General features: G+C 40.3%; 1 protein-coding gene and 1 long non-coding RNA gene across 3 annotated transcripts; one reads left to right on the forward strand and one right to left on the reverse strand.

Annotated features, from left to right (window-relative positions):
* Nucleotides 1-33,916: 33,916 nt before the first annotated feature.
* On the reverse strand, nucleotides 33,917-35,988 carry LOC141424202 (uncharacterized). Its single transcript, XR_012449177.1, has 3 exons — nucleotides 35,867-35,988; nucleotides 35,324-35,462; nucleotides 33,917-34,304 (listed from the first exon to the last, which is right to left on the reverse strand). It is a non-coding gene; the product is annotated as an uncharacterized lncRNA (long non-coding RNA).
* LOC109696113 (chondroitin sulfate proteoglycan 4-like) lies at nucleotides 34,602-121,414 on the forward strand. 2 transcript variants are annotated; one of them, XM_074077500.1, is made up of 10 exons: nucleotides 34,602-34,641; nucleotides 55,678-55,841; nucleotides 56,650-60,210; nucleotides 61,477-61,947; nucleotides 67,850-68,026; nucleotides 81,953-82,151; nucleotides 85,683-85,814; nucleotides 93,095-93,264; nucleotides 105,644-105,827; nucleotides 106,491-121,414. In XM_074077500.1, the coding sequence occupies exons 2-10, from the start codon at nucleotides 55,815-55,817 to the stop codon at nucleotides 108,533-108,535; spliced, it is 6,966 nt and encodes a 2,321-aa protein (XP_073933601.1). In that variant the 5' UTR covers nucleotides 34,602-34,641; nucleotides 55,678-55,814; the 3' UTR covers nucleotides 108,536-121,414. The 2 variants fall into 2 exon arrangements, with proteins under 2 accessions (XP_073933601.1, XP_020034582.2); XM_020178993.2 differs by lacking the exon at nucleotides 34,602-34,641 and adding an exon at nucleotides 34,766-34,898.
* Nucleotides 121,415-144,179: the final 22,765 nt, after the last annotated feature.

The raw sequence follows: 144,179 nt of genomic DNA on the forward strand, positions 1-144,179 counted from the left end.
GGAAATAATAATTATCAACCTATATGCACCCAATGTCAACGCACCCAATTTCATCAAACATACCCTGAAAGACCTAAAAGCATATATTAATTCCAACACAGTGGTTGTGGGAGACTTTAACACCCCATTATCATCAATAGATAGGTCATCCAAACAAAAAATCAGTAAAGAAATCCAAGATCTAAAATATGCAATAGATCAAATGGACCTACTTGATGTCTACAGAACATTTCATCCAACTTCTACACAATATACATCCTTCTCAGCAGCCCATGGAACTTTCTCCAAAATAGATCATATCCTAAGGCACAAAGCAAGCCTCAGCAAATATAAGAAAATAGAAATTATACCATGCATACTATCTGATCACAATGCAATAAAACTAGAACTCAACAACAAAAGTAAAGACAAAAAACTTGCAAACAGCTGGAAACTAAATAACTCATTACTTAATGAACAATGGGTCATTGAAGAAATAAAAGAGGAAATTACAAAGTTCCTGGAAGTCAATGAAAATGAAAACACAACCTACCAGAACCTATGGAACACAGCAAAGGCAGTCCTGAGAGGAAAGTTTATAGCCATGAGTGCATATATTTAAAAAGACTGAAAGATCCCAAATCAATGACCTAACGATACATCTCAAATTCCTAGAAAAACAAGAACAAGCAAATCCCAAAACAAATAGGAGAGAAATAATAAAAATAAGAGCTGAAATCAATGAGATAGAAACAAAAAAAGCCATACAAAGAATTAATGAAACAAAAAGTTGGTTCTTTGAAAAAATAAACAAGATCGACAGATCCCTGGCAAACCTGACTAAAATGAGGAGAGAAAGAACCCAAATTTGTAGAATCAGAAATGCAAAAGGGGAGATAACAATAAACACCATGGAAGTCCAGGAAATCATCAGAGACTACTTTGAGAACCTATATTCAAATAAATTTGAAAATCTTAAAGAAATGGACAGATTTCTAGATATATATGATCATCCAAACTGAACCAAGAGGAAATTAATCACCTGAATAGATCTATAACACAAAATGAAATTGAAGCAGCAATCAAGAGTCTCCCCAAAAGAAAAGTCCAGGACCTGATGGATTCTCTGCTGAATTCTATCAGACCTTTAAAGAACTGATACCAACCCTCCTTAAACTGTTCCATGAAATAGAAAGGGAAGGAAAACTGCCGAACACATTTTATGAAGCCAGTATTACACTTATCCCAAAACCAGGCAAAGACACCTCCAAAAAGGAGAACTATAGGCCAATCTCCTTAATGAACATTGATGCAAAAATCCTCAACAAAATAATGGCAAACCGAATTCAACAACACATCAAAAAGATCATTCACCACGACTAAGTAGGCTTCACCCCAGGAATGCAGAGGTGGTTCAACATACGAAAATCAATAAATGTAATAAACCACATTAACAGAAGCAAAGACAAAAACCACTTGATCATCTGAATGGATGCAGAAAAAGCCTTTGATAAGATCCAACACCATTTCATGATAAAAGCTCTAAGAAAACTAGGAATAGAAGGAAAGTTCCTCAACATTATAAAAGCTATATATGACAAACCTACAGCCAGCATTATACTTAACGGAGAAAAATTAAAACCATTCCCTCTAAAATCAGGAACCAGACAAGGATGCCCGCTATCTCCACTCCTAGTCAACATAGTACTGGAATTCCTAGCCAGAGCAATTAGGCAAGAAGAAGGAATAAAAGGAATACAAATAGGTAAAGAAACTGTCAAAATATCCCTATTTGCAGACGACATGATCCTATACCTTAAAGACCCAAAAAACTCTACTCAGAAGCTTCTAGACATCATCAATAGCTATAGCAAGGTAGCAGGATATAAAATCAACATAGAAAAATCATTAGCATTTCTATACACTAACAATGAACAAACTGGAAAAGAATATATGAAAACAATTCCATTTACAATAGCCTCTTGCTGAACGCTTCCCTGGCCTGTGGCTGAAAAGACCCACAGCCTATAAGCCAGAGATGAGGACTCACTGAAGCAGAAGGAATACCATCTCTGGGTTTGCACGCATCACGGTTTGATTCTCAGCTCTATTTTTCATTCCCTCCAGGCTTTTGAGTGAGTTTCTTGGTTCTTTTCAAGCGAGTTTCTTGGAACGTAAGGGCAAGAAATATAAAGTGGCTTGCAACAGAGTCGGCATTAGATAAGTAGTCACTAACACTTAAGGCCACCTTCTCTCCCTTCTGTTCTACCCTAGCCAAGTCACTACATTCAGGTGTTGAATTGTGATATTGCCTGCATGGTAAGTTACCTTGAAAAATGCTTAGGTATAAAAGTGTGTTGCATGAGTCTGTTGGTAAACATTACCCCACATCTCTTTAATAAAGTCTTTGACATCTGTTAAACCTTGTAGAAGCAGTTTATTTATTTATTTATTTCCTTTGGTGGTACTAGGATTTGAACTCAGGGTCTTGCACTTGCTAGGCAGGTGCTCTACCACTTGAGCCATGCCCCTGGACCTGTTAAACCTTTATAACCAATAGAAACCATCTTCCCTGCCAGGTGTGGGGGGTGCATACCTATAATTCCAACACTTGGGAGACTAAGGCAGGAGGATTTTGGGTTCAAGGCCAGTCTGGGCTACAAAGCAAGACCTGTCTCAAAAACCCAAAACAACAAAACAAGAAAATTTTCTCTTCCTTTAAAGAAAATAAAAAGGGATTTTCTTTTGCATTCTTCTCTTATATAAGTCAGTAAACTTGACAGTATTTATTGAATGCTTGAGATGCCCTTGGCCGGGGCAATAGGAGATAACAGAGATATAATATTGGTTTTTTTGTGTCAAGGGCCTTATAGTCAATTGGGAGAGACTGGATTCATATGTGAAACAATTAGAGCAATATAACTGCAAGAGAGAATCTAAGAAATGAAATTAGCATTTGAAAAAGTAAGTGGAGCTTGTAAAGAAACAATGGACTGTGTGCTGAGTACAAAAGACTGGATAATAGACTCAGAGAGATGGAAGGTGGAAGAGGAAATTTCAATTTGGGTGAATAATACTCTCTTTTTTCTAATTCTCTGTTATGGTCTCGTTTCCTATGGAGCATCTCATTTAACAAATTCTGCACTAACATCATGAAGGTTTAGCTTCATTAAATACTTGATGGAATTTTAAAATTGAATTTAGAGCCTCCTTCTGCAGAAGCCCCCTACAATACTTGGAAATTGAACCCTCCTTGTTGTTTTCTACTATCCATTGCTGAAAATAGGGTCTATCTTGGAAAAACAAAGCCTGATCAAGAAGCTGAGGTCACATGTCAGGTTTTCCTGCCCTCTGGGAGTTTCAAACACCCAAGTAAAGAAAAATTCTCCCCATGGAGCTCAAATATCTCAGGTTTCCAGTGTTAAGTCAGGAGTTTCCTATTATGCAATGCATTCCCACTATTTTTTCTCATTTCACATTGGAATGTTGATCTTGAGCAATTGTCTCTTCTACAAAAATATACATGGCATGTTTTAACACAATATCCCTTTTTATTTCATTTGGCTGGCTAAAAACAGCTTTATACAAGAGAATTGAGAGCTTGTCAACTGAGTTTTGGTTAATCCCAGTTGAGTTTACTATTTCCCTTCCTTTTCCTAGAAGCGAGATCTAAATTCAGTTTTGTTTCACTGGACATAGGGTTGGGTGTAAACCTCCAAGTGTCAGAAAAACTATTTTCTTGAAACCTAATGGCGCCCCCAAGTGGCACATCCCATTTCAAAATCCTAAATCTCATGGCAGCCCTTTCTGAAGCTTTGCTTCTTAGAAGCTGGAGAAATTATCTTTTGAGTGATGAAAGCTATTGGTTAGGTTTGTTATTAGCATCATCATCATCATCACTATTTTGGCTGCTGGGGATCGAACCCATGGCTAAGCCCTGAGCTACACCTCCAGTCTTTAAGACTTACTGTTTTTCAAGATGACTACAAAGTCCCCACAATTAGCCTTTAGTTCTTGGAGCACTTGAGATGTTTCTTGCTACCTGCTACCATGAGAATGAAACTTAGTGCAGGCACTTATGCTACAGAGCATGACCAATGTAGAATTTCTCAGAATATCTAGTGGGAAAGGTAGATTCAGTCTTAGAATCAATGATTCTAGCTGAGTTGATGTTTGAGCAAGGGAGGGGACTTAAGAAAAATAGGTTAATGGATTGAAACTAAGCATTCATTGACTTTTTCTCTCCCACACATGCAGTTTAAAGAAATGCAATGATTTATATTTTGCAAAGTAATAAATAGTACTGAATTCCCTGGTTTTCTCTGAAGTGTCAGTGGCCAAGTTATTGGTGGGATGAATGCAATAGTTTGGTCATTACACTTAAGGTTGATTTTGAACATAAAATCTTTGAAACATTCTAAGTACGTGGAATTAGAGCTTCCCACAGGCTGGCAAACTCTTTCCCAAACCTCCTCACATTCTCCATTGCAGTAGGAACAAGGTGGCTGATGGGAGAGATGGGACAGCCAAGGGCAGTAGCTAGTAGCTAGATGGTCCAATTTTTTTTTTGCATGGTTGTTTTATCTGTCAGTTGGACCAAAGAATAAACTCCCTAAGAGGCTGGGAATCACTGTACACCCAGGTGGAGTGATCTTATCAAAACTGGCACATGCAGACATGGTTTAGTGTCTGGGAGAACAAACTGCCTCTCACAGTATCAGTCAGAGGGACCACTTGGAATAAGTCATGCTCACTCTTTCCCACCAATTTTTGGCATTTTATACAGAAGGGTCAAAGCCATTATGTGACAGCTTCAAAACTATAGGAAAAAAGAAAGAAAAGCTTAAGCAAATTGTCCTTTCATTGCTTTGATAATGAAGAACCATTTCAATGTGATGCCATGGAGATTTATGTACAAGAAAGGAGGTGCATTGATTTGGTAGGCACCAGAAGGATTTGTTGTTGCTAAACTCATTAGTATTCTCAAGATAGCAAGGAAGATACCACTCTGGTGGATATGGCTGTATGGGTGGCCATGCTGACTTGGTAGGTGGAAAGAAGCTGAAAGAGCCAAGAAAGAGAAAATTCAAATCCAGGTGTTAAGATGGCATGAAAGTGAAAGAATTCCCTAGTTCTCAGGCTCCCTGTTCAGAGACAGGAGCTGTGTACCTTCTGCACTCTTTTTGTTCTCTTGCCATATGGTATTGATTATGTAAAGTAAAATGGACAATTTTATCATAAAGGAAACACCTCATGCTCCACACTTTCATAAATACGTGTGTCGGGGGAAGGAGCAGCATCTGTAAAGGACAGGACATATCCTCTAGCTCTAGCCTGGAAGGAGATTGAGACACCTGGAGACACTGGTTGAGATCCAGGCTTATGATTCCACTGGCCACTGGAGGGCGCCCTTATACAATCATCATTGGCCAGAAGTCAGGATCATGTTCAACCCACACTGGTACAGCTTTGGATGTTCAGTCTGGTAGGGTTTCCCAGCCTCCACAGGACTGATGTTTTCTGCTAGACATTTTTGTGGCGCTATGAGGGCAATGTTTTGAGCATAGCAGAGAGTTTAGCAGCACTATCTGGCCTTGAAGCCCTGGATGCCGGTACTCACTGTTATGACCCCTCAGTCATAACAAGAACTATCTTGACATTGTTAAATGTCACCGAGGAAGGCAAAGTTGCCCTTGGTTGACAACCATTGGTGTGCTGCATGTTAGATCTGGACATCAGTCAGTCCATGGTTATAAGGTTCAAATGTCAATTTTCAAAAGACTCTTGTTTTGCTTGGGCACAATGGACAAAAACATTGAAAGATGCAAGAGTCTCCAGTCATTTTCCAGTTAAACCCCAGATACAGGGTCCACAACGTAGATTGCCTTGGTTGAGACATCCCACATTCTATCTCTATATATACCCTCTCTGTCCCTCTTCAGAGCCTCCTCCAGGCATGCAGACTACAGGAGGTGAGGTGTTTTGTAAACTAATTTACATTAAGGTTTTTGTCATCTGGTCAATTGCATGCATCGTTGTGCTGAGGGACATGCACATTTAAAACGAAGCTAAGTCCCAAGGAGGGTGTGTTTTTTAAAATTAATTTTATTTTTGAATTAGCATGTATCGATAATATGAGGAGATTTCTTTGTAATTCTTCCATACCTTGAACATGCTCACCCCAAGAGAGTGCTTTTTATACCTAGCAAGCAAGTCTCTAATGGCAGAATAGCAGGCACCATGGGGTCTGTAGAATGGGGTTGTTAATCCCACTTTCCTCAGAGTCACTGAGTGGACTAAGTGAGCAAAATATGTACAATGGTGCCTGGAAAAAAGTTTGTTGTAATTATCACTACTGTTACTGTTATTGTTATTTTCTCATATCTATTAAGGTACATACTTGGGAAGAACCAAGACAGTGTTAACTTGAGACAACTTCTCATAAAACTGTCCTTGACTTTAGACTGTAACCTCCACGCAGTGACCAGATACCTGAAACAAAGGCATCCACTGAGGAGACTTGATGCTAAAAAGTGAATCCACCTTCATCTTTTAACCTTCTTCTTTGGAATTCACCCTTGGATAATCCATTGTGGATTGGAATGTCATTGAGTAAATGAATGAATAGATGTGCTATAGGCACAATGGAAATGGATGTTTGCAAAGCAGCTACACTATGCAAAGTGCATGGGGCTGCCTAGATTATTAGACATAATTTATAATTAATATAAACACAGACACTCAAATCGCTAGAATGCCAGCAGGACATAAGGAGAACTGAGGAAAGTGGAGGTGGATGGGAGGGAAAGGAGGGGCAGAGGGAGGGGAGGGCCCTCGGGGACTGAGGAGGGGAAGGGTGCGCCATGCCTTTCTCAAAGGCCCATGGGTTTTACTGCAAGCAGCTGTGGTTCAGTTACAGAGCTGAGCCTTGGTGTGGTGGAGGTGTCAGTTTCACATGTCCATCTGGAGCATCTGAAAGCCATGCCACACTTCTTCAACCTTCTGGCCCTGCTGCCTGCATCACTGTTGGTGGTTTCTGAGAAATGCTCCATGGAGTGTTAGTGAACCAAGCCATAAGTTTTGTTGAGACAGAAATGGGCGGTTTGCAGAAATGCACAGCTGTTGCCTAGTTTTCTTAGTAGTGTGTGTGTGTGTGTGTGAGATAGAGAGAAAGAGAGAGAGAGAGAGAGAGAAAGATTGGCTGCCAATTGCTTTATATTGGAAAGAAGTTGAGAGTTCTCATGACTGAGAGACATTAGAGTTTGCTCCTATTTTAACAGCAGAGTCAATGTTGTATTGTCTGTGGATCAATTTACTTAAATTTTGTTTAAGAAATAGATGCTAGGTATTCTTACCACAAAAAAACAGAGGAAAAAAGGAAAGTGACTACTTACTTGTCTGCAGTTTGACTGTAGCAATCCCTTTACTGGGTATATGTATATCAAAATAAGTATAATCAAAATATCATGCAGTACATCTTATGTACATACAGTAAAAAAACACAAGTTGAATTAGGTGTGTACAAATTGACTTCAGTTTTCATTGTAGGGATGATTAATAATCTTTAAAATCCATGAGGCATTTAGCTGCAGAATCCTAAACAGAAATCTAAACCTCAAAAGCTAATTTCTTGGCACTTACTGATTAACAAAAGAGATGGCAGATATAATTTTATGTGATGAAATTCATGGTATGAGGGAGAACTTGGGAGTTTTGTACTGTCCTTTAATGAATGCTAAGTGGCATTTGTTAACAAAGTTTAAGAGTCTAGTGAGACCAGGACTTTACTGATTGCTTTCCAGGACTGAAATCCTTGAGCCTGCTGCCTCTGCCATGGAGGACTTTGTCACTTGGCTTGCCTATTAAGATGGAGTTCACTCACTCCGGAATGTGCCTTTCATTTATGGGGCAGTTGTATGGCCAAGGCAGAGAGGGGGACCTCTACTGCTAGCCACAGGCTATGGGACCTAATTGCGACTTTGAGTGGAACTTGTCCCTTGTGGCTGCTACTGTTATGGGAAGTCAAGGGCTTTGGTTTCAGGGAGACCTGCTTTTTAGTCCTCACTCTCTTACTAATTAGGAAAAGAAGAGACACAGGAGGGAGGTTTATTTCTTATGCCATAGGTTCTTTTTTCTCTCACACTTAAGCTAATTTATTTTTGACATTTGAGTTTCACATGCATAGAAAACAGACATTCCTCTACTGGTTGTAGATGAACTACGTACAAGTGTTCTTCTTTCTGTATGTAGTTTTCAGAGGCAAAGTGGCTTAATAGGGAGTCAATAAGTGACTTCCTCTGAAATAAACTAAACACAAACCAACAAGTGTTAAGAGTGCTAAAGATTCATTCCAACCATCTTTCCAATCTTTTATTATTTGTTTATTGGTTTTGGTGTTTGTAAAGCAGGGTCTCGCTATGTAGCCCAGATTGGCTTGGAATTTATGATCCTCCCACCGCCGACTCCCCAGTGCAGGACTACAAGTGTGTGGCACCATTCTCGCTTTTCCTCTTTTAAATATACAAGGGTGCAGTATGAGCGTATCTGATCAGACACTTCCAAGGTAGGCAGAGAGGTGCTAGGACTCCACAAGAGCCTATGGCAGGGGTGCAAAGTAAGGAGAGAACATCAAGTGGTGCTGGCTATTCACGTACACTGCAGGTAGACCAGATATCCAGGTCTTGCTGGGCTCAGTGGTTGACTTGGCCTTCAGGTCATTGTTACTTCACTGTGTTCTATTTTCCTGCTCCATATTTGCTTGTTCCACTATTTGTAACTAGGGCAAAGTGAGAAGTTCAGCTAACTGGGGTGCTTACTGCCCCCAAACTGTCTGAATCAAGCATTTCTATTTATTCTTCTGAAAGTACAACTAATTGTCATCTACAATTATTTTAAAGATAAACAGTGAGTTGGTTGAAGAAACAGGTAGGGCCTGGGGCTAAGGAATGCCACCACACTTGGGCACAGAACTGGTGGCAAGTCACAGGCTGGTGGAAGACCCTGTGGCACTGGAGGCACTCCAGCCCGAAATCAGAATCATTGCCATAGTAGGGCTCTTCAATGATGAGCTGTTTTTGTGGATCTTAGCTCCTGAGTAGGTCAGTTTTAGCTTTGCAGTTTTTAACTTGACTACTTTTTCTAGTCAAATCTCTCAGATTGCTTTCGTCCGTACATAGTATATAATGGAATATGGCGAAATCTTTGGTAATCTGCCCGGCAACATGACTTATGGGGATGTTGCACTTCCTCATTGCACAGCATGCTATGTGGATGTGGCTGCACTGTCTATCTTCCAGTTAGCTGAGACGTTTTGGTCAGGTACAAGTTTTCTGAAAACAGCTCCTGCAATGGGTGACCAGTAAATGCTACCCAGACACACCATAGATGGACTTGGGACTGGTCAGCCATCTTCCCTCAAATAGGTTCTCAAGTCAGAACCTATTTTTTTCTTTCTTTCTTTTTTTAAAATTTTTTTAATTCATTTATTCACATGTGCATACATTGTTTGGGGCATTTCTCCCCCCTCCTCTCCCACTCCCTCCCTCTTCCCCCACTCCCTTCCAGGCAGAACCTGTTCTGCCCTTATCTCTAATTTTGTTGAAGAGGAGACGTAAGCATAATAAGAAAGACAAAGCGTTTTTGCTAGTTGAGTTAAAGATAGCTACGCAGAGAGATTCCTAGCACTGCTTCCATGTACAAATGTGTTACAACCCAAGCTGATTCATCTCTAACTGATCTTTACACTAGTTCCTGATCCCCTTCTCATATTGACCTCTGTCGTTTTGAGGTTTCTGTATTAGTTCCTCTGGAGTGGGGACATCAAATGCTTTCATGTTTTGGGTTTTCTACCTATCCCCATATCTCCCATATGTGCTCTCCCCTTGTCATGTGACCCAAGCACAACCACATTGTTGCATTTGCCCTAGATCTAAAGTCCGCATATCAGGGAGAACATACGATTTTTGGTCCTCTGACCCTGGCTGACCTCGCTCAGAAAGATGTTCTCCAGTTTCATCCATTTACTTGCGAATGATAAAATTTCATTCTTCTTCATGGCTGAGTAAAATTCCATTGTGTATAAATACCACATTTTCTTAATCCATTCATCAGTAGTGGGGCATCTTGGCTGTTTCCATAACTTGGCTATTGTAAATAGCACTGCAATAAACATGGGTGTTCAGCTGCCTTTGGAGTACCTGTGTCACATTCCTTTGGGTATATCCCCAGGAATGGTATTGCTGGATCATATGGCAGATCTATATTTAGATTTTTAAGAAGTCTCCATATTTTTTTCCAGAGTGGCTGCACTAGCTTGCATTCCCACCAGCAGTGTACGAGGGTTCCTTTTTCCCCACATCCTTGCCAACACCTGTTGTTGGTGGTGTTTGTAATGATGGCTGTTCTAACAGGAGTGAGGTGGAATCTTAGGTGGTTTTGATTTGCATTTCTTTTATGGCTAGAGATGGTGAGCATTTTTTCATGTGCTTTTTGGCCATTTGAATTTCTTCTTTTGAGAAAGTTCTGTTTAGTCCAGTTGCCCATTTCTTTATTGGTTCATTGATTTTGGGAGATTTTGGTTTTTTAAGTTCCCTATATATTCTGGTTATTAGTCCTTTGTCTGATGTAAAGCTGGCAAATATTTTCTCTCACTCTGTGGGTGTTCTCTTCAGTTTAGAGACCATTTCTTTTGTTGTGCAAAAGTTTTTAAATTTTATGAAGCCCCATTTGTCCATGCTTTCTCTTAGTTTCTGAGCTGCTTGGGATCTATTGAGGAAGTCCTTGCCTTTATGTATTACTTCCAGAGTATTCCCTGCTCTTTCCTGTAGTAACTTCAAAGTTCGGGTCCGACATTAAGGTCCTTTATCCATTTTGAGTTGATACTGGTACAGGATGATAGACATGGATCTAGTTTCAGTTTTTTGCAGATGGATAACCACTTTCCCCAGCAACATTTGTTGAAGAGGCTGGGTTTTCTCCATTGTATGGCTTTGGCGCCTTTGTCAAAAATAAGTTGGGAATAGCTGTGTGGATTCATATCCGGGTCCTCTATTCTTTTCCACTGGTCTTCATGTCTGTTTTTGTGCTAGTACCATGATGTTTTTATTGCTATTGCTTTGTAATATAGTTTGAAGTTGGGTATTGTGATACCTCCAGCATTGCTCTTTTTGCTGACCATTGCCTTAGCTATTCATGGTCTCTTGTGTTTCCAAATGAACTTTAGGGTAGATTTTTCAACTTCTGTGATGAATGTCATTGGGATTTTTGATGGGAATTGGATTAAAAAGGTAGATTGCTTTTGGTAGTGTAGCCATTTTTACTATGTTGATTCTACCAATCCATGAGCATGGGAGATTTCTCCACTTTCTGTAGTCTTCCTCGATCTCTTTCTTCAGGGGTTTGTAGTTCTCCTTGTAAAGGTCATTGACATCTTTTGCTAAGTTTACTCCTAAGTATTTGATTTTTTTTAAGGCTATTGTAAATGGAATTGTTTCCATATATTCCTTCTCAGTTTGTTCACTGTTGGTGTATAGAAAAGTTAATGATTTTTCTATGTTGATTTTGTATCCTGCCACCTTGCTATAGCTGTTTATGGTGTCTAGGAGTTTTTGGGTAGAGTTTTTTGGGTCTTTAAGGTTTAGGATCATATCATCTGCAAATAGGGATATTTTGGCAGTTTCTTTACCTATTTATATTCCTTTTATTTCTTCTTCTTGCCTAATTGCTCTGGCTAGGAATTCCAGTACTATGTTGAATAGGAGTGGGGATAGTGGGCATCCTTGTCTAGTTCCTGATTTTAGGGGAAATGGTTTCAGTTTTTCACCATTAAGTATGATGTTGGCTGTAGGCTTGTCATATACAGCCTTTACAATGTTGAGGCACATTCCTTTTATTCCTAGTTTTTTTAAAGCTTTTATCATGAAGTGGTGTTGGATCTTGTCGAAGGCTTTTTCTGCATCTATTGAGATGATCAAGTGGTTTTTGTCTTTTCTTCTATTAATGTGCTGTATTACATTTCTAGATTTGCCTATGTTGAACCATCCCTGCATCCCTGGGATGAAGCCAACTTGGTCGTGGTGAATGATCTTTCTGATGTGTTTTTGGATTTGTTTTGCCATTATTTTTTTGAAGATTTTTGCATTGATGTTCATTAAGGAGATTGATCTATAGTTCTCCATTTTGGAGGTGTCTTTGTCTGGTTTTGGGATAAGTGTAGTACTGGCTTCATAAAATGTGTTTGGCAGTTTTCCTTCCCTTTCTATTTCATGGAACAGTTTAAGGAGACTTGGTATTAGTTCTTCTTTAAAGATCTGATAGAATTCAGCAGAGAATCCATCAGGTCCTGGACTTTTCTTTTTTGGGAGGCTCTTTATTGCTGCTTCAATTTCATTTTGTGTTATAGATCTATTCAAGTGATTAATATCCTCTTGGTTCAGTTTTGGATGGTCATAAGTATCTAGAAATCTATCCATTTCTTCAAGATTTTCAAATTTGTTAGAATATAGGTTCTGAAAATAGTCTGATGATTTCCTGGATTTCTGTGGTATTTGTTGTTATCTCCCCTTTTGAATTTCTGATTTTACTGATTTGGGTTTTTTTCTCTCCTCATTTTAGTCAGGTGTGCCAAGGGTCTGTCAATCTTATTTATTTTTTCACAGAACCAGCTTTTTGTTTCATTGATTCTTTGTATTTTTTGTTTGTTTCTATTTCATTGATTTTGACCCTTATTTTTATTATTTCTCTCCTTCTATTTGTTTTGGGATTTGCTTGTTCTTGCATTTCTAGGAGTTTGAGATGTAGCATTAGGACACTGATTTGAGATTGTTCTGTCCTTTTAATATATGCATTCATGGCTATAAACTTTCCTCTTAAGACTGTCTTTGCTATGTCCCATGGGTTCTGGTAGGTCATGTTTTCATTTTCATTAACTTCCAGGAACCTTTTAATTTCCTCTTTTATTTCATCAATGATGCATTGATCATTGAGCAATGTGTTGTTCAGCTTCCAATTGTTTGCATGTTTTTTACTGCTGTTTTTGTTGTTGATTTCTAGTTTTAATGCATTGTGGTCAGATAGAATGCATGGGATTATTTCCATTTTCTTATATTTGCTGAGGCCCTAAGATATGATCAATTTTGGAGAAGGTTCCCTGGGCTGCTGAGAAGAATGTATATTGTGCAGAAGTTGAATGAAATATTCTGTAGACATCAGCTAGGTTCATTTGATCCATGGTGTGATTTAGTTCTAGAATTTCTTGATTGATTTTTTGTTTGGATGACCTATGTATTGGAGATAGAGAGTATTAAAGTCTCTCACTATCACTTTGTTGGAGTCTATATATGTTTTTAGGTCCTTCAGGGTATGTTTGATGAAATTAGGTGCATTGACGTTGAGTGCATATAGGTTGATAATTGTTATTTCCTTTTGGTGTATTTCCCCTTTTATTAGTATAGAGTGTCCTTCTTTGTCTCGTTTGATCAATGTAAGTTTGAAATCTACTTTGTCTGAGATAAGTATTGCTTCTCCTGCCTGTTTTCAGGGGCCATTAGCTTGGTGAATCTTCTAGCCTTTCACCTTAAGCCAATACTTGTTTCTATCAATGAGATGGGTCTCCTGTAAGCAACAGATTGTTGGACCTTCTTTTTTAATCCAGTTTGCCAAATGGTGTCTTTTGATGGGGGAATTAAGTCTGTTAGCATTCAGTGTTAGTATTGATAGGTATGTGGTGAGTCCTGTCATTTAGTTGTTTTTTATTGTTTAATGGTTTGATTGTGTGCAGCTGAATCAATGTTACTCTCAACTTTCTTGCCTTTTTTTCTCCTGTTGTTTGGTACTGTCTGTCCTTTCATGGTTTTGCTTGCTTTCATTTTCTATGTCAGAATTCCTTGAAGAATCTTTTGTAGTGATGGCTTAATGGTCATATATTGTTTTAGTTTCTGCTTATCATGGAAGACTTTTATTGCTCCATCTATTTTGAATGATAGTTTTGCTGGGTAGAGTATGCTAGAGTTGAAGTTACTTTCATTCAGTGCCTGAAATAACTCACTCCATGCTCTTCTTGCTTTTAAGGTTTCTGTTGGGAAATCTGCTGTGATTTTGATGGGTTTACCTTTGTATGTTATTTGTTTTTCTCTCTTACAGCCTTCAATATTCTGTCTCTATTCTCTGTGTTTATTGTTTTAATGATAATATGTCATGGTGTAGTTCTATTTTGGTCAAGTCTGTTGGTGTCCTGGAGGCTTCTTGTACCTGAATGGGCATAGTTTTCTCTAGATTTGGGAAATTTTCTGTTATTATTTTGTTGAATATATTATGAATTCCTTTTGCTTGCACCTCTTCTCCTTCTTCAATGACTATGATTTTCAGGTTTGGTCTTTTGATGGAGTTGGTGAGTTCTCAAATATTCCTTTCACAGGTCTTGAGTTGTTTGACTAATAGCTCTTCAGTTTTTCTTTTAATTTCCTTTTCATCTTCAAGTTATGAGATTCCATCTTCTGCTTGTTCTACTCTGCTGGAGTGGTCTTCCATTGTGTTTTGTATTTCTGTTTTGTTCTTTTTTCTGAGGTTTTCTATATCATAGGTCACTTCCTCTTTAATATTGTCAATTTTCATCCTTAATTCATTTATCTGACTATTTATGGTGTTCTCTGTTTCACTTTGGTATTTATTTAGGGCTCCTATGACTTCATTTATTTGTTTTTGTGTCTTCTCATATTCTTTATTTTTGTTGTCTTGGAATTTCTTGAGTGCCTCCTATACATTTGGTTGACCATATCTAGTAACATCTCAATGAAATTCTCATTGATTACTTGCAGGATTTGTTCTTTCAGGGTGTTCTTGTGAGCTTTGTTAGTTCCTTGGCATTGTTTATCTTTGTTTTGTTGGAGTCTGGAACTGGGTATCTGTTTTCTTCATTCCCCTCTGGATCCTGAATTAATTTATTTTTGGGGGGAGAATGGTTTCTATCCCTTTTTTGTCTTCCCATCACTCCACTTGGTGCTGTTTCTGTCCCTGGTCTATGTGTAATTTAGTATTAGCTAACTTACAATAGTAAAACTAACAAAACCAAGAAAGAAAGAAAAAAAATAAAAAGAAAAAAATAGAGAACCAAAGAAATCAACAGGGAGAGGTGGTGGACAAACAAACAGGGAAAAAGACAAACACAAAAAGAAGAAAAAAATTCCCAGTTCAGGAACAATAGAAGTTCGGTCTTAGTAGTTCTGGTATTACTTTCAGCATCAATCCTGGTGTTGATATTTAAGCAGAAGCTCTGTCTTAGTCTCACCAAGTGGTTCGGGAGACTGGCCAGTTTTTTTCTGTCTTTCAGCTGCAGCTGCTTAGTCAGCTCCTCCCTCAGTGAAGTGTGACTTGTCCTCAGTTTCCAGAGATCAGCTCTGTGGCCCACTAGCCATCCTGCTTTGGAGTTGGGTTTTGTTGTATTGGTTTATTGGTGGCTTGTTTCTTTGCTTCACACCTTTTCTCTTGGGCGAGGTCAGGTATCCGTCAGCCAGCTCTCTGCTGTCAGTGTGTTAGGCTGGTTTGCTGACTGTTTTTCAATTTTGCAACATCGTTTGACTTTGGATGTAGCTCACTGGCTCAGGAGATGAGCTTTGTAGACCGATATTTGCCCTATTTCAGGCAGCTGCTCATCACCTGCCCACTGTCAGCCCATCTGCCTTTCCAGTCTTTGTTTACTGAAACTTTGAGTGGAGATCAGCTCTTTGCCCCTCCCCCTTCAGTGTGCTCAGAGCACCCTGTCCCCTCTGCTATGTGTTCCTTTTCAGTTCCTTGTTTATTATTCAGTTTTTTTGTGGGGCAGAGATCAGTCTGTCCAGGGGGCTCTGCTGGTTTATCCCAGGGGTGGCTGTGGGAAAACTGTGTGCCACTTGTTTGCTCACCTTTTGGTCTGTGTCTCCAAGCAGGTTTGGAGCCGGCGTCTGGCAGCATGGGAGCCCTCCTGTTTTCTCAGTGTAATGTGGCATGGAGAAGCTTTGTACAGGCTGGGGATTCAGGGTGTTGGAGTTTTGATTCTTCTTGGTGGTTTTTTTCTGCCAAGTGTGGCTCCAGTGTCTCAGCAAAATTTTTGATTTACGGAGCTCATGCTGTCTGCCTCTGCCCTCTAGTCACCATCTTGGATCTTCTTCAACTAAACCTATTCTTTCTACTTTGTAGAAACAGAAGACATCACCTAATTACTAAATAGGGGGGAGAGATGATGAGGTGGTAGGGCTTGACAATGAAAGAAGCCCAGGGGTACTTTGGTGGCATCACTGGGAATGCTACCTTTGTAACTGTGAACTATGAGCAACTTCTATGTGGACTATGATGAACTTATCTTAAGTCTGATGTTTGCTGAGTTTCCAGAGCTGAGCCTTAGAAGAAAAAAAAAAATCTGCCTGTCTTAGCTTTCTTCTTTCATCTTAAGGCTTTGCTCCCAAATGTTCAGGAGGACAGTCACTGAAGTCGCTACCATTTATTTATATTTATACGTGAGAAACTGCAGGTCTTTTCTTCAGAGAAGGTTTTGACTATGAGAAATTATAAAAACGGCAGAGGAATAAGAGTGTCTTCATAAGAACAAAGTAAGAACAGGAGTTTTGGGGTACTAAGGAGTATACATTATTGACTTAATTTCCCTAAGGTCTCTGAGTTCTGTTGTAAAAAGAGTTCTTGACATCTAAGCATTATCCTATGAAACCAACAAATGAGTTTCTCCAAAGGCAAAAATGATTCAAATTCATTCCTTCATCAAATATTTATTATGTACCTGTTCTGTGTCATCTACTCTTCCACACCCTAGGAATATAAGCCAGAGATGAGCATGACTTCATTTAGGGCAGTAGGAGAGAGAGAGGCTGATTGGATGAGCCATGCTTCCATGTAGAGCTGTCAGAACTGTGGGTATAAGGAAAAGAGATGAACAAGTGTTGATTCCTAACTTTTGGACTTAAACCACTCCATAAGTAGTAGTGTTATTACAGAGATGAGGAAAATGACAGAAAGACCAGGCTTGACAGGCAGAATCAAGGTTTCTATTTTTGTCATGTTGATTTTGAGATGGCTATTTGACATCCAAGGGAAGATGGCAAAATGGCTTGCCTTGGTTTGTGCTGCCTTAGAATAATGTTGTAGACTGGGTAACTTAAACAACAAACATTTATTTCTCACATTTCTGGAGGGCCAGAAGTCTAAGATCTAGGTGTCAGCACATCCTGTCTGCTGGGGGCTGCTTCCTGGTTTATAGATGACAGTCTTCTCATTGCATCCTTACATGGTGAAGAACAGAGAGAGGAAGCAAGCTCTCTGGTCTCTCTTTAAGAGAGAGGGCTCCATTCTCATGACCTAATTATACCTTTCAAGGGCTAGCACACTGGGGGTTAGGATTTCAACACATGAAGGCAAACATTTAGTTATGAGAAGGCCTTTGGAAACACAAGTAAGTTTTAAACCGAGGGAGAATATTAGAATTAGAGGTATGAATTTTTGTGTAATCATGGGGTGGGGAAGGATTTGCAGATAGAGAAGGAAGGAGCCAGTAGGTCTGAGCTATGAGGCACTGCAACAAGCAGAGGTCACTGAGCCAGCAAAGAGATGGTGCAGGTGAAGTTACTGGAGTGGTAGGCTAACCAGACACCTATGCCTTATGGAAGCCAACACAAGAGAAAATGTCAAGGAAGGAGAAGTCAGCTTGAATACTACTGCAGGCAGGGTAAGAGAGGAACATACAGGTGCCATTGGATGTGGCCACTGGTGACTGATAAAAACATGCAGGCCAGCAGGGTGAGGAGGAAAGCAAGAGTTCGGTGGAAAAGAGTCTGGGAGGTGAGGAGGTGGCGATGGTGTAGGAGATGATTCTTGGTAAACACCGTCCCTTCTCTTAAAGCAAAGGAGGTGTGTTGAGCTTGAGAAATACGATGGAATTTGGAGCTAAAGGCTTGAATCCTAGGACTGAGACTCACTTAGTCAGATTAGTATTCCACCACTCATTATCAGTTTCTTCATCTGCAAAGGGATTGGCACTATTGCCTGCTGCACAGGATTCTTTGTTTTGGTCTTTAAATATAAACATTTCTTTTATGTCCCCTATCTGAGGAAACTGAGTGTAGCTTACCTGCCCAATAGATTCTCCTGAGAGGAAAAAAGAAACAGTTGCCTACTTATAAAGTAAGAATCAAGATACAGTTATTCTCTTAGAATATCTCTGCAATTTGACCATGGAGGGTTACCAAAATGCCATGTAAACAGACATTGCATTTTCATATTCTTAGTAGTCATTCATTCATTGATCAAATAGCAATTGAAAATCAACATGATTCAAGTGCTGCGATAGTACTAAGGTTAATTCAGTGACCTTACCAAGTTCATATTAGAGTTCAGAAACAGATGTAAATCAGTAGCGATGAATGCAGTAGAGAAAAATAAAGCCAGTTAGGCAGGATGGGGACGTTATTTCTTATAGGTGACTGTGGAATGCACCCAAAGATTCCAATCAGAGTTCATCTGAACAGAGACCTGAAGCCAGTGCAGGATAAACTATAAATACATTCTCAGCATTTTAGGCAGATGACACCAGATGGGTAGCGAGCCTAAGGAAGAATGGACCATGGGTGTTTGTAAGCACAGGGTTGGTTTTTTGTCATTACTCCATTGCAGACATATTTGGCATCTTGTTCCTTAGTGCTTCAAGGTCCATAAACTGCTACTTAAAGAAAATTAATAACTAGCAAAATGATAAGTGCTCATGTTTGACTAGGAAAACTATGTAATTGCCACTCAATCTGTATGGCCCTTCAAGACTCACTAATTTACGACCACAATACTTCCCTTCCTCTGGGAATCTCAAAGTTTCTCCTTTCCCAACTAACTCATGTCCCTCCACCACAACACTCCTGCACTCCTCTAGATACGTGAAGCATTTCTCAGATGGAGGAGGAGGAAGGTGTCTGGATTGAAGCAGTACGTAAAAGAAAGCCTGCAATTTTCATGTGTAAAGGATCCAGGGGTGGCATACTAACATCTACACACTTCCTTCCCTTATTCCCACAGTGCAGTCTTTATTGTAAGTTCTCAGGCTGTGGTTCCTTTTTCTGCAGAAGAGTAAATGAGAAGGATGTGACAAAAGGTCAGAGAAGGGTCAGGTCACACAGGGCCTTGTAGGTCATTGTGAGGATATTGGTTTTTTTTTTTCCTCTGGCAGATGGCCTAAAATCGGAAACTTTTCTGATTTTCTTACCTGTGTGTTAAAAAAAAAAAGGAGCATGGATATATATCATTCTCCCATGCTATACAGTTACCACAAACTTTCAAATTCCGAGTTTCAGCCAAGTGTGGTGGTGCACTACTGTCATCCCAGCTCTCAGGAGGCTGAAATGGGAAGATCACAAGTTCCAAGCAAGCCTGGGCTACTTAGTGAGGACTTGTCTAAGAAAAAATCCTGAATTTCTAACCTTCCCCTTCAGCTGCCTGGAAAACCCCAACTCTATGTCAATACTATGCTTTGCCTTCTCTGTATATGTGGCAGGGTCTGTCCTACAGGAGAAAACCATAGCTGTGCAGGTTCCATACCCACAGTTTCAACTAACTGCAGATCCAAAATATTCAGAAAAAAATTGCTTTTGCACTGAACACGTACAGACTTTTTTCTTGTCGGTGTTCCTTAAATAATACAGTCTAAGACCTAATGCATAGCCCTTGCATTGCATTAGATATTATAAGTAGTCTAGAGATGATTGAAAGTATAGGAGAGAATATTTATTGAAATACTACTCACAATAACTGGTCATGGTACCAACCTTATATCCAGTAATAGACAAATGGATTAAGAAAATGTATACAGCACAATGGAATACTATTTAGCCATAAAAGCATGAAATTCTGTCATTTGTGACAACACAGGTGGCCTGGAGGATATAATTTTGAGTGAAAAAGGTCAAGCATAGAAAGACAAACAACACATGACCTCACTCATAAGTGGAATCTAAAATTTGACCTCAGAATAACGGTTGCTGATGACTGCACTAGAGGGGCAGGAGGAGAAAGAGGGGTTATCAGCAATATAATGTTACTTTTTGATCTGATCTTCCATGGCATAGCATGGCAACTATAATTAATAATAAAATATTACAAATCTCAAAGTAGTTAGAAGATAGGAATTTGAATGCATGCACCATAAAGAAATGCTAAAAGTTCAAGGCAATGGATATGTTAATCGCCCTGAGTCAATCACTACCCAATATATGCATGAGTCAAAATTCACATTGTACTTCATAAATATGTATAAATATTATGTGTTAATACACTACAAAAATAAAGTATAGAGGAGGATCTACTAGGTTATATGCAAATACTATGTCAGATTTTGGTATCTGTGAGGGGTCCTAGAACCAATTCCCCAGAAATAACAAAGGATGAATGTAAACACATACATATGTATACATACAATCTCATGTAATTTACTGTTCCAAGTGGGACACTGTTGAGAATAAGCAGGAATAATTACAATAGGACAAGAGGCATAAGCTAGGACTGTCTTAGAGACAGCAGGAGTAATGGTCGATCTGCTTATAAACAATTTTATAGCAGAAGGAAGGGAAGAAAGATTAAACCAAGGATAATTCTAAACCTTCCAGGCTTTTTTTTTTACACACCTATACTTGGCAGACATCCTCTATCTCATGTTTTAGAGAAAATCGAGTCTATCATGCTTGATTTCCTGTGATTTCCCCTATAAACTTGCCAGCCTTTGGCCTAAAGGCATCCTCCTCTCTCTTCTTCAGGCATACTTCCACTTGCATCTGGACTTCATGTGTTGCTTCTCTCTCTCTCTTTCATAATCTTCGATCTCTCCTACCTTTTCCATCCTAAAAACATGCTGTAATCTTAAAACTCCCTTTCCTAATCTCACAGTCCACTCATCCTATAATCTAACTTCACTTGTACTTCTCAAACTCAAACTTTTTGACTTTTTGAAGCAGTATCTATACTTGATGTTGCCTTCTCTTTGCAGCCCATCCATTCCAGAAAGTATGCTGTCGGTTTCCCACTGAGCTAATAAAGATGCTCTCAGATGGTCAAACCACTGGTAGTCTTCATCTTTACCTCACTTGACCTCTCTTGAGGACTTCAGAAGTGTTGAACATTCTTAACAGACACTTGACTTCCTCATCCTCCATCTACCTGGGTCTCCTTGTTCTCCTGGTGCCTCTCTTAGGCTGTTCATCTGTGGTTCCTTGTGTGGTCAGTCACCACCAGAACTTTCAGAGGAACTACCCTCACACAAAAATGTACCCGTGGCTATTTCTACTTCCTGCAGGGGGCACTAGAGATAAAAAGAATCATAAGCAGGTGGGCAGAGGAGGGGCTAGGGAAGAGCCAAGGAGGCTTTTAATTTTCTGACTTAAAAACACTCAGAGCTGGGTCAGGAGGGCCCACGTGGATTGGGGTCTCTCTAATGTACATTTTTGTTTAGGTCTTACCCAATTGTGGGTGAAAGAAGGAGTGAGTCATACCATAAATTGCATAAGAGAGAAGCAAAACAGCAGTAAATGGTTCTTTGGAAAGCAGAGTTCAACAATTTTAAATCAATTTTGTAGTTCCAAGATAGCCCAAAATAGTTTCCTGTGGCTTCTTACATTTCTTTAACTAGAGTTACCAGAAAGCAGCTTTGTGTTAGACACGCAAGTTCAGCAGAAATGCTTCTTCTCCTAATGAGGTCTGGTGCCTGATGGTATTATGTCTAAGCCCCCGGCTGTTCAGTGGGGAAGGGTGGTGGATGCCATCTCTGGCTTTGCTGTTGCTGAGAAGTTCACATATCAAATGGCTCTAAACTACGCTGGAGCTCTGGGCCTTAGAGCAGAGCTTCCACGTGAGGTCTGACTCCACATGAGTCTTGTGGGTGGTTGTTTGGGGAGCAGTTTACCACTCAGAGCTGGCTATTTGGGCCGTCTCATTGCTTGGTGTATGGCTTCATGTTACAGCCTGCAGCCTGATGCAGGCTCAATTCTGAGTGAATCTAAGCAGAAGATGGGGTGGCCAAAGCAGAGGATTCACTTGTTGTAGGTAGGTTCCAGGATTTCCCATCGTGTCTAAGACGAGAGCCATCTCTGTGTGTTCTGTGTTATGGAAAGGGCTCTGTAAAAGTTCAGTCAGCCTGGCCCAAATGTCCCAGGCCTTATGGAATGTCAGCACTGGCAGGTACTTCAGAGAGCAACTAGCCTTGTCTTCTCATTTTGGTGAAGAAAACTTTTGAAATGCTGTGGTTTTGATCCCATAATTGCATCCAGTCATATATCAAAATTGTTTGTATTCCTTCACTGGCAAGCTATTCATCTGACAGAAAAAGCAAGAAGTGATAACTGGGTGAGACATGAGGTTTTTGAAGTCAAATTTTTAAAGTATGTAACATACCATCAACTTCTAATTCTTCCCCACTCCCTTATTAACTCATTGCTGACTGGCTTTTGCTCTTGACTAGCGCAGAAACAGCAAACTGAGACCAGCCTAAGGGCTCTTCCCAGGCTCCTCTTAGGGACCCAACTACTCTCTGAAATTCTCTCCTCTTTGAACTTTGGACTTTCTGGTTCTCCTCCTCTGTCTCATTATATACCAGCCTTCTGGCAAGTGTAAGCCCAATAACCCAGCCCCTGGATATGATGAAATCAAAGTTTAGGACGCTTCTATATGACAAATTGCTGTTCTGAGCTCTAGATTGTAGAAGTGGCAGAAGAGCAGGCCAGTTAGCCTTACCTGTAACCAGAAGGAGCCAAAATAATGGTTTGAGGTATGAAAGCTTTTCTGTTTGTGAGTACCTTTTCATCTGCCATTCATATAGATAGTTGTCTTTGTTTCTATGAATCCCATTACCATGAGGGTTTGCACTTATTGGAACACAAAAGCTAAGATAACTCAGGGGCTCTGTCTACAGTATCCCTGCTGCATCCCTTTGTGAGACAGTGAACAAAGGCATGGCAGGAAGCAGAGGGGAAAGAGTAGATTCTTCTCTAATTCAAATGAAATTGTGGTAGACTATGGAGAAGTGACTAGGAATGAAGGGAAGAGGACAGAGTAATAGTAAGGGGGATACAAAATCCTCAAGAGCTGGCCCTGAGATGGTTGGCAAAGGCCTTGCTGCCAGATGAGTGTGTCTGGCTAAGGTAGAGGGGCTGCCTGGGAGCTGGGAGTCAGTCCATGGATGCCTCAGTCTCCATCAGAAAGAACTCACTCCTGCTTGTTCTTTGGGACTAAGCTCACTGTTTCTTCTTTTAGTGTCCTGAAAGGACTTTGCTCTTACCAAGGAATCACCAAGGAAGTGATGGAGCCAGGTCTTGGCCTGATCCTCAGTTTATTTAATTTTCTGTCACAATCCCTAGGACACTCAGAAGCCCAAGAAGGGGTGGGGTACCAGGCACATAATGAGGAGCTGCTGATAGGGAAGAACCCACATGTCTTCTTGATGGGGATAATCTGAACAAACTTGAGAGGTGACACACAGTCTCGGCATCCTGAGACACTACCCTTCTCTGTCTCAGTACTTGATCCTTCTTCTGTTATCCCTGGAAGAACAGTCAGAAACCACTGGGTTTCCGCTCTTCCTGCCCTGGGACCCTCTTACACATCTCCACTGGCACAGTCTTTGAAGTCCAACTGGAATACCAAAAAGGGCTTTTGCTCTCCTCCTATTCATTGTTTATGGCTTTTAGTTCTAGTTAAATCCCTTAGGGTGATCCTGTTCCTTCCAAGCAAATAGTATGGTGGAATTGTATTTTTAATAGAACTAAATTACTATATCTCCCCATAACCAGCTACTTCCTATTTGTCTTAGTATTTGCATGTCTTTGAACAATATTCTTTTTTTTTCTTTTATTATTCATATGTGCATACAAGCCTTGGGTCATTTCTCCCCCCTGCCCCCACCCCCCCCTTACCACCCACTCCGCCCCCTCCCTCTCCCTGCCACCCCCTCAATACCCAGCAGAAACTATTTTGCCCTTATTTCTAATTTTGTTGAAGAGAGAGTATAAGCAATAATAGGAAGGAACAAGGGTTTTTGCTGGTTGAGATAAGGATAGCTATACAGGGAGTTGACTCACATTAATTTCCTGAGCATGTGTGTTGCCTTCTAGGTTAATTCTTTTTTATCTAACCTTTTCTCTAGTTCCTGGTCCCCTTTTCCTATTGGCCTCAGTTGCTTTTAAGGTACCTGCTTTAGTTTCTCTGCGTTAAGGGCAACAAATGCTAGCTCATTTTTTAGGTGTCTTACCTATCCTCACCCCTCCCTTGTGTGCTCTCGCTTTTATCATGTGCTCAAAGTCCAATCCCATTGTTGTGTTTGCCCTTGATCTAATATCCACATATGAGGGAGAACATAGGATTTTTGGTCTTTTGGGCCAGGCTAACTTCTCTCAGAATGATGTTCTCTAATTCCATCCATTTACCAGCGAATGATAACATTTCGTTCTTCTTCATGGCTGCATAAAATTCCATTGTGGATAGATACCACATTTTCTTAATCCACTCGTCAGTGGTGGGGCATCTTGGCTGTTTCCATAACTTGGCTATTGTGAATAGTGCCGCAATAAACATGGGTGTGCAGGTGTCTCTGGAGTAACCTGTGTCACAGTCTTTTGGGTATATCCCCAAGAGTGGTATTGCTGGATCAAATGGTAGATCAATGTTTAGCTTTTTAAGTAGCCTCCAAATTTTTTTCCAGAGTGGTTGTACTAGTGTACATTCCCACCAACAGTGTATGAGGGTTCCTTTTTCCCCACATCCTCGCCAATACCTGTTGTTGGTGGTGGTGCTGATGATGGCTATTCTAACAGGGGTGAGGTGGAATCTTAGCATGGTTTTAATTTGCATTTCCTTTATTGCTAGGGATAGTGAGCATTTTTTCATGTGTTTTTTGGCCATTTGAATTTCTTCTTTTGAGAAAGTTCTGTTTAGTTCACTTGCCCATTTCTTTATTGTGAACAATATTCTTTAAGAAAGTGACATTTTGCTTTTTTTAAAGGCACGAGGAATAGTTAGTTAGGCCAAGCACATCGTGTGGATATGCCCATCAACCTTACAACATCCGTACGGAGGGAGATAGACTCTATGCCCAATTTCTCAAATGGCAAAACTGACTCACAAAGGTGCCCTGCGAATGGTGGAGCTGGGATTTGAACCTCTCACCACTCACACAAACCAGGGCTGATAAGAGTCTACATGAAAAGTTGCTTCCCTAAATGGTGAGGCTCTTACCTAAACTGTTCTTCCATTCCATTATTCACCTTTCTCCTTGCAGTTAGTATATGAAGTTGGATTTGGGGGCTCTATGAGAAAAAGGGGGTTACACGAGCTTAGGTTCCTACAGAGTCAGAATGACCCTTTGGCTGTCCTCTGGCTTTCCAAGCTCCCTTTCCCTCCATAAATATGCCTCAGCTTCCACATTATTAGCTCTGGGTTTTCTTTTTGGATAAAATTTCCCAAAAAGTGTTTTTCTTTCCACAAGTTAATGTAGGGCAGGAAACATTTATACTTTTCTGCTTGGGAAACATTTCCCCTTTTCTATTCAGAGCTGTCTTGAAATATTCCCTGTGGGGCTGAGCAGGGCTCTCCTAGCCTGATACAGACTATGCCTGCATGGGCTCTAGGTCACTTAGTTTATATCAGATTAAGGGACCATGTACCTTTTCAGGGTAATAAGGGATTTCTTGGTTGCTGGGGGCAGTTGGCTCAGCAGGAATTGCTCTGCTTTCCTCAGAAACAGGTTCTGTTCTTTGAAAAATCCAGAATCCCTGACATAGACTCTCAAGAGATCCTTGTCTTTCCTTATGTTGGGTCTGGAGACCTAAGGCAGATGAGTGAGTATCCCATCCCCCATGGAGGACAATATCATTTCTACATCCTGAGGAGATGGAGGCTTGCATTCCTGCATCCTAAAGCAGAGATACAGATCTGCCACAGGGCTGATGAGCAAAATGCTCTCAAGATTGTTTCCCCTCCCCCAATAAAGGTTCTAACCAAACCAGTTCACCTAAGAAAGCCCTTGGAATGCAAGGCCAATAAGAAAACCCTCCAACCCAGAGTTAAAATGTCCAGAAAAGCCCCAGCCTTCACCTGTGCAGTGAGCCACCGGCTCCCGGGCTCCGCTGCAGTACCTTAGCTGTAGCCTTTCCTTTCTCATTAATAAATCCTACTTTATATACCGGCTTTGACTCATCATTCAGCTGCCTCATGAGCCAGTTCTCTGGCTTGTGAAGGCAAGGACCGTCAACACCAGCACATAACATTTTGGCAACCATGGAGGGACCCAATCTCTTCTGAACCAAGGTCCATATAGATTGTGCCAAACTGGGAAAGGCTGCCTAGGAATGTGACTGAGTGTCCGGCACTCCGGTGGAGTCTGTTTTCCAGGAGAGAACCCCCACACCACGGCCTAGCTATGGTGGAACTCTCAGGCCAACCCCCCCCCTCTCTCTCTCTCTCTGTCTTGTTAAGGTTTCTCCCTTGGGAAACCAAGGAAAACCTCCAACCCCACTACAGCTGAACGGCAGGCAATCTGAGGAAACTTGGAGGCCAGGTGGGGGGTTATACCACACTGCCAATGCTATGTGGGTGGAATCTGACTTCAGTTCACCAAGGCTTTTTCTTTTTCCTCTCCTTAAATGCTAACAGTCTCTTTCAAGATCTGACCCACTTAAGAGGAGGTCCAAAAACAGCCAACAGAAAGGAAAGTTTGTCTTCAAGCCAAAAAAGATGTTCTGTCCAGGGCACTCCTCGGTGTCACCCAAAGGCTGAAGTAGCAACTTCCTGACCCGCCCTGAAGCTCCAAAGGTGGCTAAGTCTCAGACCCCTCCAGCCATGTCCATGGCAAACAAACAATCAGATCTCTCCTGCTTCCTTCATGGTTTCCGTGGCCCGAGAGTGGAAGTCACCTCTTGCTTCCAGTGCTCCAGTACTGCCCTTGGGCAGGATTGACCTGGACAGCAGTGATGAACAATAATCCCTCATGCATTGAGTCTGGAAACTCTCTTTTACCCCAACCCTCAGCCTCTCCTTCCTCTTTCCCAAGCAGTTCTAAATAGCTGTGGACTTCCTTCAGTGAGTTTGGAAAATACACCCATTCTGCTCCTTCCCTGGTCCTGCCTCATCCTTTATCTCTGTCTTCCCTTCCCTGGGCTTACTGGGATCCTGGCTTCCCATGAAAAAATTTGTAGCATAGTATGTTATGACTTAAGTTATCCCAACTGGTTTACCAGCCCTCTCAGTGAGTCAAACCGTTTACAAAAAACTGCGGCTGCCATGCTCACGCCCTAACTCTGCCCCCACAAGGGGAGGAGGGAAATCAAACTGGCGTGCTCATACATTGGGATGCCAGACCCTGGGCACAGCAGGAAGCCTGACATAGCTAAGATAATCCGTAGAGGGGACTCAACACATCCTAAGCATCCAGCCACACGTGGTGATGGCTGCGGCCCACCACCACTTCCCCAAAATGGATGAGAAGAAAAATAAACGTGTGCAGGCACACGTGCATGGGAAGGTGGGGAGGGGCCACAGGCCACAGGATCGGGGGGCAATGGCGCTTTGCTCAAGCCCAATTCCCAGCCCCACCTTACTCCTTGGGCCTGACTGACCCAGCCCTCATAAGCTAATTGTTATCTCAAGGTTATGGTCCCAGAAATAGCAAAATGGATGTTACTGTGGTCTAAACTTCTCATTTAAAATTTCCTATACATTTGGCCTCAGCATAAATTTTCCCTCCAAATATTAGAAGTAGTTGTCCCTTATGGTACTGTTATTTCCCGTGATGCTCTCTGAACACCCTTCTCTAACTTTACAGTGATTTATTCCTTTTTTTAAAAGGTAGCCTTTTTTAAAGAGGCTGCCTGCTGTTAGATAAAAGGCAGGATCCTAGCGTTTTGGTTTTTTTTCCTCTTCTCAATGTGTTGGTCAGGTGGTCTAACCCAACCAGTTCACTTTCCACGGTCCTGACCATGGATGGAGGGGAAAGTCAGGAGACAGGGACTCCTGGACTCATTGGTAAGGTCATTCCCAGTCAGGACGCTGACAAGAGGGGAACTGACCCAGTTTATTGTTGTTGTCTTTCTAGATGGATCTGCCCCCTTCCAGTCTTCTGGCTTGTCTATTAAAACATTGAAAGGAAATGTTGGAAGCTTTGTACTGAGGCCTGGCCTCCGTATACCTTAGGTGACCAAGAGAAGTGACCTTCACAAGGTTCCTTAAATTGTAATACCATACTCCAATTAGACCTTTTCTGTGAAAGGAAAAAAAGTAAACTGAGGTCCCTTATACAAATTTTCTTTCATCTCTGAGGCCACCCAGATTGGCTGCACAATTGCTATTTAGATACTCAGACACTAGCCATTCTTTGTAAGCCACAGGATAAACATGGGTAAGGAGGACTAGAAAAGCCCCTTATCAATGACAAGTCCCCCGCCCCTACTGCTCCACCCTTTGCCCTGCCTTCTAAGCCACCTTAATATTCAGAACTCCTTAATGGGTGCTTCCTCCTTCAACAGGCAATGGTAGGAAGAGGGCGAGTCTATGCCTATTTCCAGTTATCAGATCTAAGGGAAAGTAAAAAAAAGATCTGGGTAGCTATACTGATGCACCTGACCAATGCATTCAAGCCTTTATCTCTGTGATCCAAATCTTTAAATTGACATGAAAGGATATTATGCTTCTACTAGACCAGACTCTTTCCTCATTAGAAAAGCAATGGGTTCTGACCCAGGCCACTCAGGTTAAAAATGATTACCATTTACAATGAGCTCCAATACTAGTGGCACCTGGAAATGAGGGAATAAATGTGCCTACCTACAGGGGCATAGGCAGTCCCCTTGACAGAGCCACACCAAAAGGGGCTGATGATATGGCTCAAGCAGTACAGTGCCACTTTGCAGGCACAAAGTCCTGAGTTCAAATCCCAGTACAGCCAAAAGAAAAGAAATATTGGAGGCTGAGGAAGTAGCTCAGTGGGAGAGTGTCTGCCCAACATGTGTGAGGTCCTGCGTTCAATTCCCGAACATTGCTAAATCAAAAAAAAAAAAGGTAAAAAAGATAAGTGGCATTAATGTCACTTAATCCATCTCATAGTGAAAGGGCTAAAAAGGACTAAAGTCAAACTTCTAAAGTATTCCCAGGTGACTATAGTACAGCAAGGTCCTGAAGAAAACCCCCTTCCCTTTCTGCAACATTTTAAGGATGCTATCAGAAGGCACACCACAGGGGACCCAGAGTCACAGGTGGGAGAGGTTCTCCTCAAAGATAAATTTCTAACTCAGTCAGCCCCAGATATTCGTAGAAAACTCAGTCTGTGGCTGAAGGAGAAAAGTCATTGGACCAATCAATGCTGTCTGAATACAGACAGCTAGCCATGTCTGTATTCTATAACCAGGATATTACTAAGGAGAGAAAAAGACAAACACCATGACCTCATTGCTGCTCTCAGAGAAGGCCCCACCTGACTGGGGCCTGCATCCTGAACTTGCTACCATGGTGGACAGGAGAGGCACTTCTGCAGAGAATGCTCCAAAGTGGGGACAGCCTGGGAGACAGCCCTGCCCCCAACTGGGACCCTTCCCTCTGCAAGGGTAACCACTGGAGGTCTAAGTGCCCACATCTCCAGATGGAAGGTGAGGTGCCACCTCCTATGGATTGATGGGTCCCAGCCTCCTGTCCACACTCAACTTCTTGGCATCGTGTTGAGGAGCCATAATGACAAAAAAGCAAAAGGTCATTTTCTTGCTAGACAGTGGAGCTCATTTCTGTCTTACCTTTCTCTCCTGGTCCCAGGTCCTATAACAAAAGTGATCATTTGGGGCAAATCTGGCCAGCCCCTAGAGTGCTAGTTTATCTGGCCTCTGGCCTGCTCTTGGGGAGACCTCCTCTTCTGTCACTCTTTCCTCATAGTACCTAAAACTCCAGTGTCCCTGCTGGGGTGGGATTTACTATCTTAACTAAAAGCTCAAATTCTCCTCACCCCAGACAGCTATCTCTGCTGCCTTCTCCTTCAGGAACAAATAGATCCCACAGTGTGGACTGATGGGATGAGTGTAGGGTGAGCCTGGATGGCCCTCCCTATTTAAATAAAACTCAAAGGTCCCTCACTGTTTCCACACCAAAAACAACATCCCCTCAAGCCTGAGGAACGTGAGGCCTTATGCCTATCATAAGACAAGTGCTACTAATTAGTTGCTCCAGCCCCTATAATAAATTTAAAATTCCTAGTTAATCTTAAAATACAAGGTACAAAGTAAACAAGTAGAAAGGATATAGACAGGTATTGAGTATATTTTTTAAGAAGTTAAAGAAAAAAAAGGAATTTTTTTTTTTGGATGAGAAACGATTTTATAAAGAGGGTTTGTCTTAAAGATTGTTCCAAATATGAAGAGGAGGGATAAGGAAAAACCATCAAAGGGTTCAAAATATTATATAAAGGTCTGAGTAAATCTTAAGTGTATAATAAAAAGCTACAGTGTGTGATAAAGTTAAAGTACACTGTAATCTAAGAGTTGCCTAAAAGATTTTTAGGGTCATGTCAAACTAAAATCAAATTCTGCCTATAAAATAACGAGGTTATCTCAATATTGTTCTGCTCTAAGTAACATCTACAAAAAACTGTTATAGGGAAAGATTTTATCAAAAAATTACTTGTGTTTTCTGTTAATCTTGTCAAGCTTTAAGTACCACTAAATCAGAGTTCATTTATGTATTTGCTCATGTGTCTTAAATGACCACCTTATAACTGTGTGGTGTCTATACTTTATCTAAATATGGTACAAACATTTACAAAGTTAAAAGTGTCAATTTATATAAAATAATGAGCTAAAACTCTTTTATCCAAAAGTGTTACATTTAACCTAAATCCTGACAGCCCCTGCCTCCCACAGGTCACCTACCTAGGTATGTTCTTAAAGGGACAGACACACTCCCTGAGTCATAAGGGAATCAACCCAGTCTTCCATTTCCCACTCCCCCATACCATAAAACAGCTTAGAGCTTTCTTGGGAGTTACAGGTTTTGTAAAATCTAGATCAGTAGATATGCAGCCCTTACCAGACACCTTTTTATGCTTCTATTAATATTCCTATTTGGGTCTTGTATAATAAATGCTCTCTCCAGATTTATATCTCAACAGGTCCAACGGATCAAACTCCAGCTTTTAGTCAAGAAATACTCACCTCTGCCTAGGCATGAGCCCTCCATCCGGTTCTATGGGGCCCCTGGAAACTACACAGGTCAACCCCTGAGACAAGTACCCTCTCCCCTATCGCCCCCTCAGCACCCCATTGTCAGCACTGAAGCAGCTAGATGAGTCATCATCACTTCTCTCCCCAACAGCAGTTGGGTGCTTGTCTCAGAGGGGGGATTTGTTGGGTCTGGAGACCTAAGGCAGATGAGTGAGTATCCCGTCCCTCATGGAGAGCACTATCATTCCTGCATCCTGAGGAGATGGAGGCCTGCGTTCCTGCATCCTAAAGCAGAGATACAGATCTGCCACAGGGCTGATGAGCAAAATGCTCTCAAGATTGTTTCCCCTCCCCCAATAAAGGTTCTAACCAAACCAGTTCACCTAAGAAAGCCCTTGAAATGCAAGGCCAATAAGAAAACCCTCCAACCCAGAGTTAAAATGTCCAGAAAAGCCCCAGCCTTCACCTGTGCAGTGAGCCACCAGCTTCCGGGCTCTGCTGCAGTACCTTAGCTGTAGCCTTTCCTTTCTCTCTAATAAATCCTACTTTATATACCGGCTTTGACTCATCATTCAACTGCCTCACGAGCCAGTTCTCTGGCCTATGAAGGCAAGGACCCTGGACACCAGCACGTAACACTTAGCTTCCTAGAAAGCCATGAATTTAATCTCTAAAGCAAACTCAAATTGCCCTTTCTTTTGTGGACTTCCCAGGAGATTGAAAGCAACAGGTTCTCTCTCAGAGACTGGTATTTCTGAAACCAGAAGTGACTTCTGAGAGGCCACTCATTTCATGCATCAGTCACCACAGCTATTGCTTCAAAGATGTGGTTCCAACTCAAACATCTGAATTTTTAATTCACCTATGCATGTCTTATAACCCTCTGTGTATTGCAACTCTCTTGAAAGCAGGTGCTCTAAGTGATCTCTGTATACAGCATGACATATTTCATGTGCTTTTTTTGGATTTTGAAGAAGTCAATGAATGTTTGTTGAATGACTGCACATCCTTATATTTGTTTTCCGTTCTCTGTACCTTCATATCTCCGTGTACAGTGTTCAGGCCAGTATCTGTGTAGACGCTGTGTGGTGCTAGTCAAAAAGATGGCATTAGAATATGGCCATTGTGAGGGTAGATTTCTTGACTAGACACTATAAAGAAACAGCCTTGAAGTCACCATAAACAATGGATTTCCCCTAAAAACTGAACATCTTAATTTCTCATTATTCTAGAGTCATCTTAACTGTCATGGAAAATGGCTATAGATCACATTCAATCTTTGAAGCATTTAAGTGGTAAATTAGAAGTAATTTTAAAAAGAGGAGCAAGTGGTGTTCTACAGAGAGATAATTCCTAATCTTCTCTTTGACACATTGAAAGATTTTTGCAAATTAAATGCTCCAAGTTTATGTAAAGAAATCCAAACATTTCAAGTTTTCCTGTGTGCTAATTAAAAGGGCTCTATTTAAATGGTGGAGCTGTCCCCAAACCAATGATAACTAATTAGAACCATAAAATGTTGAGCCTGAAGGGAGTTTATAATCTCTTTAATTTTGTAGGGAGGAAACAGGCTGTGCACTGTATGGGACTTACACACATCTAGGATCAGAGATATGGCTCCCACACACCTAGTCCAGGTTTCTTCAACCCCAAGAAAGTCAGCATTACTGTGGGTGTTTGGAAGATGCTGATTACTAATGAGGAAAACATGAGTAGTCTTTAGGAAAGTAAAACAGTGCTCTCTCCTGAAGGAAAGAAAAGAAATGGCTCATTCTTAGAAGTGTGTGTCTAGCCAGAGATGCTTGGAGGCTGGTAGAGGAGTCTCATGGTACAACAATGTCTGGAGATTTCTTACCATGAGCTAGGCACTATGTTCAGAATTTAATTATCATGAATTTGTTAAGCCACACAACAGGCTTTATGGGATTAGCATACTCTTTTTATTTTACAGATAAGGAGACAATTGGGACAGTTAAGTGGTTTGTCTAAGGTTACATACCAGTGTCGTTTACCAGTATGTGAACTAGGATTTACACTAGGTCTTTTAAGATACCAAGCCCATATTCTTAGCCAGAGATGACGTTTGAATAGAGGTCCCTTTGGGAGACATTGTTGACAACATGGGCCTCTTGGGAATCTCATTCTATGCTGCATGTGCTTATAGATTTATGTGGGTATCTGAGCTTGCCAGGAGAAATTCTGCATACCGGGATCAGCCTGAGCTGAACTGGGTTCTCAGCCCTGGGCAGACCCTATGACAAAGTGAACCTCCAGTGCTTTGGTAGGACAGAGTCACCTAGGATCAACCTCTGGGCTTATCAACTCACGTTCTAAATGCAAAGTTTAGAATGCTAAACTTGGAAGGACTATTAAGATTTAGTGTGATCTTCACATTTTAAGAAGGAAGAAACAGAGGTTCAGTTTGTGTTTGGTTTATGCCAAGCTGTGTTAGGAAACATAGTGGCTAACAGCAATGGGTTTGCACAGAGCCTAGAAAATCTAATTCTTTTTGGCTGTTTCCCTCCCCCATGGCTGTGGCAGGAAAGGTCATAAAAACCGATGCCCACTCCCATCTCCCACATATGGTGGGGACAGGGAGTAGAGAGCAGTTCCCCTAAAGAAGGAGAGTGGAGTCCCCAGGAGAAAGGAGGGAGGCTTGGTAACCAAAACATGTCTTCTCAGAAGTAAAACAGTGGCCTCACAGATATCTGCTGAAGAGAAGTTCAAAATGGGATGCCATACTTAAAAAGCACTTTATTATACAGAAGGGGGAAATTAAGTCATCATTAATTTTATTAGGAACGAAGTACCCTTAGCATTGATTGTCCTGGTAGCATATAAATTGGCATTTTGACAAATATCAATGTTGCAGAGAATACACTAGATGAAATGCAGCCCAAAGAAGCTAGTTCTAGAAGGTCCTGGGTCCATTTCTATCAAACCATCTCTTCAGGCCCTGCTTGTCAATTTTCATCAGAAGCCGCAGACTTGGGTGGATGCTTCTCTCGATGACATGTGATTAGGTGCCCCAAGGCAGGTGGTGACAGTTACCACACATTGACTCCTGCACCTTGATAAATTCTTCTGACAGGTAAGTTGCTCCAAAAATTCAAGGATGTAATTTAGGGTCTGAGTGTTAAAAGAAAAATAAGGCTCGCATATTTACAAATGCATTACACATTGACTGGGGCGGGGGGGATAGAGCAAAGGAGCCCCCGCTCCTCCACCTATGCGCACCTGGGTCAGGAGAACCTGTTGCTTCAGTGATGCCGGGGAAGAACCCCGGTCCTGCCAAGTCATTCAGCCTGCCGCCCCTCCTCAGAAGCACCCTGGACCCCTTTGCAGATCTGCAAGCAGGGCGGGTGCCACGTAGTCCCCTCCCCCACACCAGTCGCCTCTGACTTCTCCACTCGCGGAGGAAAAGGCCTGTCCCCTCCGCCGCGGTGACGGGGAGCAACAGCTGCAGGTTGCTCAGGGCTCGCTCTCTGTCTCTCCTCTCTCTCTTTCTTTCTCTTTCCCCGCCCCCGCCCGGCCCCTGCGCTGGTGAGGGTGGCGCCCCCTGGCCAGGCTCGGGTCGCCGCGGCCCGCGGGGAGGGGCGGGCGCAGGTAGCTGGGCCACCGCCCGGGAGCGAGCGCGGGGTCGCCGCGGCGGGATGGGGCGGCTGGAGGCCCGCCGCCTTGTCCTGCTCGCCGCCTGCCTGGGGCTCTGCGGGGCGCTCCGAGGTACGCGCCCCACTCCCCCCTTCCCGGTCCCTGTCCCTTGCCCGGCCGCTGGAGCGCGTGCAGCCCCTGCTTGGAGAGGTGGGCGGGAGGAGGGCGCCGAGCAGGGAGCCCGGTCTGCGCTCCGATGGCCCTGGGAAGCACCGGGCCGGGTCGTCCCGTCCAGATCCCCGCTGCCACTCCCAGGCGGGGCGGTCGGGGGAGGAGACCGCTCGGCCTGCAAAACTTCCAGCAACTGCAGCCCCGCGCGGCCGGGCCCCTCCGCCCCTGGCCGGCCCGCCGCGGTGAGTCGAGTCGGGGCCTGCTCGGAGCTCCGCGGCCTGCCCCGAGGACTCGGAGTTTTAAAGGCGGCCTCCTGGTTGTACTCCTAGGACCGGAACGACGGCCCCTGCTGTCTTCCCTCCTGATCCTTTAGTTACGTCCCTCACCTTAGTAGCCCTGGCAGGAGATACGCGGCTGCACGTGGCCTGCACCGCTTTGGGGGTCTTCACCTCGTCGCGGAAATTCTTTGGCGACAGGTTCATAGTCTCTAAGTCCCTCCATGTAGGAGCGGAACATTCCTGGGTCCTATTAGGTAGAAGTTGCTTTAGGTGATTACTAAGAACGTAACTATTTAGACTTTGCACATGAGTGAGCTCCAGTACTTGGGCATTCCTACCCTCCATGGGTATTTGAAATTGAATTCAGTTCAACAAAAGACTCCCATACTCCTTTTTTTTTTTTTTTTAAAGAGAACACATTCTAAATCAAAGGCTTTGTATCTCTGTAATATTCAGGTTAAATTCCGAAGACTTATTTACTTCATTCCAAGTAGTGTAAACCTGGTAAGATCGCTTGATTTCATTAGCTTTAATGTGCTGCTCCAGCCATGATCACCTTGGCAGTAAGCTACCCTTACTACCCTTCCCCTTGTTGGGGTGGTGAAGGAGGCTGATCGCACACCCCCTGCTCCTTGCTCACCTCCTTCTTACCTCCTGGTTCTTTTTCTGTTCGCTCTTGTCCCTCTCCTGTCTGTTCCCAGGTAGGATTGGACTGGAGGCTGGGGCTGCTGGGACTGTGACTTTGTGGGGGAAGGTGTGACTTGAAGGCTAAGGAGATCTCAGAGGGCAGTGAGTAGCCTCTTGGGACAGATTCAGTCCTGAAGGGTGGAGAGTCAGTTACCCAGATGGTCAGTGTAGGGTGATGGGAGGCCCATGGAACAGGAGTCATATGGACTAGTGCTTCTATCCTGATGATCTCTTACATTCTCAGAATGACTTTGGGCAAGTTATTATTCTAAAACTGAGATAATAATAGCTTCTTCAGAGAGGCTTGAATAAAATACGATGTAAGACTGCCTTAGAACACTCAATAAACACTCATTTCCATCCTGTTCTCATTACCCTCCCTTCCTCCCCTTCCGTGCAGTTCATCTGGGTGAGAGCCAGTAGGTTAGAATTCCTTTAGGGGTAAGGAATGTAGATTAAGACAAGGCTGTGGTTTCATGACAAATACTGTACACCAGAATGTACCTTGGGGTGCTTAGAAGAATATTTTCTTGAGTAACTGGATGTGTGATCTGAATTCAGTTTTCTTCCTTATCTCCTTGGGTGATGAAGGTTATTTCCTTGAACAATCTAATTGTGAGCTCTGCTCTCAGACCTTGAAGGACACAGGGTGATGGATGGTCAGCTTAGTAAGTCACCACAATGGGAGCCACCATTGTCTGGCAAAGATATTGTCTCAGTAAAAATATCTTCAGCATACACACCTAGTGCATTTCTATTTGGAAGTCAGTACCATTGTCACTGACCACTTTCTGAGATACATTGTACACAGAGCACTGCATCCATATTATCAACAGCTCAGTATTTCAATATTTCTATTCAACATTTCTAGTTTTGACTACCTTTGCATTAGATCTTACTAGTACTTTTTTTTTTTTGCCTTCTACCAGGGCCAACTAGGAGCTTGTCTGGGAAAAGAAAAGACCTGTTCCTTTGCATTAATACTTCCTACATTATCTGTATCTTTATCTATGGTTTGTTGGCAAGACTTTTTAAAGCACCTTGTATTAGTCTGTTTGCTGTAATAAACTACCTGAGGCTGAGTACTTTATAAAGAAAAGAGGCTTATTTAGCTCACAGTTTTGGAAGTTGAAAGTTCAAAATATCATGGTGCTGGCTGTATGTGAGGACCTCATGGCAGTTGGCATCGTGGCAGGAACCTGTGTGAGAGGGAGAGATCACATGGTAAGAAAGTAAGACACAGAGAGACTGGGGAAGGGCCGGTCTTTTTAAACAGTTGTTTCTATAGTCCTGCATGTGGTGTGTCAGGGAGTGAGAGGACGGGGGCACCTCAGTCAATGTTTTGCATTGTAGAGCTTACCCTCTTCCTTGGGAGACTTGTATGCCTCGTGGGTGAGGCATGAGGCTGCTTTGTACACCAACTAAGGTAGCACACCAATCAGTCTGGAAATTAGAGATGAAAAAAAACTTACTGTTTAATTATTTTTTTTTTAGATGACAACCACCTAGAAGTTCTAATATTTTCTTTTGGCACACCCTTTATCATTTGTGCACCAAAGCTGTGGTGCCCACATTCCCATGCTTTCAGGAGTCAGTGAGTCATAGTAAGTCACACAGCTGCAGGTGTGGCAGCTGGTGACATAGATTAGTGAAGACCATGTGGCTAGAGCATCCAATCCATGTGTGGCTGCTGTGGTGTGGGGATGAATGAGACCTTCCTAGGGTGCCTGGCATTCTGATTTTTCTAGAGAAGTAAAAAAATTCAGATTAGAATATCTTGGCTTTAATTTCCTCCTCTTCCTCCTTTTTTTTGATGGTAGTGGGGTTTGAGCTCAGGACCTCATGCTTGCTAAGCAAATACTCTACCACTTGAGCAACTCCACCAGCCCTTTTTTGCATTGGGTATTTTTGAGATAGGGTCTTACGAACTGTTTGTCTGGGCTTGCCTGAACTGTAATCCTCCTGATCTTTGCCTCCTGAGTAGTTAGGATTACAGGTGTGAGCCACTGGCTAATTGTTTCTTCTTAAATAGGGCTATATACAGCACATACAAAACAAACAACAAACAAAAATTCCTCAAACCTTTGCTCCTGGGACCTTTTAATCAAAACTACTATATTATTAGCCTCTGTATTCCCACCACTTAGTCCAGAAACATATAAATAATAAGTGCTTAATAAATATAGATGACTGAATGATAGAACGCTGTAGGGAGTGTGGTAATAAGGAGAAAAATGACCCTTCCCCTGAACATTCGAGTTTAGATTTGCAGGACATGTGAATAGGTTGCTTTCTATGGCAAAGGGACTTTGCAGTTTGATTAAATTTGAAATTTTGAGATGGTGAGATTACCCTGCACTACCTGGGTGGCCCCTAACTATAACCCTGAGGATTTTATAACAGAGACAGGAGGGCCAGAATCAGGGGCTTTGATAAGGGAAGGAGAGGTCAAGGTGGCTGGGGACCACTAGCTAAGATGCACATTGGCCTCTAGTTGCTGGAAAAGGCAAGGAAAGAGATTCTTTCCCCTGGGGCCTCCAGAAGGCATGCAGGACTTGATTTCAGACTTCTGACCTCCAGGACTTGGAACATAATACATTTATGTTGTTTTAAGCCACTAAATGTTTGGTAATTTGTTGCAGCAAAAAATTTATGCAGGGATTTATGTCCTAGTAAAAGATAATTTAAGGGCCATCAAACTGTGACGGAAGCATAAGATGGTGGGTCACATCAGAGAGGAATGAGGGGCAGGAAGAGCTATCAGCTCCAAACATGGAGCTTTAGGAAGGCTCTGTCCCTGTGGTGAGAGAGCCTGACTGCAGCACTGATTGAAACTGGAGCCTGAAAAGCTCTCTTCCTATTAGTGGAGCAATCACAGAAGCACACAAAAGTCACAAGTGGAGCATCCAAGGTCTCACAGGCTGTGTGGCACAGGAGGCAACTGTCAGCTTAACCAGGGCAGACTGAATGGCAGGAATGCCTCACTGACAATTCCAGTGGCTGCTACTTGGGATAGCACCCCCCTGAGTTGTGCTGGGCCCAGGAATCCTCCATTCAGAGGGGGTGAGGGCCAGGGAACTGCTAGTTTTCTCTTTGTAACCTGAGTCCTAGCCCAGAGCAGTTAGCATAGAGGCAATGGGAAAATAGAGAAGTGAGAGCAATAAGCTTGGGACTGTAGATGGCCCTGGCTGTACCTGGAAACCCAAGATTTGTGCCTTCATGGTAGGCCTGGCCTACTACCCTCTGCTGTCAACTCTTCTAACAATGTCAGCAACACGCGTAGCATAGGATGTGGTGCCAGAGTTGTCCCTTGCTCCTACTCACTGAACATCTGGTCAACTGCCCACTCCGTAGCCACAAAGGAAATACCTCTTGGTTCATTGGGTTTCTATTCCATTTAATTTCAGTAGACATGAGTTTTGTGGCAGAGACTTCTAGAGTTATCCCTGTTAGGGATGACTTTCAATAAATAAAGGGGAATGGATCTCCTAGAGCATATTGGATGTTTGTGCCAAGTTATTTCTTACTTATAAAGTGGGCTATCTCTTGAATAACTGTTCAGCTTCAGTTTGACATCTGTTCAATATTGACACCATAGTAAGACACTGTAGAGATTGCTAAAAATAAATTTGTAGGGTAAAATGTGACTTTCTTTTCCAAGTGATATTACTAATCTCAAGTTACACAGCACCAGTAAGAGCTGCTTTCTAAGGCAGGACCTTCTCTTAGGAGTCCTAAGACTTAGGTCCCTCCTCTTAGGACTTTGTGTACCGCAAACAATTAAGCAGAGAGCTTTTGTTTTGGTTGTTTCTTATTTTAATGCAAAAAATAAGCTTCCATACTTAATGATGTCTGTAGAATATATTTGGAAGGACATTAATACATAAAATCACACAATATAAAATTAGCAAAAATTAAATTATAGAAAGGTAATTCTGATTTTCAGTGAAGGCAGACAGTTCCAAAATCTTTTCCAAAATACTTCCCTAATTTGTTTCCATCCTACTCTTAGTTTCCCCTTACACAGCCATCAGACTGATCTTCCTGAAACACAGAACTGATCTGTCTCTCCCCATTTGAAGGGCATTTAATGCTTCCCCATTGTCTGCAGGATAAGAATTAATCTCCTTAATACAATCCATAAGGCCCTCAGCAAGTAGATCATGGGGATCTACTTGGTGAGTTACTCATTTGCTCCCCAAAATTTCATTGAGAATTTCTTGTCAAATACACATCAACACAAGGTGAAGAAAACCCCAGAAGTTCTCCTCTTAGGCTTCCCATTTCAATAAGTGAATTCTGATCCCCAAATCTGGAAATTAATCTAGATTGCCCAGTGTCCTTTCCCTTGCCTCTACCCTTACAGTCCTATTTTCTAAATACCTCTTGTACCTACTCACTTCTCCCTCTGTTTCTCTGTATCTCCTTGAGTCTGTGTTTCAGCCAGAGTCATCTCCTAAACTGCAATCTCAGATTGTGTCATTTCCCTGACTGATGCCTCTTTAGCCCTCTTTGGGTAGACTCAAATTCATTAAGCTGGCTTCCAAGGCCATCATTTATTGAGTATTTGGCATGTGTCAGGTGCTGTTCTTAACACTGAAAATTAGACTGTGGTCAGGACCAATATTGATCTGATCTCAAAATCTTACATTCTGTTTGCAGTGATTTCGTATTGGGCCCACATAATAACCAAGAAAACAAAGTCGAGATCTATGATAAAGGACATGAAAGGAGTAGCCAGCCACTGCTTTTGCATATGTGTAGTTACGGTTGGCTTTTGAGGTGGAAAAAGGTGACCCTTTCCCATTAATCCTCACTCACCACAGTATCAACCACAGCTCCATCACTCCTCACTCACTGCAGCGTCAACCACACCTGTCCCTTCCTCACACTCAACCAGACTGCTCCTTTTGTTCTTTTCATTCTCACTTCTCTCTTTTCTCTTATCTGTTTTCTCCCTCCTTTTCTCTCTGCTTCACCCCACACATCTTCCCAGAAGACATTGCCTTGCCTGAAACATCTCTTGCCTAGACTGAGTGCTTTTGCTGTGATCTACATTTCCCAATTAATAATCAAGTATAATTACTTGATCGACAGTCTTTCATGTTCACCTTTGAACTCTCAGTACCAAATGAAATGCTTGGTCTCATTTGCATAGGATGAAACACTTAAATAGGCCTGATAGAGACATTTATGCTTGGATTGCTTGCTCCCTCACCCTCTGGCTAGCCCCAGACCAGCTCCAATCACACCAACTCCTAACATCACATGGATGCACTCTTCTCTCTGAGCAACTTTCTGTTCTAACTCTTTGATGAATTCAGTATCTTCAGTTCCTGACAATACCTGGCATGTAGTAGACACTCAAAAAATAGAAAGCCAAACAAAACCCAAAACAAATCCATTAATGAATCAAACAAAACCCAGAAAGATGGAGTTTGGAAGAAGAATGAGAACCAACTATAAGGTGAATATAATGGGTAAGAATAATCACCATCCTGGAAAAAACTGGAAGCCAGTCTTAAGTGTTTACCTTCCAGGAAAACTATTTTACCTCCCTACTACCAAAGTCTGGCTTTCATCCAACCATTTCACCAGGGCATCATCATTGATTTGTGCCAATGATACTGAAATCACACGCTTTCCTTCACTGGTTGACAGAATCACCTTGCTTTTTTCAGGAGTCAATTTCACTAGTGTTTCTATTAGTTCTTTATTGTTAATTTGAGACATGTATTAGGGTCCTCAAAAGATGGGGTCATCTTGGAAGTATGTGAAGACATAAAGTGACTTTAGGTTGTTAAGCCAGTGGTTTTTAAGCCCACTTCCTTGTTTTTCTCTTGAGGCAATGGAAATTTCTGACCACCAGCAAGGACTGGAATAGATTAAGTGCCAGAGAGGTGAAATGTGGGAAAACATAGAGATATTGTTTATTAACATTTTAGTCATTCTCAGCAGTAGATTTTATGACTTAGGAAACATTTCCCAGTTTTGAACACTTAACAGTGCACTTGCTAAACCTGTCAAAAACTGGGGTGTGGGATTCAGTAATGGGAAGGTCAGGAGGATAAACACAGATAGCTGTGGGTTTATAATTGCTTGTTTCATCTTTAATCACCTTAGCTCCAATTCTGCTTTTACTCAGTTTAGTTAAGGGTGTTTTATTTATTTGTATCTTTGAGATTAACTTTTGGAAAATTTGTTGCTGAACATGTATTAATTGTACATATTAATGGAGTTCAGTGTGATAGTTTCAGTAAGTGCACACAATATGCATTGATGAAATTCAGCCTCCTTGTATGCTCTAGTAATCACTATTCTATATTCAGGTTGACTTTTTTTAGTTCCACATATGAGAGTGAACATGTAGATATTTATCTTTCTTTTGTTTCTTTTTTTTTTTCTTAATTTTTGTCAGCATTGGGATTTGAATTCAGGGCCTTGTGCTTGGCAGGCAGGTGCTCTTTCCCTTGAGCCACACTCCCAGCCCTTTTTGTTTTTAGGTTGTGTTTTAGATAGTCTGGTGTTTTTCCCCTGGACTGTGATCCTGCTACATAAGGCCTCACAGGTGCATGACACCATGCCCAGCTTATTTGTTGAGATGGGGTCTCACTAACTTTGCCTTGGATGACCTTGAACCCCAATCCTACCACTGTCCACCTCCTGCTAGCTGAAATAATAGATGTGAGCCATCATTCACTGCTGGACACTTGTCTGTCTATGCCTGATTTATTTAATTTAACACAAATTCCCCCAGTTCCATCCACTTTGCTGCAAAGGATAGGATTTCATTCTTCTTTATGGCCAAATAATACTTCAGTGTGTGTGTATTATATGTCTTTGTATATATGACTGCATTCTCTTTATCCATTTATCTGTTGATGGTAACCTAGGTTGATTTTATATCTTAGCTATTGTGGATAGTGCTGTGATGAGCATGGGTATGTGTTTTTGGTGTGCCAATTTTATTTCCTTTGAATGTATGCTCAGAAGTGGGATAGCTGGATCATATAATAGATCTATTTTTAGGTTTTTTTGGGTAATATCTGTATTGGTTGTACTAACTTACATTCCCACTAACATTATATGACAGTTCCCTTTTCTCTATATCCTTGCCAGCATTTGTTATTTTTTGATAAGATCCATTCTAACTGGGGTAAGATAATATTTTAGTTTTGATTTTCATTTCCCTGGTGGCTAAGCATCTTGAGTATTTTTCATATATTTATATTGCTTCTTTTGAAAAGTGTCTGTTCATATCATTTGCCCTTTTTAAAACTGGATCACTTGGTTTTTTTGTTGTTACGTATTTTGAGTTCCTTATATATTCTGAATATTAATCCTTTGTCAAATGAATAGTTTTTCTTCACTTCTGTAAGGTGCCACTTCACTTTGTTGATTGTTTCCTTTGCTGTGCAGAAACTTTTTAGTATTATTTAATCCCATTTGCCTATTTTTTGCTTAGCTGTGTCTTTGTATACTATCCAAAATATTATTGCCTTTATCAATGTCTTGAAGTGTTTTCCCTGTGTTCTCTTCTAGTACTTTCAGAATTTCAGGTCTTACATTATGGTCTTTGATCCATCTTGAGTTGGGTTTTGTACAGGATGAGAGATTGGGATTGAGTTTCAGTCTTCTGCATATAAATATCCAGTTCTCCCAGCACCATTTATCAGAGAGGCTGTCCTTTCTCCAATGTGTGTTTTGGTGGCCTTTGTTGAGAATCAGTTGGCTATATAGATGTGTGGGTTTATTTCTGTTCTCTTCCATTGGTCTGTGAATCTATTTTTATGCCAGTATAATGCTATTTTGAATACTATGACTCTGTAGTACATCTTGAAATCAGATATTGTGATGCCTCCAGGTTTGTTCCTTTTTTGTTGTTGTTGTTGTTCAAGATAGCTGTGGCTATTTGAGGCCTTTTGATCCATATGAATTTTAGGATCATTTCTTTTAGTTCTGTGAAGAATATTATTGGTATTTTGATGGAAATTGCCTTAAATCTATAAATTGGGTAGTATTACCATTCCATGAACATTGGAAGGTCTTTCCATTTCCTCCAATTTATTTCATCAGTGGTTCTTAGTTTTTCTTGTAGAGGTCTTCATTCCTTGGTTAAATTTACTCCTAGGTATTTTATTGTAGCTATTTTGAGTGGGATTGCTTTCATTAATTCTTTCTCAACAAACTTATTATTGATGTATAAAGTGATTTTTATATTGATCCTTCAACATTACTGAATTTCTCAGTTTTAATAGTCTTTTGGTGGAGTCTTTAAGTTTTTCTCTATGACAGTATCATATCATTTGCAAACAGGGATACTTTGATGTATTAGTTAGGTTTCTTTTTTGCTGTGACAAAATACCTTACATAGCAATGTAAAAGAGAAAAGACTTATTGTGGCTCATGGTTTCAGAGGATTCAGTCCATAGTTACTTGACCGCATTGTGCTTGGTCAGAACATCATGGTGGTGAGAGCATGTGGTAGAGGAGAGTAGTTAATCTCATGGCAAACAGGGGATGGAGAGAGCAAGACAGAAAGGGGGAGGGCGGAGGAGGAGGAGGAGAGGGAAAGGGAGAGGAAGAGGGAGAGGGAGAAGAAGACCGACCAACCAAAGGGGACCTAGGGCAATATACCCCTAAAGGACCCACCCCTAGTGACCTACTTCCTCCAGCCAGGTTCCACCTCCTAAAGTTTCTAGAACCTCCAATATAGTATCACCAGCTGGTGACCAAGAAGCACATGAGCCTATTGGGGATATTTCATTCTCAATTAATAATATTTGATTTCATCCTTTCCTATTGGTATGCCTTTTATTTTGTTCTCTTGTCTTGTTCCTCTGGCTAAGACTGCCAGTACTATATTGAATAAGAGCAGTAGAACTGGACACCCTTGTCTTGTTCCAGATCTTAGAGAAAATGCTTTCAGCTTTCCTCTATTCAGTATGAGACTAGCCAGGGGTATATTATACATACCTTTTACTATGTTGAGGTACAATTCTTCCATACCTAATTTGTCCCGTTTTTATAATAAAGAGATATTGAATTTTGTCAAATACTTTTTCTGAATCTGTTGACATGATAATATGATATTTATCCTTTATTCTGTTGCTATTATGTATTACATTTATTGATTTGAATATATTGAATCATACTTGCATCCCTGGATTAAATCCAACTTGATCATGGTGAATGGTCATTTTGATGTGCTGTTGAATTTGATCTGCTAATAGTTTGTTGAGAATTTTTGAATATGTTCATCAGGGATATTGGTCTATAGTTTTCTTTTCCTCTTCCTTCTCTTCCTCCTCCTCCTCCTTTGTATATCCTTACCTGGTTTTGGTATTGGGGTAATCCATAGGATGGATTTGGAAGGGTTCCTTTCTTTTCAATTGTTTGGAATAGCTTGAGAATAGGCATTAGTTCTTCTAGCTTTTCTAGTTTGATAGAATTTAACAGTGAAATCAGTCAGCCCTGGACTTTGTTGGGGGGCTGCTTATTACTGATTTAATCTTACTACTTTTTATTTGTCTGTTTAGATCTTCTCTAACTTCATAGTTCAATTTCAGTAGGTTGTATGTGTTCAGAAATTTATCCATTTCATTTAGGTTTTCCAGTTATTGAGGTGGGCTGTAATGATCATTTGTATTTCTGTGACATCACTTGTAATCTTTTCTTTTCCCATCTCTAATTTTACTTATTTGGATATTTCTCTCTTTTTTCCTTAGTTTAGCTAAAGGGTTGTCGATTTTATCTTTTAAAAAAAACAACTTTATTTCTCTGATCTCTTGTGTTTTTTTGGTATTTATTATCATTATTTTTGTCTGCTTTGCTTATTTCTACTCTGATTTTTGTTATTTCTTTCCTTCTACTAATTTGGGTTCTGGTAAGCTCTTGCTTTTCTAGGTCCTTGAGATGTATCTTTAGGCTGATTATTTGAAATTTTTTTTTTTTTGGTATTGGCATTTATTGCTACAAACTTCCCTCAATGTTTTGGTATGCTGTGTTTCCATTTACATTTGTTTCAAGAAAGCTTTAAATTTCCCTTTTGATTTCTTCAGTGGCCCATTATTTGTTCAGCACCATGTTGTTAAATCTCCATGAATTGGTATAGTTTTGGGCCTACCTTCCCTCCTTCCTTCCTTCCTTCCTTCCTTCCTTTCTTCCTTCCTTCCTTCCTTTCTTCCTTTTCTTGACTGAGATCTTTCAAAAGACCTGGCTTTAAGTTCTGACATTCTTTCTTCTACTTAATCTGGTCTATTGTTGAGGCTCTCAACTGCATTTGTTATTTGATTTATTGAGCTCTTTATTTCCAAGATTTCTGTTTGTTTTTTCAAGATCTCTTATCTCTTTGCTGAATTTCTCATTGATTTTCTAATTTTGTTTTAATTATTTGTATTCTTTTTTATCTCATTGACCTTCCTTATAAACATTCTTATAAATGATTTATCAAGCCTTTCATCAGTGTTTTCTTTGGAATCTGTTGCTAGAGAATTATTGTGTTCTTTTGGAGGCATCATGTTACTCTTACTCACCCTCCCTCTCATATTTCTTGTGATTCAATATTGAAGTTTATCTCTGCCATTTTTATGGCGTGGCCTTCATAGTAAATGACTTTTTCTTGAAGATGTGTTTTTGCAATCAGTTTGATATGCAATGTTGGCTTTGGTTCCAACTGAGAACCATACTGATGTCTTCCTGTAGCTTCTTTTGTTATAACTAATGACTATGGTCATAGTGTATAATATGGTACAATCAAAGAAACCCAATGTTTCTGGTGGCCACACTGGGGTGGGTATGTTATTATGGCTTGGGCAGATGAGGTATACACAGGAGTGAGTGTAGGGTGCCTACTGTGTGACCACTCCAACAATTGGTGTGGTGGCACTGCTGGGCCTGAGGAGAGAGGAATGTATGTGTTCAAAGGTGGCATGGGTCAGGGTAGTGATGGTGGTGGGAGCTGCTCTGATAAGCTTGTTCCTCCACCCATAGTGTGGCAGAAGTGGGATGGCCACAGGATCTGGGTCACTGGCTGCTGGTCCTGATGGAGAGAAACCAGCACCACATATAGCACCTATAGCCAGGAGGCACTCTGTAGATGCCTGCTTTCAGTCCTGGCATTAGCATGAGTCCATATGTGGCTGGTCACACCCTTGTTCTCAGTGAACAAGTGCTTTGACCTCATACCCCAGATTTAGAGACAGGCACACACTTTACTCAAGTGGGTCACCAAGAGTGTAAATAATTGAGGCCATTCCAACCTAATTTCTTGGTTCTCAAACCTACATATTTTACCTTCTAGAGACACAATGTTATGAAAATATCTTTAAAGTGTCTGTTATTTCCTGGGGTATGGAACCCCATTCTGACATAGCATTGCTGCTGTGATGGTGACTTAACTGTACCTTCATCGGGTTGTTCCAACATTCCATCAGCCTTCACCTCTGGTTGTGTAGTATATGTAGACCAGTGGATTCCGTGGTCATAGGCCCGTTCCTAACCTCCCTTGGTGTAAAGTAGGTTTCTTGGACTCATGGCATCTCATGTTTGTGCATCAGATAGCTTGTGAACCTTCAGATAATGAAGTTAGCTGAGGTCCTGCAGAAAAGAAAAGGGAATGTATATCTAGAATATGGTTCTATTTTTGTCAAAATGAATCCTTGGCCATTCTAGTGAGGCAGGGTTTCATACAGTGAACTTGCCACTAAATGAACAATTGTTTTCCTCAAGAATTTGTGACATATTGGGAACTTAATGTTGGTCTTTGCTAGACATTTGGCTATAGCAGTAGGTAGAAAAACTTTGGTAAGAAGGAGCTCATACTGTTGGATGTGTAGACTGTACTCATGCCATTGTAGCCACCTCATTATGTACCCTTTGTGCCTACATAGGGGTGGCAGATATCAGAGGCTGGCTGTTGTACTCAGGCCAAGTCATTTTGTCTGTCTGCTGTCTACTGCCTATTCTGTAGTAGATGTTTTCTGTGGTCATTAACATACAATAGAAAGCTCTTCCCAGTTCATGCTCATATATGTATCCTAGACCTCCTTGTTCCTGATCTTTCAATCTTTATTTCTAGGCTACTGGCTGCTTCATTTGCTACTACTGTTGAGTCTTTATATATTCTAATGTCTGGCTACTTCTCTTTCCATAGAAAGTGTATGATTATTTGTTTCATTCAGTTCCATTTATTTGAAAAACTTTTCTTCACTAGCATTTTTCACGGCCACTTCTGTGAGGAGCTATACTGTTGCTAGAGTCCATTTTTTTGCCTTTATCCATAAAATGAAACTGACTCATGCATGAATCCAGTGTATCAGCTGGTAATAAGGACTCCTCCATGCAGCCATATATGTGAATTGAGGGAAAGGGGCTGGTGGATTACATGAATGCTGGGAAACCATCTTGTGTGACTTGCTTGCCTTCTGGTCCTCTTCACACTCAACCCAAGATGTACCACTTTCATCCTTTAATCCCTTCTTCTGCCATCTTTTATGGCAATTCTACCATGTCTGTCTTACTGTGGATAGTCATTGCATTTTCTATGCTTCCAGGAGCAACCTTAGTAGTGAGTTCATGCCATTTCCAGAAGTCTTTGCTAGGGTGTTTTTCCTATATCCCTGGCGAGTGCTCACCAATCTAAAAATTCTCCCTTATTCAACCTATCTACCTGCCCTATTGGTCCCTTTAATTTCATGTTATTCTCCTAGTTACTAGCAGCACATTCTGGGTAAGTCCTATAGTACCTTTAGGGCTAGCTTCTTCTTCCCTTATCAATCCCAACATGTCCCCACACAGGTTATGGTATGACTTAACTTTTGTTTTTGGTCTAGTGGACAGGAGGAGGTATGGGGTCATATCTTCATAGACCACATGGTATCTTCCACCATTTTTGTGCCAGCCTCTTTCCCTCAGTTCACATATATGGAAGATTCCTTATTAACAGCTGATGAAGTATTGATAGCAGTTTCTGAATCCTCTTTGAGGGGAGAGTACTGGCCTTAACAGGGGAGTGGGCCAGTTCTGCAGACTCAGAGTGATAAAGGAGGCCTTGGTATTCAAGACTTTTTAATACATAACCAGGATGTTCCCATTCCATATGGCAGGGTCCTGCCATTTCCCAACCAGAACCTTGGCCTTGACAGAGCAAGCCTATCTTAGTTGAGACTAACTTTGTTTGGAGCTTGACTACTCTGCAGATTAATTCCTCACTTTGAGTCTCAGCTCTCTGCCCACCTGCTGTGGGAGATGAGAAGGACTTTGTATTTTACCTTGGAGATCTTCTGTTTTTCACACTTAGCTTGTACTTGTTTACTAATCTTTTCCAGCTTTTCCTTATCTTTTCTCAAAGCTTCATTCAAGGTTGTCAATAGACATGCACTTCATTATCCTCATAGTTACTATTTGCCCTGTATTTTACATACTTTGATATTTCATAGCTGCACTAATAGGCTCCCTCACATTCTTACACCATACCAGTGTTCACCACCAATGAAATTTTAAAAATCACTACCAGGATTTTCAGTGATCTACCTATCACCAGTGCTTAGCATATAACAGTTGTACAGGGGATACATTATGATATTTACATATATGTATAAAATATATCTTTGTTGGATTTACCCCTCCATTGTTCTCTCCCTTCCCCTTCCTTCTTAGAACAATTTCAACAGGTTTCATTCTTCTCTTTTCATATATGGATACACAAAATGTCCATCATTTACACTCTCATTCTCCCTTTCCTTATGCTTACCCCCTCCCACAAGAACCCACCTCTGGAAAAGATTTATTTTTCCCTCCTGCCATTCATTTTTTAAATTAAGTGTATATTGATAGTCCAAGGGGGTTTTGCCTTGGTACTTAGGCCCATATATATCATGCTTTTATCAAATTAACCTCTTCCCCTTCCTTTAATTACTCATTCTCTATCACCATGCTCCCCTAATATTCAACAGCTTACTATACAGTGCATTATATTATATTCATATGTAGATGGGTCATTCCAGTATTTTTCATTCTCTAACATTTTCTTCATCTCTCCCACCTCCCTTATCCCCCTCAGATGGACTCACTAATACAATTTTGTTCTCTATATGATCATATATGTTTCTATATATGCATTTAACTTACAGGTCTAGTTTCAACATATGAGAGAAAACGTGACCTTTGATTTTATAAGCTTGGCTTACTTCACTTAACATGAAGTTCTTCAGTTCCATCCATTTACCTGCAAACAACATAATTTCATTCCTCTTCATGGCTGAATAAAACTCCATTATGTATATATTCCACATTTTCTTAATCCACTCATCAGTTGTGGCACATCTAGACTGCTTCCAAAGCTTGGCTGTTGCAAAAATTGCTACAGTAAACATGGGAGTGCAGGTGTCTCTATCATATCCTGGAGTACATTCTTTTAGATATGTGCCTAGGAGTGGAATTGTCGGATCATATGATAGTTGTATTTTTAGTTTTTTGAGGGACATCATATTGCTTTCCATGGAGGTTGCACTAATTTTCATTTTCACCAATAGTGTAGAAATGTTCCTTTCCCCCCACATCCTCACCAGCATTTGTTCTTATTTGTGTTATTGATGATTGCCATTCTGACTGGGATGGGGAAGAATCTCAGTGTAGTTTTGGTTTTCATTTCCTTTATGGCCAAGGATGTTGAAATTTTCTTCATATGTTTATTGGCATTTGTACTTCTTTTGAGAATTGTCTGTTCAGTTCATTACCTATTTATTCAGTAGGTTGTTGATTCCTTGAGGGGTTAATTTTTGAGCTCCCTGAATATTACGGTTATTAATCCCTTGTCAGATGTGTAGCTGGCAAATATTTTCTTCTATTCTGTTTCTTCAGTCTGGTGACTATTTCCTTTGCTGTGTAGAAGCTTTTTAGTTTTATGTAGTCCCATTTGTCAATACTTTCTCTCAATTGCCAAACTATTGGAGCTCCATTCATGAAGTTTTTACCTATGCCTACGTGGCCCAGTGTGTTCCCTATTTTTTCACTGTTTCAGAACTTATACTAAGATCTTTAATCCACTTTGAACTGATGCTTATACAAGATGAGAGACTGGATCTAGTTTTAGTCTTCTACAGGTGGAAATTCAGTTTTCCCAGCACTATTTGTTGAAGAGGCTATCTTTTTTTTCCAATTCATATTTTGGGCATCTTTGTTGAAAATCAGATGGCTGTAGTTGTGTAGGTAGAGTCTTTTATTCTATTCCATTGGTCTTCATGTCTGTTTTTGTGACATTACCATGTTGTTTTTTATTACTGTGGCTCTGTAGTATAGTTTCAGGTCAGGTATTATGATACCTCCAGTGTTGCTTTTTTGGCTCAGGATTGCTTTGGCTGTTTGAGGTCTTTTTTGCTTCCACATGAACTTTAAGATTGACTTTTCTATCTCGGTGAAGAATGTCATTGGAATTTTGATAGGGATTGCATTGAACATACAGATTGCTTTCGGTAGTATAGACATTTTCACAATACTGATTCTGCTGATCCATAAGCATGGGATGTCCTTCCATCTTCTGATGGCTTCATTGATTTCTTTCTTTAGTGATTTGTAGCTTTCATTGTATAGGTCAGTCACCTTCTTCATTAAATTTATTCCTGGATATTTTAATTTTTTGAAGCTTTTGTGAATATTATTGTTTTCCTGATTTCTTTTTTGGACTGTTCATTGTTTGTATGTAGAATTGCTACTGACTTTTGTGTATTGATTTTGTATCCTGTTCATTTGCAGAAAGTGTTTATGAGCTTTCAGAGTTTTTAGGGTCTTTCAGGTATTGGATCATATCATCTGCAAATAGGGACAATTTGATCTCTTCCTTTGCTATTTGAATCTCTTGTATTTCTTTGTCCTGTATTATTGCTCTGGCTGGGAATGCCAGCACTATGTTGAATACAAGTGGAGAGAGTGGACACTCTTGCCTTGATTTTAGAGAAAATGGTTTCAGTTTTTCTCCATTAAATATAATGTTGGCTATAGGTTTGTCATATATAACCTTTATAATGTTGATGGATGTGACTTCTATTCCTAATTTCTTTAGAGCTTTTTATTATTAAAGGATGTCGAATTTTTTCAAAGGCTTTTTCTGCATCTATTGATATGATGATGTGATTTATGTATTGTCTCACATCCCACACAAGCTTGTCCTATAAACCTAACTAAGAGTGATGGCAGATGCAGAAAAAGACAACAGACAGAAGATCAAACATGCATAAAGCTGGGGCCAGGTAGGCTGGGTGCTTGGATGGAGACACACCAGCCCCCTCCACCTCCAGTGAGTTTATTATATATGGTGGCAACACGAGTTGGAGAGGCATTTCTCGGGGGAGGGGATGTGACATTGTAATCCTTGGGAACAGGAGGAATCTGTGACAGCTTGTCTCTGAACATAAACATTAAAGGAAAAAACAGCTGTATTGCATCTTGCCCGTTTCTGCAGCTGAGGCTGTGCTCATGCAATTTATTGGGCATAACTATGCTTGCTCCCTTCTGCAGTTTGGAGCTGTGCCAAACTCAAATCCACAGCTTATTTGATACACCTGTCCGCTTTTAATTTCCCCCTTTTTTAATTTCTTAAATGTTTGTGATGAAGCCTGTAACTTAATCCAAGGAGTCGTCTTTGCATTGTGCGGCATCCAACTAAGAAAACAGGTGAACAATACCAGAAGGAGTGCTTTAGCAACTTAAAGGATTGAAACCCTTGAGTTCATCCAGGACAGTTTTTGCAATAGTAGCTGGAGAAACAGCATTATCACAAGCCTTTTGCATGGCCAATATTTGTTGTCTTAATAGCCATAAGTCTACAGTACCTTTTGCTTCATTTTCATGAGCCTATAAGATGAGATTTACCCGTGAAGCTATAGTCACTATATCGAGGCACCAAATGTCCTGAGGAATGACCTCCCATGTGCACTGTATCATTGGTAAAGATAGATATAGGGCGGCTCTACCAAGTGATAGGATGCACCATTGGCGGGCTGGGCATGAAAGTCCAGTGTGAATCGCCCTGGACAACACCCACCTGTACTGTGATTATGACCAATGCCGCCAGCAGTGTGGCTGTGGGATTCCCAGCCAACCCCAGGCTACCAGTTACCATTGTCACCATGTCCAGGTGGGTGGCTCACTGTCCCATGTCTGTCTTGCCAGCGGCTGTTTCCTTGGCCACCCTCTGGTCAGTGGAGGAGTCAGCCTTAGCGGCTCCCTGTCCCAGGGCGAGTCTTCCAGTCTCGGCCTCCTCATCTTCGGGACCAGGGAGTCCATGAGGCTTGACAGACTGCGATGGTACCTACATTTGGTGTTGTGCATCTTCAGGAAAAACACAAACATGCCCTCGACCCCACATAGCCAAATAATGAGTGAAGACATGCTTAGTGGCCTCACCAGTGTGTGCAGAGGCATAGATATAAATTGCCTATGCAAGGCTGAAACATTTTGGTGGTAGAAAGCATGACTTAGTTGGGCAGCTTCTACGGGTGTGGCAGTTTGTGTGGGCAAGCCCAAAGCAAGCCCAGAGACTAGGTTATCTGCCCAGACATTACTGTCAGCAAATGGGCTGGGGAGATTAGAATGTGAGCACAAATGGCTCACAAAACAGGGATAGAGGCAGGTTTGCACCAGCAATTGCCAGAGTGCTCCTGTGGTGGCAGTGTGGAATGGGGCCAGGCCTGGCGAGGGCTGAGCTCTTTTAGGAAGTGGGTCTGATGCTGTGGCTGTGCTGGTGCCCGCCATGACTCAGTCCCTCTTGGGCCCACCTGTTCCCAGCAGTGGTCCCATGCTCTGCAAATCCTGTTCCTCCCCTCCAACATTGCTTGGGGAGTCAGGTCCTGGCCCATTGGCACCAGTCAGTGACCTGGTCATGCAGGATCTGGTGTCTCAAGCATAAGGTAAAATTTAAAACCAGCTGTACCCTTTCCTTGACTACGAGCTGCCTGCAAGGCAGCCTGCAGGGGACTCTTAGCAAGAGAGGGAAAATTCTTGGCCCATGGAGGGATCCCCAAGTGCATGGTTCCCTGTGCTTGACGTGCCAGAGAGCCCTCCTGACTCTCCTCATCTGACATTAAATCCTCATAAGGTGGGGCTGATGGTTCAGCGTCTCCACTGCCCACAGCGTCTCCACTGCCTCTCACACTTCTGTATGACTGCTTTCAGGGGTGAGTCCCACTTCCCAGCTCCACTGCTAGGGACAGAAATCTTTTACTTCTACATTCTACTGAAGTCTTCTACTATATTCTATCCATATAATTTCTACCTTATAATTTTTCTACTGTATTCTATCATATAATTTCCACCTTACACTTCTACTGTATAATGCTTAATTCTTCTACCATTTAATTTTAAGTCTTAATTCTTAATTTTTCTACTTTATAATTCTTAATTTCTCTACCTCATAATTCTTAATTTCTCTATCTTATAATTCTTAATTTCTCTACCTTATAATTCTTAATTCTTCTACCTTATGATTCTTAACATAGTTTTTTAAAGCCTAGAGTTCTCGGTCCTTAGACTCATCCTGTACCATATTTTTATACCTGGCTGTATTCGATTCACTCTCCCTCCACACCTTACTTGTTTCTTATTATCTCTTACATGTGTGTTTCTCAGTGAGTGTCTCCTCATCTCAGGCTTCAAGTTCTCCCATAGTTCTCATCCAGGCCTCACCTCACTCTCAGGTCCCTGTTTGGGCTCCAGCTCTCATGTCCCACATGAGCTTGTCCTATAAACCTAACTGAGGGTGATGAGACATGCAGAAAAAGACAACAGACAGAAGATCAAACATGCATAAAGCTGTGGCCAGGTAGGCTGAGTGCTTGGATGGAGACACACCAGCCCCCTTCACCCCCAGTGAGTTTTGTTATATACAGTGGCAACATGAGGTGGAGAGGCAGTTCTCAGCGAGAAGGAGCATGACATTGTAATCCTCGGGAACAGGAGGAAGCTGTGGCAGCTTCTCTCTGAACATAAACATTAAGGGTAAAAACAGCTGTGCTGCATCTTGCCCACTTCTGCAGCTGAGGCTGTGCCAACTCAAGCATGCAATTTATTGGACATAACTATGCTTGCTCCCTTCTGCAGTTTGGGGCTGTGCCAAACTCACACCCACAGCTTGTTTGATATACCTGTCTGCTTTCCACATTTGACTTGAAAATATTGTACCATCCTTGTGTCCCTGGGATGAAACCTACTTGATCATGACATATGATATTTTTAATGTGTTCTGTTTGCAAATATTTTATGGAGGATTTTCTAGTCTATGTTCATCAAGGATATTGAGTGCTGGGGTCTTAATAGCCATTTCAGTAGTGGGTGGTTCAGTTCCAAATCCCATCCTGGCATCTGCTTTCTCAAGCTACTTGCAATACCTATTAGGTTCCTGGGGAAGCCAAATCTGAGATAGAACTTAGCACAAGAGGTTTATCAGAGAGAGCTCTTATAGTCAACCCCTGTGGAAGAGAAGAAGGAAGACTTGGTTAGATGGAGAAGCTGGGTTGCAGTTCAGTCCTAGTTTAAGCCTTGGCTGTCCACCTGAGGGTTGTAAAGTCTAGGTGACACTTCAGAGTTGTCCTAAGTTGGATGAGAGAACACTGAGCTTTTACACATCCATGTTGGACCTGTGGACTACCCTAGGAAACAAGTGTGGCTCTGGGCAATGCAGCTTTCTTCAGCAGGGATGGTCTATGAAAGGGTTGATAATATAAAGTGAAACAGTCAATTGTATAATAAATTTACTAACTTATACCTTTTCTTTCCCATAGCATCTTTTTATGGTGAAAGTTATGTGGCATTCAACACCATAGATGTTTCCTCTGAGCTATCTCTTCAATTAAAATTTCAAACCAGCAAGCCACAGGGGTTACTTTTCCTTGCAGCTGGGAAAAATGACTATTGTATAATGGAACTTCTATCAGGAACCTTACGGGTATGTTTTTTTTTTTTTTTAAATCCTTAAAATATATAAACATTCAATTTCTAGAAGGAAAAAGTGTGACAGAAAAATAGCTGTACATGTTCATTACTATTATCTCACTAGAAAAAAGTTATGTGCCATTTGTATAGGATAGGATTCTTCTCCATTTTTGTTAACATGTCTTAAATAGCCTGACTCTAAAATTTTCTGACTTGAATATATAATCCATAAGTGTAGGAAGAGTGTTCCTATCTAACCCTCTTCCCCTCTACCCCCACTTCATTTTCTGTTTCTGTATCAAAATACCCAAGACTGGGTAATTTGCAGAGGAATGGGGTTTGTTTTGGCTCATAGTTCTGGGTGTCTAAGAGTATGATGCTGGCATCTTTTTTACTTCCGATGAGGGTTTCATGTAGAAGCACATGGTGAGAGAGGAAAAGAGAGAGCGAAAGAGAGAGAGAGAGGTGAAGAAACCAAACCTGCTTTATAATAACCCACTCTTGCAGTCACTAATCTAATTCCACAAGAGAGAGAACTCACTCCCATGAAAAAAGCATTAATCCCTCTTAACAATCTAATCATTTCTTGGAAGTCCCAACAACTAACACTGCTGCATTCACTTTAGCATGAGTTTTGGTGGGATGAACGATTTCTTAATGAAACACTATGAGATGGGGGCGGAGTGGGTGGTAAGGGAGGGGGTGGAGGCAGGGGGGAGAAATGACCCAAGTCTTGTATGCACATATGAATAAAAAAAAAAAGAAACACTATGAGATGAGTGCCTTAAGAGGTTCATTAATTGTGATTCTTTGTCTTTCAGCTGAGAGTGAGTTGGGGTACAGATAAGCAAGTTCTCCTTTCTGAGCAAAGACTTCGTGTGGACAATTTGATTTGGCATTTGGTGGAACTACACTATGCTAAAGATAATATTGTCTTGATTATTGACAAACATTATGAGACAACTGGCCAAATGGCTGGTGGGTTGCATAATTTCAACTTTCATCATGGAATCTATGTAGGAGGCCACGGGGGACTCAAGGTCCCTTACCTAGATAGAAATATCTCCAACTTCCGTGGATGTATGGACCATGTGGTATTTAACCAGAGGGAGATCCTTATGTCCCTTAGATCTTACCCTGGTTTTAAGAAGGTTTATGAAGTGTCACTAGGATGCAGTGATGAGTTTTTTGCTGGGGAGGATGAAGCCATCAATTTCTTTAGCGCTAGATCCTATGTCGCATTTCCAGAATGGAAAGCACAAGGGGAAGGGGTACTGGGATTTTCTTTGCAAACTGGAACTCAATATGCCTTGCTTTTATTTCAGTCAGGTAGGGAAGGAGATTTTGTTTCCTTGGAAATACATGAAGGTCTACTGAAGGCTCATGTAGGAAGGAGTGAAAATAAAACTCAGCTGTCTTCTTTCAGCTTAGTTAGTGACAACAAATGGCACGTTATTCAACTTACATTCACAGGAAGGTATCTGGACCTCATGGTAGATAAACAAAGGGTAAGGACATTGTTACCTTTGCAAAACAAACCATTTGTGTCTGAAGGTCCCCTGTTCCTGGGAGGTGTTGATGATCAAACACAGAAAGAAATGAAGAGGTTAGGACTTACCTCTGTGCCTGGGAAATTTGCTCATGGAATCTCTCTGAAAGGGTGCTTGAGAGGTTTGGAAGCCAACTCAGAAAAGAGAGCATTAAGGGATGCTCTGGTTTCCAAAGATATTTCTGCTGGGTGCAAAACTAAGAGTATTGATAATGCAAATCCTTCCCTACCAGCAGCGACGAGCCTGCTTCCATTAGAAGTGCCCCATCCTACTGCAGTCCCTGGGACTGTCAAGCCTTATCTTCCAGATGAAAGTAGCTATTTTTTGGTTTTGAATAACTTGGAGGTTCAAGAAGGTGGACGAGCCCTACTGGAACAAAAGCATATGAAAGTGAATGTGGAATTTAAAGATTTGAGTATCAATTATTCTCAAGTACTATTTAAAATAGAGGAAAGGCCTATTCATGGATTCCTTCAATTGGTTGTTTCACCTGAGCAAGAAATGGAGGCTTTCACTATGGCAGATTTGTGGCAAGGAAAAGTGTGGTATGTTCATGATGGTTCAGAAGAACCTACGGATTATTTTACATTTTTGGTGTGTTCCAGTAGCAAGAAGGAAATGCCATTACACCTGCAGGAACAGGTCCCATATGTGTTTAGCATTAATGTCATTCCAGTGAATGATGCCCCGCACCTTAAACTCCCGGGAGGTAACTTGTTTCTCCTGTTTGAGAACTCTAAGAAACGACTGACCCCAAATATAATACAGGTGTCAGATCCAGACACAGATTCTTTGAGTCTTAGTTTCTCAGTTCTTGGCAACTTCAATTCAAATGCTGGGTTTTTAGAAAATAGCAATGATCCTGGGAGAGCCATTAATGGTTTTACACACACAAATTTAAGAGATGGCAATATTTTCTATGTGCACAGGGGTCATCAAAACTCTCGGATTGTTCTGAGAGCAAGTGATGGTGAGCTGGTTAGCAATACTGTGGTGTTGCGGATCATGGCTGTTCCTTGGGACTTTGAAGTGGCCAAGAGAACTGGTGTGGTGGTACCACAAGGCGGCACCGTTCTGATTACTCAGAGTAATTTGTCTGTGGAAGTTAATGGTGAACGACATGAGATGGAGATTCACTATGATATCACTCATCCACCTCAATTTGGCCAGATTCAGCATCAGGGGTCAAATGGAGAATGGAAACAAGTTAGTACCTTTTCTCAGCATTCCATTGACCACAGTCAGGTCCGGTACCAGAGTACATTCAAAGAAGTGCAGCAGGAAAATGCTACTGATCATTTTAAATTTATAGTTAACATAGAAGGAAAAGTTAACAAAGAGCTTGTGTTTCCTGTGGCCATACGATGGCTGAAGTTTATACTTCTGAAAAATGTTCCTCTAGAAATCAAGAACAGAAACAAGCAAGTGTTGAGTTCTGATCACCTGCAGGCTGCAACAAAGGGTGTGGAAATGGCCAAAAGGAACCTACATTTTAAGTTACTGACCCCACCTAAGAAAGGAAAATTGCTACTTGGCAATAAAGTTCTAAAAGAAAACTCAATATTCAGCCAAAAAGATATTACAGACGCTAAGATAAGTTATGAACCTCAGGAGAGGCCAAGGGAAGACTCACAGGATACTTTTAGGTTTTTGATTATTGCAAAACACATAGAATCAAAAGAGTATACTTTCAGAATAAACTTTAAGGCAGATAAGACACGCATTATTTTAACAAACAAACAATTACTTGTAAAAGAAGGAGAGGGGAAATTAATTACAAAATCAGAATTATTTGTTCAAACCTTGGACAATCAGATTTTTCAATATAAAGTCACCAAGAGTCCTCAACATGGGAAGCTGAAATTGATTAGCTTTTCAGATTCTCTGCAAAGTAACGATAGCATCACTACATTCATGGATCAAGACATAGAGGGTGAAAGGCTCATGTATATTCATGATGACTCTGAGACCCAGTGGGATGAGTTTTTTGTTGTGGCCTCTGCCAAAGGTCCAAGCCAAGATGGAGTGGATCTTGACTCAGAGCCTTTGTTTACAGAAATCAAGGTTACCATTTCGGTTGAGTTGAAGAATGATGAGAGACCGGTGCGTGTGGTAGATAAGGTATTTCATGTTGTGCGGGGTGGCCAGCGCTTACTGACCCTGGCAGATCTCTGTTACTATGACCCTGACTTAGATTTTGATGATGGGCAGTTGCTCTACATCAGACGGGGCATCCCAAATGGGGATTTGGTACAAGCCAGTGACCCCACTCAGAAGCTCTACCAGTTCAGGCAGCAAGACCTGCAGGAAGGGCGTGTGCTCTTCAGGCACTGGGGTGCAGACTCTGCCCGCTTTGTGCTGTTTGTGACAGATGGTGTCCATTACACACCGTCCCTTCTTGAGGTCAGTGTGTCAGACCCCTATGTCTACATAGCCAATAATACAGGGCTACTTGTACAGAGAGGAAAAGATAGCTACCTCACAACAGCCAACCTGAGCATCACCACAAACCAAGATGTCCGAACAGACTTCGAGGTCAAATTCCGTATTGTGAAGCCCCCAAAGCATGGCAGAGTCCTGGTGAACAATTCTGTGTCCCACGCATTTTCCCAGCATGACCTAAAGCAAAGACATGTGACTTATAGGCATGACAGCATTGGCAACTTTGACATGTTTAACTTGTCAGTGCAAGTTAAAGATGTATCCTTAGAAGTGGAGGTCTACATTCGAGTGTCCTTGGAAGGTCACCAGCATCACCCCCAGGTTCTGCACAGCAAGACTTTCATAGTTGAAGAAGGAAAACCAGTAAAATTGAGTAGAAGAAAGATCCAGGTAGGTGTTATTCTAAGTTTTGGGCATCCTTACTCTCTAATACTCCATTTGTTTGTTTCTGAAGGTTATCTTTTGCATTGAGTTCTCTCCTTGAATTAGGAGTGACTTTAAAACAGATGCCATTGAGAAGAAAAGATTTCCTGCAGTTGGAAATGGAGTATGAGCAATTCTCAGCCTTGTTTTAAAGCTGGGTTCACATGTGCATTTGTGTGCAGTGTGAACTGGGAATAAGGAAGGGAAGTAAGAATTATGGCAGATTAAGAGGTCTTTATTTGTTCATTATTAATAGCAACACTGCCAGTATTTCATTTGATCTGAGTAACATGATGATGAAGCAGTGATTTATCAAACATAAAAAGGATTCCTAAAATAGAGGGTACTGTATTACAGCTTATTTCCTTAGTTCTGAAGGCGACCTTGTTTAGTTTCTTGAAGTTGATGGATAAAACTGGCCTAAACCAATGGAATACCAGGGGTGAGATCAGAGCCGCCTGGTTTCTTCAGGCTCCTACTTGGAAACTTGCAGTAGGCACAGGCCTGTGAATTAGGGTGTTCCTTTTAGGGTAATCCTGTGTAGGGTGTAGAGTGGGCAAGCTGTGATGATGACAATTGGCAATGAATGTAGGTTCTTCTGAATCTATCTTCAGGGCTGTAAACAAGTTCACTGAGTGCAGCCAATAATAATCAAATAACAATGAATTCAAATCAGAATCTGCTTACTAAATAGTAAGTTATGACTAAAGGAATACAGGGCCCACCAGCTTTTCTCAATTCTTTTTGGAACTTCAGAGTTAATATGTTAAGTTTCACCACAAGGGGGCATGTATGCTCTGGTGACTGAAGATCAGTTGCGATCACAGTTTGGAGATGGATTTTGCTGAATCAATAAATTAAAAATGTATGGAAAATGCTGAGCTAGTTAAAACGGGAAAAATTTCCTCTAAGGTTTTGCAATTTTAGTGGTTTAACTGTTATTTCTATGCTTTGTTCTTTCACTTAGGACATTTTGTGTTTGATGCCTTGTTACTGTGTTTGTAGCTACTCATGTGTTGTCAATCATTACTTTTCTTTGTGACCAGGGCTGATATTCAACATGTGCTGGCAGGAGCACCAGGTCAGACGTAGGCTTAAGCAATGCATCAACCCTGATTTTAACTGAAGCCATTTGTGGACATTAATGAAAAACAATTTGGCTCATTGAATTGTTGGCCCTTACAGTTACTAATACATTTTTTTGTGTATCTGTGTGTTGCAATGTGAACTCAGGTTGGAAGTGAAGACAGTATTCCTTCAGAGGCGGTGTTTATAGTCAGAACTCCACCAATGCATGGATACCTCCAGAAATCTACACCAGAAGGCAGCAGCGTGGGTGCAAATGAAAAGTCTCCTTTGAGTTTTATGCAACAGGATGTCGATGAGGGCAATGTCCTTTATGTGCAGACAGCCCCTGACCAACGACAGGATCGCTTCTTCCTAGATGTGACAAATGGCTCCCAAGTTGTGAGTGGAGTGGAAATTCTTTTAGATATCATCCCTAAGTGGATTCCCCTGGAGGTACAGAATTTCACAGTTCAAGAAGGTGGCTCTAGAGCAATTCTGGAAGATTACCTCAACATTCCAAGCAAATATTTTGAGGGACTTGACTGTGAATTTGTTCTTCTTGAACCACCAAAACATGGATATGTTGAAAGTTCTAATTCCCCAAGAATAAAGCTAATGAAATTTACCAGGAAACAGGTAATAAATCTCAGTTAATATATTTGGGTATGTTGTGTCAGAGGAAAAAAGTTGACTCTATACCATTTAGACCCATGAGTTTTGATGGTGATAGGACCTTGAAGGTAGTCTAGTCCAACTTCCCATCTACAGCATCCCTGTACAGAGGGTGTCCAAACGTTGCTTCAGTATCTTCAGTGGTGGTGAACTTACTAATTTCTGAGATGTGTCTTCCTTTTCTATTTTTTTAATTTTTATTTTATTCATATGTGCATACAATGTTTGGGTCATTTCTCCTCCCTTCCCCCCACTCTTCCCTTACCCCCTCTTACCCCTCACTACCTGGCAGAAACTATTCTGCCCTTATTTCTAATTTTGTTATAATAGGAAGGAACAAGGGTTTTTGCTAGTTGAGGTAAGGATAGCTATACAGGGGGTTGACTCACATTGATTTCCTGTGCATGTGTGTTACCTCCTATGTTAATTCTTCTTGATCTAGTTCCTGGACTAGTTCCTGGTCCCCTTCTTATATTGGCCTCAGTTGCTTTTAAGGTATCTGTTTAGTTTCTCTGCATTGAGGACAACAAATGCTATCTAGTTTTTTGGGTGTCTTACCTATCCTAATACCTTCCTTGTGTGCTCTCACTTTTATCATGTGCCCAAAATCCAATCCCCTTGTTGTGTTTGCCCTTGATCTAATGTCCACATATGAGGGAGAACATATGATTTTTGGTCTTTTGGGCCATGCTAACCTCACACAACTGTTAGTTCTTTAGGTTGAGCTAAAATCTGTTACTTGGAAACTTCTAGATTCTGGCTATGGTCTCACACAGGATAAATCATACTTCCCTTCTTGAAAATCTTTAAATAGTTGAAAGAAAAAGGTTATCAAAATCCCTTGAATTTTCTCTTCTTTAGATAATACATCCCTAGTCCCAACTTTTGCTTTCATTATCATGAGTTTACTGTACTACCCTGGTTACCCAATTCTAGATGAGCACCACATTGTCACTGTCTGTCTCAGAGTAACACCCAGATATTTAAACATTGGTAGAGTTTTCTTTCATTTGTTCCCTCATTCAAGCAACAGATGCTGATAGAGCGTGTATTCCATGCTGTGCCACAGAGGGCTATTGGTGTTCAGAGTGGCCTAGTCCTTTGCAGTCAGTGAGCTGGTCACAACTGCCAATTTGGGTGCTAGTCAGCATAAAAGAACCAAGGTCAACTCTCGGCTGCTATCAGGTTTTTTTGCTTTGGATAGGATGGTGTAATTGTTAGACTTTACTTTCTTATCATGAATAACAGAATGAGTTCTGTTACTTTCTTTTTCAATTTTGAAAAGTAGCTTGCAAACCTCCATCATAAACATGTAGCAATACATGCTCTTCAGGTTGGAAACCTTTAACAACTTCCTTCAGTCTTTGTGTGCCTTTGTCTAGTCAACTAAGTATGTCTGTATGCTGCTTCATTTTACTTCTAAGAATTTTAAGTCATTAGTCAGTCATGGTGGTGCAAGCCTATGATTCCAGCACTCAGGAGGCTGAGGCAGGAGGGTCTTGAGCTCCAGGCAGTTTGGGCTACATAAGAATACCCTGTCTCAAACAAACAAACACAAAGAAACAAACAACAAAAACAAAAAATTTCAAGTCATCAGTTTATTTTAATCCATTTACAAAAGGCTATTCTGTTTGAGTTTCTATGTGGAGTTACCATGATAAGTAAAACATATTCCTTGCTCTCAAGATGCCATGGAGAAATCAGGCACATCAGCTTTAATGTACGGTACTCTCTTCTTACCTCTCATTCCTTTCACAGTGGGAGCACAGTACTGGCACATTTGGCTTTACTTGAAGAGCATAGGAAGCCACCAGGAAGGAATAATGTTTAACCTAGACTTTGAGGAGAGAGAGAAAGAACAGGGGCTAACAGAAAAGGAACCAGAAAGAAGCAGTGTAAGCAAAGGGAGTAGCCTGACCAAGGGCATGGGGACTTTAAAGCGAGCGAGATGTGGGGGCTGAGGAGAGGTCCACAGGGAGAGAACTGGCAGAGGTTGCTTGGGGACCAGACTTAACCAGGTGCTAGTAGGAAGCCATGGAGAAAGAAAGGATGCAGAGGGCTGGTAAGGACATTCCACGTCCTGGCCAGGGAGGGTGAGTCTTTAGTGACCTTGTACAGCGGTCTCTTAGTCATGGTTTCCCTTGCAAAGGCTGGTCAGACCACCTGCAATAACCACCTGCTCTGATGTGAGTTGAGTTGGATTCTTTTCACCTGTGTGCTCTAGGTGAGAGAGCAAGCACTGAATTTTGTTCCTCTCTTGACTAATTCAATTGTTGGCTATGCTTCATAAGAAGTGTGTATTTAAGAGTGGTTGGTTGACATTTGTGTGTTGAGATACATGTGTTCCTGGTGAGTCAAGGTCACACACTCCTGCTTTCCATATAACCCCTTCACACTGTCTCTTTCATTTTCTTTTTTCCTTCCCTTCCCTTGCCTTCTTTTTCCCTCCCTCCCCCCTTTCCCTTCCTCCCTTCCTTCCTTCCCTTCTTTTCTCCCGAATACTAGGTACCCTACCATGCACCCAGCCCTCTTCCCCATGTTTTAAATTGCTTTAGTTATTTTTAGGATATGGTCTTTTTTTTTATTGTTTTATTATTCATATGTGCATACAATGCTTGGGTCATTTCTCCCCCCTGCCCCCATCCCCTCCCTTACCACCCACTCCGCCCCCTCCCTCTCTCCCCCGTCCCCCTCAATACCTGGCAGAAACTATTTTGCCCTTATCTCTAATTTTGTTGTAGAGAGAGTATAAGCCATAATAGGAAGGAACAAGGGTTTTTGCTGGTTGAGATAAGGATAGCTATACAGGGAGTTGACTCACATTAATTTCCTGTGCGTGTGTGTTACCTTCTAGGTTAATTCTTTTTGATCTCACCTTTTCTCTAGTTCCTGGTCCCCTTTTCCTATTGGCCTCAGTTGCTTTTAAAGTATCTGCTTTAGTTTCTCTGCATTAAGGGCAACAAATGCTAGCTAATTTTTAGGTGTCTTACCTATCCTCACCCCTCCCTTGTGTGCTCTTGCTTTTATCATGTGCTCATAGTCCAATTCCCTTGTTGTGTTTGCCCTTGATCTAATATCCGCATATGAGGGAGAACATATGATTTTTGGTCTTTTGGGCCAGGCTAACCTCACTCAGAATGATGTTCTCCAATTCCATCCATTTACCAGCGAATGATAACATTTCGTTCTTCTTCATGGCTGCATAAAATTCCATTGTGTATAGATACCATATTTTCTTGATCCATTCGTCAGTAGTGAGGCATCTTGGCTGTTTCCATAACTTGGTATTGTAAATAGTGCTACAATAAACATGGGTGTGCAGGTGCCTCTGGAGTAACCTGTGTCAGTCTTTTGGGTATATCCCCAAGAGTGGTATTACTGGATCAAATGGTAGATCAATGTTTAGCTTTTTAAGTAACCTCCAAATTTTTTTCCAGAGTGGTTGTACTAGTTTACATTCCCGCCAACAGTGTAAGAGGGTTCCTTTCCCCCGCCCCCCCCCAAATAGGATACGGTCTTGTGTTTTGCCTGGCCTTGGACCACCATCCTCCTACCTATGCCATGCTTGACTTATTGCTTGAGCTGGCCTTGCTTCAACCCCAGTCCTTTCCATCTCTGCTTCCATACAGCTGGGATTACACACTGTCTCTGTCCATATAGCTCCTGTGCTCTCCATTCTCTTACAGTGACATGAATCCTTATAAACTAATGGTTTGGAGAAGGAGCTTTTCCCTAGGTGGAGGTATGAAGGAGGTTGGAGAGACAACAAATAAATATGTGAAATAAATAGTGTGTTGAGTGAAGATTAGGAGAAATTCAGGCCCTTATTGGTGTGTGCATTTGTGCTCATGAGTTGAGGGTCCATTTCTAATAGAGTGATTAGGGAAGCCCGTGGAGAAGGTAGCTTTTGAGCAGACACTTGGAGGAGTGATGGGTGGGTGAGCTGAGTGTATATGGGAAAGAGTATTGAGACAGAGGGAAAAGAAACTGCAGTGTCTCCATGTGTGGAGCATGTGTGGCTCATCTGAGGAGCTATGGAAGGTGCATGCATAGTGGGTAAGGTTAATGAGGTCAAGTGGGCCAGGGCCCAAGACTTCACTTTTGACCTTAAGTGAGGAGTGAGGTGGAGAGCAATGGGGGTGGGGTGGGGTGGCAGGATCTGAGCCACACAATGTGCCCTTGGCAGGATTAATGATGGGGGTCAAATACTTTTAAACTAACAAAATTTTCTACAAATTTGTTGTATCCTTTAATTCAAGTCAGCAGATGTTTTTCTAGATTTTGAAGACTAGGAATGGAAAAATCTCCAACATAGCCTTTTTTGGCCTTCAGATTAACACCTTTAAATGACATGTGATTTGGGAAGAGTCCTTCCATTGAGGAAATAGTGTATTTCTCCAGCTAAAAGACATGGAGATGACTGCTATTTAAATACTATGTTCCTAAAGTGGCTTAAGTTAAAACTTCTCCCATCTTCCATCTTCTTTTCAGTGCCACATTCAATGTTTCTTTCTTTGTTACTGGTATTTGAACTCAGGGCCTCAGCTTGCTAGGCTAGTGCTCTACCACTTGAGCCACACTTCCAGCATCCATGTTTATTTTCAGATAACTTAAAACAGCATGTTCTAGGAACCTGTGCTTAAGTCTGTGATCTGGAATTCCTCTGCCCATGAGCTCCAAAGAAATTCTTATAGCACCTGTGTATGAATGGCCCCACACTTTCCCTTGAGACCCTAAATAAACTTTTCAACTCTTGCTAGAAACACCTCTGAGAGAACAAAAGACTTTGCTCAAAGGAAGCATGCCACAGGAATGGGCGGAGTTGAACTGTTAAGCTTTTTGGCTATATTTTATCAAAACAAACACAAACCCAGAGAGTTTTTCAGAAGTTCAGCAACTCCTTTTGGGGTTTGGAAGTTCTTTGTCATGGTGTGTTTGGGTCACATTTACTGAAGCTAAGTTCCCTTCTAGTTTTAAAATTCTCTTCGTCTCTGATTTTTCATCCTGGGTTCTTTAGTGTTTCCACCAGGGTCTGAAAGACATGAAAGGCATTCTGATCAAAGTTTGGCCTATTACAAATCTAAGAGTCACTGGATGATCATTTCAGAATTAAGATTAAAAAGATAAACTCTAACACAGATAAAAAATATTTGTGTTTAGATTATTGCAGTGAGGGAGACCTGCCTTGACAGAATGACTTCTTTCAACATATTTCATGATAGTCCATAGGAGATACATGCCTTATTGCTCATGAGTTGCATCGCTTAAGAGATGCACAGAAAAAAGGAGCAGGATTAGGAGGTAGCAAGTATGACCTTATACACAAAGAACAGTTAAAGGGACAATGCATTCTTAGCTCAAAAAGAGAAAATTGGGGGAACTTAGCAGTTGCCCTGGTCCAGATGTCTCAAAGGGGAGAAGTTTCAGAGCCTAAATCTAATAGTTTAAATTGTCAAACAAAGCAACCAGCAATTTCAAACATGAGTCATTCTAAATAAGCAAGTAAAGCTTGTGTCATTCCATTGGTAGGAAGTCTGGACTATATCACTCCTGACACACTTTGGTATTAGAAATGGCATTCGAACTCAGGTCTTCTGATCACCAGTCCAGCATTCTCAGCAGGACATAACATTGCTCAATTGCTCTGTGCCTCCTAAGCTCATTTCTAAGATGCAATATCATTTCAGAAAAACTATGCCATGCATCACAAATTGCACTCTTATTGTCAGACTCAAACTTCATGGAATGAGGACATGCTTCTGTGTTTTAGAGAGATTTTTAAAATTAAGATTTCTTTCATAGCAATTTATTCATAGTTTTAAACTGCATTTCAGCAAATTGGTGGTTTTGTTTTTGGTCATTGCAGGTGGAAAATGAATTGATTTTCTATGTTCATGATGATAGTGAGGAGCTTCTGGACAATTTCACCATCTTTGCAAACAGCTCAGAACTTGGAAAACAGAGTGTACCCCAAACTCTCTTTGTGACCATTGAGTCTGTAAATGATGAGGCTCCAGTAATAAAAGCCAATAAAATCCTCCAGGTAAGTCCTTCATGCTTTTGACTTAATGTGAGAATCTTGGGGTTACCAAATTGACTTTCATTTACATTATTTCTATTGTTAAATAATAAAACATAAGGCATGTATATATGATTAACATTTCTCATAGTTTTAAATAGTTATTACCAGGATATCCTGTTGGGTACTGTTGGGACATGAGGAAGAATCACGGTAAGTTCCCTTCTTGTTACATTTCTCAAGTGGGATCACTCATATTGTCCTCACTGAGGCATGGGCTTTTCAAGGTGTGTTAGGAGGGTGTCTGCACATGGATAGCTCCCACTAGGAAGGTAGCATAACGGTTAAGAGGGTGGGCTTTGTGGTAGACAGATCTTGGCGTGAGTCCTGGCTCCACAGTATGAGTTATGGTGCCTTTGGCAAGTCATTTAGGTTTGCTCTCATTTAGGTGTGTGTGAGAGGGGGAGGAGTTGTGACGAGCAAATGCTAAGGTGATGCAATACTTTTACACAATGCTTGCAGGTGCTTAGCACTCAGTAAATGGCAGATATTATTTACAAAAAAAATAATAGGTCACACCAGTTCTGGAATAAAATAAGACCACTGCACAATCCTGTGACAGCCTGGGAGCTTCAATCACCCTTCACTCTCTCTGAGAATCTCCCAGGGTTAGTTCCCAGGGGCTCACAGATACACATCTCCTGACTGGTAGGGTGCTAGATTTTGCTCCTTTTCGGATCTGGAGTTAGCCTGAAGTGGCATTTGCTGTGTGGCTTTTTCTGCCCACATGAAGAGGCTGATGTTCAGGAGTTCCTGGCAACAATGGCACATGTGTGGATGGTGGACAGTGTGTCAGCCCCATCAGCACTTCCAGCATAGGTGCTGGTGAGCTCATGGGTCCCAGTTTATACTCAAGTATCCAAAGCTTTCATTTTATGGATTAAACTGGTTTTAAACCTACACTTTCTTTATGTCCCTTCTTCTAAGGATTTGGGCATGAACGAGACTGGCTCAGAGAACAGTTGTAGCTATTACAATAGTAGGTACTCAAAATTGAGTATTAGCTATTATTACGTGTCAGAAGCTGTTATTATTATGCCTAAAAGCTGAGATATATGTGCTACTACTTTTCTTGTTGGACAGATGAGGTAATTGCATGACAACTAAGTGACAGACTGAGGACAGAATGACAGTATGAGGGGCCTCATGGCTCATATGTGCCTCTTTCCATGGTCTCCAGCAGTGCCCACAAAGAGAAAACAATAATTATCTGATGAAGGAAGTAATAAATGAAAATACAAACTGTCAACTCACCCAACACTGGCCCATGTTTCCTGGATAAGGCTTTTGTCTTGATTCTTTCCTCCTTTGGCAGTGTGGCATTGTTTCTGAAGAATCTTTGGCTCCTCACGTACATAAGCCCTTAGAGGACTTATTCATTAGGTTCCAGACATGGGAATCTGAATGAATTCCCTTGAAATCTGATTGAGAGAAATCTTCTTATATATGTTTTTGGTAACTTCATCCTTGTTTCTAATACTACTTAGGAGACAAATAGTTAATAATAGGTTCTTTGGAAATCGAGAGGAAGTTGGGTGGTCAGAGGAGATGCAGAAAAGCTGGGCATGAGGAAAGTCCCACTTGCTGATGGTGCATCCTCTTGGGTGGGTAGAGCCTGAAACTGTGGTAGGGCATTTTTTCTTGTCACATTGACTAGAGATGCTCCTGTATTAAATATTGAAGGGCTTGATATCTTATAATGTGTGGGACAGTTCCATAAGAAATGCTCTACTCAAAATATCAATTATCAATAATTTCCTGTTAAGAAATACTACAGATCAGAAACTTGCAAATTATGACCCATAGGTCTAATCAGGCCTGGTGCCTGCTTTTGTGTAGTCTCCAAGTCAAGAATAGTTTTTAATAGATGAATATTTGCAGTGACTAAATGATAGGGAACACTACTAACTTTGACTCTCATGTAAGCAAAATATTATTCCTTATGAAAAGAATTCCATTGCTCTTATTAGTAGACCTGTGTATTAGTTCATTTCTCTTGCTATAACAAAATGAATGAGGCTGGGTGAGTTTTCTTTTTAGAGAGAAATTTAAATTAGTGTACAGTTTTGGAGACTGAGAGCCCAAGTGGCATGGCACCGGCTCTGGTGAGGGCCTCATGTTAGAGGACACCCCAATGGCAGGAGCCATTGGAAAGATCACATCACAGGACAGGAAACCAAAGAGCAGGGGGAGGCTTTTTAATAGCAACTTGCTTTCCCAAGAACAATCTGAGGGTCCTCTGAGAGCCACAGTAATTTCTTCCATGACATTTAAAAAGAGAACCACACTATTGTTTTCATTGTTTGAGTTCTTTCTCCTCTTCCTTCACACTGCCTTTCATTCTTTTCAGTGTGGATCTAGTTGCTTTTCAAAGTAAGGTATGTGGTCCTACCTTCCTGATTCTGAAGTTCACTTTAATCATGGGTAAAGAATAGGAATCTGTGCAACAGTCTCTGATTGGCATGTGGTTGATTCAGTCGCTTATGGGTCTTGATACTCCATCACAGTTTTTCGTGAGTTTTGGCAATGTCACCTAATAAGCCACTGATACAGATCAACTGACCTATAACAAAAACCAGAAGAACTGAGGAGAGGAGTTTGAAGGTTCTCAACACAGAGAAATGGTCAATGTTTAAGGAGACAGGAAGGCCAATTACTCTGCTGTCATCATTGCACACGGTGCACAAGCCTTGAAGTGTCATATTCCATCCCACTCTGCAGCCATCTGAGAAGCAGGCTGATGGTTCGTCTTTCCGCTGCCCACGATCCTCACGTGCAGTTATGAAGATTTACACTTACAGTGTGTACACCTAGCACTGGGCCTTTGTGCCTGGTGTCATTTTCACAGCCCTCCCAAGGAGCTGCTGTGACTCAAAACCTTATTTATCAACTATTAGCACTGAGGTACAGCACAGTTACAAGGGAAGGAGTGGATCTGAAGCCAAGTCTGTCCTTGTCCAAGGCTCTGACAACCACACTCTGCCATTTTTCCCATTACTCCTGACTGACTCAGGATCTTCCGATGCATGGTATCGTGGGATGTCTTTATTAGTAAAGAAAAAAGGAAGAAAACCTTTTCAAAGCTACGTGCTCTTGCTCCTTTAGAAGTGGCTTTTAAGGGACCAGGGCTACGGCAGTTGTACCCACATGTGTGGGTTCCCAAGATGCTTCGCTACATGGTACAGAACTGCAGGATGAGAAAGATCCAGGGAATGAGGAGGTCAAGATCTAGAAAGACATGGGAGAAGAGCTGGCATTGGCTGACAAAGGGGAGAACCAAGGGAAGGCAGTCTATGCTTGGGCCTCTATAACAAGGAATCCAGGCCCATGTTGGGCTCAGTCTTCACCTGCAAGGCACCCTCGGGTATAAGATGCACCATCAACCCAATCCCAGCTTCACTGTGTTAAACATGTGTCAGTTTAAGGTGGCCAGAAACATTCCTATGTGAGAGAGAAAAAGATACCGTTGATGTTGTCTCTGTTCTTTAAGATTGGGAAACTCAGTCTTCATCAGGACCCGTGGGGTTACTCCAGTGCTCTGCCCAGACTTCCTCCCCCAACCTTGACACAAAAGTGTGTCCTCTCAAGAAAAAAAAGGAGTAGCTGGAGGGAAGGACCATTTTTTTTCCCACTTACCTTATTCCCTGGATAGTCCGGATCCAGGCCAGCAAGTATGCAACTTCCCAGTTTTGATGGATGTGTCATTTGACACTTGCTCTTTGTGAATTTATTCATTCATTTATCTGGTAAAAATGAAACAAACAAATGAAAAAAATGTTCGTAAGGCTTTGGATTAAAATTAGTAGCCTGGGGTTTAAAGTTTGTAAACTGCCTGTGTGAATGTAAATAAAATCTCTCTGGGCTTTATTTTCCTTAATAGCAAAACTTGAGGGAAGGGAGCAGTTTTTCTTGGTGTTCTCTCTACTCCTCACAGTTCTCATCCCCTGTGATTATATGACTGCAAAACTTGCTTGACTTTTCTCTGGTCTTGCATAGCTAGACTTGGACAGATGGAGAAGCCGTAGTGCTGCCATTTTTGTCTTGGATTAATTCACTAGTCTAGACTAGGTGAAGGTTTTACATTTGAAAGTGAACCATGTCTATTCTATTTGATTGAGAAACATAAATAGTTTTGTCTTTAAAGTCAGTGTGTCTAAAATCTAAAGGTGAGCCGGGTATGGTGGTGTATGCCTATAATCCCAGCTAGAGGGGAGGTATAGATAAGAGGATCATAGTCCCAGGCCAGCCTGGGAAAAAGCCTTGAGACCTTATCTGAGAAATAACCAAAGCAAAAAGAGCAGGGGTTGTGGCTCAAGTGGTAGAGATTGCCTAGCAAGCTCAAGGGCCTGAGTTCAAACCCCAGTACTTCTAAAAATAAATGAATAAATAAGTAAGTACATCTGTGGGATGTGATAACTACTTATGTAAAGATGCAGAAGTAGTTTTGGTAGGATTTGCTTGATTATTTTAAGATAGAAGAAACCCCAAGAATTTGTTTCTTCAGTTCTAATGAGATCGGGTACGTTCAGTGTGGTATGGCTGTCAATGTTTCTTCAGTTCTAGACAGTGATTATGGTGCAGCGGTTCTTGAAAGACTGTCCATACTAAGGCGTTTTGGTTAATTTTCCAAACAAGATTTTTTTCCCTTTGTTTAAATTATGACTGATGTGAACAGAGCCTTTGGGATTTCATAGATTTCCAGTCAGATGATACAGAATTTTGTTGGAGGACTTCTATATAAGTGTGAGTGTTTCCTGCTTCCAGAAAGCCTTATTGGACTTTGGCTCCCCAGGCTTCTTGATGCAGTGTTTCTCAAAGAGGCCCTCCATGACCACCCCAGAGCAAAGAGCACGTGCTGTTTTCTGTCCCTTGGCCCTGATTTCATTTTCTTTTTGGTACTCATAACTTCCTGATATTAAACAAGCAATCTGTTGTCTGTCTCCTCCCATAAATGTAAGCTACTTTGGAAGGGACTGTGACTGTTTTTCCTGCATTTTACTCAGTGTCTGGTATATTATCTTGCAATTATAGGGGCTCAATAAATGTTGAATGGCTAAATGTTCTTGTGGAGCTTATGTTCAGCCGGGAAGACAATAAAATTATGTTGTAAGTGGAGTGGTGATTGGCTATATTTTTCTGCAAAGCACTTAAGGGGATGGAGAATAGTTGAGGTTGGAGAACAAATGCTGATATTGCAGAGGGTTGTTAGGGAATGTCTCTCTGAAGAGAGACATTTGCAAAAAAAAAAAGAGAGAGAAAGATATTTGCAAGAAATGCTGTGTGTCAAGGGTATTAAGACCTCCCCCAGGTTCATTGATTTACAAGGACTCATAGGAGAGCATACTCATAGCTAAGATTTATTTCAGTAAAAAATATGAAACAAAATCAGCAAAGGGAAAAGGTCCCGGGTGAAGTCTTGAAGAAACTAGGTCAAGCTCTGAGAATGCTTTTGCAGTAAAGTCACACAGAATGCACTTCATTGGTCCAGCAAGTCGTGACAACACATACAGGGTGCTCTCTACCAAGGAAACGATTTGATGCCAAGCCTAAGATGTCTAGCACCAACCTTACTGTGTGTATGAACAATTTAGACACAGTAAGCTACTCATCATTTAGGGACAGTTTTATGTCAGTGTAACAAACTGTTCAGTTAGTCAAGTTCCCTGATGTCAGCCAAGGGCCAACCTTACACAAAGACCTTTCTAGGGAAAGGCAATCTGCTGTTAACTGTTAACTCTTTTCTGAATAAGGGTGATTAGATCATTCATATTATTGTTAGAAGGAAAAGCATACCTGGGCAAAGAATACTCTAGAATACAGGTAGTGGATCTGTGGTGAGCCTGGTATATCTAAAGGCATGAGACACTTGGAGTGACTGGAGCAGATTGTGGGAAAAGAGTGATGGGTATTAGGCTTCATGGTGGGAGTTGATTTCTGGGCATAAGGACTCCCAGTGCCACACAGTTTTGTTCCATCAGATTTCCAGAGATAATAATGGGGAACAGCCAGCATTTACTGAAACCCTGCTGTGAGCCAGGCTCAGTTCTGAAAGTATCATATAAATGATTATTTCTTATTTAACTCTCTCAGTGACCCTTGAAATCCAATGAGGATTACAATAGACTTGGGCATAGAAAGGTGAAGTCACTTGACCAAGGTCACACAGTTAGTAGAAGAAGGTGGGATTTGAGCCCAGGTCCATACTCCACTCTCTACAATGGGAGCGATTGGGATCCCAGCTTCAAAAACTGCAGGTCGTGACCTATGGATCAAGACCAATATTTTGTTTTCTTTTTTTATTATATTCATATGTGCATACAATGTTTGGGTCATTTCTCCCTCCCTTCCCCCGCCGCCCCCTCCCTTACCCCCTACAGCTCCCTCCCTTACCCCCCCAATCCCTCGCTACCAGACAGAAACTATTCTGTCCTTATCTCTAGTTTTGTTGAAGAGAGAGTATAATAATAGGAAGGACCAAGGGTTTTTGCTAGTTGAGATAAGAATAGCTATACAGGGAGTTGACTCGCATTGCTTTCCTGTACATGTGTGTTACCTGCTAAGTTAATTCTTCTCAAACTAACCTTTTCTCTAGTTCCTGGCAGGACCAATATTTTAAAAACATATTAAATACAACAGAATAGGTAGTATCAGAATGCACCGTGTTTAATGAGAGTAAATATTATTTTGTGAAACTTGCTTCAGCTATACTTATATTGGATTTTGAACACAAACACATACAAATATACATGCATGTACTATATTACTGCATAAAATGTATTCTTTACTTTGGGTGTTAATCAAAAAGGGGGAATCTAGCAATACTAGATGATTTTATATGGATGAGTCACTTTTTTCCCTTTTCTTATTTCTGGGAAAACCTGACCTTTTGTAGGTTAAGTCAAGTCTCAGGAGTTCATCTTTTGAAACTTCTATTCACCAGGACACCTAGAAATTGACACCACCGGATCGTAACAAAGTTGGCACAACCTATAGCAACCGTACTCTGCTACCTAAATACTCCTCCATCAGGATACTTTGCAGTAGGAGGTCCCTGTGTTTTGGCAGGGTAATCAGATTGTTGCCCTCAACTTTGAAGCCTCCCTCCACCACTCATCACTACAGCCCTGCCTGCCAGTTGATCCTGCTTGCCTATAATCCTGCCCAGCTGCTTTGTTCTTTTCAGCAACAAAGAAGGCTGTGATGGAAGGACCAGGTATCTTGTCTGTAAGCCTCATAGATTCGCTTTGTGGTCCAATGTCATGATGATGAAGAAAAATAATAAATTAGGAAATTTTGAATAGTCCAATAAAAGGGGATAGAGATGAGGGCGTATAATCACAATATTGCTTTCCTATTGTATACTATATAGTGAATGAAATTGCCTAAAGAGTTGTAGCAGTTTTGTGCACTAAAATTCTAAAATGAAATCACAATGTCTATGATCAATGTCAACATTATTTCAACTTGATGAAAAAGAGCCCAGAAGCAGCCAGGAATTGGTATTGCTAATTTTGAAAGCTTAGTTGAAGATATCCTTTTACTTTCTGCCCCTAATTTTTTTTTATTGGAGTATGATATCTCTCACTAGAATATAAAATAACTATGGCTGCTTAGTATAGAAAACTTCCTGGAAAGACTGTGTGTACAGGTTATATTTCAGGAGCTTTTATGAATTGGTAACTTCTTAATACTATTAAAGATTTGTCAGGGGCTGGAGGTACAGCCCAAGTGGCAGAGTGCTTCCTAGTAAGTGAAAAGGCCCTGAGTTCAAAACCCATGTGCTGCCCACAAAAATGAGTTTTGGGGTTTGTTAACATTTTTCTGAAAGTAAATGTATAAAGCATATATGCATTTTATCAGAATAACAAAACAACAGTTGTGAGAGTACATTTCCAGTAACAGATAAAAAGCTGTTTACCAGTTACTTCTTTCCAGGCAAAGTTTGAAATTTAGGGGAAAGTTTCTGACAATGACATTTCCTTTTCTAGATTTCAGAACAATTCATCGGTGAAAATAACCATTTACATAGTGACATTGATAGCTAATGAGCAGTATTCACTCTGACATTGTTCTCAGCTCTTTACTGAATCCTCATCAACTCTATAGGATATCATTTTTATTTTAAAGGGGAGGGGAGGGTTAGACACTTGGCCAAGGTCTAAAGATGGAGAGCTGTGGTAGATAGTAAGTGGGAGGATGTGAGTTTGAGCTCATAACTACAACACTCTACTGCTTCTTTTTTCCAGTACAGTGAAGGAACCCAAAATAGATAAAGCCAGCATTGCTTTTATTCCCACTTTAAGAAGATGGAATTAAAGTTTAAGAGATTAAGTGATGGACTGGGGGTGGGTTCAGTGGTAGAGTATTTGCCTAGCATCCGCAAAACCCTGGGTTCGATACTCAGGAGGAAGGGGAAGAGGGTGAGAGAGAGAGAGAGGAAATAGACAGTGGCAGAATCTGGGACAGAGGCAGTTTTGTAAATGTGACTCCTGTAGGCCTCCAGATCTTATGCTGCCTCTGCTTTCAGCCACCATTTTCTCAAGACTATCAGATGATCTTGCATGACCACTCACTCTTCTTTCTTGTCATTAGGCCTTAGAGGAGATGGCAAGGAGGTCCAGAAGTACTCTACTTAGGAGAAGGAGATGAGGGTGGGGAAGCCCCAACAACATCAAGGACTTTGGATGGGAGTTAAAAGCCAGAAATCAGAATGCTAATTTCTTTGTCTCAGCATTTCAAGAACAGTTCTTTTTCCTGAAGTGTGAAAACATTTCCTTAAACCACAGAACTTTCAGCAGATCTCAAAGACCATTTGGTGGAAAGGAGGATCCTTTGTGTCTTGACAAACTGGGATCAGGAATTGGAGTGAGGCTATCTTGGGTGAATCCTTAGCATTTTACTACTTTTGTGGTCAACCATGACCAGGGATTTCTATGCATACCTGATAAAACATATTTGTGTCCACAAGGGGGCTTCATTTTCCTGTTTTTCAAGTTTCTCTTTCTATAATACTGTATCTATTTTTCAGTGTTGTACACTGAAAATAGAACCAATTACTTGGTTTTTTTGTTTTGTTTGTTTTTTTGCAATCCTGGGAATTGACCCCAGAGCCTTGCATATACTAGTCAAGCACTCTCTTACTGAGCTACATCCCCCAGCCCTACTTGTTTTGATAAGTACTTAAAATCCACTAAAACAAGCTTTGAGAACTAGGCACAGTGGAAGAATTAGGGCTAAAAAATCTGAAGTCCTGGAGGGGTCAAAGAGCTGGATAGTGAATTCATGAGCATTTCTCATCCTTCCTCTGAAACTCAAAGTAGAGGTCTGGGTCTTTAAATGTTAGGATCATAATATGGATTAAATTGAATCATAATTAGGTTATAAAACCCACTGACCTCCTCCTAAAGCTGAAGGTGAATTTTAAAAATATATATAAAATAAATATAGTATTAACTTTTCAGATATTTATTCTTCAAATCATGATTTTTTTGGACTACTTTTAAATCTGAATTCTAGTTGGAGGTACTGTTGTTCTCCCCACCTATGGGAAGTTTCTGTTATCCAGTGCTGGGCACTAAAGCAAGCATCCCCTGAAGCAATGGAGCTATTAACTGAGCTACATTTGAGCAGAAATGAAGAACAGAGAGTACTAGCTCTTGTTTTGAGTGGCAGGTTTTCCATTTGTTTTGGAAGATGGTATATTCCAGAGGCAAGGTGGGGGGGGAGGTGGGGAAGCAGTAGTCTAACTGCAGTGGAAACCATGCTTTGTCCAGCTCTTCTGTGCTCTGTGTTGGAAAAAATGAGTGTCTACAAGTTACAGGAAGAAAAATGGAAGCACATTTCCAAATCAGTTTTAGTTTCTGAAGAAATGAGAAGAAGACATATGGATTGATTTAAAAATGTAGAAAGTGAAACACTGGAATAAGTGGGTTTGGCATTGTGTTAAATAGGCCAACTTGTATATTTGACAGAAACTGTACCTGTCTATGGGTTAAATGAAGACTAGCACTTTATAATTCGAACATTAAGTTGATAAGCATTCCTAGTAGCTATTAAAAAGTTGATGTCTTTAGAGCTTAGTGCAGAGTCTTCAGAGAGTGTATTCCAAATGGCAAAATCTACAGTGTGTTAGAGAATAAACTTCAGTAGTAATAGCAACACGACTGGAGTGACTTTTAAATAATATTTAAAAATCACATCTGGGACAGGCATGGCATCTCATGCCTGTAATCTTAGCTACTGGAGGGGAGGGGGAAGATATTGGGAAGATCATGGTTCCAAGCCAACAGGGGCAAAAAGTTCACAAGACCTCGTCTCAGCTGGGCGTGGTGGCACATGTCTGTTATCCCAACTACTTGGGAGTGTAAACAGGAGGATTGTGATCTAGGCCAGCCTCAGCATAAACATGAGACACTATTCACAAAATTGCTCAAATTCACCAAAGTGGCTCAAATGGTAGAGTACCTGTCTAACAAATATGAGGCCCTGAGTTCAAACTCTAGTATTGCCCCTCCCAAGAAAAAAATCACATCTAGATTAGGATTGCTAGTGGTAGGATACTTGTCTGGCATGAGAGGCCCTGGGCTCAATCCCCAGCAACACACACACACACACACACACACACACACACACATATACACATACAGACACACACACACATATACACATACAGACACACACACACACACATACATATACACATACAGACACACACACACACACATATACACATACAGACACACACACACACATATACACATACACACACACACACACATATACACATACACACACACACATATACACATACGCACACACATATACACATACAGACACACACACACATATACACATACAGACACACACACACATACACATACAGACACACACACACACACACACATATACACATACAGACACACACACACATATACACATACAGACACACACATATACACATACAGACACACACACATATACACATACAGACACACACACACACACATATACACATACAGACACACACACATATACACATACAGACACACACACACACATACACACATACACACACACATATACACATACAGACACACACACACATATACACATATACACATACAGACACACACACACATATACACACATACACACACATACATACAGACACACACACACACATACACACAGACACACACACACATACACACATACACACACATACATACAGACACACACACACATATACACATACAGACACACACACACATATACACACATACACACACATACATACATACACACACACATATACACATACAGACACACACACACATATACACATATACACATACAGACACACACACACATATACACACATACACACACATACATACAGACACACACACACACATACACACATACACACACACACATATACACATACAGACACACACACACACAGACATACACACACATACATACAGACACACACACACATATACACATACAGACACACACACACATATACACACATACACACACACATACATACAGACACACACACACACATACACACATACACACACATACATACAGACACACACACACATATACACATACAGACACACACACACACACAGACATACACACAGAGTCACGTCGGTGGAGACAAATCAGATAAAGAAGATAGATAATATAAAGTTAATATTTATTGAAGGCTTACTACATGTCAGGTCAAGTTGCCCTAAGTACATTTCTCAGATTAAGTTACTCAGTATACAAAGTAACTCCCATAGTTCTTAATTTGCTGATGAAGAAATTAAGGCCCAGAGAAGGTAAGAAATATGCCCAAGGTTACATAGCTAGTAAGTGGCAAAGCAGTGACTTGAATCCAGATAGTCACTGGACAAAAAAAAAAAATCAAATGTTTCTGAGTAACCTGAAAATAATTTCAGTGAAGAATTTCGATCAGTGTTATTGTTACTGGCATGTGTTCTTCAACTTAATCTCCTTGAAGAATTAAACGCTCCTAAAGATATGTGGTTTCCAATGTGTGCACATGTGCATATGTGGAGTGCGTGTGTTTACTTATGCACAATTACTATATAGTCTCAGCAGTTCACTTTCAGAACATTAGGGGATGATTCACAAAGGAGGTTTTCTGCATCAGTAGTTGGTGCATTGGAATCAGAATGGGTTTTTGTGTCTGTGCTATTATGCTTGGTATGAAAACATAGGAATCATATATGTCTCTTGATGTCTGTTTCAAGCTCTGCTTAAATAGTTATTTGATCATGAGCGAACAAGGATTAAGTTACTTCATAGACCGCCCTTTTACTGAGGATAATGGCTCCTTTTAACTGGCCAGCTTAGCTCTTATTAAATGCCTTAGGAGTGAACCTTTAAGCATGTTGGGAAAAGCATAGAAGAGGAGAAGGTTCTAGTCAGAGCAATGGGTGATACACAAGCTCAGGAATGTGTACATAGTGTTTCTGTGGGTAAGAAAAAAATACAGATAGAAACATGAAAATTGAGTCAGTGATAAAACCACTTGTTTTAGAGTTATTGAAATACCATGTGACTGCATGATTGTGGAGACTCAGAACAGCCTGACTCCATCAGATGTGATTCAGTGGCCGAACAAGCATTTCAAAGTCAACATGTTCAAGACTGAACTCCTCAGTCTACCGTGCCCAAATCCTTCTTCTTTCCAGTGGATGGGAACTCCTCCTTCTGGTTGCATGACTCCTCTTTCACCTCCTTCCAGCTTTCCCTTCACACAGTTTCCTATTAACATTGCCCCATGACTGAACGCCCCCTGCCAATTTTGTTTTGTTTTTTCAGTGTTGTAACTTTCTAACAGACTATATAGTTCATTTCCTTATTATGCCCACTGTTTCTCCTCTGTGTCCTTTTGTCCCCTTCTGCTGGAACATAGGCTCCATGAGGGCAGGACTCTATTGTTTTATTTACTGATACATTGCAAGTATCCCAAACATTACCTAGAACATAATAGATCCTCAATAAAATGTTTGATGCACTGTTGAATCAAGCTGAGTGCTCGTGGCTCACACCTGTAATCCTAGCTACTCAGGAAGCAGAGGTCAGGAGGATTGAGGTTCAGAGCCAGCCCTGGGCTCTTGAGAGCCTATCTTGAAAATACCCAATACAAAACAGGGCTGGTGGAGTGGCTCAAGTGGTAGAGCACCTGCCTGGCAAGTGTTATGCTCTGAGTTCAAACCCTAGTATTGCTTAAAAAAAAAGAGAGAGGAAAGAGGTTTAGGCAATATAAATAGATTTAAGTGCAAGTGGAAAACAGTGTGCTACCCACACACAGTTGTAGATGGGAGTGCTCAGTATGGCAAACACAGCAAGGACAAAGGAACCAATATTTGTTTTCCTGTAAGACAGGTAGAATAAAGGGAATAAAAAAATGTGTATGCTTTTCCCTCAATTATTTAAAAACTGATGAAATAATTTGCTTCTTAAAGCAATGAATAGAAATCTTTAGATTAATCAAGTGAGGTAGGGTCTGTGTATCTGAGGTTCCATGTAGTGTATTTAACATATGCAGCACACAAAAGGGACATAGTGACTATTAGCTTTTATGGTTATATACTCTACATAAGTGCATATGAACTTGAAGTAATTAATTTTGAATAAATGATTACCATTACTTTTTATTGAATTAAATGCTTTGCATTTTATTTGGCTTTAAATTATATATCTATTTTGACTCAAGAAACCTTATGTTTTAAAAACACTGTTGAATTAGATTAATTTTAAAATCTTTGTACAAGGACCCAGGGTGTTCCAGCTGTCTTGTTTACTAATGTGATGTGATTGAAACTGATCTTCAAAAAGATCTGTGAGTCTCTTCTTTTTAAGGTGTGGGTGAATTCTATCACGGAGATAACCAGAGGTGACCTCTGTGCAGAAGATGAGGACTCCTTCCCACAGGACCTTGTCTACTGGGTCACTCCACCCAGCAATGGGCATCTGGCTCTCAAATCTGCTCCTGACAAAAGGATCCAGAACTTCACCCAAGCTCAAATCAATGAGGGCCAACTAGTGTTTGTACATTCTGGTATGTCACAAACCAAACCAATGTGGAACTAAAATGTGTTTCAGTCAGTGGTTAATGGGCTGGTGATACCTGATTGTTGCTGACTGGAAACCAGAGACCATGCAGAAACTTTCTAAGCTCTACAATTCTGTTTAAAAGTTTAGTAAAGCTAATAATAGCAAGCATTGGAGAGTACCTATGACTCCCATGTGACTCACTCAAATCGGCATGACAGGTCGGTAACCCCAACCCCAAAGGCCTCTTCCCACTACTCACTGACATAGCATCTCCTCTCTGCCAGTCTGCATCCCTTCTCTCACTGCCTGGTATAGTGTAGATTGATTTGGACATTTGTTTCTTGTCTGTCTTCCCCATTATAATCGAAGCACAATAAAGGCAGAGCCTCTTCTATCTTCAGCCCCTGGTACAGTGCCTGGAGCATGGTAGGTGATTAATAAATGAAAATTATTGAACGAATGAAATAATAATGAACCGCTCTTATGTGCCAGGTAATAGCATTCCAGATGTGAGGGGATACTTTAGGAGCAAAGCAAATATTTGTTGGAGGAATGAATACATGAATGGATGAATGCGACTATATTTTTAAGAGACCCTGATGTTGAAAGGCCTCTTCTGCTTCCTTTTGTTCATCAATAAATCAATGAATAGCTGCCGGAAATCTGCAGAAGGGGCGACCTGGACAAGGGCAGTCTCACTTTGTTTCCATACTGCCCTTGCCAGTGGACCCAGAGAGGCAGCAGCTGGCAAGTAGGAGGAGAATGAGCCAGGAGGACATGATCAGAAAGCTATAATAACAGCTTTTTTTCAGTTAATTTTAATTATCTTCTATGAAAAAATAGTAAAGAAAATAAAGTTAAGACACATTCTAAATTCAAATGTAGTGATATCTTGAGTATCTTTACATTTAATGTGAAGGATCCCCCAAAGAATCTCAAGCTAATTTGTAATAGGAATGTTCTCATTTCTTGGTTCCAAACCTTTGGCCTAGGACCTGCAGGAGTTAAATCTCCACACACATTTACCAAAGCATTGTTTTCCAGAGTGGATGACATTTTCCTGTATATGTATGGTTCCATTTTAATGTGTGAGCAGATGGGCTGGTTAATGAAATACAATTCATCTAAGTGAGACCGAATTAATAGGAGGCTTCTTCTAATCCTGTGTGGTTTCAGTACTAGATACCGAATGTACAGGCATTATTAGGCCAGGTCCTTTTTTCTTTTTGTGAAAAGAATGGAGATAACTGCTCTAGAGACTGGTGCATCTTTCCATCTACACTGGAAAGCAGTAATTGATTCTTTTCCACTTGTCAGTCACCACAGGAGGTGCAGCCACATTGCACATATCGGTAGAGAGTAATAGGGAGAAACTGAGGCTCAGAAAGATGAAAGATCTTTCTGAAGATCTGGAGTTACTATTTGCAGTGAAGGATTAAGATAAAAATTAGCTCTCTAGGTTGATTGACTTGTCAATTCCAAGGTCAATATTTGCTTTTGGTGAGTAGAGAAAATAATTTCTAGAAAAGCAAGGGGTGTTACAGGCAAGGTTAACATGAAGGATGATCCATTTCCTAAATGGACACTGAGGCAATCTAATAACTCAAAATGTCTGGAGCACAGCTGTGGATGAGTCTGTTGCTGAAGCTGGATGGTTTTATCCATCCTAGCCCCACACAAAGCCTGAGGTTTAATTAGTCCCCGTTAGCATTAACGTAATTCACCTAAATAGGCGATAAAACCAAGATTTGGGAGGCTAAGTGATTTACTTAAGTTTACCCTTCTCAAAGTACTCTCAGGGAAAATCTGAGCAGGTACAAATAAGAAAGCCACAGATCAAACCTATTTTTTTGTTTCCTTCCTGATCTTCTTGCGGTTCTCATTATTCTTTTAGGTCACACTCAATATAATTTTCTATGTTTATTTTGATATAATTCCTTTGATTCCATCCCTACTTTGTTTGTAAATTCATGAAGAATTCAAAGTGCCTGGTAGTACAAAGCATTCTGTCCTTAATTTTGTGTTTCATTCAATATTTCTAGAAAACCAAGCATATGCAAAACAACATTTGATTGTGGACCTTTGTTCTGAATTAGGTAGTCTCAGAATTCTCTCTCTCTCTTTTTCTAGTGGTGACTCTGATTGTATGGGGATCATTTAACCATCTGTAACCTTTCTTGTGAGGAATCAGAACTCTCAGGGCTCACTTACATAACAGACACTTGAGAGACCTCAAGCCATCGACCAGCCTTTTACTAAACTGCATTATTAAGGGAGTGCTCACACGTAATTGCAGAATCAGACTGTGCCTCATTTGTTCCTTTTCCATATGTCTCTGAGGGCAGCAAAGATCCATTTCTATCCAGTCCATGATGTAAAGACTTTCTGGCCTCTCTATTTACTGCCGGATGGTCATTTATAGAGGGCAACAGGCTGTGAACATTGGCCTCTCTGTCTAGTGACCTTGCCTGGTGCTATGTTGGTCAGATTGGTAAAGCACTCCTGGGAGCTGGATTGATGGGGGTCTCCATTTCCATTATGCACAGAAGCCAATTTTTAACTTTACTGATATCCCTAATCCCTTGACATGTCTTGACAGACGTATAGGAGTGGAATTTTACCCCCACAGTAATTTAACAAAAGCAAGGCTACATCTTTCCTTTCTCTTCTCTTTCCCCTCTTAACAGAAAGCAGTTAGCTTGAGACAGATATGTAATTAAAACTGCAGCTATTTTTGGGGGTGGAGGGCCTAAATATTATTTACTTCCCCTAGTTTTGATTTTCAGTATTATCAAATAACTACGATCAGCATACCTAAATGATTAGGTATGTGTGTGTGTGCATGTGTGCTTCAGGCATGCATTACTTTGCTGATATAAATTGATTCCAGAATAATAAATGCAGGTGATAAACATGTTTAAATTTAAAAATATTTCTCAGAGATAACATCTCTGCTTTACTTTATTATGACACAGAGTGAGAATCTGCATTTAATTTAATTTTATGGTATTGGCAATTGAACTTAAGGCCTCCCACATGCTAGACAAGCATTCTACCACTTAAGCCATGCCCTCAGAAGTGTTGTTTTTCAGATAGGGTTTCCTGCTAACTTTCCTCAGGCTGACCTTGAACTGCCATTCTCCTGTCTCCGCCTCCTGAGTATCTGGCCAGCCCAAATTTGCCTGTTAGACCTTTATTAATATGTTTTAAACTTGCATCTTTGGCAGCACTGTCATGTATCACTTAAAATCAGTGACTCATTCTGAGAAATGAATCATTAGGCAATCTCATTCTTGTGCAGACATTATAGAATGTACTTACATAAACTAAGATGGCTGGGACATCTCCAGGTGATCTAATCTCATGTGACCATAGTTGTTGTATACATGGTGTGTTGTTGATCAAAACATGGTGCATGGCTGTTTTTGATTGATGGGGGTTGTTTCCTAGGGGAGGACATGAGGAAGAGAAGGTGAAGGTGAGTGGCTTTTGCAGAACAAACAAATTGACCTGAGTGTGTTTTCTTCTTTTGAAGGAGCAATGTCAGGAGGCTTTAGTTTTCAGGTTACTGATGGTTTGAACCTTGCCCCTAGACAAATCTTTAGCATCACTGCTCGAGCTCTGATCATCAGCTTAGAAATGAACAGAAGACTGAGCGTCTTTCCAGGTAAGCATTTTAGTAGGCACTGGTGGGGGGTGCGGGTTAAGTGTTTCTTTGTTTATTCAAAAAGTGCTCTCTGTATGATCTAAGGTATTGTCTTTTACTGTAGAATGATACCAACTACATTTAGAAAGTCCCAGTAAGTACTGTTTCTCTGAAAGAATTTAACAGAAGCCAAACTCAGCCCTCTACAACCCTTCTGTCTTTTCCCTTTCTTCTTCCTCAGAAGAGGACATGCTGGTGATGAGCCCTGGGGAGAGAGTAAGGCAAGGGGCCATCTTTGTGGCCCAACATGCATTTTCCTCCTTCTCTCTCCTCAGAGCACAGAAAGCCAGGCTGGGCGATGGCTATCTCCTTTTACTTTCTTGGGGCTTTTGTATTTTGAATATAAAACCTTGTGCAGCATTGAGGGGTGTCAGTGGCTTCAGCAAGTGCTGCTTTGGGGCCCTCAGCCTGTGGATGGCTGCTTGCCAAGAATCTCAGCCTGGCTAACATGGAAGGAGTGCAGTGAGCCTTTCTGGCCAACACCCTCATTGCAAAGAAAGGGAAAGATTTACCTAAAGGCAAAGGCAATAAAAATGGAGAAAAGGGTTGAATTTGTTATTTCCAAAAAAAAAAAAAGCACTGAGGTGGAAACACAGGAAACAATAAAATTTCAACATGTCCTGAATGTTCGGAGTGGGGCAGGGAATCAAAAGCAACTCTGCACATTGTAACTTATTTAAATGATATGCTTTCCTAGTAAAACACAGATGGAGAAAGACCCTTATGCTTTTATTAATTATGATCATACTAGCCAGTGATTTCAACCATTGGGAAACTTTTAAAAATAGCAGTGACTGGTTCAAACCTTATACCAATTCAATGGGAGTCTCTGGCATCATTTAAAAAATTCCTGGTTGGTCCTAAGTAGGACCAAGATTGGAATCCATGGAACTAGACAATACTGGTCCTTTAGTCCTTACAGTGATGCAAGATAGTGATATAATCACAGGAAGCTGGTGGGCTTTGTAGGTTGGCTACCTAACTAGTAAAGGATAGAGAAATCCTTTATACTGCTGTAGTAGACTTAAAGGAAAATGGCTTTTTGTTTGTAGCTATTTTTTAAAAACTTCTTTTAGGAGAAATTTTGAAAATTTTTAGTTGTCTTTAGCATTTGAGTTTATGACATGAAAACATTTCAAAATGCAGCAAAAGATCTGTGAACCAAAATTCTTCTAAAGCCTTTTTTTTCTGTTCTATAACTTTTCTCTGAGAATAAGTGTGATGCTTCTATTAATTTTTTCCATGGCAATTAGTGTTTTAAAAGATAAGCAATCAAACAATTATATTTTAGTAATCTGAAAAATATGGTAATCTATTAAAAATTCTAAAATCAGGGTAAATCTGGCTGCTGCAAAAGATTAAATACCTTTCATCTGTCTGGCTAAACTGATCCTGGCTTAATGATTGCAAACAGTTATATTAAAGGAGAGACAGAACCACTACAGTTTTGAATCTTTTAAATTTTTGGTTCCTGATGCACTGAATATTAATTTGACTGGAAAAATATATTCAAGTAACTGAAATTTCCTTCAGGATTATGCAAAACATAGAGTTTTCATGGCTCCTTGTTAAGTGTTGGACACAGCCCTGAGTAATTGTCTCCTTTCCTTTTCAAACAAACCTTGCATCTTCCCTGGCCTTGCATCCATGTATTTGAGAATTCACTACTGTTTATGTTATCCTCAAACCCCAAAGAACTCCCCCTGGCATGTTGCTCTGTTGGTATTCTTGGTTTCTGTGTCACCTTCTATCCCCACACTGTGACTTGTTTCCTGTTCCAGCTCCTGGCCAGGAGGAAGGAGACAGATTTTCATATACATTTCCACTGGATGGCTCTTATATTTGATAAAAGCTTGGATGGGGTAGAAATGAGAAATGTGGATTCAGAGATTGCAGAGTCATGGTAGACCTTACAGGTCTTCTGATTCAGTTTTCTCGGTGTTTTTCCTAACCTAAGGTTCCAAATAGCCATGACCCAACTGTTGTATTTCAGAATTCCCTACTGTGAGCTTGATTCTAATGACCATGTCACCTCATTCTCTTTCTTTTCAAGGACCCAACTGGGCCTCGCTGGGCTTGGCTTCTGCAGAAGCCACCTAGGGATTGCTGCTATGTGATAATGACAGATGCCCCATTCTTCAACTTCCCTTAGATCCTCTTACCCTGACCTCATCATGTCATGTCCTGCTAAGGGAAGGGAGGCACGCAGCATCCTTGCCTCAGGGTGTGATTTAAGATGTCAGATATCAGCTATTGCAGATCTGTATGTTCGGAACTTCTGTGTTCTAAAACATCAGGAAAATCTGCTTTTTATAGAACTGTAAAAATTTTAAAACCATTATAGGAGTAGAAAATGTATTTCTGTTTTATGTTGGACATTCAGATATTAATACTTTGTGTTTTGTAGTGTTTTATATTTTTAATTTACTACATTGGGTTATTATGTTTAAGTTAAATAATATGTGTAGAAGCAAATTTTGATCACCTCACATGGCAGATGATAAAGTTCATGGTGAAGTAACTGATAAGAGTCATAAGCCCCAAGACTGAGTGTTGACTCTAATTCCATGTCCTGTGCTCATATCTGACAGCCCCTGTCCTTCCTGTGGAGCCAGTGTTCCAGGGCCGTCTCTATTTTAGAATGCCAGTTCCCGGAGGAGTGGGTCATCATGATAGGTGTTTATTTTGTCTCCTTCTCGACGTTACTGATGTGTTGACATGCACAACTAGAGAAATATACATAGCAATTTAATAAACAGCAATGATGTAGAAGTGTTCTGTATTTTACTGTCTTTGGTTAGCGAAATCTTGTAATCCCGCATTAGGTAATTAAATTTTTTTTGATTCACATTGGTCCCATATCACTTGGACTTTCTCTGCCAGTTCATCAGACTTTGGTTGCTTCTGTCTTGACTCCTTGGTGTACTCAGTCTTAGAAAGTGGCTCTGCTTTGAGACTTGTGAGCAAGTAACTACTAGAATACATAGTGTGGTGAATGACTTAAAGCTAACCATGGCTTCTGTGCCCATTCAAATTTGAAAGTCAGTATTTAACTCTTATTTTAAAGTAGGAAGGACTCTACTTCTAAATGAAATATTTTTTGTGAACTACCCAAAGCATATTTTGTTTAATTTTATTACATATTATATTGTACAAATATGCAGATGTGTGTATAATATATGCATATACATGTATGTGTATATGTATATATATTTAATTGTAACGTGTTATATTTCTTTCTATAAGATTTATTTCCCAGAAAAACATTTTGTAACAGTTTTTCACATTGAATGCTACCATTGGTTTTGTTTATTTTTAGTGGTGGCATATACTGTGGTCTTAGAATCTAAATTTTCTACTTATCCAAATTGTACTTGGTAGTTTTCAAGGAATGTTAGCCTTGAGTATTGAATGAATTGAGCTTGAGAATTTTGCTATAATGGTGTAGAATATAAGCTTACATAGACCCAAAGTTAAGCATCCCATCAGCAAAGGGTCTTGACAAACTCTGTGACTCCAGTCTCTTTGGGAGACTAACAGATCATCAATAGACCATCTATTCTCTGTGAGAAGAACTGAAGGAGAGGAGGAGAAGGGATTCATAGTGTGTTGCTAATGGGTTTAGAGCAGAGATTCATAAAACCTTTTAGTCAGTGGGTCTTAAAATGCTGAACTGAATATTCTAAGACTTAACAGGAGATAGCCAAGAACTGTTAAGAAAAGGTTGTTAATCCTCAAGGAAATAATTAAAGTCTCATTAATAGGTAAAGTAAGAGACATAATCAGGAGGACAGTAACCATATGGAACATGTAATGGTAAGTGTCCAGATAGTGGTCCAGAGTAGGTGTGCTGCATGGATTTGGAGGGGTGGTTGGAATTTCCTATTGACTGGACTGACTCAAAAAACTTTCAAATTTGGAGTGTTTCAGATGTTGAATTTTCAGATTAGGGACGCTCAGCCTGTCTATCTCCTCTGCTTCTTATTTATTGTAGGGTTTTTTACATATTGGGTATTTGGTAACATTTGTTGAAGAAGTGTAGAAAGCCTGCCAGCCTGACGGTTATGAAACCAGATGGTTGTTTTTCATGAAGCAACTGGAATACAAGAAGGGTTGAGAAATGCCGTGTTAAAGAAGGATAAAACAGATTTCTTTATTTCAAGTTTTATCAGAGGTTTTAATGGACAGATTTGTTTTTTGAATCTCTAAGAAGTGTGTGCAGAGTGAGGGCTTATGAAGCAGCTATGGTTATAGAGTACTCTTAGGACCACACCTCTTGTATGATGGTCAGTAACAACACAGGTGTGACTTTACAGAAATCTTTCCCAAATTAAGTGCTGGACACTCACTGCTTAAATTAGCTACTTAGATGAAATGAGGTGGAAGGGGAGAAGATAGTATTTGGCTTCTGGTGAGTTGGACTGGTCAATAAGAGATGCTTGTCAGGCATTTGTGACATGGGTTGAATTGGTCTTGTTGAGTGTGCAGCCCAGAATGGCTTCTGAATAGTAATTAAACCTTGATGCCCTTTTGAGTTAGGTGGTGAAGACAATGAGGGATTGACACATCCTGGCTGAGAGAAGACCGCTCTTGGCCTGGAACAGATCTGATGGGTCTTCTACTCCAAAGGTCAAGATAAATGATATAAAATTCTTAAATATTATGTTCTAACTAGCAGATAATTGTTCATCTCTATGGGGTACACTGTGATACCTCAGTTCATTTGTACACCATGGGATGATCTACTCATATTTAGGTCAAGTATAATCTCAAACATTTATCATTTTTTAATGATAAAGACATTCAAAATCCTTTTTTCTAGATATTTTTGAATTATGCCATACAATGCTGTTGACTTTAATCACCCTCCTGCATACTAATAACATCAGAATTTATTCCTCCTGTTTAGCTATGACTTTGTACCTATTAACCCCCATCTCCCCCTTTTCCTATACCCTCCTTGACCTCCAGTAATTACTATTTTTTTTTCTGCTTCTATAAGTGCATCTTCTTAGGTTCCACACCAAGTGAAATTATATTGTTTTTGTCTTTCTGTACCTGGATTATTTTACTTAGCATTTTTACCTCCAGATCCATCCACATTGTCACAAATAACAGGATTCCATCCTTTCTGTGACTGAATAGTATTTCATTATGTATATGTACCACAGTTTCATTACTCTTTCATCTAGTGATGGGCACTTAAGTTAATTTTGTATCTTGACTATTGTGAATAGTTCTGTAATAAATGTGGAAGTTCAGATATCTTTTCTATATACTGGTATTATGTCCTTTGGCTAGGAAAAATATTATTTTTAGGGTCTATATAAGAAGGCACTAATTAAGAAGGCATAGTGGATAGCTATCTTAAACAAGCAAAAATGGGTTTTTTTCAAAAACAGAGACTAGGAAGGTAAAACAAGTCCTGTCTGGGAGTTGGTATCAGTGGGTAGCAGGGAGGATATAAGGAAAAGGTGTAGGAAGGTAAATATGGTAGAAATACTATGTACACATGTATGTAAATGGAAAAATGAGACCTGTTGAAACAGGTATATGGGAAAGAGGGATAAAGGAGAATAATACAGGGAGTAAATTCAATTATGAATACCCCCAGTACCACAATAATATGATAATAAAAATAAATAAAATTATTTTCTAAAAAAAAAAAAAAACCAAAAGAAGGCACAGTGGGGGAAATGTTCCAAAGAAATACTAAGGATGGAGAAGCTGGATGTTGGGTTCCCCAGGAGCCACACACATAAGAGGCATAATCCATCAGATAAGAAGGAATTGGCCTTGACCAGCAACAGAGGAAGGGCCCCAGTGATGGCTGAGGACTCAGAAACATTCCTCTAGTCCTTCTTGGTGTGACCTCCAATCCTGATCCCCAACTCCAGAGTCAGAAAATAGCAATGACTACAAAAATCTCAACAAGAAGTGAGAGGAATGTGGGAGCAGTTGTAAGCATCACATGAGCACTTTGTTTAACAACCCAACATGGGCCAAGGTGGCCATGAATTTGGGATAGATCATCACAGATTTATCCCAGGAGCCTAGTGCTCATCTCAGAGGCCTGAGCACTTTAAATGGAGCCTCTAAATTGGGGACTCAGAACAATCTTTGGGAATCTGGAAGTCATCTAGACATCTTGGTTTAAACACTACATCTGGTGGCCTTTGCTCTAAGACTACAAAAGCTGAGGAAGGAAAGCACAAAGGGATGTCATTGAAGGGGCTTAGTTATTATTGGATGGTTGACTCAATCTCATAAATAACTTATGAAGTGCCTACTCAGAGGGCTACACTGTGAAGGCCTAATACTAAAGTCCTGTCAAGGGCTAAAACAGGAGAGAAGAGAAAAGATTCTAGGCCGGAAAAGGAAGTGTGTCTATTTCAAACCTTCCATTCAATGAGGTTGAGAATGTTCCCTGAATCACTGCTGAGTGAAGGGACGTGTACTCTGACCCTGTGCTCCTCCAAGTGTGGCCCACGCACTTTCCAGTCTGTGAGCAGATAAGAACCAAAGGCAAGAGAAAGTGTTTGGAAATTTTTTATAACAACTTGGCATTGCTGTGACATCTTTATTGTATTTTGCAAAATTATTGGTCCCCAGTAGGATAGGAAGGAAACACTGATCCTTCATCACAGAGCATTTGAAAAGCACCACTCTAGCCTGAGTAACTCTAGGTCTATCACCTTTTGTTACTAATGAAGTCTCATTAGTACCAAAACCCATGTGTCACTGGTTGCTCCCCCCTTGTGTTCACACAGGTTTTGCTTCTCACAATGTCTATGCAAACATGCAGGTATGGGGGTCCCCAGGAGATGTTTCATATTTATTCAAAAGCCAACACCCACCCTGCAAGAGGAATGTAGTCTCTTAAGTTCTTGGTACTGCACAATCTACATTTGCTTCATGTACCTGAGGCAGCCTGGAGGCTACACATGCCTCAGCATTGCCTTCCTTATCCAGGGATAAGTTAGACGCCCAGGCCTAGATGGAAGAAGGGGTAGGGAGTGTCTGGTTTCTCTGGGGCCCCAGGAGCAAATCGTTACCACAAGTAGATGCCTCAGGGATCACTATCCCCTTGCAGCCCAATTTCAAGTTAGGGCTAGCCAGGGTCCCCCCTTCACCAGTTCATAACCATACATTTTTCAGAGAGTTTTCAGGAGTCTATAAAAATTATTTCATTAGCTGGAAACTTTCTTATGCTTTATGCTCATGTTTTAATCTTTATTCAGGTTCCACGAAGCCACTTTCATCTTGTGACCTGAAAGCTGTGACCAATGATGACAGTACAGGAAACAGAACTGTAACTTTTACAGTTGTGAGTTCCCCTAGACTTGGGAGGTTGCTGAGAATGAACTCTGACAACAGCACAGAGGATGTTTCCATTTTTACCCAATATCTGGTGAGTCTTGACATCTGTGTCGTTGAACAGAGCTGAGTGTCTATGTAGGGTGTCATTTGTCTTCCTCCTGCTAGACTGAGCAGACCCAGGCAATTACTCATTTCAGCTGGGCTGCTTTTAAAACAGGACACTTTTTAGGAAGCACAAGATGAGACACAATTGCTAGAAAACTCTACACAAATTTCAGCTGTGTGACTAATAAATGAAAAGGAATCCTTTTATCAGTAAAGACTGACTTGTAAGGAAATCTGAAGCCAGAGTAAGTCCTGCATGATAAACATGTGTACATTTATAGTTACATATAATATTATATACATTATTTAATATAAGTATTTGTGTGTGTTTGTGTGATCTGTATCCATAGCCAAGTGTTTTAAACTTCTCTGGTATTTATTGCCTGCACTAGCAGCAGGCAATAAATTCATTTCTTATTGAAATGAATAAGGCTTCAAATTTTTCCTCTGTATCCCTCCCAGGATACAATTTGATTAACCAGAAATTTTTACTTATTTCATTTCCTAAAAGTCAGTGTTTGCAAATAGAATTCTTGAACATAATTGTTCCTCTTGTTTGTCAATTGCCTTTCTATTTTCATCTTGAAACGGCATACATGGGTTCTGACAGCTGAGTTGGCTATAGCTTTTACATGACTAAGGAATTTTTGTTAGCTGAAATCAGGTTTAGAGGAAATAGCAAGAGTAAATGGAATGTTTTTCCTTGACCTTTGAGCCATTTTTCTTCAGTATGATGTGGCAGAATTGAATTTGTCTTTTGCTTTGCGGTTGCCATTGTCTGGATACATTTAAGGGAACAGGTCATGAGGCTAGCATAAGCTCTGGATGTGACACTACAAAGAGGAAGTATAATTTCTCTGGTTCACAGATGGCTGTCCAGAAGATGAGGAAAGAGGATTAGGATGAAAACTACATTGTGTAGGGGAGCTGAAATGTGCCTGGAGCCATCAAAACCTGCCCAGGGTCAATTTGCATTTTGAATACTAACAAGAATGGTATCAGTCATGTAAAGATGCCTTGGCTCCTGCCCCAGTTCCTTTCCATTTTTTCCATTTTTAAAATTTTGAATATGATCATTGCAAACATTATTTTCAGCAACTTTTGGTTGCAAATATATAGCATTTTAGATCATTATGTTCTAAGTAAGTTTTAATGATATGCTAGCTAGAATCCACTACTTTTTGCTGCAGTAACAAATTCCAAATCTTAGTGGCTTGCAATAACAAAAGTGTCCTTACTGATACTGTACATTAGCTGTAGGTCTGCTTGCTATGTCTTTGTTCCAGGACCTGGTTGAAGGAATAGTCTTTTTCTTGGGCATTGCTTTGTTTGCAACATTGGGGAAAAAACTGGTGGTGAAACCATGTGATGACTTTACAGCTTATGCTTCACAGTGTCATTTGTACTCACATTTCACTAGCCAAAGGCCACATGAGATAGTCTCATGTCAGTGGATAGAGAAGTTTAATCTTACAAGGGAAGCACTGAATAATTGGAATGATATTACTATCTGCTACAGTGTGCTAGCCTGGTTATCTAAAACTGTTTATAATGTTAGAAGTCAGAATACATTTTCCTATGAAAACAAACCACCTTTAAAATACAAGACATTTGTAAATAAGAAATTAATACCCCAAGGTAAGCCCCAGCAGAGGTAAAGTCTCGATTGATCAAAATCCAGGCATTTTAAGATTTGATTTCCCCCCAATTCCTTCTGCTTTTATGAACCAAGAGGAATTATCCAGGAACCATATTAACGATGGCTGGTGTTAGCCAGAGCAAGTGAAGTGTTATGTTGGGCCTCTGGGCTGTGCAGGACTGAGATGAAGGGTCCTAAGACTTATGGGGAGAGGAGCAGGCTCCAGTCTGGGAGCACAACCTTGGCAGTCCCACAAGTCAGGGGTGATGAGGAGAAGTTTCACTGCCCTAAGTAGACAGGGTGTTTGGCTTTTCTCACCACACCACCCTTTCCTAGTGACCTGGTTCAGTGCTTTGATGCAAAGATCAAAGGAGAAATTGTTTCACTGTATACAAAGACTGTGTGTCAGGCCTTTTTGTACAAGACACACCCCTGATTCCTTTCTCTCAGAAACAGCATCTCTCTAGAAATTCAGCACAGCAGCCCACTCTTCCTGCACTTCCGTGGTGTGGTGTGTGGAGAGAGTTTATAAATTAGGAATCAGACACCCTGTTACTGCTTCTTGATCTACTGCTGACTACTTGTGACTGAGCCCAAGTCCCTTGGCCTCTGAAGTTAGAACACTTGGATTAGCTCTGGGACTTAGGAAAACCTTTATTTCTCATTTTTAAAATGGGAAAATAATAGCGATGATCACTGAAACCATTTTGAACATTTAGTATGTCCAAGCACTGTTGCTAGATTTCTGTTGTATTACTTATCCCTTCATCCAGACCTGAATCCTAAAGCACCAGAGTTCACACAGTTTCCCCACAGGTGCACAGCTTAGAAGTAGCAAAGCCAGGATCTGAACCCAGGGCCCCTGATTCTAGGCCAAACTCCTGTCAGCCAAGCCATGCCTTTCTTCTAGTGTTTAAATGTGGAACAAGATAGTAATAGATGTAAAATGCTTAGCACATTTCTGCACCATTTAATTTAGAATCTTTAGCATGGAAAGCACCCTTCCAAAGATTAGGACAGACACAAGATAGAAATAAATATTTTGTTACTAACAGGTCCTGGGGTACACTGCACACCCAAAGGCCATATGCACACAAAGTTAGGAAGCATGTGGGAGAGAGAGACCCATGGGCCAATCCCTCTGTTGGATCCACAGTGTATCCATACAGGTCTAAGGGGAGTTTAAATTGGTAGTTTAAAGTAGGTAGGCATAAATTCCAGGAGGCTGCACAGTGACTGAGAGGTGGCTACTATGGCCTACCTGCACAGTTCACATGGAGGCTGCACAGTGACTGAGAGGTGGCTACTATGGCCTACCTGCACAGTTCACAGTCATACAGGCGGCATTAGCTGTCCCATAGGGAGATAGTCACCAGGGAGCAGATTTACAAGGTGAATACTTGTGTTGACCATGTTGAAGACTTGGGATGAAGGGTAGAACTGGAAATGGGTGTCAGAATTGACTGAGCCCTGCTTCTGTATGAGAAAATCTAACTGCCATTCAAAATAGATGCTGAGGCAACATAAAATTATAAGAATTGCAAACACTAATTAGATGGTAGCAAAGGCTGATGCTATTATCTTTTTGTTCTTGGAAATGTGAAAAGTCCCTTTCCTCTGCTAGTAATTGAAAGATGAATTTCCCAGGGGAAGGCAATTTTCTGGGACATTGGGATTGACTGGTGTGCTTACCCTAATGTGCTGCCATAATTTAATAAAGGAAATGAGAGCAGCAGAGGAGAGTGACATTTGCTTTACCTTATAGCCCACTTATTATTTCCCTTTGGAGAGGGTTCCTGGTATTCGTGAATACATTTTTCCTGAAAGATGATAAGAAGAGAGAGCTGAGGAAAATGGAAGGGGGCCTCTTGCAGGGATTGAATACTCCTTCCTCATCCAGAGCATAGGCTGGAGGAAGAATGAGGGCTGGGCGTCTCTAAGAAGCCCACCCTAGTGGTCAGAGCAAGGAGGACATGGCAGGAAGAATTTCTCATGGGAGTACCTGAGTGCTACTGCAACCAATGTGAGGTGTTTTTATAGGATGCATTTGACTAATTTCTGTGCGTATTACTGGAATACTTCATCTCCCTTTCCACTTAAATTACCATGAAGAACATCAAAAATGTGAGAAAGGGATGAAGTATACAGAGAAAACTCTGGAAGGATATAACCCAAAATTCAAACTCTGATGAGGACAGTAGCTTGTTTTGAGGTTTCAAAGTTTTCTGAATACATATACATATGTATATACACATATATACACACAGGTATATATAAAAATATATACATGTATATATATGTATATAATACATGCTGTACTAGTCAATTTCTGATGCTATGACAAAATGCTTGAGAAAAATCAACTTAAGAGAGAAAAGATTGATGTCGGCTGTGGTTTCAGACATTTCCGTTGCTTCTGGGTTTGTGATGAGGCAAAACATCATGGCAGGAAGCATGTGGCAGAGCAAAGCTACTCACTTCATTGGAAGTCGGGAAGCAAAAAGAGAGGAAGGGGCCAAAGATCCAGACATCTCCTTCAAGAGTATACCCCCATGACCTAAGCCCTCCAAGTGGTTCCTACCTCCTACAGGTTCCACCACTTTCCAATAGCACCAAAGACGGTGACCAAGCCTTCAATCCAAGAGCCTTTGGTGGATATTTCAGATCCAAACTGTAGCACATGCTCATTATAAAAATGAGATCAGAGCATATTAAAATATTGAATTTGTATCAAGAGCTAAGTAGCAGAGTACAATGGGCATTAATCTGAAGGCATCCCAACTCTGATTAGCTTATGTGTTCAAAATGTGTTTTTTTAATTTGTGACTTGGGAAGAGGAAGAAATGTATTATTCGTCTTCTTGGCTTTTCCCTTTCCAGAGCCTGTCTCCTTTTCTCGCATGCAAATAAATGTGAATCTTTGCTAAACCTGGCAGTCTTATGGCCCCTGTTAAATGGGACCCTGGTCAGCTCTTGACCACTTCATGGCGGCTCAGATTTACTCCCCAGTAGCTCCACAGCATGTTGGGAAGTAAAGGAAATGGTTTAAAAACCAGATGTGAAGATGTTTTTTCCAAACCATCTTTCTCTTGGGCTGGGGGTATGACTCAAAGATGGAGCAATGCTGGAGGCCCTGGGTTTAATCCCCAGCCTGGCAAAACAAAACAAAAAAGCCCAAACTCAATGAGGATACTTACTGATGCCTGTCATGTGCTCTGACCAGTCATCTTCAATGTGGAATAATTTCAGTTTTTTTCTTCTTCTCATTTATTTATTTGTTTTTGCAGTACTGGGTTTGAACTGAGGGCCTTGTGCTGGGTAGGCAAGGTTCTACCACTTCAGCTACACCCCCAGCTCTTTTTGCTTTGGTATATTTTTTAGATAGGGTCTCATGCTTTTGTCTGGTGTACTGTGGTGCCCAGCTTGTTGTTTGAGATAGGGTCTCACGAACTTCTTTGCCTGTGCTGGTCTCCAATGGTCATCCTCTCTCCCGTCTTCACCTCCAAATAGCTGGGCTTACAGGAAACAGTTTCAATTTTAGAAAAAGTTCAGAATTGTTTGGGTGTCTCTAACTTATCAAATGGCTGTGATGTTTGGCTCCTAGAACAGTTCTTCTAATCTCAAGAATCAGCTCCAGCCAGTAAATTGGCAAGTGCCCAAGAGGGAAATGATTTTAGAAAGGAATGGTTGAGTGCTTTCCTTTCCCTGAGAGGACTAATTTGGTCTCAGCTCTCTACTACCTGCAGCAGGTAGGGAGTTAAAACCACTGTATCATTTCTACATATAACCCGTACTCTTCTTGATTGTGATGGATAAATAAAAATGACCATTTTTATCATTAGTTCTGGATGGACATACAGATCTCAACTCTATTATGCTTAATATCATACTTTGAGAAAACAATTCTGAGGAAAACATTTGTAACTTCATTGGTCAAAAATATTTTTTTATCTCAGAATAAATTCACTCTTTTTTTCAAACCATACCATATCAGCCTACCAAGGTAAGCAAGTAACCTCGTTTTTCACTGTAATATTTGATCTGCCTAAATGGAAAAAATTAAACCATAGAAACTTTTGCTGAAAATCTGTGTCTTGAAAAATTTAACATAGGAGTACAAGAAGAAGGTAAATCATCAGATTTTAAAATTAAATGAAAACTTTTTTTTTACAAATTTAGAGAAATTACCACTCCTTTCAAAGAATGTTCTACAAAAGTTCTACAAAACACTGATCTCGTCCAAGTAGAGCACAAAGCTAATTGAGTAATTTTCATTCCAGTGCTTGTTGAGATAATTTAGAGTCATTAAAAAAGCAAAGTGTTCTGGTTTTGAGGTTTATGGTGCCTGGCCTCTTTTCTTTTCCACAAAGCCAGTAATTGCATTTTAGTTATTGTGCTGTTGTGAGTAGGAAATCATCAGTCTTAGTCTCTGCCTGCTGCTGTAATACAGATACAGGTTTCCAGGGCCACATTTAGAAAATTGTATAATCAATTTTGGGTTATGAATTTTGTCTAATTACCCCTTTCCCAAGACTAGGGGTTTATTGCTCCAGACAACACTCATATTTTAAGAGATTATGAACACATTTCCCATTGGATAGAAATTAATTTATTGCAACTCATTGGAGAGTACAATCAACTTAACGACTCATTAAGCTTTTGTCCTTGAATTTGCAGATGGGCGGAATCAGTGTTTTCCTGTTACTCATTATTACTACCCCACTCTCACCGCTGTTTTTTGGGAGTGTCTGGTTCAGTGGCAACTAGACTTAGTAGTAATTGTGGACAATTTCTCCCAGTTTTTTGTTTGGACAATTTCTACCAGTTTTTTGCCATGACAATTCACTGAATTGTGTGGAGAGTATTTTTCCATATATAGCAATCATTGTATTGTGTTGCCACTTAGTCATCTATTCATTGTTCAAGATGGAAATTGGCTGATGGGTCTGGGCCCAAGGGCTTTGAATAACCAAAAATGTTTCTTTCTGTTAAAATGGTTGACTGTTTCTTTGAAAAGGCAGATAGAACTCATTCCCATTTCAGTGAGAGTGGATTATTCTTTCTCTTTGTATCAATTTCCCATGACTTTGTCATAAAGTACCACAAATTTGTTGGCTAAAAACAGTAGAAATTTGCTCTTTCACAGTTCTGAAATCTGAACTCCATTGCACTGGGCCTAAATCATGGTGTCAGCAGGACTGCGTGCCCTCTGAAGGCTGTATGGGAAATTTCTTTCCTTTCCTCTTCCAGGGACCTGTGGCTATAGGCATTCCTTGGCATGTTACTGCATTGCTGCAACCTCTGCCTCCATGGTCACATTGCCTTTTCTTCTTCTATCTCTGTGAGTCTCCCTTGGTCTTCTTCTATAAGGATGCATGTGACAACAGTTAGGGCCTACCTGGATTAATCCAGGCCCATCTTCCAAGTTTAGCATTATTAATTTCATCACATCTGCAAGTGGCTGACTTTACCAAGCATGGTGTATCTGAGCTCCTGCTTCACATCTCTGGATTCATTCATGTGCATTCATAGTAATCCTCAGTTCTCTGACTCCATGTTTCAAAAATTTAGCCTTATGCAAATAGATATCTATTATCCATCTAAGCCTCCAAATAGGAATTCTTCTCAGAAAAAATTTCATTTTCTTTCAATTCCACCCTCTTTCTCCCAGTGTCTTACAAGTTTCTACCTCATCCAAAATGGCTATAGTATAGAAGAGCTGGAATACTTCCTTTCTACAGTTGGCCATTTATAGTAAACACACTCTATAGCATGAGCTATTTCTTTGAATAATTACAAGTCTGGACAAGGTTTGGCCAATACTGGCTGTCTTGGCCCGGCCAGACCACAAAGTGGCATTTGTCTGCTCTGGTCATACTTGCCAATTGGCTTTCCCTATTTCTAGGCTCCTTAGAGTTGGAGAGCATGTCTTGTGAATTTCTTTGTTGCCTAGATTTTTACTGACTTTTTCCACATTGTATGTGCAGCTCTTAGTAGAAGAAGCTTGAACACTAGAGGAAAGGACTAGGTTCAAAACTAGGCTTTCCCATTTATCAGACAATAAGTGGGAGAGCCTTGTTTACATTTTCTGAGCATTATTTTTTCTGAACTGTTAAATTTTTATAAAAGACACCTTAAAACAAAACAAAATAAAATAAATTACATAAAGTACCATGTAAAGTGGCTGTAACTTGTATGTAGAATTTTAATAAAAGTTAGTTATTTTCTATGTGTTTTTGTTAAATACATGGGTAAGAGATATCCTGGATTGACTTATTATGTCCTGGATTTACTTATTCCTGTTTCTTCATGATAATTAAAATTTTGAAGTGCTTTTAAAATAGTCTATTTGTTCTTTAAACAGATATTTATTGAAATGCCTAGTGCAGAATGATGAACAATTACTTATTTACAAAGCTACTAGAAGTAAGCTTCCAGAATTTGTGTCAAGGTCCAGGCTACAAATTTCCTTTATTTTTAGGAGCATTTACTTCACTAAGCATATTTTTTAACTTTCCCATTACTTAATATTTTCCTGTCATGATTTACTATTTAAAAAAAATAATCTAGACTTCCATCCTAACCAGAATCTCCTGATGTCCCTGTAAGGAATTGCTTAGTGAAGACTTAGATGCTGTTTTGAAAGAACCTAGAAGTGCCCCCAGGGCCTGCTATTTTTGAATGTTGATATGGCAATAAACTAACCAGGTAAAAGGAATAGCGACAGGTATTCTATTAAAATATAGTATTTTATATTTTAATGAGCAAACGGAGGCTCAGAAAGATTAAGTGACTAGCACAGAGGTCAATGAACTGAAAACTGGTAGCATTTATATTTGAATTTAGATCTGATCAATCCAAGGTTCAAAATCTACAATACTTGTTGGCTTCCATTTTCATATCATTGTTCTTTCCTTTGGTCTCCTTTAATCTGGAACCATACCTCAGCTATGTTGCCTTTTATGACTTTGCCTTTTGTTTTATGAGTACAGGCCAATTCGCTGTAGCACACCCCTCAGTTTGATCTTACCTAATATTTTGTCCAACGTCTCCTTTGTGATCACATTCAGGTTGAGCATTCTGGGCAGGGATCAGGTTGAGTGTACTGGGCAAGGATTCCGGTAGTGCACTCTGCACTGGGCAGAGATTTGAGTTGTGCATTTTGGGCAGGAATGCCATGGGAGCTGCTGGATCCTTCACAGAGCTTGCTGTCAGGAGGACTGGTGCTCACTTTGTCCTGATACTGAGATGTTTACATTCATCATTCATCACTTGGTAGCTGCTGCTTTCAGGTTTCTGTGCTGCTGCTGCACAGAAGGTGCTTTTCTCTCTTTGTGGCTAAAAACATCTCGTAGGGATGCACTTTACAACCATTTCAATATCCTGCTTCTCATCAAAAGCCTACCAGTTTTAGCACCCATTTTAGGATTCTTGTCCAAAACATTATGGCTGGAATAGTTGCCAAGTAGTTTCTCATTTTGTTTTTCCTGCTACATTTGTTCATTGGAATTCTACACCATTGATTTTCTAGTAATAGTCCAGAAAGACTCCTTTATATCTGGACTAATCTAAATCCATAGAAAGTGAAGATCTCCCTCTGTCTTCTTAATCCCAGAGCTCAGGTATTCAGCTAAGTGGCTTAAATCCATACTTAATACGGTGGAACTATGTGGAGCTATTGGAATTTGTTCCTAAAGCCATTTTCTATTTGAGGTGACAAAATTCCTAACTTCTGAGAGTCTTGTCTCCTCAGGTTTACCCCACACTTTGTCACATGAAGTCCTGGTCTCATTCTCCTTTTCTGGGCCTTCTCCCAACCCATACACACATACACATATGCACACACATGCACCCCCAGACACAGACACACCTTAGAACCTGCCTTCAAAAACTGGACAAGGGTTAAGCTGTCTTTGAAATATTAAATACTACTTAACTGAAAACCTCTTTCAGAGCATGACTGACAAATTAGCATCCTATAGGTGTGCTTACTCCTTTTTTCTTCTAGCTCAGCACTTTCAATAACCTTCTCTCCAGTCTTAAAAATCTAGATACTCAAGATGCATTTAATTCAATTCTCTCTTACACTGTCCAGTGTAAAATAAGTCAAATGGTTATTCACACTTAATTTCTCACTCTTGAAATGCCTTTTTAAAAACAGAACTTGAAAGAGACCTTTCCTTCACTGGGCTCCTAAAGTACAAAGTGCACTTAACACTTCTTCACGTCTCCCCTGGAAGATTTCTGACTTTCATGTCAATTGTCCCTCTTGCGAACACCATTCCTTTCCTGGGGCAGTCACTCTCCAGAGATCCTTAGATAATGCCAGAAACTTCTTATGTGCTTTTCAGGGGAGATAATTTTCACTTATACAGAAATACCAGTGGACAAGAGTGGCCAGCTTCCAAGAAAACCATTCCTCCTGGTTAATAGACTATGTAACTTTTAGTATTAAGAAATTGGAATTATTTTGCTTTATAATATTATACCTCTTAAACAGAATAGGACATTTATTAGGAACCATACTCTGGCAGGGCATGATCACACAATTCTGGGAGGAAAAACACTTAATACATATGTGACTAATTGGTCATAACGTTGAAGCTGGGACTAGAAGCGGCAGGACTGCTAAATAAAACAAACTTGTTTCCCAGGAACTGCTGAGTCTCTGCTTAGTACTGGAAGTCACATCTTTGGAGAAGATAACCCAATTTTGAATTTCTAACTCAAAATTGGATTACATTTAATCCCAATAATGCAGTTTTTCATGAGTACTCTTTCTTTCTGAGGAAATGCTGAGAAATGATACTTTCTTCTCCCCAAATGGCAGCATTTCCTTGCCTTGTCCTTGAATGGTCCAAGGAACAAAAATATCATAATCAACAGATTTTGGACACTGGGACAGGGAACCTATTTTGCATAGCAACTCACTAAACCAAAAGCCTTTGTAGAATTTTTGTTCTCCCTATATCCACTGATCTAGCATTGGGCCACAGAGTACATACCCAGAGAGCCAAACTGTGTTAAGTAATGCAGTATTTCCAAATATTGACTGATGAAGTAGACTCAACTCAACAGCCCTATAAACAATACCTTGGCTTATTATAGGCACCTTTGACCTGGATACTAGAATGCCTTGACATACCCCCATGCAAGTTCAGAGCATGATAATGGCTGGCAGATGAGAAAAGACGTGACCCAAAGGACAGAAGTGTTGAATATTTTCTTTGTAGCCCTTCCTCCTGTGATATAGTTTTATACTTTCAGTTACTGGAAAGATTACCCACATATGGTCTAGACAACAAAACACTGGATAGAACCTATCCCCATAAGCTGAGTTAGAAAGGACATTGGCAGTTTTTTAAAGGCTTATTTTAAGAAACTCTTGAGAAAATTCCTTTAGGCAAGGTGAGCAATTTGAACATCAATGAGAGTAATAAATACAATGGAATACCATATGTCATAAACTAAAACTCTAAATTTGTAATGATTTCAAAGCAATCAATCCAATAGTCATGTTTGGAGGTTGGAGCCCAGGGAATAACTCATTATTCTAAAAATTGGTACATAAAGGGAAAGAATCAAGCATTTCCCCTATCTTTTCTGTTCCTCTGTAACCAAACAGCTGATGAGAGAAAGTTCTTCATAGAAGACCACTAGGTAAAAATGAAGAAAGAATGATAAAAGAAAGAATAATAATGTTTTGTCACTGTAACAATAATGAATTTAAGCAATGGTGTCAATGACTATTAAACTTTTAGGTGACAGGTTGATGGGGTGGATCAACACTTGAGCCATCAATCTTAACATATCCAAAAGAAAGGCAACCAAATATTATTGTGCTTTGTGATGAAGTACAAAAGGACATATTGGATATAACTTATAAAATAATCACATTCAAAAACTGAAACTGACTCTTATTTAAACTTCTAGAGTTAACTATAGTATATGAGAAATATAGGGAGAGAGAAACAAATTTAAAATGTTCTAGAGATGCAGTCAGCAAAATCCAGAGTGTAAGAAACTCTTAAGACAAACAACCAAATTTCTTCAACAAATAAGTTACAAGAAAAGAAATTAAGGAAGGGAGCCCATAGATGAAAAGACAGCATGAGAAGTACTACATGTGATGTGGATCTTGACTCAGACAAAGCAACTGTTAAAAAAAAAAAAAAAAGCATGTACAAGATAACTAGAGAAAATTGTACACTGATTGACATTTGATATTATTAAGTGGTTTATAATATTTACATTTAATAGTGGTTTATGGTTATATTTTAAGAGTTATCTTTTATCAGTATTTACTAAAGCATTTACAGATGAAATAATATGATGCCTGTGGTTCGATCCAAAATAATCTGTTGGATAGAAAAGTGAGGAGAATAACGCATGAAACAAGATGGGCCATGAATTGATAATTGAAACTGTCTGACATGTAAGTAGAGGTTTATTGTAAACTTTGTGTAATACAAGTACCTTAGGGCATGAGTCATCTCAAAATCAATGTGCTTTTTTTGCTATGAATACATCAGTTTTGAAATAGAATCCCCTAGGTTTGAAAAACAGGCTATGACATTTTTAACATTTCTCCACTTACATGGATATGTGCAATAATTTGAGCATGAATAGTGTAAGCTCTGAAAAGACATGTGTCTCTTCCAGGTAGAATGTGTGAATCCTTGTACACCCTGCAAGCTAGGGGCTACTTTTTTTCACTGTCTATCCAGGTCAGTGAAGGGCTGATATTATACCAGCATATGGATCTTGAGAACACAGGCTGGACTGCAGAAGATTCTTTCACATTCACAGTGTCCTCCCCACCAGCAGCTCTCAGCCCTGAGGAGTTCTATATTACCATTTCATATGAAATTCCTGAGCCTGGTCGGCAGAGCTATCTACTTGCAAATACAGGTAATGTCACCAAGATACGGTTAGTGCCTTATCTATATTAAAGTAGGGACAGTTTGGAAATAAATCTCTCCTATTTGTCAATGCCATGATATCAACCTTTGAAATAAAATGAATATGATTACAACCAATTGTTATGTCTCTGCCTGCCCTCCCTCTCTGAACCACTTCTCTTTCCTCTTACATACTTAGTGGTCATGTTGGGGAGAAAATAGAAACTTAGCTTTAAAGAATGGTATTTGTACCTCCAAATGGGGATTTCACCAATCCTTTGACTAAAAGCTTGATAGAAAATGAAAACGACAAATAAGGTAAGTTCTTGAAAGGAAAAGGGTATTGAAAGCTGCACCTGTTCCCATTGCGAGAGAAAGTCCAGTTGTAGCTAAGTTAAGAAATTAACATTTTATAAGAGACTCTAAAGGTCTTACAGCTCACTTGCCTGTAGTGTTACTAAATTGATGTGCATGTGTATGTGTGTGTTTATATTTAAAATTTGGTTTTTTTTGTCATACGCTTTGAGTAACAATGCTAATTCAGGTACTTGAGCAATCTAAGTGTTTAGGATAATCTACTAAGAGAGGCAAACTTGAGGGAGAAAGCTTTACCATAGTCACCTGAAAGTTCTAATGAAATGCCCAACTCTTCATTTTATTTATGTCTTAATAGGAGTTGCTGTCAAGGAGGGAGACAAAGTTCTCATTGACCAGTCTAAGCTAGATGCTTCCAACCTCTTATTTCAGTTACCTGAACCTCAGCGTCCTTCTTATGAAATCTGGTTCCAGGTTACATCTCTTCCTCACTATGGAACCCTTATCATTGGAGAAAAAAATATTACCAAAGAAAAACCCCATTTCTCCCAGTATATAATCAATAAATTTGGAATCATATACCTTCATGATGACTCTGAATCACAGGCTGATAATTTTACTTTTGCTGTTTGGCCAAACCAAAAAAGTAAGTCTGTCACCAAACCAGAGGCTGACTTTCTTGAAGAGATGTTTAACATAACTGTCACTCCCGTGAATGACCAGGCACCAGAGTTAAAGACAAAAAGGCTTCGGTTGGAAGTTCTGCAGGGGACTAGTTTAGTTGTAGGACCTGAAATACTGAAAGTGGAAGATCTAGACAGTCCCCCAAATGAAATCAGATACATGATCATCCGTGATCCTAATAATGGCTTTTTGGCAATGGATTACCATTCAGATACACCTGCTCACCACTTTACACAAGCCGACATTGATAACTCTCAGGTGTGGTTCATACAAGATGGAAGCCCACGCTCTGGAGTGTTCTACTTTAGTGTGACTGATGGTGAACACCGCCCACTCTACAAGCTCTTCCACGTGGATGTCATTCCCATCTCCATCACCCTCGTGAACCTCACACATCTGCTTCTCCCACAAGGCCAGACAACAATCCCTATCACCAATGCCCACCTATCAGCAATGACCAATGGAAAGAGCCCCCAGATCATCTACAGGTTGACACACCCCCTCCAACATGGTCACCTGCTGATGGAAAACCAGATGGTCACCAGCTTTGGACAGGAGGATTTAGATTCAGGAAGACTCTCTTATCATATGACAAATTTCACAGCCTCAGAGGACCAGCTACACTTCTCACTGTTTACATCAGAAAGCAACCTAACAGGACAGATTCTCTGCATCAGAGTGCGGCCGCTACTGAGGGTTATGTCAAACCTGAAAATTGCCAACAAAGTGCCTCATTGGCTGAGAAGACAGGACCTTGATGCAACTGAGCTTGCTAATATGACTAACAGTGATCCCACATTTGAAGTGACAGAGCCTCCTATCTATGGAAGACTTGTGCGAAGAGTGGTTCGCAGCACTGAGATAGAAGATGCTTCTTTATTCACCCAGAGGGACATTGACCAAGGGCTATTGGCACTGGATCCACATGCTAATCTAACAGGCCTGGATATGCTGAATGACTCCTTCACTTTTTTGCTCAGGGCAGACCATGTACAGCCAGCAATAGGTTATGTCCCCTTCACCATTGTGCCACCTGACCCCTTACTTTTGCAAATGTTTACACCAGATGTTCCTTTATTAGTCACTGGAGATAACCTTGTGACCTCTGTTTTCTCTCAGAAATGGCCTATGGTTTCTTCAGGACCCATGACACAAACAGAAACTCTGGGGAAGCTGACCAAGACCAGATGGCAGGGAGCAGATCCCTGGGGACAGCACAGTGGCAAAGAGTCAACTGTGAACGGCAAGGTTTCCCCCACCCAGGTCATTTGGTCACCAGCTGACACCAAAGTCAGCCCTAGGGCACCCCTTCAGCCTAGAGAGAGCTACCCTCTGATGGTCATCATACCCATAGCTGTCGTGTTACTTGTGCTAATACTGATTGCAGTGGGCTTGTGTGTCTGGCTGCTGGGCCAGAAGGAAGAAAAGGCAAAACCCCTTATCAAGCCTCAGACCAACCTAGAACCCACAACCCCAAGTTTCAGACCAGAAAGAAGTGTAACCATTCCCACTGTCACAGTGACACCCCTTATACGAAGCTCCAGTAAACCCCCAGCCAGTCTTTTCAGAGTCCCACAATGTGAACAAATGGCCTATCCAGTGGTTGAACCAATGGAAAGATGTGCTCCTTGGGAGTCATGGGTGAACCTGGACCCTGACATGGTCAAACTCTGCCGACAAACCAACCCAACATTGAAGTGCAACCAATACTGGGTATAGCTGGAGGCCTCTTGTTTCTTATTGGCCTCTGACTGTGCATCAGGTACTAGAATAGGCACTGGGATATACAGACAAAGGAATGCTGGTTGAATCAAAGAAAGTCTGGTCCTGGTAGGCACTCAGTGCTCAGTCACAGCCCCATGGTTAGCTGTGGGGTGGGTGCTTATTGTAACTCATGTATAGCACTTGTGGACTTTCCACAATGGACTTTACAGACCCTCTTCTGGGCCTGACTTTCTCAGTATACATAAGCTTTTGTCAATATTTGAACCCTTTACCAGGGTGCTACTGAAGACGTTGGCCCCACTGAAAACAGCAGTATGAAGTTGAGACATGGAGTTAAAGGAGAAGGTTTTGGATATTTTCCATTGAGGATTCCCTCTGAGTGAGTCAGCAGGAAGTACAGGAACTATCTCAGCAGTTAAAGAGTAACTTATCACGTCAGTGAGTTTGTCTATGTAATGTTTTTCTGTAATGTCTTTTCCTCCTTGGAATCCATAGGCTTGGTTTCCTACGGCAGGAAATGCTTTGATGCTCCAAATAGTGGGACAGCCTGACCTCTTTCAGAGAAATTCTTTCAATACAATGTGTTTCATCAAGAAGCTTTGTCTATTCTGATTCTAAAATCAAGCTGAGCTTAGTAGAAATATTACTGAAAGCCTTAAGGGACAGAAAGGTTTGTTAAATGCTTTTGTGATGCCTCAGTTGGCCTTAACTTTACAATGAATTGAAATAATGACAAATTTGTATTTGGGTTGTCTAATTAAACCCACCATTGGCCAACTCAAGCATTAGTTTCTGTAAGTGTAAAATGAAGATATTAGTGCTTGAATTAAGCATGTGTGTTCTGCGAATCAGAAGATATCCACTACAAGCGGTTTAGGCTGGGGACTGGCAAATATTTTCTGTAAAGAGCAATAGTAAAGATTTTAGGCTTTGGGGCCACATATATAGTCACTGTCATTTACTCTTCTTGTTTTTTTTTTTTTTTTTTTTAGCAACTTTTAAAAAAAATTTAGTGATACTGAGGTTTGAACTCAGGGCCTCACACTTGCTAGGCAGATGCTCATCACTTTGAGCCACTTCGTCAGATCTTTTTTTTATTTTTTACTTAGTTATTTTTCAGATAGGGTCTCACATTTTTGCCAAGGCTGGCCTCAGACTGCGACCTGTCTACCTATGCCTCTTGTATAACGGGGATCACAGGTCTTTGCCACCATGCCCAGCTTGTTTGTTGAGATGGAGGTTTTGAACCATGATCTTCCCAATCTCCAACCCCCAAGTAGCTGGGATTACAGGAGCAAGCCAATGCACCAACCCCCCTCTTTTACTTTGTAACCTTTGAAATATATAAAAATAATTTTTAGTTCTCAGATTTGGCCTACAGAACAAATGGCTATAGACCATAGTCTGACAGTTTAGGCAATAAAATTGTTAACTGAATTATTTCAATTAGCAGGCATTCTGGAGGTGGGCATTCCAAAGCTGGTTCAGCAGATCAAAGATCTCATTAAGGGCTGACGCTCCTATGTTCTCTTCGTCTTCCTCATGCCGTAAGTGTTTCATTCTTTGGTTCAATTCCTTGTGATTGCAAGATGGCTGCCAAAGCTCCAAACAGTACAACCACATTCAAGGCAGAAATCACAGTGGAGGAAACAAAGATGTGGCAAAATGTCTTTTTCTTACAGAGACTCTTGTTTTATTATTTTAATCTTATGAAGGAGGTCCTCTCCAAACTTTTCCCCCCCTCTTATTGCACATTGTCTATAACTGGGCAACATGATTCTCATCCTTCCACCAACCAGGGAAAATGGAATTCTCATGACTGATAATCTCTACTGGGGCTGGGAGAGGAATCTACCACATCAGAGATCAATGGATCAGTCCACTGTGTAACTGGAGAAGGATGAAGGGATAGCAAATAGGCAGTGAACAGGGTCTATTAGAATACCCTTCATGTATTGAAATACTTAGAAACAAAGATTTTTGACTTTCCAAATTGATATCTACTTTAATATCTCATTTTCGTGTTTTAATGAATTTCTTGATGCCAGAGGCCAGTGTAACAGGTACAGATGATGTAGGCTGAGATGGGGTGAGTGTGAGGGGAGATATACCTTGTTCCAAGATGTATGGCAATGGCTGGAGATGTTTTTTGCTTCCAAAACGGCGGGATGAGGACGCCTCTTGCATCCAGTGCACAGAGGCCAAGGAGGCTGACAAACACCTAACAATCACAGGACAGCCCTCGGCGACAGCGAATGACCCCATTCCAAATGTCAGTCTTGCTGATACTGAGAAACTCTGGCTTTCACCATATTGAAAAGTCTTCTTGTATAGCCAATGAAGGCTTAATAAACTCATTACTAAGTCTAGTCAAAATTCTGTTCTAAAAATAGAATGGAGGGATGAAAATTCCACAGTGCAGTTGAAACTTTGGCTAATGGTATGCATGAATATCTTTTAAAGAGAATGGATTAAAAACGAAACAGAACCTGACAGCAGTCTCATTTCTATGCATTCTTTGTTAGAGAAAAGATTTTTGCCCTGTGTTAACAAGGTAGAACACATCGGGAAAAAGTGAGACAAGATATTTACAAAGGTAAAGATGAAGTCACTGTGCCCCCCCCAAATTTGATGTGTTTCTTTAGAAAATGCCTTTTTTTCATCCTCTCTCTTTTCTGCTTATCCAAGTGGCACTTCCCTCCCAAGCCAATTTTAACTGCTCTTGGTGACAGCAGATCTCAAAATCTCCAGATTAGGTGGCAGTTGTCTAGAGACAACATCTGTGTGTTAGAGCCTTGCCTGCCATTCCTGACATGGGCAGCTGATGTTGAAGAAAATTCTGCTCTTCTTTCAAAAGTGCTTCTCTCCTGTGTTTCTGGATTATAAATTGCCCCTTTCCAATATTCTTGTTTTAGAAAATAGGAAGAATGAGTCTTAACCCAAGGTTGGCTTGATCTGTGTGCAACTCAGAATTGTTCCAATCCCTCTTCTAACCCAGGCATTCTGAGGGAACAGAATGAGAGTCTGTGCTGGAGCATCTTTGCATCCAGTAAGTGGTTTTGCTCCCTCTTGACTGGGCAGTGCCTGTTCTTTGTGGAAAAGTCAGACATCCTTGGCCCAGTGCGCATGTTAACTTCTGTAAAATCTCTGAAGCTAGGATTACCAGCCTGGTCAAAAAAAAAAGTCTAATAATTTCCCCTTTTCTTTTTCCTGTTAATTTTTCAACCCCAAACAAATAAAATTGGTGTCCATATTAGGAGACAGATGTAGATACTTGAAAGTAATAATAATTCACATTCTTGTTTGCAACTGTGTCTTCTAGATCAAGAAGAGTGTGAGATCTAAATGTCAAACCTCATTGATCAATGAGTACAATTAGTACAATTAGTACAGAGTTTGCAAAGTTTTCTTCCAGAGGCTCTGGAATATTCTACTGATTTTGCAGATGGGTTCAATTAAAAGGAAACAATGTCTACCATTTGGTGCTGGCTTAAAGAAAGAATAAATAAAAAGCTTTGACAAAGCCTTGTTCAATGTTAAAAACTGAAGTTCTGGAAATTGAAAATCAGTATGAAATGGCTTTTCCCATAGGCAGCGATGTAACAATAGTTTCAATTCTTTGTCATAATGAATTCATCACTTCTTAATGAATGACTAGAAAATTAAAAAGTGTGCAGCAGAGGTTAATATCAGAAGAGCAGCTCATTTCTGCCTAAGGTAGTATTCTCTCTAGGGTGTCCTGAGAGTGGAGGGTCTTTTATTTTTTTTCCCACTTTTTACAAATATTTTTTCTTATCAGGAGGCCGTTGCAGATTCTAACACTATGGGTCCCTTCTCACACACCAGGACATGTTTCCTTATTGTTTTGCATTAATTTGGTGGGATTAGAGTGGCCCAGCATTCTCCTTTCCATCTGGCTTGTCACATTTCTCGGGCTAAAACGGACAGAGTTGATGGTAAGGGAGGTGATGGTGCATAACAGATGATAGTCTCTGAACGTGGGGATGGAACTGGGCTACCTATCTGCTCTATCCTGAAGAGGAATCATAATGATTGTGAGGGTCAGCCCTGCACAAGTCAAGGAGTGGGGTTGAAAGTGTGCACAGAGCCACTGTTTGATATGTTAAAGGATAGGTTTTATGATTAGGATGTTCTCTTGAGAACATTTCTGGGTGTTACATAAACGCCTGGAAAAGGCTGCCTTCTCACAGAGATCCACCAACATTCATTAGACTCCTAATGTATATGAGATACTACTAGATACTCTTTCTGCTCCAAAGGTACGAGAAGCTGTCCTGCAAGAAGCTTTTTGGTAATTTTTCAAGAAACACACAGATGTGTCAGACAGAGAAGATATGAGAAAGAGGACAAAAAGAAATGGGGCTTAGGAGAAGATTTTGCGATTGCATTTGAAATGTTCAGGTGTGTGGTGCCCATCTGGTGGTGCACGAAAAAATAGGGCGCATTCTACCATTGTGGCATGTTCCCCAATATCCATATTTCTCCACCCAAGCTTGCACTGCCTGCCCCTCAGTATCCCCACTCACATTCCTGGCAGTCTTAGCAGCATGGTAGAATGGTTAAATAGTAGACTCTTAGTCTGTTTGGGATCCTGGGTCTCCACTTCCTAAAAATGTGTCTTTGAGCAGTTACTCAATTTCCACGGATTTTATTTTCCTCAGCCAAAAAACCCTGAGGATAATAATATTAGTGCCTACATCTTTGTGATTTGTTAGGATTGAGTGATGTAGTCACCAGATGTTAGTGACATTATGACAGCATTTGTACACTCTTCTCAATGCATCAGCCACTATACCAACTGTTACAAAAGATTTTCTTACTTGGGGTTCTAAACTACTTTCAAGGAACTAAGACATCAGTCATTGAGTAAACCACAGGCCTGTAGTCTACACAAAGCAGTATGTGACTGCTGGCAGAATTTCAGGTGGGTGATTTAGGGACAGCTGTATTAAAAAACAAATTTCCCAAATACCCAATCTACCTGCCATGCTGGGCATTTCCCTTGGTCCTCAGATGGAGACTTTATAAGAAAAAGCAGAATTCAAGCTCCTTGATGTTAGTGCCCCTTAGGAAGATGTGGTTGGGAGGTCATAGTGTGTGTGTGTGTGCCTGTGTATGTGTGTGTGTGAGTGTGAGTGAGTGAGAGTGTGTGAGAGCATGAGTGTGTGTTAGGGGATAAGTGAGGATGAGGGATAAATTTACGACTTAAGAGGGCAAAGTCACTTTCATGGGCATGCCACCAGTACAGCCATGCACAGCCTGTTCTCCGAAGGCCCTTGGGCTTGATTTCAGGTTTTGCTGTCACCTTCTTGAAATTCAACTAATTTTTTAACAATTTTCATTTTTCATCAGGCCCCACAAATGATGTAGCTGTTCTGAATTTAGTTGATAGTTGCATCAGATACCTTTTAAGCATTGCTCCAAATTCAACTTTGCTTCTTACTGTAGCTCTAGCTGTGGCTGCTAGTTGCAGCTGCAGGTGAGTGTGTAATGTGACTTGCTCTTCTTACCCTGGGGCAGCCTGTAAGTGGGGAGAATTAACCCCATGGAACAGCTCTGGCCCAGTGGAAAATGGAGACTATGGTCGGTGCTTCCTCCCGGCAGTCTTCATGTGAACTGTTCTACAAGGGATCTCAGAACGGCGTGAAGGTCAAGCACAATACACTGGGGTGTGGACCCTCTTCCTTCCCTGTCCCTCACTCGTGATTCCTCTCACAGATGAGTGTGATTTTGAAGAAACCCAGTCTAAGGCAATAGTTTACATTCTCCCTGTGTCATGCATTCTAGCACTATGCTACGGACCCTGTGGTTAGGAGTCCATTGCCTCATGGCTCTCACATAACCCTCAGATGAACAGTTAGATATGGATCACTTGTCTCCAGAGTCCCCACCCCACACGACCATTTACCTGCTGCAGCTCACATCTGCCTGCAGTTGGGAGCCAGGAAGCCATGTGCTCATGGGAGAACATGGCCCAAACTTCTCTTAGAATCCTGCTGAGGAGCCAGGCTTTCACCAAACCACTTTGTAGATGAACAACACTCTCCATTGAATTTCTCTACTGGCCATGTTGGGTTCCAATAATAATAAGTTTTTGCAGCAACTTTTAACAAGACCAAGTTTTTCTACATTTTGTAATATTCTATGATTTATATTATTTCAGTCTCTGCAAAACAAAGACCATTATTTTCTAAATAAAAACTTTATTGTGATTTTTACATTCCATAAAATTTACTCAGTTAAGATATACAATTAAATAGTTCACAGAGTTGTGACACTATCACCACAGTAAATTTTGCAATTTCATTTTTTGGCAGCACTGGGATTTGAACTTAAGGCCTCACTCTTGCTAGGCAAGCACTCTACCACTTGAGCCACTCTACTAGCTAACCACCACAGTAAATTTAGAACATTTCCATCACTTCCAAAAGAAACCCTGTACTTATAAGCAGTCATTTTCCATTTATCTCTAAGGCCCCTAATCTTAAGTCACTACTACTCTACTTTCTGTCTTTATGAATTTTCTCATTCTGGATATTTCATATGCACATAATGATATGATCTATGGTCCTTTCAAAGTGGCTTCTTTCACTTAGCATAAAATTTTCAAAGTTCATCCATGTTGTAGCATGCATTTTTTTAATGGCCAAATATTTTATTGTATGGATATAGTTTTATTTTACTTATCTACTCATCAGTCAATGGGAATTTGGGTTGTTTGCATGTTTTCTTGGATGTTACGAATAATGCTTCCATGCACATTCATGTGTATGTTCATTTCTCTTAGATATTTGTCTAGGAATGGGATTGATTTGTGTGTTATCTCTATGTTTAGCCATCCAAATGACTGCCAGACTGTTTTCCACAGTAACCACCAGTTTATCTTCCCACCAGCCATTTATGAAGATCCAAATTTTTCCAAATCCTTGCCAGTACTTGCTACTGCTTTATTCTAGCCATCCCAGTAGGTGGGAAGTGGTATCTCACTGTGGTTTTGATTGGAATTTTCCGATGGCTAACAATGGTGATCATCTTCTCATGCCATTTTGTGTATCTTCTTTGGAGAGCTGTCTATTTCAGAGCCTTTGATCATTTGAAAAATAGATTATTTGCCTTTTTGTTTCTGAGTTGTGGGAGTCATCTATAGATTCTGTATGCTCACCCTTACCAGATACATAATATAAAAAATTTTTCCCATTCTATGTGTTGTCTTCCACCTCCCCCGTTTTTAGCATTACTGTGACGTGAACTCAGAGCCTCATGCTTGCTAAGCAGATGCTCTACCACACTCCTACCCTAACTTATTTTTTTCACTTTCTGGTTGTAATCTTTGAAGCATAGAAGTTGTGAATTTTGATGATGTCAAGTTTATCTCTTATTTTCTTTTGTTGCTTGTACTTTTGTTGTTTTATCTGAGAAACCATTACTAACCAAAATCATGAAAATTTAGGTCTGTGCTTTCTTCTAAAAGTTTTATAATTTTAACTCTTTCAACTAAATCTGTGACCAATTTTGAGTTAATTTACATATGTGGTATGAGGTAGATGTACAACCTTATTCTAATGCATGTGGATACCTAGTTGTCCCAGCACCACTTGTGGAAGAAACTGTTCTTTCCCACATTTAATTGTCTTTTAATCTAGTCAAAATGAACTGATTGCAGTACATGGTGGATTATGCCTGTAATCTCAGCACTCAGGAGGCTTAGGCGGGAGGATTGAGAGTTTGAGACCAGCCTGGGCTGTATCTTGAGACCCTGTTTCAAAAAAAATGAACAGATCATAAACGTGAGGGGTTATTTCTGTACTCTCATTTCTATTCCATTGATCTATATGTCTCTCCTGCCAGTACCATCCTGTCTTGATTACTGTCAGTTTTAAAAATCAGGAGGCATGCATTCTCCAGCTTTGTTCTTTTCAAGATTATTTTGGCTATTCTGGGTTCCTTTGATTTCCATATGATTTTAGGATCGGCTAGTCAATGTCTGAAAAGAAGGTATCTGAGACTTTGATTGGGATTGCACCAAATCTTTAGATAAATTCAGGGATGATTTTATCTTAACAACATTAAGTCTTCTAATGCACAGACATGGAACATCTTTCCATTAGCTTACATCTTTCACTTTTTTCTACAATGTTTCCTCATTTTCATAGTACAAGTCTTTCACTTCCTTGCTTATGTTTATTCTTATGTATTTTATTCTTTTTGATGCCATTATAAGTGGAATTGTTTTCCTAAATTAATTTGGGTTAGAAATACCAAACTGACTTTTACATATCTATCTTGTAGCTTGCAACTTTGTTGAAATCTTCTATTGGTTTTGTTTCATAGTGGATTTCTTAGGATATTCTATATACGACATCATGTCCTCTGTAAATAAAGATCCTTTTACTTCTTCCTTTCATATTCTTGCCTAATTACTCTGGCTAGAACCTCAAATAATATGTTGAATAAAATTGGTGAGGATGGAGCATCTTGTTTTGTTCTTCAACTTAAGGAGAAAGCTTTTACTTTCTCTCCATTACCTATTTCACTTTCTCTCCGTTACATATCTCTGTTATATATATTAGTTATTTTTTCATAGATGTCCTTTAGTAGCTTGAAGAAGTCCCCTCCCATTCCTACTTTGTTGCATGCTTTTATCACGAAGAGGTGGCTGAATTTTGCCGAATGCTTTCTTTCTTTTTTTCATATGTTGAGGTGATCATATGTTTTCATCCTTTATTCTGTTTGTACAGCATATTATACTAATTGACCTTTGGATATTAAACTAATCAATATCCCTAAATCATGGTATACAACCCTTTTTACATATTGCTGACTTTGGTTTGCTAGTATTTTTAAGGGCTTTTTCACTATTTTAACACTTCCAATATAAGCTTTTCATTTCAGGGCCATGAGCTCAAGCTGAAGAATATGTGTTGAATGGACATTGAAGACTTTTTATCTAGGAAAGTTAATTTTATTGTGGAACAGAAATAAAATAAACTTGGGCTTTAAAGTATTTGAGTCTATGAAGAGCAAGCAGAGATATTTTGCCTTGGTTTAGTGAACAGGTCACACTTGGAAAGGTAACTGACATTTAAGTAGGCCTCTGAGGCAGGAGTATTTACCAGAACTGTGCTGAAGAAATGGACCATATACTATTCTATATCAAGTGGTTGTGTCTACTGCTAAGCCTACCCTTGCTCACTCTGCATGATAGTTGAAGATTACATTGTTTTAGCAAGTTGGGAGAGCCAGAAGGGATCACATAAGCTTTGTTTTTTTTGAGGATGTAATAGCCAAGCATAACAAGACATTAAAATGGAAAATTGAGTTGAAACATCAAGACAAGAGAGTCAAAGTCAAGAATTTCACCATGATGTAATATTTCCAAAAGAAGTAGTAGAAAAAGGCTACATGACTCATTCACATCTTTAGTACCAAAGAGTCAGAAATTGGATACCTATGAAGAAAAATTTTAGAGAGAGCACTTCTTTTGTCATTGGTACAATCCCACCTCTACCTTCAAGGGAAAGGATGGGGGTGCTTAAACTTAGCATAGGGTCAGGGACTTCAAGGGCTTCCATAGAGAGCTTACTGTATATCCCCCGAATCTGATGAGGACAGAATTACCTAAAGGCTGAGAGAGATAGGGCTGGGGCCATGGTTCAAGTGGTAGAGCCCATAACTAGCAAGCATAAATCCCTGAGTTAAAACACCAGTACTGCAAAAAAAAAAAAAAAAGAGAGAGAGATAGACTGACTGTATTTGCTTTGATAGTGTACAATGGGCAGGAGACCAACTTTTTTAGGGTCTTTCAGACTGTAAAGAGTGTATCCTGTGGACCAGATATAGATCCAGAGAGCAACCTGGCACAGGGCGACATTAGTTCCTGTGTAAGAGGGTGGTCTACAGGGATGTAGAGACTTAAGACTGAAGTAGAAAGAAGGTAGGCGACTACCGGATTCCCAGGGGATGAACACAAAAGGAGTGACCCATCAGAAAAGACTCACATTTGTCCTCCCAAGGGGCTTATGAATGAGAGATCTCTAAAATCTCTGAAGAACCATATTAGAGCTTATAAAGAAAGCCTTAAACATTTGCAAAAACAGAGATCACAAATTCTAAGTCTTATGTCAATACCAGTCAGGAAGAAACTGTTCTGCTTCCCAACCACCTCATACTGAAGATCATTCCTAGAGGAGATGAAGCCATGATTAGTCAGAGGAAGAAGGACAGAGTGAGGGAAGAGAGCCCTTTTCTTTCTGTGACTTCAGCCCAAACTATACAAAGGGGAGATACCTCAACTTAAAAACAACTTTGAAATTTTAACTGTTACGTGAGGTTGGACATTTTTTTTTTTTACTTGGTGTGACCCTTAGACTGTATAACCTGTGGGTGAACAGAAAATTCCTAAGGACTCCCCCTTTCTCTGATTGAAGACAGCAAATGTGGCCCTACAGAGCTGACTGAAGGGCAATAAGAAACAAAAATTGCTTTCAGTTTATATTCTGTGTCCTATTTTTTCCAACATAATGTTTACATAAAAATGATGCATTTCTGTTTAACAGAATCTCATTTTTTTAACAGGGCTGAGTGCCAGGTGCTATTGTGTTTTTTAGTTCAAATTTATTTTTACAAAATAAATCTATATATATTCTCCTCCCTCCAAGGAGCCCTTATGTGTGCATTACAGTTAGATGTGGTCTTGTTCACCATAATGGGTCCTTCTTTGGGACACTTAGCATAGAAACCACCTTCCTATGTCTGGGAAATCTCTTTTATAAGCAGAACTCATATCCGGGGATAGAAACAAATGCCAGTTACTCATGTTCTAGACTCTCTGCAGCTAATGCCCGTTGCCTAACCAAAAACCTGGGACGGGAAGAAGCAGGGTTATCCACAATCTGTTTTGGTGATCAATGACAGCAGCAGAAGCTGTGTCTAATTGTCAGAGACAGGAATTACAGAGAATGGTGCCCAGTGGTGAGGAAGAAGCCTACCATGTTTGTGCCCCGTGGTAGATTGAATCACTTTTGGACCAGTTCTCAAGGTGAATTTAGCAATAGTTCTGGGATCTCTAGTCATTGAGGCTGGTTCTCTAGTGCGTCTGGAAATTCAATGATGTCCTCAGTAGTCTTTAAGAAATAATTTTAAATTTACAAAAGAGTTTCAAAGATAGTATAGAGCCCACCATGTACCCTTATCTAGCTTCCTGTAAGTTAACATCTTATACAACTGTGGTAGAGTGATCAAAACTGAGCAACCACAACTGGTGTCACTATCTAAACTGCACACTCTATTTGGATTTTACTAGCTTTTCCATTTATGCCCTTTTTCTGTTCCAGAATCTAATTCAGGATACCACTCTGCTTTTGGCTGCCGTTCTCCTTAGTCTTCTCTAATCTGTGATGGTTTCAGATGAAATAGTACTGAAATAGTACTGGTCAGTTATTTTGTAGAATGTTCCTTGACTTGGGCTTTTCTGACATTTTCTCATTAACAGACTGGAGTTAAGGATTTGAGGCAAAATATCACAGAGATGAAGAGCCTTCATTACATTGTGTCAGAGGTACATGATATCCACATTACTTAAGTAATGTTAACCTTTCCTGGTTGGTGAAAGTGGTATTTGCAGGTTTATCCTACACAGAGACTATTTCCCTTTTGCCATTCTCAGCTTGTTAGGACTAACAAGGACTAAGTCCTGCCTTTATTCAAGGGGAGGCAATGTTAGGCTCCACCTCCTAGAGAGAAATATGTTATTTTAAAAAGACTTATCCTTTCTCCTCCTTTTATTATAATTTAATTCAGTCTAGCAAAAGAAAAGGGCTTTTTCTCTTTTGGTTTTTTGAGACATGGTCTCACTTTGTAGCCCAGGCTGGCCTTGAACTCAAAATTCTCTTGCTTTCACCTTCTAAGTATCAGCATTATAGGCGTGCACCACTATGAGAGACCTAAGGAAAGGGCATTTGTTGATAAAAATACAGGGGGATTTTTTTTCAGAACCCAGTAGCAAGAAATGAAGTCGCCATGATAGGGCCTGAAGAGATAATAGAAACAGAGATAAGAGATCATACAGAGTAACCATAAAAGAATCTGTCTGTGGCAAGCTCTATCTCCTTGCCAGTGAACTGGCTTCTGCCACAGGTTCTTGGTTTTAATTTCCTTGTAGCTTGAACTAGCTGAAGCTTCCAGGTGGTCTGGGCATCTCCTTTGTCCCATTCTATGTGGCTCTGTATAACTCATGGCATAATACCACCTAACTATAATCAAGGGTCACCTGGCTCAAATTCTCAAGGGAAATTTTCTCAGCCTAGACTATAGATTTGTTCTCCCTGGCCCACTTGTCCACTTGAGTCCAATTACTTTGGCTAGGAGTAGGGTAGAATTACTTGGCAAAATATATCATGGCCCTATTCCCCCTTTATCATATCTCTGAGAAGGAGTCAATTGAAAAAAGAAAGAGCATGGTGGGCTGGCACTGTGGAAGAATGTTCTTATTATACTTTCCTTGGGGATAAGAGGTATACTTCTAAAGTAAAACCAGAGGCCATAGTTATTGCAAAGCCCATATATGGATTGTTCTGCTCAACATAATTTTGAGTGATTCTCCTCATTCACTAATATTTTGGAGTTCCTAACTAAAATTTGTTAAGCAGATAAGATAGAGCTGCTGCAGTTGAACATTGTTGTGGGCTTTTCATATCACCTTCTTAGCCTCCCTTCTCCCCACAGGCTGCTAAGATCTCTTTCAGAATATGTCTTAAGGAAGGTTGACCAGGTAAATGGTTTACTTCTCCTCAGTTTCCAAGTTGAAGAATTAAAAGTCACTTCTTTTGTAAGTCATCCTCCTCTACAAGGTGAGAGTGAGAGGCTCTGACAGATTCAGAGTCTCTATCCTAAGACCATCACACAGATGAATATGGCAGCAGGAAAGAGAAGTCACATCCAAACTGAGTCATTGGGATGCATTTAATAACAGCCTTGATAGAGATGTGAGCCAAGTTCCGGACAGTACCCCTAGGGCTAGCCACAGCAAGGAGACCTTACTACCTGTTGGTCAGAAAGGATGAAAGGAAGGACAAAACTTGGAGAATGACTGGATGGCCAGAGTCACCTGATGAGAGCTATGGTCTTCAGTAAATAGAGACAGCAATCTTAAAGAGCAGGAGGGAGGGAGGTTTGGGAATTAAAACTCCCCTCTTTCCCTTCTCCCATCTTCTGCTTTCTTGCTAGTGGATTCCATGGATTGGCTCCAACCAGAAGCCAAAGAGCCAGCTTGCTCTCAATTCAGTCCATAGACAGCAGTTTCCAAGGGCAGACAGCAGGGGAAAGGGTGGACAGTGGGTCTGGAGGTGCACATGGCAGCACAAGACAAGCAGTTGGGTTGTGGCTGAGGCAGCCTCAAAGCCCCCTTGACTTTCATCACTATGTTCTTTTCACCTCACCTTGGTGCCACCTTCTTATTTCCTACTCTAGGCTGCCCCAATGACCTTTTCATGTTACAGACCAAGAAGCAGCTTACTGTTTTGAAAACCGTACAGGGCCCATTTTGGCCTGCATTTCTCACACTCTACAGGAGAAAAAAACCTGGGCTTTTTCTCCTGCTTTTCTTGGGTTTCCTCCCAGCTCTGGAAGTCCGAAGTCTATCTTGCAGTCCCTGCAGCTCCTGGTGAGCACAGGAAGTCCTTGATAATGTGTGTGTGTGTGTGTGTGTGTGTGTGTGTGTGTGCATGTGTGTGTGTGTGTGTGTGTGTGTGTGTGTGTGCGCGCGCACTGCGCGTGCAATGGAAAAAGAAGGCTCAAATTGCTTTCTGAGTTAGGGTTACATTCTTCCTGGAAAGTGTTTTCTTCTCTGAGGCTGCTCTTGCCATGGTCAATTGAAAACTAGGAAGCTGCTTTCAGAAATTCTCTCCTATGCTTTGGAAGGTAATTGAAAACAACTGTTCGCTTCTGCTGCAACATGTAAGGAGTTGGAACCAGCCTTGGCAACTAAGCAAGGAGCGGGTGGGAGAGGAATGCTTTAGGCAAAGGGAGTGGGGAAACTGCAGTTGGGCTGGGGCAGAGAAAAAGAAGATTTACAGGTTAGAAGAAAGGAAAATGATTTGAGGTTTCCATGTAAAATAAATTTCTGTCTTACCTGTTCTGATGGCAAAATAGGCCATCAGAAAAGCTGGTGACTTTGTAGACTTCACAACATAGTATAAGATCTAGGCAGTAATAAGCCTAGTCCAGAGGCAAACTGTTCCCTCATCTCCTGGACCAAGTCAGTTAGAGACAGGCATTGCCATCCCTGTTTAAAGAGATGAGGGAGGTGATTTCTCAGATTAGGAGGAAGACACAGGTGACATGCTCTGAGTTTTCAAAAGAATATTCCAGTTAACTGTTTAATCACTGCCTGGTTTTAACAAAGATAATTAGAATATTCATTTCAGCATATCATTTGCCTTTGTTCCCCACAGGCTCCACATTCTGTATCTTAGACTTGCTTCATGTATCACAATTTTGTTCCCAGGCAAAAAGGCCATCCCAAGTGTGATGCTGGGTATGTTTTTGCCTGTGAGGTCCATACTTGGACTACATCCTTCCTGAGCAATGCACCTTCTCGACCTGCAGGTAGAGTGGACGGGGATTCTTCCAGTAGATCATACTCCTCCAATGCCTTGAAAAATACTGAGAATTTGGGTGCTAATTTCAGAAGACAGGGCTGTCAAATGCCTTTCCTTATATAAGATAGAATATTTCCCCCTATTGTATTGGTGAGATTTCGGTGTTAAGCATATTCAGAAACAATTAAAAGGGTATTTCAGGTAAAATTACAACAGTGTCTTCCTAGAGATTTTTTTTTTTTGGTTGTTACATTAGGAATGAATGTAGGTTGATGCATAGCTCTCAGGTTAGATATTTTGGCTGGGCCATAGGTAGGCATCTGAGGGTCATCTACCCCCCTTTTCTGGTCTCCCTTAAGACTCCACAGTCCTAACTCACCTCCAAGTGGAAACATTCCTGTTCACCTGGAGCTTATGAGACCCATGTATTAAACAACACTTGGAACAGTTCCTGGCATTTAGTAAGCACTCAATAAATGTTTTGTAAGTGTTCACTCATTTAATGATCACCAACTCTGGGGAGTAGACACTGCCATATAATATCTCAGTTTTCTTACTTACAAAATTTAGATAAAGAGGGTAGATAATTTGTTCAAGTTCATGTAAGTAGTAAGCTTTCAGAGATGTTGTGATGAGCTGCTTAGATCCCTTTCTAGAAGGAAGGACTTATGGCTCCAGCACCTGGAAGTGTGGGGCAGACAGACCACAGCTGTCAGCCCTCCTTGAGAATATTGTTGGTGAAGACACTCACCAAGTCCAGAGCCATGCTTGTTTCCCAGGGAAGTGCATAGTCAATGACTGATTCATATAGGTGTAGAGAGGTTCAGCCCCTGGTTCCATCGGTTTATGAACATGACACAGATGATCTCTCAGCATTTCCCTATGGATTCCATATGTAGAAAGTCATAATGAACAAGCAATGGTAGCTTCTTTCCTTTTTGTGAAAGTCCATCTCAGATGGGGGTCCTTGAGGAGTAGGCTCAGACCTGAGCTACATTGCAACTCATCTTCTCCCTTTGCCCAATCCTGTCTTTCCTTTTCTTTCCATAGCATATGATCCCAGGAATACTTCCTAGCAAATCTCAAGGAGGGCTAACAGCTGTGGTCTGTCTGCCTCACACTTCCAGCAGCTGGAGCCTTAAGTCCTTCCTTGTAGAAAGGGATCTAAGCAGCTCTGCTTCTCAGGAACCCAAGCATTGACAGTGCTGTAGCTGCACCTTGAGCTTGGGCTATCTGGATACCCAAGCCAGACTCTTAACCAACTCATTCTGCTGTTGTGTGTGACACCTCTCTTGAGAGGTTGTTCACATTGGAAGGCACCATAACAGTCAGATAGTATAACCCTTTATTAGTGCCTAAAAATCATCATACTCTTTGAAAAGAGTGTTTTCCCATAGCAGATACTTTGTTAATTGAGAGAGGTGTATCCACATGGATAAAAGGTGGGAAATTAGGAGGATCTCTCTGAACTCACATTTGTCTTCACAATTTGGGAAGAGATTTGTTGCTGCTCTTAGCAGCAGAATTGAGGCCCTCTATGGTTTTCTGCAGAATCTCTAAGAGTGTAAGCTCAGCAAAAGTTAGGCTCTTGAGAACTGAGAGCCTGATTGATTCCACAAGTAACAAACACTAGAAGGACAGAAGCCAGCACTGTTTGTCCATTAAGTCTTTCTATATGTGGAATCTTTGGGGAAAATGCTGACAAATCATTCATTTGTCTTCATAAACCACAAGCTCATAGTATTATGTCTTTCTGACATGGAAAGAACATTGCAGGTCACGCAATCCCACTGTGTCTTCTACAGATGAGGACACTGGAGCATGGAAGAGCAATGGATTTCCCCTGCTAATCAGTGTCAGATGTGGCTTTGGAGTGCTGTGTCTGAACTGCTACACAGGTGGTCTTTCCATGGCTCTTCTCTAGTGTTTCAAAATTTCCCTAAACATTTCCAATAAAATAGTGTGCCACAGTGACTATTCCATGTGTTCCTCTGTCACTTTCTAGCTTCCTTTGTATTTAAGTTGAATCATGTCACCATCCTGCCATTGAGCTGTGAGTAGAAGTAAAGTACATGCATCTTCCAGGCTAGTGAGTTCGGAATGGTGTTCTTTCTCCCTCCCTCCCTCATGTGCCCTGTACTGAAGTTCTTGGATCAAGTGAAGCATATGGCAAAGCTACAATATGGATGAAGGCCTGACAATCCATATGAGACTTTATATGAGCAGGAAATAAGCCAGTGCTCTCTTAAGCCACAGAGATTTCAGGAGCTTGGCCTTTGAGGCAGCTAGTATTCACAAACCCAAGTTAATGAACCAGCTTGCCTAAACTGGACATAATGAGCAAGTTTGGCAATGGCTGTCCACCGTTTGGAAAAGTCAACAGGAATGTGGCACTCATCGGCTGGACACTTACTGCTCAACTTAGAGGCAGAAGAGCTGAGAGATGTCAGAAAGTCCAAGCCTGAGACAAGAAGAATGTTTGTTGGTGGAGAGCATCTTCTCACTATTCTTCAAAAAGTTAGGCCCCCTGGATGCAGAGAAGCCTGTGTCAGGCAGTGGTCATGTGTTCTCTCAGTTCTCTTTCTGCACCGAGGGATGGTTATGACCACATGGCCTTTTCAGTTTGAGCACAGCTGCATCCCCTCTCTTAAGTGCACTAGGAACTGATAGGAGGAACTGACCCAATGCCACTTCTCTATGAAACCTCTGTTCCAGACCCTACTACATGCCTTCACCAACAGTGAGCCTGTAAGGACCTGGTTCTGAACTGAGAACTCATACCACTTTCCCCTGGTGGGCACAGCTGTGGCTCCAGACAGAACTCTGAAATAACACAGAAGAAATGCAGGACATCCTCTCTGCTAGGCTTTCGGTTTTGTGGCTATCACTGGGTGAGCTTTTGCTTTGGAGCCTCAAAGTAATATTATTGACCCTAATGTTGAAGTCTGGCCAGCTGGCCTTGATATCATTTCCTAGCGCTAAGCCTGGCAGGACCATAGCAGTGTAGTCCATTAATGGAGGTGGATGGCTGTGCCTTTCTCCTGCTGCTGGTGTCTGATTTCACAGAGACTCCTAATGGATGATCACTGACACGCACCATGGGTGTCATGCCCATCTCACCTAGCTTTAGACAAGGCCGAGTGTTGAAGGTTGTGGTTAGTGGCTTCATTGCATGCAGGTTCTTCAGAAGATAGGATGTGAGGAGGGTGGTTCTGTGGTTGTTGATAGTATGAATAAAACTGAAATTCCGATAATAGGACTGACCTCTTCCATTTTCATATGTAACAAGTCTCCACTGGAATCTTGTAGACATCATAATTCATGATGATGACATTAGGAAATTTAGCAAAGGTCTAACTTTGCTAAATATTTTAGCAAATACTTTATTTTCCTGATTATTTCTTTTTAAAAAAATTCTAATCTACTTAATTATAAAAATTAAAGCAATAGAAATGAAACAATGTTTTGTAATCCTAAATCTTTCTAACAGATAAACTGACAGTTTGACATATATCTTTCCATATTTTTATTTCATTTGAAGATATTAGGACATTTTCTGTTGGTAGGATCTACCTCATCTTTTAAAACATCTATACAGTTTCTGCTGGGTATTGAGGGGATGGGGGGGAGAGGGAGGGGGCGGAGTGGGTGGTAAGGGAGGGGGTGGGGGCAGGGGGGAGAAATAACCCAAGCCTTGTATGCACATATGAATAATAAAAAATAAATAAAAAATTAAAAAATAAAACATCTATACAATGCTTAACTTTGAGGAGATGCAATCTACAATGGATACTTTTGTACAGTACATATTTACATAACTGTTATAATCTCTTTAGAATAATCAGAATTAGAAATATTAGTCAAAACACATGTGTAGTGAAATTTCCAAACTGTGAACAGATTATTTTCCAGAAATGTTGCAAGAATTTATATTCCTACCAACTATACCACACCTATTATTTTGATAGGTTAAAATAAATCTTGTTTTTCAAAATCACATCCTTGTTACTGAATTTGAACAGCATCTTTTCAGATAGTAATAGTCATTTATATTTCATCTTCCCATTGATTGATTTTTCTCCATTTTTCATTTGCTTAGATTTTGCAAATATTAACCCTTTGTTATATATGCTGAAAATATTTTGTAACATTTTTTTCACTAGTCCCTTATATTGGAAGATTTGGTTTAAAGTAGTATATGCCTTTGTGAAGGCAAAAGTCAAAAAGTTAATCTTTTCCTTCACTATGGCTTTGTGGCATGCTTGGACGAGCCTTCTCTACTTCAAGAGTATGAAACTATTCCAGATTTTCTTCTAGTATTTTTAAAAAGAAAATGACCGTAAGAATATTATGCCATTCATTTGGCAATCCCCCAAATGAATTGAACTTATTTCTTTACAGTTTGAGAGACAATTGTCTCAATACTATATATTGCAAACTGAAATGTTTCATATTGTTACATGTTGAAATAGTCCAGGACTTTTAAATTCTATCTTTATGTTTTATACTAAAAATAAACTACACATGTGTATTTTAATCTAGGTCCTATATTGTGTTTCGTGGATCTCCCTTTTATACTTACGTCAAGTCTAAAGTGTTTTCATCATTATAGCTTCGAAGTGGGTCTGGATATCTGGGAGGGCAGGTATCCACTCACCATGAATCTTCTCAGGCATTTATTGTTTTAAGGGAAAGTTAGAATCAATGTAGTTTTCCTCCACTAAAACAAAACAAATCAACAACAAAGAGATACCCATGAAAGAAAAAGGAAAGAAGGAGGAAGGATGGAACTTTTGCCTGTTAATTCTAATTGTTTTGCATCATAACCATGTTACAAATAATGTCACCTGCCCCTTTCCTCATAGTCTTATTGAATTTTTTGACCCTCTAGAAAAATATTAGATAATGTATACATTATTACATAATGTATAAATACTAGTGTAATATTAGTGATATTTACCCTATTCTAATGAGATGCACAAATATTTGAGGCATCCTTATTTAAATATGTGTCATTTGTCTGGTAAAATTTCTTTAACAAAATAAGCAAATTTGCTTCTATAGCTGTTTTAAAATTTTTAAGTGTATGTGTTCAGAAGTGATGTTGAAAATTTCACTGTGTACATTTTGACATCTACCCAGATAATCATAATTTCTTTTCTTTAATAATAAAGCATATACATTCCATTAATTAATTTTTCAAAAATGTGTTGAATGAATAAGTGAATACATTTTGCATTCCCAGAGCAAACCCTAATTGATTTTGACACATTATTATATACATTTTTTATATGATATTTACAATATTTGCCTGGATATTTATTTTGGTAGTACTGTGATATTGAACTTAGAGCTTCACACCTCCTCTATCACTTGAGCCATGCCTCCAGGCCATTTTACTCTTGTTGTTTTGGAGATAGGGTCTCGCTTTTTGTCCAGGACAGCCTAGATGGCAATCCTTCTATTTTATACTTTCCAACATAGTTGGGATGACAGATGAGTGCCACCACACCCAGCTTTTTCTGTTGAGATGGAATCTTGCACACTTTTTTCCTGTGTGCAAGAACTGTGATGCTCCCAATCTCAGCCTCTTATTTAGCTGGGATGACAGGTATAGCTGGGATGACATCGCACCATGCCCAGCTTGCCTGAATTAAGTGAGACTTGTCTGTACTTACTAGGTCTATTCTTGTCATACTTTAGTATTAGAATTATGCTGCTTCTGATAACTTCCTGAATAATTTTTCTTTTTTAAGAACATTAAATATCATTACTTAGGAGGTGGAAATCAGGAGGATTGCAGTTCAGGGCCTGCTTAGGCAAAATAAGTTAGTGAGACCTCATCTCAACCAACAATCTGGTGAGGTTGCATGCCTGATATCCTAGCTTCTGCGAGAGGTGTAAATAGGAGTATCATAGTCTAAGCCTCAGAGGGAAAAATGTGAGAACCTATTTGAAAATAACCAGAGCAAAAAAGGCTAGATATGTGGCTCAAGCAGTAGAGCACCTGCCCAACAAGCACGAAGCCCTGAGTTCAAACCCCAGTACCACCAAAAACAAAACCAAAAAACCATGTCCTGGGATGTAGTCAGCTGAAGGCTAGTGCTGTTGCAGTGTCCTCATGACACAGCAGTGGTCTTCTCCCATGTAGAAGATCCAAGAGAGAGTGAAACCAAAATGCATATGATGTCTTAGTCTCAGAAGTCACATGCTGTCACTTCGATATATTCTATTGACCACAAAGAGAAAATGGTACCATTTGGGAGGTGACCTCACAGTGATGTGTTTACCAGCAGGGGTGGATCATCGAGAGATTGTCTTGGAGGCTAGCTACCACACTTCATCTCTCTTATCTATATTTTAAATTCCCTTCTTTGAACCACTTCTGGTACTCACAAAAATACTATCTGTGAAGCTATTCTAGCTAAAAAATTTACAGGTAGGATGAGTCTCATTCTTTATCTCAAATGTTACTTTGGGGGCTATAGGTGTCTCCGCTCAGGTATGCAATCTGGGTCATTGAATGCAGCTTTCACCTGATGCGTGTAAAATTCCAGCACAAACACTTTGAATTGACCTCACCTTCTGTTCAGGAGTTATTTGGAAACATTGTTTGGAAAGGGTTTTGCCTCTGGTGAGTGAAGATTTTCCCCAGATTCTTCTCTACTACCGTCTTCTGTCTTTGAGGGGGAGCATAGAGTTAAACATAAAACTGAGAACTCCTTCAGGGATAGTATTAATTTAGGTCAGGAATGTGTAATGCTGGCCCACTTTTGAACAATGTCCCTATGGACATCCTCATTGGGAACACAGATGGCAAGAAAAAAGCACTGACCCTGGGGGAAGTGAGGAGAATGGAGACCTTTCATTTTCTTATACTTGAACTCTTTTCCACTCTCCACTGAGAATATCATAGTATAAATGTATTTTTAGTATTGAGCCAGGCATAATGCTTCAAACAAACAAAATACCAATTTTTTAAATGAGATGTTTTCCTTAGATCTTTAAACAACCTCTTTAAGATAGTGTCTATTCACTTTCTTATATTAGCTTATTTGCCTGAACTGACATAAAAGATTATTTTTGAAGTGAAGTCAATGAATGTTTATTTATTTATTTTTAATGAGACAGAGAAAGTTTAGTTTCTTCAAATTCTTTAATCAGAATAAGTTTTCATTTCTCAGTCCTATCCTATTACAAGGACTCTTCCTGGATTTTTCCATTTTGTCTACATCCTTAAAATCTTCTCTGATTATTCTTTCTGTTATGGATAGAGCTCTAGTTTTAAAAAATCATACCTATTAGCTTATTTGTCCTTTTTGGTGTCTCTTTTATTTTACCAATTTTATTTTCACAACCCAAATTTGCAAGCTTTTTTTCTTGGCAGCATCGAGGTTTGAACTCAGCTTTTTGAGCTTGCTAGGCAGGCGATCTACCACTTCAGCCGTGCCCCAAGTCCTTTTTGGCTTTGTTTCCTTTTCAGATAGGGTCTAGTGTTTTTACCTGTGACTGGTCTTGAACCCCAGTCCTCCTACTTATGCCTCCTGTGGAACTGAGATGACACGCATGAGCCATTGCACTTGGTTCATTTGTTGAAATGGGGGTTCTTGCTAACTTTTTACACAGACTAGCCTCAAACTGCAGTCTTCCTGATCTCTGCCTCCTGAGTAGCTGGAATTACAGCTGTGCGCCACCATCAACCTTCCTTTTCAATTTTTGAACACTGTGAATGAGCACTAATTAGAAATAGAAGCAGAGAAAATTTGTGAAAGGGGAACTTCAAAGAAAAGTTACTGGATAAGAATTGAAATGCGCATGAAAATTTCTGATTTTACTGAAATTTCTGCAGTAATTTACAAAACCTTCTTCCTTGATTCTGTAACCTGGGTTTGATTGTCTTTGGCTCAAAACCTTTTCTTCATAAGAAATCTTGTAAGTAAAGCAGATTTTATAAAAACAAGTCATTTTCATTGATAAAAATACAGGGTCCACATTCTCACTTACTGAGCCTCTTTTTACCACAATGTCTACTCCCCTTCCCTGTGACGCTGGATTGGGAGAGGGTACTCCCTAGAACTCCCAGTGATCTGCAGTATATGGTTTAAAAATGAGTGAATGAAATAAGCTTTGAGCTCTCTCCCTGCTCTAAACTTCTGTATAACCATAATTGTCCTCTTATTTCCTCTCCATGTTTCTAAATGATCGCCATTTGTTATGGACAAATGCTTATCTCCACCATACTCCCAAACTCATATGTTGAATCCCTAACTCCCGATGCGATGGTATTTTAGATGGGGACTTGGGAGGTGATTAGGGTTAGGTGAAGTCGGGAGGGTGGGGCTCTTGAAATGAGATAATGCCCTTCTAAGAAGAAACAGCAGAGAGCTCTCTCTTGTTTTCTTTGCTGTGTAAGAACACACCAAGTTTGCCATCTCTAATCCAGGGGAAGAGCACTCACCAAAGCCTGACCATGCAAGCATCCTGATCTCAGATTATTAGCCTCCAGAAGTGAGAAAAACAAATGTCGGTGAAGTCATCCAGGTTATTTTATTTTGTTATGGCAGACTGAGAAGCCCAGTTTTTTCAGTCCATACCCCTGACCTTACATGATATTTGTATCATCTTCTTTGGACACTTCTTGGGCCTGGAAGTGTAGAGAATCTTCAAGTAATAAGATGTTCCGTTTGGCTGGAGCAACAAACTAACAAAGAGAAATGGTAAGCAAACTGAGTCCACATCGCGGAAGGCAATAATGATCTGCGGTACCTACCAACGTCTGGTGTGGGGGAGTTAGCAATGCCTCTCCCAAACCATGATTATCTCTCAGATGATTTCACAGGGCCCTTCCATTTCTAGCATTCCCGATTTTTAGAATTAAGCTCATTTCTGGGCTGATGCAAGGAACAGAGTGTACTGAAGTGAGAGAGAACCAGAGGCAAGGAATTCTTCAGTGTGTGAGCTCCATAAAATAAAAGTCATAAAAAGTGATGCCCATCCTAACATCTTTCCTTTGCTCCTCTATGATATGTCTAATCTGGTCTTCCATTTCTCTATGTGGTTGGAGAGTCTAAATCATCTGTGTGGACCATGGATTTAGCAGATGGCTGTTTAAAACCCTTGGCATCTCTTGGAATTTTCCTTGCAATCTCTATCCCTGAACATTTTAGAATATGCTTAACTTTTTCAAAGCACTGCCACATTCACAGTGTCATCTTACATTCGTAACAACTTGGGGATGGAACCAAAATCATTTTGCAAATGAGGAAATGCAACACCTAACAGATTAACTGACTTGCCAAGATTAGCTACAGAAATTAATATTAGATGCAGAACTGTAACAGGAAAGCCATGAGCTGAGAACTAAGAGACCAGAATGACAAATCTAAGCTCAGATTGCTAGCAAGTTTCTGTGGGAACAGTCTTCTTTTTACCACTGTGCCCCCTGCCAAGTTAGAATTATCTTATTCCAATGAAGTGACCATTACTCCCTGTGAAAATCTCCATTGGAAGGAAGATGTTTCTGGTCTAACCATCTCCGCTCCTCAAGATGTGGATTTTTGGGAAACTGAACATTTTGGGTGGCCTACAATTTGGCACAATTAGAACAAAGTAGGTTTTTGAAGTTGGCTGGAAGCAATGAGGCCAAAAAAATGTAGTAACCAGACTTTGCACATCTAAAATGCATTCCTATTTAAGAAAGGAACTTCCTAAATCAGCTCAAAGCAAAGATGGAAACAAAAGTCTTATGCCAAAACTCCAGCCACCACAAAGTCTGTTCAGCTACCTCAAAGTCAGCTTGGCAAACATGCTGGAGTGTGTCTCCTATTCTGGCCCAAATGCTGAGTTCCACCCTTCCCATGCTTTGGTTTCTCTTTCATAGGCAAAAGTCTGGCACCTTCTAGAAGACTCCACGTCTGGAAGTTCTGGAAATGAGAAGCCAGGGTGGGGTGGGAGGAGGCGCTGTGAGTTCTGGGAGAGGGTGTGGGACCCATCTCCACGCTCAGAGGCACCACTGACGTCAGCTGTCGCCTGCCTCCTCTCAGACCAAAGCCAACACCAGAAAACTCCCTTTTGCAGCTGTGCAAACTCTGCTTGCAGAATTACAACAAACCCACTTCCCCCTACGGTTATTCAAAATCTGCTGTTTTATGGGCCATATTCAGAGGGGGGAAAAAACCCAAAAAACTATTTTCCCCTTTTCAGTCCCATAAAATTAAAAGGAATGCTGAAATTTAAATGAAACACTCTTCCAGTTTATGCTCTGGAGTTTCCATTCTCCTTCTTCCAGAGCCTGGTTAGGGCAGAGCTGGTGGCTGAGGATTTTTCTTCCTGTCTCCTAAGGAACACCCTGGAAAATTGTCTCTGGCTGTTTCTGCCTAACATGTACCACTTCAGGCTTCAGACTCATCGCCTTACCTCCATAATGGGATGTAGCACATAAGAAATCTATTCTAAAGACTCACTTTGTAGAGGGAAGGGAAAAAGAAAGTTAATCAGATTTGCTTCAGGAGAGCCCACAGGTTGGGCAGTACATAGACCCCTTAGGGCACCATCTCCAAAGGACCCAGCCCAGTCCTGTGGAGAGATGGAGGCCGTTTTCTTCGGTGGGGATGAATTGTGGAACTGAAACTTTCATTTCAGGCTCAGGTAGGGAAAGGATAAAATATCTCTTCCAAGAAGTCCCTCGAAACTGTACTTCTAAGAATTTGACATCAAGAGTGGTGTTCAGGTTTGAGAGTAGGGAGATGTTGGACCCCATACATTACTTGTAATCTCAAATACCCAGCAAATCCCACTCTATCTAGGATATGTATTGAAATAATTTATGAACCTTTCTAGAAATACAAATGTCATACAACAAACCCAAGTATCTGCTTCTGTAGGAAGGGGCACAAGGACCTTCATTTTGTGTAGTTTTGAAATTTTATAGGGATTCTCTTGCATGTGGCTCTTATTTGCCAGTTTTTTCAGCTGGGATATGCATCAGAACTATGCTTAAGGATAGAACTCTAAAATGACTAAAAAATTTCCTTTAATAGGAAATCTTCAGGACAAAGGTGAAGAGGTGGCCATTTAAAAAAGACAGAAGGATATAACACCAGGAAGAGTTGCAGTATGTAATAAATACCTTATTCGTAGAAAAACAGAGTAGGGCTATTGTTTCTAGGGAAGTTGTCTTAGCTGGCAGCACTAATGAATAAAATTAGTTGTGTTCTAGCTGCAGAGAGGACCCAGATGAAGTGGGAAAGAACAAGCAACCATGTGTAATATCAGACTCAAGGATCAGGGATCTATGTGGACAAACAGAACATGCTCAAGGGAAGGAATGCAGGTTAGTAAGTGCTGTCAATACTTAAGAGTTCTCACTGTAAATGGTATTAGTCACATTTGAATGTTTTCCAGTTGTGAGATTTTCATTTACATATTCAACAGATATTACCGAGCACTTACTGTGTGCTAGACTGCACCAGATGCTGGAGGGACAGCAATAATGCCATGAGAACTCTCTGAGCACATCTCATTTCACCTTCTTTTTACATGGTCTTAGTTCTGCATTGATACTCTTTCTATGTGGTAAAGATGTTGCCTTCTGTGACCCTGTATTTATGCCCTTCACCTTAGAAACCCTAAGAAAAGAGGGAGCTTCTTTCTTCTAGTATCTATTGATCATTCTATGTGATATGTTTGGGTCATCTCTGCCTGGGTCACATGCCCAAATATGGCAGTTGGAATCTTCCAAAGACAGCCTCATTGACATATTTATTCCACTCCATATGTTCTTCCTACAATGTAACTGACACATCTAACATCAAGAGAGATGTTCTTTCCCTTGAATCTGAAGTTGTCATGATCCCAACTAATTGAGTATTGAAGAAATGATGATGTGTAAATTTTGAGGCCAAGACATAAAAAGGAGACAGTGGCATATACACTCTTTCTGTTGGGATAGACTCTTTAGATCCCAGCCTCCATGCTGGGGAACTTCAGTCAATGTGTGGGTGCACTGGCCAGCAGCCAGCAGACATAAGAGGGAGTGAGTCTTCACATGATTTCAGCTCCAGCCTTCAACATTTTCCAGCTGGGGTCCCAGACATTCTGTGACAGAGAAAAGCCATCCTTCTCTGCCCTATCTGAATTCCTCACTCACAGCACCCATGAGCCATAATAAATCATTTGTGCTTTTTAAGTCACAAAGGTTTAATAATTTTTTATATAACATTAGATAAATAACATCCCTGTATGGCAGAGCAGCAAGTTTGCTACTGAAGAAGAGAGATGGGGAAGGTTGCTAGGTAGATTAGATAACAGACACTACCATCCACTATAATTATCCTAGGATAAGAGAAAATGAGAGATTGTATATGTGCATATATAAATACATATGTATGAACTATATCTCAATACAAATTTTTAAATATATATACATACATATATGAGAGGTTGAAGTTAGTCATTATTATCATATCTAGTTCCATTTGATACATAATGAACAGTTTATTATTTTTATTATTATTATTATTGGAATTTGGTGCATTTAATTTTTTTGTTCAAGTAATACATGTTGATTTTCTTAGATATATTGTCTTGGTATGGATTCTTAATTCATCAAGGATTAGAAAATGAAATTTCAGACTGTGACAGGACAATTTTAGGCAAAGTTGAATTTCAGATAAGTTAATTTAGGAAACTGAGCTTAAAAACGTCTATTGAATAAATTTGAAAATCTTGAAGAAATGGACAAATTTCTAGATACTTATGACCATCCAAAACTGAACCAAAAGTATATTAGCCACCTAAACAGATCTATAACATGAAATGAAATTGAAGCAGCAATAGAGTATCCCAAAAAAGAAAAGTTCAGGACCTGTTGGATTCTCTGCTGAATTCCACCAAATCTTTAAAGAAGAACTAATACCAACTCTCCTTAAACTTTTCCACAAAATAGAAAGGGAAGGAACAGTGCCTAACTCATTCTCTGAAGCCAGTATTACACTCATCCCAAAACCAAAGACACCTTCAAATGGAGAATTATAGGCCAATCACTTTAATGAATATCGATGCAAAAATCCTCAATAAAATAATGGCAACCTGAATCTAACAACATAGCAGAAAGATCATTCACCACAACCAAGTTGGCTTCATCCAAGGGATGCAGAGGCAGTTCATCATATGCAAATCAATAAATGTAATACAGCACATTAATAGAAGCAAAGACAAAAACCACACAATCATCTCAGTAAATACAGAAAAAGCCTTTGATAAGATTCAATACCACTTCATGATAAAAGCTTTAAGAAAACTAGGAATAGAAGGAAAGTACCTCAGCATTGTAAAGGCTATCTATATATGACAAACCTACAGCCAACATCATACTTAACAGTGAAAAACTGAAACCAATTCCCCTAAAATCAGGAACAAGACAAGGGTGTCCAATCTCCCGACTCCTATTCAACATAGTCCTGGAATTCCTAGCCAAAGCAAGAAGACAAGAAGTAATAAAAGGAATACAAATAGGTAAAGAAAATGTCAAAGTATCCCTATTTGCAGAAGACATGATCCTAGATATTAAAAACCCAAAAAACTCTACCCCAAAACTCCTAGACACCATAAACATCTTCAGCAACGTAACAGGATATAAAATCAACTTACAAAAATCAGTAGCCTTTCTCTATACCAACAATGAACAAATTGAGAAAGAATATAGGAAAACAATTCCATTTACAATAGCCTCAAAAAAAAAATCAAATACCTAGGAATAAACTTAACAAAGAATGTGAATGACCTCTATAATGAGAACTACAAACCACTGAAGAAGATCAAAGAAGACTACAGAAGGTGGAAAGATCTGTGCTGCTCATGGATTGGCAGAATCAACATAGTAAAAATGGCTATTCTACCAAAAGCTATCTACATGTTCAGTGCAATTCCCATCAAAATCCCAACAACATTCATCACAGAAATTGAAAAATGTACCCTAAAGTTCATTTGGAAACATAAGAGACTGCAAATAGCCAAGGCAACACTCAGCAAAAAAGAGCAATGCTGGAAGTATCACAATATCCAACTTCAAACTATACTACAGAGCCATAGCAATAAAAACAGCATGGTGCTGGCACAAAAACAGGTATGAAGACCAGTGGAACAGAATAGAGGACCCAGATATGAATCCACACAGCTATGCCCACCTTGTTTTTGACAAAGGCACCAAAAACATACAATGGATAATAGACAGACTCTTCAACAAATGTCGCTGGGAAAAGTGGTTGTCTGCCTGCAGAAAACTGAAACTAGATTCATGTTTATCACCCTGTACTAGTATCAACACAAAGTGTATTAAGGACCTTAATGTTAGACCTGAAACTCTGAAGTTAGCACAGGAAAGAGCAGGGAATACTCTGGAAGCAATAGGCATAGGCAAAGACTTCCTCAATAGATCTCCTACAGACCAGCAACTAAGAGAAAGGATGGACAAATGGGACTACATTAAATTAAAAGCTTCTGCATAACAAAAGAAATGGTCTCTAAAGTGAAGAGACTACCCACAGAGTAAGAGAAAATATTTACTGGCCATATATCAGACAAAGGACTGATAACCAGAATATACAGGAAGCTCAAAAAACTAAACTTCCCAAAATCAATGAACCAATAAAGATATGGGCAACTGAACTAAATAGAGCTTTTTCAAAGGAAGAAATCCAAACGACCAAAAAATGCTCACCATCCCTGGCCATAAAGGAAATGCAAATCAAAACCACACTAAGATTCCACCTCACGCCTGCTAGAATAGCTATCATCAAAAACACTACCAACAACAAATGTTGGCAAGGATGCAGGGAAAAAGGACCCCTCATACACTGCTGGTGGGAATGTAAGCTAGTACAACTGCTATGGAAAACAATATGGAGGCTTCTTAAAACAATAAACATAGATCTGTCATATGATCCAGCAATACCACTCTTAGGGATATACCCAAAGTAATATGACTCAGGTTATTCCAAAGGCACTAGCACCGCCATGTTTATTGCAGCACTATTCACCATAGCCAAGCTTTGGAAATGGTCAAGATGCCCCACTACTGATGAATGGATTAAGAAAATGGGATATTTATACACAATGGAATTTTACTCAGTCACAAAGAAGAATGAAATTTTATCATTCACTAGTAAATGGATGGAACTGGAGAACATCATCTTAAGCAAAGTTAGCCAGGCTCAGAAGGCCAAAAATTGCATGTTCTCCCTCATATGCATATTATAGACCTAAAACAAATGCAGCAATATTATTGAACATGGATCACATGCTAAGAGGAGAACATGTGCAGGAGGAATCAGGAAAGGAAAGGAAACCTAAAACTTGAAAGTGGTTGATGTGTCCACTGTAGAGAAGAGAATAAAATAATCTTAAACTGGCAGAGGCCACTAAGGGAAGGTGACCAGGAAGTAGTGAAGAGGTCTGGTAGAGATGAACCAATGCAAGTTATAATACACAAGTGCAGGGAAGCAACGCTAGGAATCTCTCTGTATAGCTATCTTTATCTCAAGCTATCAAAAATGCTATGTCTTTCTTATTATCCCTTATGTTTTCTCTTCAACAAAATTGAAGAAGAGGTCAGAACAGGTATGCCTGGAAGTGAGGGGGATGAAGAGAGGGGGAGAGAGACTGGGAAGAGGGGAGAGGTAGCCCAAACAATGTATACACATATGAATAAATGCATAAACAATTTAGAACGCTCCTATTGGAAGAGGTTCTTCAAAGAAATACCAGCCATGGAGACAGTGGAAGACCATTTTCAAGATTTGTTTCTAGCATAATTCTCCTCTATTTGCTCCCATTCTGAGCAATCCAAGAAGCATGTTCATTTCTCTGCTTTGTGTTATGGTGAACTTGCATAAGTGCACACTAAATCTTAAGTCCTCATTATCAAAAGAAAGTATGCTTTCTGGAAATTTCTGCAGTATTTTAAACTTTTTTTTCTAAAAAAATAGTCAACAAAGTATTTCTCAGTTTATTGTGTTTAATTATTTTCATAGATGTCTGATGAGAATCTCTTTATCTAGACCTATTTTTGAAAGCTCAAAACACAGAAGGGAGAAAGTGTAAATTAAGCAATAGCTCACATATGCTCTTTATCACATTTTTAAAACAAGTTCTCTGCGGTTGACTGAAATCACAGCTATGAGAGATACCAGAGACTGGGTGTCAGGACCAGGAGCTGAGATATGAAGTAGTAATGCCATCTGCATCGTGACTCATCTGTACAGAAGAAGCTAGAAAGTGGATATGGGAATGTTGTGTCTGTGAAAAGGGTAGGATTTGGGAAGAGGGAAAATGTCAAGTTCACTGACCCCTAGCCCTCTGGTTGCATGGAGGTAACAGAATTATTACCTGTTCCCTTTCAATCACAGAGAGATTGCCAATGAAGGAGACATACTCTATTCTGTCCCTCTTTTAAGTCAAATTGCTGATTTGAATCCCTATGGAAATAGACACACCCCATTCCACAGTTCTGCAGGATTGAAGCCTGCTTTCTGAATTTGTAGTGACAGCATTCAGTTACGTGAATCTTAGCCAGTGTTGGGTTTAAGTATTAGGTTTTTAAAAAATGACAGGAAATTTATCATTTTAACCAATTTCATATTACCTTTTGGTGACATCAAGTACATTCACATTTTTGTGACATAAAAATCACTACAATCCATTTCCAGAATTCTTTTCATCCTCCAAACTGAAATTCTGTGCCCATTAAACAGTAACGACTCTCCATCCTCCCTTCTCAGCACTGATGACCACCATTCTACTTTATGTTTCTATGAATTTGATTCCTCTAGACACTCCACATAAATAGAGTCATACAGTGTTTATCTTTGCAACTGGTTTATTTCACTTACCATAATGCCACAGTGGCCTGTTTACCAGGCTAGGATGTGATAGAAGGACCACATCTACAATAGTGTCAGATACCTGCCTGCTGGGACCATGGCCCCTCTAGAAGACTTAGGAGCTTCCTTTCTTCTAAAGATGTCACAGCTTCCCACCAAGTGAATCTGCTCCAGTTTGAGAAGGCAGTCAGGAGTTGGAAATATTCACACTCTATCAAGTTGTCATTTGAGCATAGTTTTGAGTTAAACTGCTTGCTTTTGACTCTTTTGAGCCAATGCTTTTGGCTGGAATAGCTTCTCCTAAATTATTTTTGAACCCATTTCCCTTTGGCTTCCCTATTGGCTAATATAAGAAAAAATAGCAAGATAATGATTACTCAAGTCATCAGTAAAAATACTGACAATGATCTCTCTATCTCTATCCACCTCATTAGTCAATACACTGTTGCTGACTGGTAAATAAAATACTTTATGGAAATATCCAGATTCTAGCCTTAAACTAATCACAAGTGGAGAAACTTGAAAAGAGAATCTGTTCTTTATTTGGTATAGCCTTTTAATAAAATGAGTTATTAACACTTAAGTAGCATTTATTGCATGCCTACTCTGTGCTAGAAGCTATTCTGTTTATTATTATTTTATGTATTATGGCAACTGATGTTATCATTTCCATAAAAGCATATGAAAATATCACCAGGACCATATATTTTGTCAAATAGAGTATATTGATTTTAATAAATTTGTCTACAAATCATACATATATTTAATAAACACATGCAAATAACTAGTATAATATATATCAAGTAATGTGCTTATGATCCAGTTAATAATACAAGTGCTTTTATTTAGATGCTAATTTGATATTTCAGGCTACTACTGCCCACATAGAATGATTGATGTTTAAAAATAGTCTAGAAAATTTCTTGTGATTCACATGTACCTAAGACATATGTGAATGTCTTTGCCATGATGTCCATTCCTTGGGATTCTCTTAATTCTGTAAGAGGAATGCATTGCCTCCTACCATAGAGGTATTTGGAGCTTTGGGATAACATCCATCTCTTAGAAAGCCTAATTTATATGTAAAAACTACTTTTGCCAAACCAGCTGTACAGGGGAGGGTCTGAAAATAGGGCCAAGAATCTGGATGGAGTCATCTGAGGACTACCACCTATTAGCTGTAAGATCATGACCATGTTACTCAAACTGCAAGCCTTACTTTACTCATCTATGAAATGGAGATAAAAATCCTCTCAGAGTTTTTATAAGGATCAAATGAGAAAACTGTATGTGAAGCATGCAATAAATGGTAGGTGTCCTTACTCTTATAATTATTAGCTGAAATTCTCAAGAGAAGAGCAGGCAGGAATGAAATCTCTTCTGGTGAACAAGTCTCTCTCTGTGCCTCTAATTCCTCATCCATAAAATGTAAATGATAATGGCAACTATTCCATTGGCTCTTGTGAGAATCATATACACAAGCCCCTAGAAGAGTACTTGGCACATGTAACCCACCATAAAAGTTTGTGTGCTTTGAACTTAAATTTTTTTGACCAAGTCAGAAAGAAATAAACTACTTTTTCTTCAAAGGAAAATATGATTTAGTAAAAATATTATATCATCTTTTTCTACAACTTAGCCACAAACTTTGCTCCTTATAAGACCTTTCCTGAAAAACTGGAAGAAACAGGTTGATTTGTTTTATAGGAAAAGCCCTAGACATTGCAGGTGAGCAGCAGAAAGCTGAATTCCATGTGGCCTTGGGAAAGTCATGCTCTGAGCTTTGGATTTTGCATCTGTGAATGATTAACACCTCTGTCCTGAGCATCCTGAATGGTTTACAGAAAGTATGGGAGAATGGCGGTGAGGAGACTCTTGGCTTCTTGTGTATGGCATAGTGTTCATAAGGAAGGGTTAGCTTTTCTTAGTCTACATAAGTGACCCTTGGGCCTCTTCCTTGACTGTTGGACTGGATGTGAAAGGAGTAGCTCTTTGAAGTGCACTTGGATACCTCCTAGAGGGGGTGTTTAAATTGTTTAATCTTAGCATATAAAATACTTCAAAGAAAATACCATTGAAGATTGATTAAGCATTGACAATAGAACCACTGGACACCAAGACTTACTAATGTAAAGGATTTTAGGGATTATGTTTGTTATGGGCTAAATTGTTTTCCCTTCTCTCCAATTCATGTTTATATCCTAACTCCAAATGCCTTACAATATTACTGTATTTTGAGGTAGGGCCTTTATAGAGTTCAGTGAGTTAAAATATGGTCATTAGGTGGGTCATAATCCAATGTGACTTGTATCCTTATAAGAAAAGGGAAATTTGGCAAAGTCATGCACAGAGGGAAGACAACATGGCAACATAAGGAGAAAATGGTCACCTACAAGCCAATATTGCTAAGGACTGACAGAAGCATCAACAGAAGCTGGAGGAGGCAAGGAAGAATCTTCTCCTTAGAGTCTTCAGAGAGAGCATGATCCTGTTGACTTCAGACTTCTAGCCTCTAGGTCTACAGAGAATAAATTTCTGTTGTGTAGGTCACCTGGGTTGTGGCATTTTGTTATGGTAGCCCTAGTAGAACAATATAGTATCCCAATAACTTTCTTCTAAGATGTTGAAATTCTTTGGGGGAGTCTCTCAAGTCAGGGAAGAAGTAAGTAGAGACCAAGGCGGAGGGGATAGGTTTCTACTCTTCTTCAACTAATGTTACTCCATTTTTACCAACTATATACTAAAATTCCAACAAGTTTTATATCTATTACTAATGCAGTAGTTTTAATGTGTTTTCCAAAAGTTATGTGTTGGAAAGTCACACATTATTGGTGTTTGAGAGGGGGACTTTGGGAGGTGATTGGGTGATGAATATTATGCTCTCATTAATTAAGTAATCTATTGCTGAATCAATGAATTATCACAGAAATGGCTTTGTTTTAAAAGTGAGCTCTCTGGCTTGCTTGCTCTGTCTTACCATGTGACACCCTGCACTACTCTGCAGAGTCCTCACCAGCAAGAAGGCCATCAGCAGATGTGATTGCTTGAACGTGGACATCCCAGCCTCCAGAACCATGAGCTGGATAAAACATTATTCTTTATAAATCAACCAGTAGTATTTAGTTATAGCAATAGAAAATAGACTAAGATTGAAAATTGGTACCAAAAGTGGTGCTGTTGATATACAAATACCTGAAAAGTGGAAGTGGCTTTGAAACTGGGTAACAGTCAGAGGATGGGAAAATTTAGAGGAGCAGGCTGGAAAAGCCTGGAATGGAGCCTAGAATGGTGCATTAAGGGTAATAATGCCCAAAGGGAAAACATGGAATTTCTTACAGATTTCTTAAGTGATTGTGACCAGAATGCTGGTGGGAAGATGGATGGTAAAAGCCATTTTAATAAGGCCTCAGACAGAAATGTGGAACACGTTACCAGAAAGTAAAGCAACACCCACTCTTGCTAGAAAGCTGCAATGAACTTGGCTGCTTCGTGTCCCTTCCCTAGCACTTTACAGAATACAAAACTTACACATATGGCAGAAGACATTTATAAGCAGCAAAGCATTCAGGCTGCTGCAAGCTTTGTTTGGATTGCTTATAGTGAAATAAGAGAGGAAAGAGATAGCAAGAGAGATGAATTTATGGTTAAAATGGAAGCAGCAGAAAGATTTAAAAAATTCCCAACCCAGCCATGTGGTAGAGAATGAAAGAACACTTTCAAGAAAGGAAAGGAAGGAGATGCTTGCAAAGGTGAAGATGCTTATTAGCAGAAGGGGTCATCGAGACAATGGAAAAAAGACCTAAGGTATTTCAGAGATCTTCAAGGTTGCCCTTCACAGTCTTTGAGCTCGGGAGGGCAGAATGGTTTGGGGAGACAGGCCCTCAGTACCTTCCATGGGCTTGCTGCCAGATCTGCCTAAGGATTCTTCTCCCTGCATTTTTTTAAAAATTTTATTTTATTCGTATGTGCATATAATGTTTGGGTCATTTCTGCCCCCTTCCTCCCACCCCCTCTTTTACCCCCTCACTCCCTCCCTTACCCCTCCTTACCCCTCGCTATCAGGCAGAAACTATTATGCCCTTATCTCTAATTTTGTTGAAGAGAGAGTATAATCAATAATAGGAAGGACCAAGAGTTTTT

The sequence above is a fragment of the Castor canadensis genome, chromosome 6 (assembly GCF_047511655.1).
Source record: "Castor canadensis chromosome 6, mCasCan1.hap1v2, whole genome shotgun sequence".
NCBI lineage: Eukaryota > Metazoa > Chordata > Mammalia > Rodentia > Castoridae > Castor > Castor canadensis.

Bases quoted from the DNA above. Each gene is read 5' to 3' on its own strand.
- LOC109696113 (XM_020178993.2), top strand. From the start codon at position 34,829: ATGGGGCGGCTGGAGGCCCGCCGCCTTGTCCTGCTCGCCGCCTGCCTG. The intron at 55,842-56,649 runs GTATGTTTTTTT...TTTGTCTTTCAG, and splicing joins TTCTATCAGGAACCTTACGG to CTGAGAGTGAGTTGGGGTAC. The intron at 61,948-67,849 runs GTAATAAATCTC...TGGTCATTGCAG, and splicing joins TGAAATTTACCAGGAAACAG to GTGGAAAATGAATTGATTTT.